Below are 134,139 nucleotides of genomic sequence, written 5' to 3' on the forward strand. Positions count from 1 at the left end.
AAGAGAAACGACGAGAAAAGAGAAAATAGAAAAGAGAAAACAAGAGAAAACAAGCGAAAAGAGAAAAGAGAAGACTTAGAAAAGAATAGAAAAGAGTAAAGAGAACAGAAGAGAAAAACAGAGAGATGAGAAAAGAGAAAAGAAGAGAAAAGATGAAATTAGAAAAGCGTAAAGAGGAGAAAAGAGAAAAGAAGAGAAAAGAAAAGAAGAGAAAAAAGAAAGGGTTAAAGAATGGAAAACAACAGAAAAGAGAAAAGAGAAAAGAAGAGAAAAGAAGAGAAAAGAAAAAAGAAGAGAGAAGGAGAAAAATGAAGAGAAAAGAGAAAAGAAGAGAAAACAAGAGAAAAGAAAAGAGAATAGAAGAGAACAGAAGAAAAAGAGAAAAGTAGTGAAAAGAGAAAAGAGAGAAAAGAAGCTAAAAGAGAAAAAAAAGCTAAAAGAGAAAAGAGAAAAAAGTGAAAAGAAGAGAAAAGAGAAAAGAGAAAGGGTTAAAGAAGAGAAAACAAGAGAAAAGAGAAAAGAGAAAAGAAGAGAAAGGAAGAGAAAAGAAGAGAAAGAGAAAGGAGAGAAAAGAAAAGAAGAGTAAAGAGAAAAGAGAAAAGAAAGGAAGAGAAATGACGAGAAAAGAGAAAATAGAAAAGAGAAAACAAGAGAATAGAGAAAAGAAGAGGAATGTAGAGAAAGAAGAGAAAAGAGAAAAGAAGAGAAAACAAGAGAAAAGAGAAAAAAGAAAGGGCCAAAGAAGAGAAAAGAAGTGAAAAGAGAAAAGAAGAGAAAAGAAGAGAAAAGTAGAGAAAAGAGAAAAGAGAAAGGGTTAAAGAAGAGAAAAGAAGTGAAAAGAGAAAAGAGAAAAGAAGAGAAAACAAGAGAAAAGAGAAAAAAGAAAGGGCCAAAGAAGAGAAAAGAAGTGAAAAGAGAAAAGAAGAGAAAAGTAGAGAAAAGAGAAAAGAGAAAGGGTTAAAGAAGAGAAAAGAAGTGAAAAGAAGAGAAAAGAGGAAAGAAGAGAAAGGAAGCAAAAAGAATTAAAAGAGAAAAGAGAAAAGAAAAGAAGAGAAAGGAGTAAAGAGAAAAGAAGAGAACAGAAGAGAAAAGAAGAAAAAGGAGAAAAGAGTAAAGAAGAGAACAGAAGACAAAAGAAGAGAAAAGAGAAAATCAGAGAAAACGGAAAAGAGAAAAGACGAGAACAGAAGAGAAAAGAAAAGAGTATAGAAGAGAAAAGAGAAAAGAGAAAAGAAGAGAAAAGAAGAGACAAGAGAAAAGAAGAGAACCGAAGAGAAAAGAAGAGAAAAGAGAAAAGAAGAGAACAGAAGAGAAAAGAAGAGAAAAGAAGAGAAAAGTGAAAAGAAGAGAAAAGACAAGAAGAGTAAAGAGAAAAGAGAAAAGAAGAGAAAAGAAGAGAAATGAAGAGAAAAGAGAGAATAGAAAAGAGAAAAGAAGAGAAAAGAGGAAAATATAAAAGCGAAAAGGAGAGTGCAGAAGATAAAAGAGAAAATAAGAGAAAAGTAAAGAAGAGAAAAGGGAAAAGAGAAATGAGAATATAGAAAACAAGAGTAAACAAACCAAAAGATAAAAGAAAAAAGGAGAAAAGTAGAGAAAAGAAGAGAAAAGAGAAAAGAGAAAAGAAGAGAAAAGAGAAAAGAGAAATGAGAAAAGAAGAGAATTAGAAAAGGAAAGAAGAGAAATGAAGAGAAAAGAGAAAAGAAGAGAAAACAAGAGCAAAGAGAAAAGAGAAAAGAAGAGAAAAGAAGAGAAAAGAGAAAAGAAGAGGAATGAAGAGAAAGAAGAGAAAAGAGAAAAGAAGACAAAAGAAGAGAAAAAGAAAAGAGAAATGAGAAAAGAAGAGAATTAGAAAAGGAAAGAAGAGAAAAGAAGAGAAAAGAGAAAAGAAAAGAAGACGAAAGAGAAAAGAGAAAAGAAGAGAAAGGAAGAGAAAAGAAGAGAAAGAGAAAGGAGAGAAAAGAAAAGAAGAGTTTAGAGAAAAGAGAAAAGAAGAGACAGGAAGGGAAATGACGAGAAAAGAGAAAATAGAAAAGAGAAAACAAGCGAAAAGAGAAAAGAGAAGACATAGAAAAGAAGAGAAAAGAGAAAAGAGAACAAAAGAGAAAAGCAGAGAGATGAAAAAAGAGAAAAGAAGAGAAAAGATGAAATTAGAAAAGCGAAAAGAGGAGAAAAGAGAAAAGAAGAGAAAAGAAAAGAAGAGAAAAGAGAAAAGAGAAAGGGTTAAAGAAGGGAAAACAACATAAAAGAGAAAAGAAGAGAAAAGAGAAAGGGGTAAAGAAGAGAAAAGAAGAGAAAAGAGAAAAGAAGAGGGAAGGAGAAAAATGAAGAGAAAAGAGAAAAGAAGAGAAAACAAGAGAAAAGAGAAAAGAAGAGAAAAGAGAAAAGAGAAAGGGGTAAAGCAGAGAAAACAAGAGAAAAGAGAAAAGAGAAATGAAGAGAAAAGAAGAGAAGAGAAAGGAGAAAAGAAGAGAAAACAAGAGAAAAGAGAAAAGAAGAGAAAAGACAAGAAGAGTAAAGAGAAAAGAGAAAAGAAGAGAAAAGAAGAGAAATGAAGAGAAAAGAGAGAAGAGAAAAGAGAAAAGAAGAGAAAAGAGGAAAATATAAAAGCGAAAAGGAGAGTACAGAAGATAAAAGAGAAAATAAGAGAAAAGTAAAGAAGAGAAAAGTGAAAAGAGAAATGAGAATATAGAAAACAAGAGAAAACAAACGAAAACATAAAAGAAAAAAAGAGAAAAGTAGAGAAAAGAAGAGAAAAGATGAAAGAAGAGAAAAGAGAAAAGAAGAGAAAAGAGAAAAGAGAAATGAGAAAAGAAGAGAATTAGAAAAGGAAAGAAGAGAAATGAAGAGAAAAGAGAAAAGAAGAGAAAACAAGAGCAAAGAGAAAAGAGAAAAGAAGAGAAAAGAAGAGAAAAGAGAAAAGAAGAGGAATGAAGAGAAAGAAGAGAAAAGAGAAAAGAAGACAAAAGAAGAGAAAAAGAAAAGAGAAATGAGAAAAGAAGAGAATTAGAAAAGGAAAGAAGAGAAAAGAAGAGAAAAGAGAAAAGAAGAGAAAAGAAGAGAAATGAAGAGAAAAGAGAAAAGAGAAAAGAAGAGAAAACAAGAGCAAAGAGAAAAGAGAAAAGAAGAGAAAACAAGAGAATAGAGAAAAGAAGAGGAATGTAGAGAAAGAAGAGAAAAGAGAAAAGAAGAGAAAACAAGAGAAAAGAGAAAAAAGAAAGGGCCAAAGAAGAGAAAAGAAGTGAAAATAGAAAAGAAGAGAAAAGACAAGAAGAGTAAAGAGAAAAGAGACAAGAAGAGAAATGAAGAGGAAAGAGAGAATAGAAAAGAGAAAAGAAGAGAAAAGAGGAAAATATAAAAGCGAAAAGGAGAGTGCAGAAGATAAAAGAGAAAATAAGAGAAAAGTAAAGAAGAGAAAAGTGAAAAGAGAAATGAGAATATAGAAAACAAGAGAAAACAAACGAAAACATAAAAGAAAAAAAGAGAAAAGTAGAGAAAAGAAGAGAAAAGATGAAAGAAGAGAAAAGAGAAAAGAAGAGAAAAGAGAAAAGAGAAATGAGAAAAGAAGAGAATTGGAAAAGGAAAGAAGAGAAATGAAGAGAAAAGAGAAAAGAAGAGAAAACAAGAGCAAAGAGAAAAGAGAAAAGAAGAGAAAAGAAGAGAAAAGAGAAAAGAAGAGGAATGAAGAGAAAGAAGAGAAAAGAGAAAAGAAGACAAAAGAAGAGAAAAAGAAAAGAGAAATGAGAAAAGAAGAGAATTAGAAAAGGAAAGAAGAGAAAAGAAGAGAAAAGAGAAAAGAAGAGAAAAGACAAGAAGAGTAAAGAGAAAAGAGAAATGAAGAGGAAAGAGAGAATAGAAAAGAGAAAAGAAGAGAAAAGAGGAAAATATAAAAGCGAAAAGGAGAGTACAGAAGATAAAAGAGAAAATAAGAGAAAAGTAAAGAAGAGAAAAGTGAAAAGAGAAATGAGAATATAGAAAACAAGAGAAAACAAACGAAAACATAAAAGAAAAAAAGAGAAAAGTAGAGAAAAGAAGAGAAAAGATGAAAGAAGAGAAAAGAGAAAAGAAGAGAAAAGAGAAAAGAGAAATGAGAAAAGAAGAGAATTAGAAAAGGAAAGAAGAGAAATGAAGAGAAAAGAGAAAAGAAGAGAAAACAAGAGCAAAGAGAAAAGAGAAAAGAAGAGAAAAGAAGAGAAAAGAGAAAAGAAGAGGAATGAAGAGAAAGAAGAGAAAAGAGAAAAGAAGAGAAAAGAATAGAAAAGAGAAAAGAGAAATGAGAAAAGAAGAGAATTAGAAAAGGAAAGAAGAGAAATGAAGAGAAAAGAGATAAGAAGAGAAAAGAAGAGCAAACAAGAGAAATGAGAACAGAAGAGCAAAGAAGAGAAAAGAAGAGAAATGAAGAGAAAAGAAGAGAAAGAGAAAGGAGAGAAAAGAAAAGAAGAGTAAAGAGAAAAGAGAAAAGAAGAGAAAGGAAGAGAAAAGAAGAGAAAGAGAAAGGAGAGAAAAGAAAAGAAGAGTAAAGAGAAAAGAGAAAAGAAAAGAAAGGAAGAGAAACGACGAGAAAAGAGAAAATAGAAAAGAGAAAACAAGAGAAAACAAGCGAAAAGAGAAAAGAGAAGACTTAGAAAAGAATAGAAAAGAGTAAAGAGAACAGAAGAGAAAAACAGAGAGATGAGAAAAGAGAAAAGAAGAGAAAAGATGAAATTAGAAAAGCGTAAAGAGGAGAAAAGAGAAAAGAAGAGAAAAGAAAAGAAGAGAAAAAAGAAAGGGTTAAAGAATGGAAAACAACAGAAAAGAGAAAAGAGAAAAGAAGAGAAAAGAAGAGAAAAGAAAAAAGAAGAGAGAAGGAGAAAAATGAAGAGAAAAGAGAAAAGAAGAGAAAACAAGAGAAAAGAAAAGAGAATAGAAGAGAACAGAAGAAAAAGAGAAAAGTAGTGAAAAGAGAAAAGAGAGAAAAGAAGCTAAAAGAGAAAAAAAAGCTAAAAGAGAAAAGAGAAAAAAGTGAAAAGAGAAAAGAGAAAAGAGAAAGGGTTAAAGAAGAGAAAACAAGAGAAAAGAGAAAAGAGAAAAGAAGAGAAAGGAAGAGAAAAGAAGAGAAAGAGAAAGGAGAGAAAAGAAAAGAAGAGTAAAGAGAAAAGAGAAAAGAAAGGAAGAGAAATGACGAGAAAAGAGAAAATAGAAAAGAGAAAACAAGAGAATAGAGAAAAGAAGAGGAATGTAGAGAAAGAAGAGAAAAGAGAAAAGAAGAGAAAACAAGAGAAAAGAGAAAAAAGAAAGGGCCAAAGAAGAGAAAAGAAGTGAAAAGAGAAAAGAAGAGAAAAGAAGAGAAAAGTAGAGAAAAGAGAAAAGAGAAAGGGTTAAAGAAGAGAAAAGAAGTGAAAAGAGAAAAGAGAAAAGAAGAGAAAACAAGAGAAAAGAGAAAAAAGAAAGGGCCAAAGAAGAGAAAAGAAGTGAAAAGAGAAAAGAAGAGAAAAGTAGAGAAAAGAGAAAAGAGAAAGGGTTAAAGAAGAGAAAAGAAGTGAAAAGAAGAGAAAAGAGGAAAGAAGAGAAAGGAAGCAAAAAGAATTAAAAGAGAAAAGAGAAAAGAAAAGAAGAGAAAGGAGTAAAGAGAAAAGAAGAGAACAGAAGAGAAAAGAAGAAAAAGGAGAAAAGAGTAAAGAAGAGAACAGAAGACAAAAGAAGAGAAAAGAGAAAATCAGAGAAAAAGGAAAAGAGAAAAGACGAGAACAGAAGAGAAAAGAAAAGAGTATAGAAGAGAAAAGAGAAAAGAGAAAAGAAGAGAAAAGAAGAGACAAGAGAAAAGAAGAGAACCGAAGAGAAAAGAAGAGAAAAGAGAAAAGAAGAGAACAGAAGAGAAAAGAAGAGAAAAGAAGAGAAAAGTGAAAAGAAGAGAAAAGACAAGAAGAGTAAAGAGAAAAGAGAAAAGAAGAGAAAAGAAGAGAAATGAAGAGAAAAGAGAGAATAGAAAAGAGAAAAGAAGAGAAAAGAGGAAAATATAAAAGCGAAAAGGAGAGTGCAGAAGATAAAAGAGAAAATAAGAGAAAAGTAAAGAAGAGAAAAGGGAAAAGAGAAATGAGAATATAGAAAACAAGAGTAAACAAACCAAAAGATAAAAGAAAAAAGGAGAAAAGTAGAGAAAAGAAGAGAAAAGAGAAAAGAGAAAAGAAGAGAAAAGAGAAAAGAGAAATGAGAAAAGAAGAGAATTAGAAAAGGAAAGAAGAGAAATGAAGAGAAAAGAGAAAAGAAGAGAAAACAAGAGCAAAGAGAAAAGAGAAAAGAAGAGAAAAGAAGAGAAAAGAGAAAAGAAGAGGAATGAAGAGAAAGAAGAGAAAAGAGAAAAGAAGACAAAAGAAGAGAAAAAGAAAAGAGAAATGAGAAAAGAAGAGAATTAGAAAAGGAAAGAAGAGAAAAGAAGAGAAAAGAGAAAAGAAAAGAAGACGAAAGAGAAAAGAGAAAAGAAGAGAAAGGAAGAGAAAAGAAGAGAAAGAGAAAGGAGAGAAAAGAAAAGAAGAGTTTAGAGAAAAGAGAAAAGAAGAGACAGGAAGGGAAATGACGAGAAAAGAGAAAATAGAAAAGAGAAAACAAGCGAAAAGAGAAAAGAGAAGACATAGAAAAGAAGAGAAAAGAGAAAAGAGAACAAAAGAGAAAAGCAGAGAGATGAAAAAAGAGAAAAGAAGAGAAAAGATGAAATTAGAAAAGCGAAAAGAGGAGAAAAGAGAAAAGAAGAGAAAAGAAAAGAAGAGAAAAGAGAAAAGAGAAAGGGTTAAAGAAGGGAAAACAACATAAAAGAGAAAAGAAGAGAAAAGAGAAAGGGGTAAAGAAGAGAAAAGAAGAGAAAAGAGAAAAGAAGAGGGAAGGAGAAAAATGAAGAGAAAAGAGAAAAGAAGAGAAAACAAGAGAAAAGAGAAAAGAAGAGAAAAGAGAAAAGAGAAAGGGGTAAAGCAGAGAAAACAAGAGAAAAGAGAAAAGAGAAATGAAGAGAAAAGAAGAGAAGAGAAAGGAGAAAAGAAGAGAAAACAAGAGAAAAGAGAAAAGAAGAGAAAAGACAAGAAGAGTAAAGAGAAAAGAGAAAAGAAGAGAAAAGAAGAGAAATGAAGAGAAAAGAGAGAATAGAAAAGAGAAAAGAAGAGAAAAGAGGAAAATATAAAAGCGAAAAGGAGAGTACAGAAGATAAAAGAGAAAATAAGAGAAAAGTAAAGAAGAGAAAAGTGAAAAGAGAAATGAGAATATAGAAAACAAGAGAAAACAAACGAAAACATAAAAGAAAAAAGAGAAAAGTAGAGAAAAGAAGAGAAAAGATGAAAGAAGAGAAAAGAGAAAAGAAGAGAAAAGAGAAAAGAGAAATGAGAAAAGAAGAGAATTAGAAAAGGAAAGAAGAGAAATGAAGAGAAAAGAGAAAAGAAGAGAAAACAAGAGCAAAGAGAAAAGAGAAAAGAAGAGAAAAGAAGAGAAAAGAGAAAAGAAGAGGAATGAAGAGAAAGAAGAGAAAAGAGAAAAGAAGACAAAAGAAGAGAAAAAGAAAAGAGAAATGAGAAAAGAAGAGAATTAGAAAAGGAAAGAAGAGAAAAGAAGAGAAAAGAGAAAAGAAGAGAAAAGACAAGAAGAGTAAAGAGAAAAGAGAAATGAAGAGGAAAGAGAGAATAGAAAAGAGAAAAGAAGAGAAAAGAGGAAAATATAAAAGCGAAAAGGAGAGTACAGAAGATAAAAGAGAAAATAAGAGAAAAGTAAAGAAGAGAAAAGTGAAAAGAGAAATGAGAATATAGAAAACAAGAGAAAACAAACGAAAACATAAAAGAAAAAAAGAGAAAAGTAGAGAAAAGAAGAGAAAAGAGAAAAGAGAAATGAGAAAAGAAGAGAATTAGAAAAGGAAAGAAGAGAAATGAAGAGAAAAGAGAAAAGAAGAGAAAAGAAGAGAAAACAAGAGCAAAGAGAAAAGAGAAAAGAAGAGAAAAGAAGAGAAAAGAGAAAAGAAGAGGAATGAAGAGAAAGAAGAGAAAAGAGAAAAGAAGAGAAAAGAATAGAAAAGAGAAAAGAGAAATGAGAAAAGAAGAGAATTAGAAAAGGAAAGAAGAGAAATGAAGAGAAAAGAGATAAGAAGAGAAAAGAAGAGCAAACAAGAGAAATGAGAACAGAAGAGCAAAGAAGAGAAAAGAAGAGAAATGAAGAGAAAAGAAGAGAAAGAGAAAGGAGAGAAAAGAAAAGAAGAGTAAAGAGAAAAGAGAAAAGAAGAGAAAGGAAGAGAAAAGAAGAGAAAGAGAAAGGAGAGAAAAGAAAAGAAGAGTAAAGAGAAAAGAGAAAAGAAAAGAAAGGAAGAGAAACGACGAGAAAAGAGAAAATAGAAAAGAGAAAACAAGAGAAAACAAGCGAAAAGAGAAAAGAGAAGACTTAGAAAAGAATAGAAAAGAGTAAAGAGAACAGAAGAGAAAAACAGAGAGATGAGAAAAGAGAAAAGAAGAGAAAAGATGAAATTAGAAAAGCGTAAAGAGGAGAAAAGAGAAAAGAAGAGAAAAGAAAAGAAGAGAAAAAAGAAAGGGTTAAAGAATGGAAAACAACAGAAAAGAGAAAAGAGAAAAGAAGAGAAAAGAAGAGAAAAGAAAAAAGAAGAGAGAAGGAGAAAAATGAAGAGAAAAGAGAAAAGAAGAGAAAACAAGAGAAAAGAAAAGAGAATAGAAGAGAACAGAAGAAAAAGAGAAAAGTAGTGAAAAGAGAAAAGAGAGAAAAGAAGCTAAAAGAGAAAAAAAAGCTAAAAGAGAAAAGAGAAAAAAGTGAAAAGAAGAGAAAAGAGAAAAGAGAAAGGGTTAAAGAAGAGAAAACAAGAGAAAAGAGAAAAGAGAAAAGAAGAGAAAGGAAGAGAAAAGAAGAGAAAGAGAAAGGAGAGAAAAGAAAAGAAGAGTAAAGAGAAAAGAGAAAAGAAAGGAAGAGAAATGACGATAAAAGAGAAAATAGAAAAGAGAAAACAAGAGAATAGAGAAAAGAAGAGGAATGTAGAGAAAGAAGAGAAAAGAGAAAAGAAGAGAAAACAAGAGAAAAGAGAAAAAAGAAAGGGCCAAAGAAGAGAAAAGAAGTGAAAAGAGAAAAGAAGAGGAAAGAAGAGAAAAGTAGAGAAAAGAGAAAAGAGAAAGGGTTAAAGAAGAGAAAAGAAGTGAAAAGAGAAAAGAGAAAAGAAGAGAAAACAAGAGAAAAGAGAAAAAAGAAAGGGCCAAAGAAGAGAAAAGAAGTGAAAAGAGAAAAGAAGAGAAAAGTAGAGAAAAGAGAAAAGAGAAAGGGTTAAAGAAGAGAAAAGAAGTGAAAAGAAGAGAAAAGAGGAAAGAAGAGAAAGGAAGCAAAAAGAATTAAAAGAGAAAAGAGAAAAGAAAAGAAGAGAAAGGAGTAAAGAGAAAAGAAGAGAACAGAAGAGAAAAGAAGAAAAAGGAGAAAAGAGTAAAGAAGAGAACAGAAGACAAAAGAAGAGAAAAGAGAAAATCAGAGAAAAAGGAAAAGAGAAAAGACGAGAACAGAAGAGAAAAGAAAAGAGTATAGAAGAGAAAAGAGAAAAGAGAAAAGAAGAGAAAAGAAGAGACTAGAGAAAAGAAGAGAACCGAAGAGAAAAGAAGAGAAAAGAGAAAAGAAGAGAACAGAAGAGAAAAGAAGAGAAAAGAAGAGAAAAGTGAAAAGAAGAGAAAAGACAAGAAGAGTAAAGAGAAAAGAGAAAAGAAGAGAAAAGAAGAGAAATGAAGAGAAAAGAGAGAATAGAAAAGAGAAAAGAAGAGAAAAGAGGAAAATATAAAAGCGAAAAGGAGAGTGCAGAAGATAAAAGAGAAAATAAGAGAAAAGTAAAGAAGAGAAAAGGGAAAAGAGAAATGAGAATATAGAAAACAAGAGTAAACAAACCAAAAGATAAAAGAAAAAAGGAGAAAAGTAGAGAAAAGAAGAGAAAAGAGAAAAGAGAAAAGAAGAGAAAAGAGAAAAGAGAAATGAGAAAAGAAGAGAATTAGAAAAGGAAAGAAGAGAAATGAAGAGAAAAGAGAAAAGAAGAGAAAACAAGAGCAAAGAGAAAAGAGAAAAGAAGAGAAAAGAAGAGAAAAGAGAAAAGAAGAGGAATGAAGAGAAAGAAGAGAAAAGAGAAAAGAAGACAAAAGAAGAGAAAAAGAAAAGAGAAATGAGAAAAGAAGAGAATTAGAAAAGGAAAGAAGAGAAAAGAAGAGAAAAGAGAAAAGAAAAGAAGACGAAAGAGAAAAGAGAAAAGAAGAGAAAGGAAGAGAAAAGAAGAGAAAGAGAAAGGAGAGAAAAGAAAAGAAGAGTTTAGAGAAAAGAGAAAAGAAGAGACAGGAAGGGAAATGACGAGAAAAGAGAAAATAGAAAAGAGAAAACAAGCGAAAAGAGAAAAGAGAAGACATAGAAAAGAAGAGAAAAGAGAAAAGAGAACAAAAGAGAAAAGCAGAGAGATGAAAAAAGAGAAAAGAAGAGAAAAGATGAAATTAGAAAAGCGAAAAGAGGAGAAAAGAGAAAAGAAGAGAAAAGAAAAGAAGAGAAAAGAGAAAAGAGAAAGGGTTAAAGAAGGGAAAACAACATAAAAGAGAAAAGAAGAGAAAAGAGAAAGGGGTAAAGAAGAGAAAAGAAGAGAAAAGAGAAAAGAAGAGGGAAGGAGAAAAATGAAGAGAAAAGAGAAAAGAAGAGAAAACAAGAGAAAAGAGAAAAGAAGAGAAAAGAGAAAAGAGAAAGGGGTAAAGCAGAGAAAACAAGAGAAAAGAGAAAAGAGAAATGAAGAGAAAAGAAGAGAAGAGAAAGGAGAAAAGAAGAGAAAACAAGAGAAAAGAGAAAAGAAGAGAAAAGACAAGAAGAGTAAAGAGAAAAGAGAAAAGAAGAGAAAAGAAGAGAAATGAAGAGAAAAGAGAGAATAGAAAAGAGAAAAGAAGAGAAAAGAGGAAAATATAAAAGCGAAAAGGAGAGTACAGAAGATAAAAGAGAAAATAAGAGAAAAGTAAAGAAGAGAAAAGTGAAAAGAGAAATGAGAATATAGAAAACAAGAGAAAACAAACGAAAACATAAAAGAAAAAAAGAGAAAAGTAGAGAAAAGAAGAGAAAAGATGAAAGAAGAGAAAAGAGAAAAGAAGAGAAAAGAGAAAAGAGAAATGAGAAAAGAAGAGAATTAGAAAAGGAAAGAAGAGAAATGAAGAGAAAAGAGAAAAGAAGAGAAAACAAGAGCAAAGAGAAAAGAGAAAAGAAGAGAAAAGAAGAGAAAAGAGAAAAGAAGAGGAATGAAGAGAAAGAAGAGAAAAGAGAAAAGAAGACAAAAGAAGAGAAAAAGAAAAGAGAAATGAGAAAAGAAGAGAATTAGAAAAGGAAAGAAGAGAAAAGAAGAGAAAAGAGAAAAGAAGAGAAAAGACAAGAAGAGTAAAGAGAAAAGAGAAATGAAGAGGAAAGAGAGAATAGAAAAGAGAAAAGAAGAGAAAAGAGGAAAATATAAAAGCGAAAAGGAGAGTACAGAAGATAAAAGAGAAAATAAGAGAAAAGTAAAGAAGAGAAAAGTGAAAAGAGAAATGAGAATATAGAAAACAAGAGAAAACAAACGAAAACATAAAAGAAAAAAAGAGAAAAGTAGAGAAAAGAAGAGAAAAGAGAAAAGAGAAATGAGAAAAGAAGAGAATTAGAAAAGGAAAGAAGAGAAATGAAGAGAAAAGAGAAAAGAAGAGAAAAGAAGAGAAAACAAGAGCAAAGAGAAAAGAGAAAAGAAGAGAAAAGAAGAGAAAAGAGAAAAGAAGAGGAATGAAGAGAAAGAAGAGAAAAGAGAAAAGAAGAGAAAAGAATAGAAAAGAGAAAAGAGAAATGAGAAAAGAAGAGAATTAGAAAAGGAAAGAAGAGAAATGAAGAGAAAAGAGATAAGAAGAGAAAAGAAGAGCAAACAAGAGAAATGAGAACAGAAGAGCAAATAAGAGAAAAGAAGAGAAATGAAGAGAAAAGAAGAGAAAGAGAAAGGAGAGAAAAGAAAAGAAGAGTACAGAGAAAAGAGAAAAGAAGAGAAAGGAAGAGAAAAGAAGAGAAAGAGAAAGGAGAGAAAAGAAAAGAAGAGTAAAGAGAAAAGAGAAAAGAAAAGAAAGGAAGAGAAACGACGAGAAAAGAGAAAATAGAAAAGAGAAAACAAGAGAAAACAAGCGAAAAGAGAAAAGAGAAGACTTAGAAAAGAATAGAAAAGAGTAAAGAGAACAGAAGAGAAAAACAGAGAGATGAGAAAAGAGAAAAGAAGAGAAAAGATGAAATTAGAAAAGCGTAAAGAGGAGAAAAGAGAAAAGAAGAGAAAAGAAAAGAAGAGAAAAAAGAAAGGGTTAAAGAATGGAAAACAACAGAAAAGAGAAAAGAGAAAAGAAGAGAAAAGAAGAGAAAAGAAAAAAGAAGAGAGAAGGAGAAAAATGAAGAGAAAAGAGAAAAGAAGAGAAAACAAGAGAAAAGAAAAGAGAATAGAAGAGAACAGAAGAAAAAGAGAAAAGTAGTGAAAAGAGAAAAGAGAGAAAAGAAGCTAAAAGAGAAAAAAAAGCTAAAAGAGAAAAGAGAAAAAAGTGAAAAGAAGAGAAAAGAGAAAAGAGAAAGGGTTAAAGAAGAGAAAACAAGAGAAAAGAGAAAAGAGAAAAGAAGAGAAAGGAAGAGAAAAGAAGAGAAAGAGAAAGGAGAGAAAAGAAAAGAAGAGTAAAGAGAAAAGAGAAAAGAAAGGAAGAGAAATGACGAGAAAAGAGAAAATAGAAAAGAGAAAACAAGAGAAAAGAAAAGAGAATAGAAGAGAACAGAAGAAAAAGAGAAAAGTAGTGAAAAGAGAAAAGAGAGAAAAGAAGCTAAAAGAGAAAAAAAAGCTAAAAGAGAAAAGAGAAAAAAGTGAAAAGAAGAGAAAAGAGAAAAGAGAAAGGGTTAAAGAAGAGAAAACAAGAGAAAAGAGAAAAGAGAAAAGAAGAGAAAGGAAGAGAAAAGAAGAGAAAGAGAAAGGAGAGAAAAGAAAAGAAGAGTAAAGAGAAAAGAGAAAAGAAAGGAAGAGAAATGACGAGAAAAGAGAAAATAGAAAAGAGAAAACAAGAGAATAGAGAAAAGAAGAGGAATGTAGAGAAAGAAGAGAAAAGAGAAAAGAAGAGAAAACAAGAGAAAAGAGAAAAAAGAAAGGGCCAAAGAAGAGAAAAGAAGTGAAAAGAGAAAAGAAGAGGAAAGAAGAGAAAAGTAGAGAAAAGAGAAAAGAGAAAGGGTTAAAGAAGAGAAAAGAAGTGAAAAGAGAAAAGAGAAAAGAAGAGAAAACAAGAGAAAAGAGAAAAAAGAAAGGGCCAAAGAAGAGAAAAGAAGTGAAAAGAGAAAAGAAGAGAAAAGTAGAGAAACGAGAAAAGAGAAAGGGTTAAAGAAGAGAAAAGAAGTGAAAAGAAGAGAAAAGAGGAAAGAAGAGAAAGGAAGCAAAAAGAATTAAAAGAGAAAAGAGAAAAGAAAAGAAGAGAAAGGAGTAAAGAGAAAAGAAGAGAACAGAAGAGAAAAGAAGAAAAAGGAGAAAAGAGTAAAGAAGAGAACAGAAGACAAAAGAAGAGAAAAGAGAAAATCAGAGAAAAAGGAAAAGAGAAAAGACGAGAACAGAAGAGAAAAGAAAAGAGTATAGAAGAGAAAAGAGAAAAGAGAAAAGAAGAGAAAAGAAGAGACAAGAGAAAAGAAGAGAACCGAAGAGAAAAGAAGTGAAAAGAGAAAAGAAGAGAACAGAAGAGAAAAGAAGAGAAAAGAAGAGAAAAGTGAAAAGAAGAGAAAAGACAAGAAGAGTAAAGAGAAAAGAGAAAAGAAGAGAAAAGAAGAGAAATGAAGAGAAAAGAGAGAATAGAAAAGAGAAAAGAAGAGAAAAGAGGAAAATATAAAAGCGAAAAGGAGAGTGCAGAAGATAAAAGAGAAAATAAGAGAAAAGTAAAGAAGAGAAAAGGGAAAAGAGAAATGAGAATATAGAAAACAAGAGTAAACAAACCAAAAGATAAAAGAAAAAAGGAGAAAAGTAGAGAAAAGAAGAGAAAAGAGAAAAGAAGAGAAAAGAGAAAAGAGAAATGAGAAAAGAAGAGAATTAGAAAAGGAAAGAAGAGAAATGAAGAGAAAAGAGAAAAGAAGAGAAAACAAGAGCAAAGAGAAAAGAGAAAAGAAGAGAAAAGAAGAGAAAAGAGAAAAGAAGAGGAATGAAGAGAAAGAAGAGAAAAGAGAAAAGAAGACAAAAGAAGAGAAAAAGAAAAGAGAAATGAGAAAAGAAGAGAATTAGAAAAGGAAAGAAGAGAAAAGAAGAGAAAAGAGAAAAGAAAAGAAGACGAAAGAGAAAAGAGAAAAGAAGAGAAAGGAAGAGAAAAGAAGAGAAAGAGAAAGGAGAGAAAAGAAAAGAAGAGTTTAGAGAAAAGAGAAAAGAAGAGACAGGAAGGGAAATGACGAGAAAAGAGAAAATAGAAAAGAGAAAACAAGCGAAAAGAGAAAAGAGAAGACATAGAAAAGAAGAGAAAAGAGAAAAGAGAACAAAAGAGAAAAGCAGAGAGATGAAAAAAGAGAAAAGAAGAGAAAAGATGAAATTAGAAAAGCGAAAAGAGGAGAAAAGAGAAAAGAAGAGAAAAGAAAAGAAGAGAAAAGAGAAAAGAGAAAGGGTTAAAGAAGGGAAAACAACATAAAAGAGAAAAGAAGAGAAAAGAGAAAGGGGTAAAGAAGAGAAAAGAAGAGAAAAGAGAAAAGAAGAGGGAAGGAGAAAAATGAAGAGAAAAGAGAAAAGAAGAGAAAACAAGAGAAAAGAGAAAAGAAGAGAAAAGAGAAAAGAGAAAGGGGTAAAGCAGAGAAAACAAGAGAAAAGAGAAAAGAGAAATGAAGAGAAAAGAAGAGAAGAGAAAGGAGAAAAGAAGAGAAAACAAGAGAAAAGAGAAAAGAAGAGAAAAGACAAGAAGAGTAAAGAGAAAAGAGAAAAGAAGAGAAAAGAAGAGAAATGAAGAGAAAAGAGAGAATAGAAAAGAGAAAAGAAGAGAAAAGAGGAAAATATAAAAGCGAAAAGGAGAGTACAGAAGATAAAAGAGAAAATAAGAGAAAAGTAAAGAAGAGAAAAGTGAAAAGAGAAATGAGAATATAGAAAACAAGAGAAAACAAACGAAAACATAAAAGAAAAAAAGAGAAAAGTAGAGAAAAGAAGAGAAAAGATGAAAGAAGAGAAAAGAGAAAAGAAGAGAAAAGAGAAAAGAGAAATGAGAAAAGAAGAGAATTAGAAAAGGAAAGAAGAGAAATGAAGAGAAAAGAGAAAAGAAGAGAAAACAAGAGCAAAGAGAAAAGAGAAAAGAAGAGAAAAGAAGAGAAAAGAGAAAAGAAGAGGAATGAAGAGAAAGAAGAGAAAAGAGAAAAGAAGACAAAAGAAGAGAAAAAGAAAAGAGAAATGAGAAAAGAAGAGAATTAGAAAAGGAAAGAAGAGAAAAGAAGAGAAAAGAGAAAAGAAGAGAAAAGACAAGAAGAGTAAAGAGAAAAGAGAAATGAAGAGGAAAGAGAGAATAGAAAAGAGAAAAGAAGAGAAAAGAGGAAAATATAAAAGCGAAAAGGAGAGTACAGAAGATAAAAGAGAAAATAAGAGAAAAGTAAAGAAGAGAAAAGTGAAAAGAGAAATGAGAATATAGAAAACAAGAGAAAACAAACGAAAACATAAAAGAAAAAAAGAGAAAAGTAGAGAAAAGAAGAGAAAAGAGAAAAGAGAAATGAGAAAAGAAGAGAATTAGAAAAGGAAAGAAGAGAAATGAAGAGAAAAGAGAAAAGAAGAGAAAAGAAGAGAAAACAAGAGCAAAGAGAAAAGAGAAAAGAAGAGAAAAGAAGAGAAAAGAGAAAAGAAGAGGAATGAAGAGAAAGAAGAGAAAAGAGAAAAGAAGAGAAAAGAATAGAAAAGAGAAAAGAGAAATGAGAAAAGAAGAGAATTAGAAAAGGAAAGAAGAGAAATGAAGAGAAAAGAGATAAGAAGAGAAAAGAAGAGCAAACAAGAGAAATGAGAACAGAAGAGCAAATAAGAGAAAAGAAGAGAAATGAAGAGAAAAGAAGAGAAAGAGAAAGGAGAGAAAAGAAAAGAAGAGTAAAGAGAAAAGAGAAAAGAAGAGAAAGGAAGAGAAAAGAAGAGAAAGAGAAAGGAGAGAAAAGAAAAGAAGAGTAAAGAGAAAAGAGAAAAGAAAAGAAAGGAAGAGAAACGACGAGAAAAGAGAAAATAGAAAAGAGAAAACAAGAGAAAACAAGCGAAAAGAGAAAAGAGAAGACTTAGAAAAGAATAGAAAAGAGTAAAGAGAACAGAAGAGAAAAACAGAGAGATGAGAAAAGAGAAAAGAAGTGAAAAGATGAAATTAGAAAAGCGTAAAGAGGAGAAAAGAGAAAAGAAGAGAAAAGAAAAGAAGAGAAAAAAGAAAGGGTTAAAGAATGGAAAACAACAGAAAAGAGAAAAGAGAAAAGAAGAGAAAAGAAGAGAAAAGAAAAAAGAGAAATGAGAAAAGAAGAGAATTAGAAAAGGAAAGAAGAGAAATGAAGAGAAAAGAGAAAAGAAGAGAAAACAAGAGCAAAGAGAAAAGAGAAAAGAAGAGAAAAGAAGAGAAAAGAGAAAAGAAGAGGAATGAAGAGAAAGAAGAGAAAAGAGAAAAGAAGACAAAAGAAGAGAAAAAGAAAAGAGAAATGAGAAAAGAAGAGAATTAGAAAAGGAAAGAAGAGAAAAGAAGAGAAAAGAGAAAAGAAGAGAAAAGAAGAGAAATGAAGAGAAAAGAGAAAAGAGAAAAGAAGAGAAAACAAGAGCAAAGAGAAAAGAGAAAAGAAGAGAAAACAAGAGAATAGAGAAAAGAAGAGGAATGTAGAGAAAGAAGAGAAAAGAGAAAAGAAGAGAAAACAAGAGAAAAGAGAAAAAAGAAAGGGCCAAAGAAGAGAAAAGAAGTGAAAAGAGAAAAGAAGAGAAAAGACAAGAAGAGTAAAGAGAAAAGAGAAAAGAAGAGAAATGAAGAGGAAAGAGAGAATAGAAAAGAGAAAAGAAGAGAAAAGAGGAAAATATAAAAGCGAAAAGGAGAGTGCAGAAGATAAAAGAGAAAATAAGAGAAAAGTAAAGAAGAGAAAAGTGAAAAGAGAAATGAGAATATAGAAAACAAGAGAAAACAAACGAAAACATAAAAGAAAAAAAGAGAAAAGTAGAGAAAAGAAGAGAAAAGATGAAAGAAGAGAAAAGAGAAAAGAAGAGAAAAGAGAAAAGAGAAATGAGAAAAGAAGAGAATTAGAAAAGGAAAGAAGAGAAATGAAGAGAAAAGAGAAAAGAAGAGAAAACAAGAGCAAAGAGAAAAGAGAAAAGAAGAGAAAAGAAGAGAAAAGAGAAAAGAAGAGGAATGAAGAGAAAGAAGAGAAAAGAGAAAAGAAGACAAAAGAAGAGAAAAAGAAAAGAGAAATGAGAAAAGAAGAGAATTAGAAAAGGAAAGAAGAGAAAAGAAGAGAAAAGAGAAAAGAAGAGAAAAGACAAGAAGAGTAAAGAGAAAAGAGAAATGAAGAGGAAAGAGAGAATAGAAAAGAGAAAAGAAGAGAAAAGAGGAAAATATAAAAGCGAAAAGGAGAGTACAGAAGATAAAAGAGAAAATAAGAGAAAAGTAAAGAAGAGAAAAGTGAAAAGAGAAATGAGAATATAGAAAACAAGAGAAAACAAACGAAAACATAAAAGAAAAAAAGAGAAAAGTAGAGAAAAGAAGAGAAAAGATGAAAGAAGAGAAAAGAGAAAAGAAGAGAAAAGAGAAAAGAGAAATGAGAAAAGAAGAGAATTAGAAAAGGAAAGAAGAGAAATGAAGAGAAAAGAGAAAAGAAGAGAAAACAAGAGCAAAGAGAAAAGAGAAAAGAAGAGAAAAGAAGAGAAAAGAGAAAAGAAGAGGAATGAAGAGAAAGAAGAGAAAAGAGAAAAGAAGACAAAAGAATAGAAAAGAGAAAAGAGAAATGAGAAAAGAAGAGAATTAGAAAAGGAAAGAAGAGAAATGAAGAGAAAAGAGATAAGAAGAGAAAAGAAGAGCAAACAAGAGAAATGAGAACAGAAGAGCAAATAAGAGAAAAGAAGAGAAATGAAGAGAAAAGAAGAGAAAGAGAAAGGAGAGAAAAGAAAAGAAGAGTAAAGAGAAAAGAGAAAAGAAGAGAAAGGAAGAGAAAAGAAGAGAAAGAGAAAGGAGAGAAAAGAAAAGAAGAGTAAAGAGAAAAGAGAAAAGAAAAGAAAGGAAGAGAAACGACGAGAAAAGAGAAAATAGAAAAGAGAAAACAAGAGAAAACAAGCGAAAAGAGAAAAGAGAAGACTTAGAAAAGAATAGAAAAGAGTAAAGAGAACAGAAGAGAAAAACAGAGAGATGAGAAAAGAGAAAAGAAGTGAAAAGATGAAATTAGAAAAGCGTAAAGAGGAGAAAAGAGAAAAGAAGAGAAAAGAAAAGAAGAGAAAAAAGAAAGGGTTAAAGAATGGAAAACAACAGAAAAGAGAAAAGAGAAAAGAAGAGAAAAGAAGAGAAAAGAAAAAAGAGAAATGAGAAAAGAAGAGAATTAGAAAAGGAAAGAAGAGAAATGAAGAGAAAAGAGAAAAGAAGAGAAAACAAGAGCAAAGAGAAAAGAGAAAAGAAGAGAAAAGAAGAGAAAAGAGAAAAGAAGAGGAATGAAGAGAAAGAAGAGAAAAGAGAAAAGAAGACAAAAGAAGAGAAAAAGAAAAGAGAAATGAGAAAAGAAGAGAATTAGAAAAGGAAAGAAGAGAAAAGAAGAGAAAAGAGAAAAGAAGAGAAAAGAAGAGAAATGAAGAGAAAAGAGAAAAGAGAAAAGAAGAGAAAACAAGAGCAAAGAGAAAAGAGAAAAGAAGAGAAAACAAGAGAATAGAGAAAAGAAGAGGAATGTAGAGAAAGAAGAGAAAAGAGAAAAGAAGAGAAAACAAGAGAAAAGAGAAAAAAGAAAGGGCCAAAGAAGAGAAAAGAAGTGAAAAGAGAAAAGAAGAGAAAAGACAAGAAGAGTAAAGAGAAAAGAGAAAAGAAGAGAAATGAAGAGGAAAGAGAGAATAGAAAAGAGAAAAGAAGAGAAAAGAGGAAAATATAAAAGCGAAAAGGAGAGTGCAGAAGATAAAAGAGAAAATAAGAGAAAAGTAAAGAAGAGAAAAGTGAAAAGAGAAATGAGAATATAGAAAACAAGAGAAAACAAACGAAAACATAAAAGAAAAAAAGAGAAAAGTAGAGAAAAGAAGAGAAAAGATGAAAGAAGAGAAAAGAGAAAAGAAGAGAAAAGAGAAAAGAGAAATGAGAAAAGAAGAGAATTAGAAAAGGAAAGAAGAGAAATGAAGAGAAAAGAGAAAAGAAGAGAAAACAAGAGCAAAGAGAAAAGAGAAAAGAAGAGAAAAGAAGAGAAAAGAGAAAAGAAGAGGAATGAAGAGAAAGAAGAGAAAAGAGAAAAGAAGACAAAAGAAGAGAAAAAGAAAAGAGAAATGAGAAAAGAAGAGAATTAGAAAAGGAAAGAAGAGAAAAGAAGAGAAAAGAGAAAAGAAGAGAAAAGACAAGAAGAGTAAAGAGAAAAGAGAAATGAAGAGGAAAGAGAGAATAGAAAAGAGAAAAGAAGAGAAAAGAGGAAAATATAAAAGCGAAAAGGAGAGTACAGAAGATAAAAGAGAAAATAAGAGAAAAGTAAAGAAGAGAAAAGTGAAAAGAGAAATGAGAATATAGAAAACAAGAGAAAACAAACGAAAACATAAAAGAAAAAAAGAGAAAAGTAGAGAAAAGAAGAGAAAAGAGAAAAGAGAAATGAGAAAAGAAGAGAATTAGAAAAGGAAAGAAGAGAAATGAAGAGAAAAGAGAAAAGAAGAGAAAAGAAGAGAAAACAAGAGCAAAGAGAAAAGAGAAAAGAAGAGAAAAGAAGAGAAAAGAGAAAAGAAGAGGAATGAAGAGAAAGAAGAGAAAAGAGAAAAGAAGAGAAAAGAATAGAAAAGAGAAAAGAGAAATGAGAAAAGAAGAGAATTAGAAAAGGAAAGAAGAGAAATGAAGAGAAAAGAGATAAGAAGAGAAAAGAAGAGCAAACAAGAGAAATGAGAACAGAAGAGCAAATAAGAGAAAAGAAGAGAAATGAAGAGAAAAGAAGAGAAAGAGAAAGGAGAGAAAAGAAAAGAAGAGTAAAGAGAAAAGAGAAAAGAAGAGAAAGGAAGAGAAAAGAAGAGAAAGAGAAAGGAGAGAAAAGAAAAGAAGAGTAAAGAGAAAAGAGAAAAGAAAAGAAAGGAAGAGAAACGACGAGAAAAGAGAAAATAGAAAAGAGAAAACAAGAGAAAACAAGCGAAAAGAGAAAAGAGAAGACTTAGAAAAGAATAGAAAAGAGTAAAGAGAACAGAAGAGAAAAACAGAGAGATGAGAAAAGAGAAAAGAAGTGAAAAGATGAAATTAGAAAAGCGTAAAGAGGAGAAAAGAGAAAAGAAGAGAAAAGAAAAGAAGAGAAAAAAGAAAGGGTTAAAGAATGGAAAACAACAGAAAAGAGAAAAGAGAAAAGAAGAGAAAAGAAGAGAAAAGAGAAAAGAGAAATGAGAAAAGAAGAGAATTAGAAAAGGAAAGAAGAGAAATGAAGAGAAAAGAGAAAAGAAGAGAAAACAAGAGCAAAGAGAAAAGAGAAAAGAAGAGAAAAGAAGAGAAAAGAGAAAAGAAGAGGAATGAAGAGAAAGAAGAGAAAAGAGAAAAGAAGACAAAAGAAGAGAAAAAGAAAAGAGAAATGAGAAAAGAAGAGAATTAGAAAAGGAAAGAAGAGAAAAGAAGAGAAAAGAGAAAAGAAGAGAAAAGAAGAGAAATGAAGAGAAAAGAGAAAAGAGAAAAGAAGAGAAAACAAGAGCAAAGAGAAAAGAGAAAAGAAGAGAAAACAAGAGAATAGAGAAAAGAAGAGGAATGTAGAGAAAGAAGAGAAAAGAGAAAAGAAGAGAAAACAAGAGAAAAGAGAAAAAAGAAAGGGCCAAAGAAGAGAAAAGAAGTGAAAAGAGAAAAGAAGAGAAAAGACAAGAAGAGTAAAGAGAAAAGAGAAAAGAAGAGAAATGAAGAGGAAAGAGAGAATAGAAAAGAGAAAAGAAGAGAAAAGAGGAAAATATAAAAGCGAAAAGGAGAGTGCAGAAGATAAAAGAGAAAATAAGAGAAAAGTAAAGAAGAGAAAAGTGAAAAGAGAAATGAGAATATAGAAAACAAGAGAAAACAAACGAAAACATAAAAGAAAAAAAGAGAAAAGTAGAGAAAAGAAGAGAAAAGATGAAAGAAGAGAAAAGAGAAAAGAAGAGAAAAGAGAAAAGAGAAATGAGAAAAGAAGAGAATTAGAAAAGGAAAGAAGAGAAATGAAGAGAAAAGAGAAAAGAAGAGAAAACAAGAGCAAAGAGAAAAGAGAAAAGAAGAGAAAAGAAGAGAAAAGAGAAAAGAAGAGGAATGAAGAGAAAGAAGAGAAAAGAGAAAAGAAGACAAAAGAAGAGAAAAAGAAAAGAGAAATGAGAAAAGAAGAGAATTAGAAAAGGAAAGAAGAGAAAAGAAGAGAAAAGAGAAAAGAAGAGAAAAGACAAGAAGAGTAAAGAGAAAAGAGAAATGAAGAGGAAAGAGAGAATAGAAAAGAGAAAAGAAGAGAAAAGAGGAAAATATAAAAGCGAAAAGGAGAGTACAGAAGATAAAAGAGAAAATAAGAGAAAAGTAAAGAAGAGAAAAGTGAAAAGAGAAATGAGAATATAGAAAACAAGAGAAAACAAACGAAAACATAAAAGAAAAAAAGAGAAAAGTAGAGAAAAGAAGAGAAAAGATGAAAGAAGAGAAAAGAGAAAAGAAGAGAAAAGAGAAAAGAGAAATGAGAAAAGAAGAGAATTAGAAAAGGAAAGAAGAGAAATGAAGAGAAAAGAGAAAAGAAGAGAAAAGAAGAGAAAACAAGAGCAAAGAGAAAAGAGAAAAGAAGAGAAAAGAAGAGAAAAGAGAAAAGAAGAGGAATGAAGAGAAAGAAGAGAAAAGAGAAAAGAAGAGAAAAGAATAGAAAAGAGAAAAGAGAAATGAGAAAAGAAGAGAATTAGAAAAGGAAAGAAGAGAAATGAAGAGAAAAGAGATAAGAAGAGAAAAGAAGAGCAAACAAGAGAAATGAGAACAGAAGAGCAAATAAGAGAAAAGAAGAGAAATGAAGAGAAAAGAAGAGAAAGAGAAAGGAGAGAAAAGAAAAGAAGAGTAAAGAGAAAAGAGAAAAGAAGAGAAAGGAAGAGAAAAGAAGAGAAAGAGAAAGGAGAGAAAAGAAAAGAAGAGTAAAGAGAAAAGAGAAAAGAAAAGAAAGGAAGAGAAACGACGAGAAAAGAGAAAATAGAAAAGAGAAAACAAGAGAAAACAAGCGAAAAGAGAAAAGAGAAGACTTAGAAAAGAATAGAAAAGAGTAAAGAGAACAGAAGAGAAAAACAGAGAGATGAGAAAAGAGAAAAGAAGTGAAAAGATGAAATTAGAAAAGCGTAAAGAGGAGAAAAGAGAAAAGAAGAGAAAAGAAAAGAAGAGAAAAAAGAAAGGGTTAAAGAATGGAAAACAACAGAAAAGAGAAAAGAGAAAAGAAGAGAAAAGAAGAGAAAAGAAAAAAGAGAAATGAGAAAAGAAGAGAATTAGAAAAGGAAAGAAGAGAAATGAAGAGAAAAGAGAAAAGAAGAGAAAACAAGAGCAAAGAGAAAAGAGAAAAGAAGAGAAAAGAAGAGAAAAGAGAAAAGAAGAGGAATGAAGAGAAAGAAGAGAAAAGAGAAAAGAAGAGAAAAGAATAGAAAAGAGAAAAGAGAAATGAGAAAAGAAGAGAATTAGAAAAGGAAAGAAGAGAAATGAAGAGAAAAGAGATAAGAAGAGAAAAGAAGAGTAAAGAGAAAAGAGAAAAGAAAAGAAAGGAAGAGAAACGACGAGAAAAGAGAAAATAGAAAAGAGAAAACAAGAGAAAACAAGCGAAAAGAGAAAAGAGAAGACTTAGAAAAGAATAGAAAAGAGTAAAGAGAACAGAAGAGAAAAACAGAGAGATGAGAAAAGAGAAAAGAAGTGAAAAGATGAAATTAGAAAAGCGTAAAGAGGAGAAAAGAGAAAAGAAGAGAAAAGAAAAGAAGAGAAAAAAGAAAGGGTTAAAGAATGGAAAACAACAGAAAAGAGAAAAGAGAAAAGAAGAGAAAAGAAGAGAAAAGAGAAAAGAGAAATGAGAAAAGAAGAGAATTAGAAAAGGAAAGAAGAGAAATGAAGAGAAAAGAGAAAAGAAGAGAAAACAAGAGCAAAGAGAAAAGAGAAAAGAAGAGAAAAGAAGAGAAAAGAGAAAAGAAGAGGAATGAAGAGAAAGAAGAGAAAAGAGAAAAGAAGAGAAAAGAATAGAAAAGAGAAAAGAGAAATGAGAAAAGAAGAGAATTAGAAAAGGAAAGAAGAGAAATGAAGAGAAAAGAGATAAGAAGAGAAAAGAAGAGCAAACAAGAGAAATGAGAACAGAAGAGCAAAGAAGAGAAAAGAAGAGAAATGAAGAGAAAAGAAGAGAAAGAGAAAGGAGAGAAAAGAAAAGAAGAGTAAAGAGAAAAGAGAAAAGAAGAGAAAGAGAAAGGAGAGAAAAGAAAAGAAGAGTAAAGAGAAAAGAGAAAAGAAAAGAAAGGAAGAGAAACGACGAGAAAAGAGAAAATAGAAAAGAGAAAACAAGAGAAAACAAGCGAAAAGAGAAAAGAGAAGACTTAGAAAAGAATAGAAAAGAGTAAAGAGAACAGAAGAGAAAAACAGAGAGATGAGAAAAGAGAAAAGAAGTGAAAAGATGAAATTAGAAAAGCGTAAAGAGGAGAAAAGAGAAAAGAAGAGAAAAGAAAAGAAGAGAAAAAAGAAAGGGTTAAAGAATGGAAAACAACAGAAAAGAGAAAAGAGAAAAGAAGAGAAAAGAAGAGAAAAGAAAAAAGAGAAATGAGAAAAGAAGAGAATTAGAAAAGGAAAGAAGAGAAATGAAGAGAAAAGAGAAAAGAAGAGAAAACAAGAGCAAAGAGAAAAGAGAAAAGAAGAGAAAAGAAGAGAAAAGAGAAAAGAAGAGGAATGAAGAGAAAGAAGAGAAAAGAGAAAAGAAGACAAAAGAAGAGAAAAAGAAAAGAGAAATGAGAAAAGAAGAGAATTAGAAAAGGAAAGAAGAGAAAAGAAGAGAAAAGAGAAAAGAAGAGAAAAGAAGAGAAATGAAGAGAAAAGAGAAAAGAGAAAAGAAGAGAAAACAAGAGCAAAGAGAAAAGAGAAAAGAAGAGAAAACAAGAGAATAGAGAAAAGAAGAGGAATGTAGAGAAAGAAGAGAAAAGAGAAAAGAAGAGAAAACAAGAGAAAAGAGAAAAAAGAAAGGGCCAAAGAAGAGAAAAGAAGTGAAAAGAGAAAAGAAGAGAAAAGACAAGAAGAGTAAAGAGAAAAGAGAAAAGAAGAGAAATGAAGAGGAAAGAGAGAATAGAAAAGAGAAAAGAAGAGAAAAGAGGAAAATATAAAAGCGAAAAGGAGAGTGCAGAAGATAAAAGAGAAAATAAGAGAAAAGTAAAGAAGAGAAAAGTGAAAAGAGAAATGAGAATATAGAAAACAAGAGAAAACAAACGAAAACATAAAAGAAAAAAAGAGAAAAGTAGAGAAAAGAAGAGAAAAGATGAAAGAAGAGAAAAGAGAAAAGAAGAGAAAAGAGAAAAGAGAAATGAGAAAAGAAGAGAATTAGAAAAGGAAAGAAGAGAAATGAAGAGAAAAGAGAAAAGAAGAGAAAACAAGAGCAAAGAGAAAAGAGAAAAGAAGAGAAAAGAAGAGAAAAGAGAAAAGAAGAGGAATGAAGAGAAAGAAGAGAAAAGAGAAAAGAAGACAAAAGAAGAGAAAAAGAAAAGAGAAATGAGAAAAGAAGAGAATTAGAAAAGGAAAGAAGAGAAAAGAAGAGAAAAGAGAAAAGAAGAGAAAAGACAAGAAGAGTAAAGAGAAAAGAGAAATGAAGAGGAAAGAGAGAATAGAAAAGAGAAAAGAAGAGAAAAGAGGAAAATATAAAAGCGAAAAGGAGAGTACAGAAGATAAAAGAGAAAATAAGAGAAAAGTAAAGAAGAGAAAAGTGAAAAGAGAAATGAGAATATAGAAAACAAGAGAAAACAAACGAAAACATAAAAGAAAAAAAGAGAAAAGTAGAGAAAAGAAGAGAAAAGATGAAAGAAGAGAAAAGAGAAAAGAAGAGAAAAGAGAAAAGAGAAATGAGAAAAGAAGAGAATTAGAAAAGGAAAGAAGAGAAATGAAGAGAAAAGAGAAAAGAAGAGAAAACAAGAGCAAAGAGAAAAGAGAAAAGAAGAGAAAAGAAGAGAAAAGAGAAAAGAAGAGGAATGAAGAGAAAGAAGAGAAAAGAGAAAAGAAGAGAAAAGAATAGAAAAGAGAAAAGAGAAATGAGAAAAGAAGAGAATTAGAAAAGGAAAGAAGAGAAATGAAGAGAAAAGAGATAAGAAGAGAAAAGAAGAGCAAACAAGAGAAATGAGAACAGAAGAGCAAAGAAGAGAAAAGAAGAGAAATGAAGAGAAAAGAAGAGAAAGAGAAAGGAGAGAAAAGAAAAGAAGAGTAAAGAGAAAAGAGAAAAGAAGAGAAAGGAAGAGAAAAGAAGAGAAAGAGAAAGGAGAGAAAAGAAAAGAAGAGTAAAGAGAAAAGAGAAAAGAAAAGAAAGGAAGAGAAACGACGAGAAAAGAGAAAATAGAAAAGAGAAAACAAGAGAAAACAAGCGAAAAGAGAAAAGAGAAGACTTAGAAAAGAATAGAAAAGAGTAAAGAGAACAGAAGAGAAAAACAGAGAGATGAGAAAAGAGAAAAGAAGAGAAAAGATGAAATTAGAAAAGCGTAAAGAGGAGAAAAGAGAAAAGAAGAGAAAAGAAAAGAAGAGAAAAAAGAAAGGGTTAAAGAATGGAAAACAACAGAAAAGAGAAAAGAGAAAAGAAGAGAAAAGAAGAGAAAAGAAAAAAGAAGAGAGAAGGAGAAAAATGAAGAGAAAAGAGAAAAGAAGAGAAAACAAGAGAAAAGAAAAGAGAATAGAAGAGAACAGAAGAAAAAGAGAAAAGTAGTGAAAAGAGAAAAGAGAGAAAAGAAGCTAAAAGAGAAAAAAAAGCTAAAAGAGAAAAGAGAAAAAAGTGAAAAGAAGAGAAAAGAGAAAAGAGAAAGGGTTAAAGAAGAGAAAACAAGAGAAAAGAGAAAAGAGAAAAGAAGAGAAAGGAAGAGAAAAGAAGAGAAAGAGAAAGGAGAGAAAAGAAAAGAAGAGTAAAGAGAAAAGAGAAAAGAAAGGAAGAGAAATGACGAGAAAAGAGAAAATAGAAAAGAGAAAACAAGAGAATAGAGAAAAGAAGAGGAATGTAGAGAAAGAAGAGAAAAGAGAAAAGAAGAGAAAACAAGAGAAAAGAGAAAAAAGAAAGGGCCAAAGAAGAGAAAAGAAGTGAAAAGAGAAAAGAAGAGAAAAGAAGAGAAAAGTAGAGAAAAGAGAAAAGAGAAAGGGTTAAAGAAGAGAAAAGAAGTGAAAAGAGAAAAGAGAAAAGAAGAGAAAACAAGAGAAAAGAGAAAAAAGAAAGGGCCAAAGAAGAGAAAAGAAGTGAAAAGAGAAAAGAAGAGAAAAGTAGAGAAAAGAGAAAAGAGAAAGGGTTAAAGAAGAGAAAAGAAGTGAAAAGAAGAGAAAAGAGGAAAGAAGAGAAAGGAAGCAAAAAGAATTAAAAGAGAAAAGAGAAAAGAAAAGAAGAGAAAGGAGTAAAGAGAAAAGAAGAGAACAGAAGAGAAAAGAAGAAAAAGGAGAAAAGAGTAAAGAAGAGAACAGAAGACAAAAGAAGAGAAAAGAGAAAATCAGAGAAAAAGGAAAAGAGAAAAGACGAGAACAGAAGAGAAAAGAAAAGAGTATAGACGAGAAAAGAGAAAAGAGAAAAGAAGAGAAAAGAAGAGACAAGAGAAAAGAAGAGAACCGAAGAGAAAAGAAGAGAAAAGAGAAAAGAAGAGAACAGAAGAGAAAAGAAGAGAAAAGAAGAGAACAGTGAAAAGAAGAGAAAAGACAAGAAGAGTAAAGAGAAAAGAGAAAAGAAGAGAAAAGAAGAGAAATGAAGAGAAAAGAGAGAATAGAAAAGAGAAAAGAAGAGAAAAGAGGAAAATATAAAAGCGAAAAGGAGAGTGCAGAAGATAAAAGAGAAAATAAGAGAAAAGTAAAGAAGAGAAAAGGGAAAAGAGAAATGAGAATATAGAAAACAAGAGTAAACAAACCAAAAGATAAAAGAAAAAAGGAGAAAAGTAGAGAAAAGAAGAGAAAAGAGAAAAGAGAAAAGAAGAGAAAAGAGAAAAGAGAAATGAGAAAAGAAGAGAATTAGAAAAGGAAAGAAGAGAAATGAAGAGAAAAGAGAAAAGAAGAGAAAACAAGAGCAAAGAGAAAAGAGAAAAGAAGAGAAAAGAAGAGAAAAGAGAAAAGAAGAGGAATGAAGAGAAAGAAGAGAAAAGAGAAAAGAAGACAAAAGAAGAGAAAAAGAAAAGAGAAATGAGAAAAGAAGAGAATTAGAAAAGGAAAGAAGAGAAAAGAAGAGAAAAGAGAAAAGAAAAGAAGACGAAAGAGAAAAGAGAAAAGAAGAGAAAGGAAGAGAAAAGAAGAGAAAGAGAAAGGAGAGAAAAGAAAAGAAGAGTTTAGAGAAAAGAGAAAAGAAGAGACAGGAAGGGAAATGACGAGAAAAGAGAAAATAGAAAAGAGAAAACAAGCGAAAAGAGAAAAGAGAAGACATAGAAAAGAAGAGAAAAGAGAAAAGAGAACAAAAGAGAAAAGCAGAGAGATGAAAAAAGAGAAAAGAAGAGAAAAGATGAAATTAGAAAAGCGAAAAGAGGAGAAAAGAGAAAAGAAGAGAAAAGAAAAGAAGAGAAAAGAGAAAAGAGAAAGGGTTAAAGAAGGGAAAACAACATAAAAGAGAAAAGAAGAGAAAAGAGAAAGGGGTAAAGAAGAGAAAAGAAGAGAAAAGAGAAAAGAAGAGGGAAGGAGAAAAATGAAGAGAAAAGAGAAAAGAAGAGAAAACAAGAGAAAAGAGAAAAGAAGAGAAAAGAGAAAAGAGAAAGGGGTAAAGCAGAGAAAACAAGAGAAAAGAGAAAAGAGAAATGAAGAGAAAAGAAGAGAAGAGAAAGGAGAAAAGAAGAGAAAACAAGAGAAAAGAGAAAAGAAGAGAAAAGACAAGAAGAGTAAAGAGAAAAGAGAAAAGAAGAGAAAAGAAGAGAAATGAAGAGAAAAGAGAGAATAGAAAAGAGAAAAGAAGAGAAAAGAGGAAAATATAAAAGCGAAAAGGAGAGTACAGAAGATAAAAGAGAAAATAAGAGAAAAGTAAAGAAGAGAAAAGTGAAAAGAGAAATGAGAATATAGAAAACAAGAGAAAACAAACGAAAACATAAAAGAAAAAAAGAGAAAAGTAGAGAAAAGAAGAGAAAAGATGAAAGAAGAGAAAAGAGAAAAGAAGAGAAAAGAGAAAAGAGAAATGAGAAAAGAAGAGAATTAGAAAAGGAAAGAAGAGAAATGAAGAGAAAAGAGAAAAGAAGAGAAAACAAGAGCAAAGAGAAAAGAGAAAAGAAGAGAAAAGAAGAGAAAAGAGAAAAGAAGAGGAATGAAGAGAAAGAAGAGAAAAGAGAAAAGAAGACAAAAGAAGAGAAAAAGAAAAGAGAAATGAGAAAAGAAGAGAATTAGAAAAGGAAAGAAGAGAAAAGAAGAGAAAAGAGAAAAGAAGAGAAAAGACAAGAAGAGTAAAGAGAAAAGAGAAATGAAGAGGAAAGAGAGAATAGAAAAGAGAAAAGAAGAGAAAAGAGGAAAATATAAAAGCGAAAAGGAGAGTACAGAAGATAAAAGAGAAAATAAGAGAAAAGTAAAGAAGAGAAAAGTGAAAAGAGAAATGAGAATATAGAAAACAAGAGAAAACAAACGAAAACATAAAAGAAAAAAAGAGAAAAGTAGAGAAAAGAAGAGAAAAGAGAAAAGAGAAATGAGAAAAGAAGAGAATTAGAAAAGGAAAGAAGAGAAATGAAGAGAAAAGAGAAAAGAAGAGAAAAGAAGAGAAAACAAGAGCAAAGAGAAAAGAGAAAAGAAGAGAAAAGAAGAGAAAAGAGAAAAGAAGAGGAATGAAGAGAAAGAAGAGAAAAGAGAAAAGAAGAGAAAAGAATAGAAAAGAGAAAAGAGAAATGAGAAAAGAAGAGAATTAGAAAAGGAAAGAAGAGAAATGAAGAGAAAAGAGATAAGAAGAGAAAAGAAGAGCAAACAAGAGAAATGAGAACAGAAGAGCAAATAAGAGAAAAGAAGAGAAATGAAGATAAAAGAAGAGAAAGAGAAAGGAGAGAAAAGAAAAGAAGAGTAAAGAGAAAAGAGAAAAGAAGAGAAAGGAAGAGAAAAGAAGAGAAAGAGAAAGGAGAGAAAAGAAAAGAAGAGTAAAGAGAAAAGAGAAAAGAAAAGAAAGGAAGAGAAACGACGAGAAAAGAGAAAATAGAAAAGAGAAAACAAGAGAAAACAAGCGAAAAGAGAAAAGAGAAGACTTAGAAAAGAATAGAAAAGAGTAAAGAGAACAGAAGAGAAAAACAGAGAGATGAGAAAAGAGAAAAGAAGTGAAAAGATGAAATTAGAAAAGCGTAAAGAGGAGAAAAGAGAAAAGAAGAGAAAAGAAAAGAAGAGAAAAAAGAAAGGGTTAAAGAATGGAAAACAACAGAAAAGAGAAAAGAGAAAAGAAGAGAAAAGAAGAGAAAAGAAAAAAGAAGAGAGAAGGAGAAAAATGAAGAGAAAAGAGAAAAGAAGAGAAAACAAGAGAAAAGAAAAGAGAATAGAAGAGAACAGAAGAAAAAAGAGAAAAGTAGTGAAAAGAGAAAAGAGAGAAAAGAAGCTAAAAGAGAAAAAAAAAGCTAAAAGAGAAAAGAGAAAAAAGTGAAAAGAAGAGAAAAGAGAAAAGAGAAAGGGTTAAAGAAGAGAAAACAAGAGAAAAGAGAAAAGAGAAAAGAAGAGAAAGGAAGAGAAAAGAAGAGAAAGAGAAAGGAGAGAAAAGAAAAGAAGAGTAAAGAGAAAAGAGAAAAGAAAGGAAGAGAAATGACGAGAAAAGAGAAAATAGAAAAGAGAAAACAAGAGAATAGAGAAAAGAAGAGGAATGTAGAGAAAGAAGAGAAAAGAGAAAAGAAGAGAAAACAAGAGAAAAGAGAAAAAAGAAAGGGCCAAAGAAGAGAAAAGAAGTGAAAAGAGAAAAGAAGAGAAAAGAAGAGAAAAGTAGAGAAAAGAGAAAAGAGAAAGGGTTAAAGAAGAGAAAAGAAGTGAAAAGAGAAAAGAGAAAAGAAGAGAAAACAAGAGAAAAGAGAAAAAAGAAAGGGCCAAAGAAGAGAAAAGAAGTGAAAAGAGAAAATAAGAGAAAAGTAGAGAAAAGAGAAAAGAGAAAGGGTTAAAGAAGAGAAAAGAAGTGAAAAGAAGAGAAAAGAGGAAAGAAGAGAAAGGAAGCAAAAAGAATTAAAAGAGAAAAGAGAAAAGAAAAGAAGAGAAAGGAGTAAAGAGAAAAGAAGAGAACAGAAGAGAAAAGAAGAAAAAGGAGAAAAGAGTAAAGAAGAGAACAGAAGACAAAAGAAGAGAAAAGAGAAAATCAGAGAAAAAGGAAAAGAGAAAAGACGAGAACAGAAGAGAAAAGAAAAGAGTATAGAAGAGAAAAGAGAAAAGAGAAAAGAAGAGAAAAGAAGAGACAAGAGAAAAGAAGAGAACCGAAGAGAAAAGAAGAGAAAAGAGAAAAGAAGTGAACAGAAGAGAAAAGAAGAAAAAAGAAGAGAAAAGTGAAAAGAAGAGAAAAGACAAGAAGAGTAAAGAGAAAAGAGAAAAGAAGAGAAAAGAAGAGAAATGAAGAGAAAAGAGAGAATAGAAAAGAGAAAAGAAGAGAAAAGAGGAAAATATAAAAGCGAAAAGGAGAGTGCAGACGATAAAAGAGAAAATAAGAGAAAAGTAAAGAAGAGAAAAGGGAAAAGAGAAATGAGAATATAGAAAACAAGAGTAAACAAACGAAAAGATAAAAGAAAAAAGGAGAAAAGTAGAGAAAAGAAGAGAAAAGAGAAAAGAGAAATGAGAAAAGAAGAGAATTAGAAAAGGAAAGAAGAGAAATGAAGAGAAAAGAGAAAAGAAGAGAAAACAAGAGCAAAGAGAAAAGAGAAAAGAAGAGAAAAGAAGAGAAAAGAGAAAAGAAGAGGAATGAAGAGAAAGAAGAGAAAAGAGAAAAGAAGACAAAAGAAGAGAAAAAGAAAAGAGAAATGAGAAAAGAAGAGAATTAGAAAAGGAAAGAAGAGAAAAGAAGAGAAAAGAGAAAAGAAGAGAAAGAGAAAGGAGAGAAAAGAAAAGAAGACTAAAGAGAAAAGAGAAAAGAAGAGAAAGGAAGAGAAAAGAAGAGAAAGAGAAAGGAGAGAAAAGAAAAGAAGAGTAAAGAGAAAAGAGAAAAGAAAGGAAGAGAAATGACGAGAAAAGAGAAAATAGAAAAGAGAAAACAAGAGAATAGAGGAAAGAAGAGGAATGTAGAGAAAGAAGAGAAAAGAGAAAAGAAGAGAAAACAAGAGAAAAGTGAAAAAAGAAAGGGCCAAAGAAGAGAAAAGAAGTGAAAAGAGAAAAGAAGAGAAAAGAAGAGAAAAGTAGAGAAAAGAGAAAAGAGAAAGGGTTAAAGAAGAGAAAAGAAGTGAAAAGAAGAGAAAAGAGAAAAGAAGAGAAAGGAAGCAAAAAGAATTAAAAGAGAAAAGAGAAAAGAAAAGAAGAGAAAGGAGTAAAGAGAAAAGAAGAGAACAGAAGAGAAAAGAAGAAAAAGGAGAAAAGAGTAAAGAAGAGAACAGAAGACAAAAGAAGAGAAAAGAGAAAATCAGAGAAAAAGGAAAAGAGAAAAGACGAGAACAGAAGAGAAAAGAAAAGAGTATAGAAGAGAAAAGAGAAAAGAGAAAAGAAGAGAAAAGAAGAGACAAGAGAAAAGAAGAGAACCGAAGAGAAAAGAAGAGAAAAGAGAAAAGAAGAGAACAGAAGAGAAAAGAAGAGAAAAGAAGAGAAAAGTGAAAAGAAGAGAAAAGACAAGAAGAGTAAAGAGAAAAGAGAAAAGAAGAGAAAAGAAGAGAAATGAAGAGAAAAGAGAGAATAGAAAAGAGAAAAGAAGAGAAAAGAGGAAAATATAAAAGCGAAAAGGAGAGTGCAGAAGATAAAAGAGAAAATAAGAGAAAAGTAAAGAAGAGAAAAGGGAAAAGAGAAATGAGAATATAGAAAACAAGAGTAAACAAACCAAAAGATAAAAGAAAAAAGGAGAAAAGTAGAGAAAAGAAGAGAAAAGAGAAAAGAGAAAAGAAGAGAAAAGAGAAAAGAGAAATGAGAAAAGAAGAGAATTAGAAAAGGAAAGAAGAGAAATGAAGAGAAAAGAGAAAAGAAGAGAAAACAAGAGCAAAGAGAAAAGAGAAAAGAAGAGAAAAGAAGAGAAAAGAGAAAAGAAGAGGAATGAAGGGAAAGAAGAGAAAAGAGAAAAGAAGACAAATGAAGAGAAAAAGAAAAGAGAAATGAGAAAAGAAGAGAATTAGAAAAGGAAAGAAGAGAAAAGAAGAGAAAAGAGAAAAGAAGAGAAAGAGAAAGGAGAGAAAAGAAAAGAAGACTAAAGAGAAAAGAGAAAAGAAGAGAAAGGAAGAGAAAAGAAGAGAAAGAGAAAGGAGAGAAAAGAAAAGAAGAGTTTAGAGAAAAGAGAAAAGAAGAGACAGGAAGGGAAATGACGAGAAAAGAGAAAATAGAAAAGAGAAAACAAGCGAAAAGAGAAAAGAGAAGACATAGAAAAGAAGAGAAAAGAGAAAAGAGAACAGAAGAGAAAAGCAGAGAGATGAAAAAATGAGAAAAGAAGAGAAAAGATGAAATTAGAAAAGCGAAAAGAGGAGAAAAGAGAAAAGAAGAGAAAAGAAAAGAAGAGAAAAGAGAAAAGAGAAAGGGTTAAAGAAGGGAAAACAACATAAAAGAGAAAAGAAGAGAAAAGAGAAAGGGGTAAAGAAGAGAAAAGAAGAGAAAAGAGAAAAGAAGAGGGAAGGAGAAAAATGAAGAGAAAAGAGAAAAGAAGAGAAAACAAGAGAAAAGAGAAAAGAAGAGAAAAGAGAAAAGAGAAAGGGGTAAAGCAGAGAAAACAAGAGAAAAGAGAAAAGAGAAATGAAGAGAAAAGAAGAGAAGAGAAAGGAGAAAAGAAGAGAAAACAAGAGAAAAGAGAAAAGAAGAGAAAAGACAAGAAGAGTAAAGAGAAAAGAGAAAAGAAGAGAAAAGAAGAGAAATGAAGAGAAAAGAGAGAATAGAAAAGAGAAAAGAAGAGAAAAGAGGAAAATATAAAAGCGAAAAGGAGAGTACAGAAGATAAAAGAGAAAATAAGAGAAAACTAAAGAAGAGAAAAGTGAAAAGAGAAATGAGAATATAGAAAACAAGAGAAAACAAAAGAAAACATAAAAGAAAAACAGAGAAAAGTAGAGAAAAGAAGAGAAAAGATGAAAGAAGAGAAAAGAGAAAAGAAGAGAAAAGAGAAAAGAGAAATGAGAAAAGAAGAGAATTAGAAAAGGAAAGAAGAGAAATGAAGAGAAAAGAGAAAAGAAGAGAAAACAAGAGCAAAGAGAAAAGAGAAAAGAAGAGAAAAGAGAAAAGAAGAGGAATGAAGAGAAAGAAGAGAAAAGAGAAAAGAAGACAAAAGAAGAGAAAAAGAAAAGAGAAATGAGAAAAGAAGAGAATTAGAAAAGGAAAGAAGAGAAAAGAAGAGAAAAGAGAAAAGAAGAGAAAAGAAGAGAAATGAAGAGAAAAGAGAAAAGAGAAAAGAAGAGAAAACAAGAGCAAAGAGAAAAGAGAAAAGAAGAGAAAACAAGAGAATAGAGAAAAGAAGAGGAATGTAGAGAAAGAAGAGAAAAGAGAAAAGAAGAGAAAACAAGAGAAAAGAGAAAAAAGAAAGGGCCAAAGAAGAGAAAAGAAGTGAAAAGAGAAAAGAAGAGAAAAGACAAGAAGAGTAAAGAGAAAAGAGAAAAGAAGAGAAATGAAGAGGAAAGAGAGAATAGAAAAGAGAAAAGAAGAGAAAAGAGGAAAATATAAAAGCGAAAAGGAGAGTACAGAAGATAAAAGAGAAAATAAGAGAAAAGTAAAGAAGAGAAAAGTGAAAAGAGAAATGAGAATATAGAAAACAAGAGAAAACAAACGAAAACATAAAAGAAAAAAAGAGAAAAGTAGAGAAAAGAAGAGAAAAGATGAAAGAAGAGAAAAGAGAAAAGAAGAGAAAAGAGAAAAGAGAAATGAGAATAGAAGAGAATTAGAAAAGGAAAGAAGAGAAATGAAGAGAAAAGAGAAAAGAAGAGAAAAGAAGAGAAAACAAGAGCAAAGAGAAAAGAGAAAAGAAGAGAAAAGAAGAGAAAAGAGAAAAGAAGAGGAATGAAGAGAAAGAAGAGAAAAGAGAAAAGAAGAGAAAAGAATAGAAAAGAGAAAAGAGAAATGAGAAAAGAAGAGAATTAGAAAAGGAAAGAAGAGAAATGAAGAGAAAAGAGATAAGAAGAGAAAAGAAGAGCAAACAAGAGAAATGAGAACAGAAGAGCAAATAAGAGAAAAGAAGAGAAATGAAGAGAAAAGAAGAGAAAGAGAAAGGAGAGAAAAGAAAAGAAGAGTAAAGAGAAAAGAGAAAAGAAGAGAAAGGAAGAGAAAAGAAGAGAAAGAGAAAGGAGAGAAAAGAAAAGAAGAGTAAAGAGAAAAGAGAAAAGAAAAGAAAGGAAGAGAAACGACGAGAAAAGAGAAAATAGAAAAGAGAAAACAAGAGAAAACAAGCGAAAAGAGAAAAGAGAAGACTTAGAAAAGAATAGAAAAGAGTAAAGAGAACAGAAGAGAAAAACAGAGAGATGAGAAAAGAGAAAAGAAGTGAAAAGATGAAATTAGAAAAGCGTAAAGAGGAGAAAAGAGAAAAGAAGAGAAAAGAAAAGAAGAGAAAAAAGAAAGGGTTAAAGAATGGAAAACAACAGAAAAGAGAAAAGAGAAAAGAAGAGAAAAGAAGAGAAAAGAAAAAAGAAGGCAGGAAAGAAATGGTCGTGTGAGGGAGCCTTGGTTGACGAGGGAGGTTGAATGTCTAGTAAAGAGGAAGAAGGAGGCTTACATAAGGTTGAGGAAACAAGGTTCAGACAGAGCAGTGGAGGGATACAGGATAGCCAGAAGGGACCTGAAGAAAGGGATTAGGAGAGCTAAGAGAGGGCATGAAAAATCCCTGGCGGATAGGATCAAGGATAACCCCAAGGCATTCTATGCGTATGTGAGAAACCTGAGAATGACGAGAACGAGGGTAGGTCCGATCAAGGACAGTGGTGGGAGACTGTGTATTGAGTCGGAAGAGATAGGAGAGGTCTTGAACAAGTACTTCTCTTCAGTATTTACGAACGAGAGGGACTGTATTGTTGAAGAGGAGAGTGTGAAACGGACTGATAAGCTAGAAGAGATATCTGTTAGGAAGGAAGATGTGTTGGACATTTTGAACAACTTGAGGATAGACAAGTCCCCCGGGCCTGACGGGATATATCCTAGGATTATGTGGGAAGCAAGAGAGGAAATTGCAGTACCGTTGGCAATGATCTTCTCGTCTTCACTGGCAACGGGGGTGGTACCAGGGGACTGGAGAGTAGCGAATGTTGTGCCCCTGTTCAAAAAAGGGAATAGGGATAACCCCGGGAATTACAGGCCAGTTAGTCTTACTTCTGTGGTAGGCAAAGTAATGGAAAGGGTACTGAGGGATAGGATTTACGAGTATCTGGAACGGCACTGCTTGATTAGGGACAGCCAGCACGGATTTGTGAAGGGTAGGTCTTGCCTTACAAGTCTTATTGAATTCTTCGAGGAGGTGACCAAGCATGTGGATGAGGGTAGAGCAGTGGATGTAGTGTACATGGATTTTAGTAAGGCATTTGATAAGGTTCCCCATGGTAGGCTTATGCGGAAAGTCAGGAGGCATGGGATAGAGGGAAATTTGGCCAATTGGATAGAAAACTGGCTAACCGGTCGAAGTCAGAGAGTGGTGGTAGATGGTAAATATTCAGCATGGAGTCCAGTTACAAGTGGAGTTCCGCAGGGATCAGTTCTGGGTCCTCTGCTGTTTGTAATTTTTATTAATGACTTAGATGAGGGAGTCGAAGGGTGGGTCAGTAAATTTGCAGATGATACAAAGATAGGTGGAGTTGTGGACAGTGAGGAGGGCTGTTGTCGGCTGCAGAGGGACTTAGATATGATGCAGAGCTGGGCTGAGGAGTGGCAGATGGAGTTCAACCCTGCCAAGTGTGAAGTTGTCCATTTTGGAAGAACAAATAAGAATGCGGAATACAGGGTTAATGGTAGGGTTCTTGGTCAGGTGGAGGAACAGAGGGATCTTGGGGTCTATGTACATAGATCTTTGAAGGTTGCCACTCAGGTGGATAGAGTTTGTAAGAAGGCCTATGGAGTATTATCGTTCATTAGCAGAGGGATTGAATTCAAGAGTCGTGAGGTGATGTTGCAGCTGTACAGGACTTTGGTTAGGCCACATTTGGAGTACTGTGTGCAGTTCTGGTCGCCTCACTTTAGGAAAGATGTGGAAGCTTTGGAGAGGGTGCAGAGAAGATTTACCAGGATGTTGCCTGGAATGGAGAGTAGGTCATACGAGGATAGGTTGAGAGTTCTCGGCCTTTTCTCGTTGGAACGGCGAAGGATGAGGGGTGACTTGATAGAGGTTTATAAGATGATCAGAGGAATAGATAGAGTAGACAGTCAGAAACTTTTTCCCCGGGTACAACAGAGTGTTACAAGGGGACATAAATTTAAGGTGAAGGGTGGAAGGTATAGGGGAGATGTCAGGGGTGGGTTCTTCACCCAGAGAGTGGTGGGGGCATGGAATGCGCTGCCCGTGGGAGTGGTAGAGTCAGATTCATTGGCGACCTTTAAGCGGCATTTGGATAGGTACATGGATGGGTGCTTAATCTAGGATAGAAGTTCGGCACAACATCGTGGGCCGAAGGGCCTGTTCTGTGCTGTATTGTTCTATGTTCTATGTTCTATGTTCTAAGAGAGAAGGAGAAAAATGAAGAGAAAAGAGAAAAGAAGAGAAAACAAGAGAAAAGAAAAGAGAATAGAAGAGAACAGAAGAAAAAAGAGAAAAGTAGTGAAAAGAGAAAAGAGAGAAAAGAAGCTAAAAGAGAAAAAAAAAGCTAAAAGAGAAAAGAGAAAAAAGTGAAAAGAAGAGAAAAGAGAAAAGAGAAAGGGTTAAAGAAGAGAAAACAAGAGAAAAGAGAAAAGAGAAAAGAAGAGAAAGGAAGAGAAAAGAAGAGAAAGAGAAAGGAGAGAAAAGAAAAGAAGAGTAAAGAGAAAAGAGAAAAGAAAGGAAGAGAAATGACGAGAAAAGAGAAAATAGAAAAGAGAAAACAAGAGAATAGAGAAAAGAAGAGGAATGTAGAGAAAGAAGAGAAAAGAGAAAAGAAGAGAAAACAAGAGAAAAGAGAAAAAAGAAAGGGCCAAAGAAGAGAAAAGAAGTGAAAAGAGAAAAGAAGAGAAAAGAAGAGAAAAGTAGAGAAAAGAGAAAAGAGAAAGGGTTAAAGAAGAGAAAAGAAGTGAAAAGAGAAAAGAGAAAAGAAGAGAAAACAAGAGAAAAGAGAAAAAAGAAAGGGCCAAAGAAGAGAAAAGAAGTGAAAAGAGAAAATAAGAGAAAAGTAGAGAAAAGAGAAAAGAGAAAGGGTTAAAGAAGAGAAAAGAAGTGAAAAGAAGAGAAAAGAGAAAAGAAGAGAAAGGAAGCAAAAAGAATTAAAAGAGAAAAGAGAAAAGAAAAGAAGAGAAAGGAGTAAAGAGAAAAGAAGAGAACAGAAGAGAAAAGAAGAAAAAGGAGAAAAGAGTAAAGAAGAGAACAGAAGACAAAAGAAGAGAAAAGAGAAAATCAGAGAAAAAGGAAAAGAGAAAAGACGAGAACAGAAGAGAAAAGAAAAGAGTATAGAAGAGAAAAGAGAAAAGAGAGAAGAAGAGAAAAGAAGAGACAAGAGAAAAGAAGAGAACAGAAGAGAAAAGAAGAGAAAAGAAGAGAAAAGTGAAAAGAAGAGAAAAGACAAGAAGAGTAAAGAGAAAAGAGAAAAGAAGAGAAAAGAAGAGAAATGAAGAGAAAAGAGAGAATAGAAAAGAGAAAAGAAGAGAAAAGAGGAAAATATAAAAGCGAAAAGGAGAGTGCAGAAGATAAAAGAGAAAATAAGAGAAAAGTAAAGAAGAGAAAAGGGAAAAGAGAAATGAGAATATAGAAAACAAGAGTAAACAAACGAAAAGATAAAAGAAAAAAGGAGAAAAGTAGAGAAAAGAAGAGAAAAGAGAAAAGAGAAATGAGAAAAGAAGAGAATTAGAAAAGGAAAGAAGAGAAATGAAGTGAAAAGAGAAAAGAAGAGAAAACAAGAGCAAAGAGAAAAGAGAAAAGAAGAGAAAAGAAGAGAAAAGAGAAAAGAAGAGGAATGAAGAGAAAGAAGAGAAAAGAGAAAAGAAGACAAAAGAAGAGAAAAAGAAAAGAGAAATGAGAAAAGAAGAGAATTAGAAAAGTAAAGAAGAGAAAAGGGAAAAGAGAAATGAGAATATAGAAAACAAGAGTAAACAAACGAAAAGATAAAAGAAAAAAGGAGAAAAGTAGAGAAAAGAAGAGAAAAGAGAAAAGAGAAATGAGAAAAGAAGAGAATTAGAAAAGGAAAGAAGAGAAATGAAGTGAAAAGAGAAAAGAAGAGAAAACAAGAGCAAAGAGAAAAGAGAAAAGAAGAGAAAAGAAGAGAAAAGAGAAAAGAAGAGGAATGAAGAGAAAGAAGAGAAAAGAGAAAAGAAGACAAAAGAAGAGAAAAAGAAAAGAGAAATGAGAAAAGAAGAGAATTAGAAAAGGAAAGAAGAGAAAAGAAGAGAAAAGAGAAAAGAAGAGAAAGAGAAAGGAGAGAAAAGAAAAGAAGACTAAAGAGAAAAGAGAAAAGAAGAGAAAGGAAGAGAAAAGAAGAGAAAGAGAAAGGAGAGAAAAGAAAAGAAGAGTAAAGAGAAAAGAGAAAAGAAAGGAAGAGAAATGACGAGAAAAGAGAAAATAGAAAAGAGAAAACAAGAGAATAGAGAAAAGAAGAGGAATGTAGAGAAAGAAGAGAAAAGAGAAAAGAAGAGAAAACAAGAGAAAAGAGAAAAAAGAAAGGGCCAAAGAAGAGAAAAGAAGTGAAAAGAGAAAAGAAGAGAAAAGAAGAGAAAAGTAGAGAAAAGAGAAAAGAGAAAGGGTTAAAGAAGAGAAAAGAAGTGAAAAGAAGAGAAAAGAGAAAAGAAGAGAAAGGAAGCAAAAAGAATTAAAAGAGAAAAGAGAAAAGAAAAGAAGAGAAAGGAGTAAAGAGAAAAGAAGAGAACAGAAGAGAAAAGAAGAAAAAGGAGAAAAGAGTAAAGAAGAGAACAGAAGACAAAAGAAGAGAAAAGAGAAAATCAGAGAAAAAGGAAAAGAGAAAAGACGAGAACAGAAGAGAAAAGAAAAGAGTATAGAAGAGAAAAGAGAAAAGAGAAAAGAAGAGAAAAGAAGAGACAAGAGAAAAGAAGAGAACCGAAGAGAAAAGAAGAGAAAAGAGAAAAGAAGAGAACAGAAGAGAAAAGAAGAGAAAAGAAGAGAAAAGTGAAAAGAAGAGAAAAGACAAGAAGAGTAAAGAGAAAAGAGAAAAGAAGAGAAATGAAGAGAAATGAAGAGAAAAGAGAGAATAGAAAAGAGAAAAGAAGAGAAAAGAGGAAAATATAAAAGCGAAAAGGAGAGTGCAGAAGATAAAAGAGAAAATAAGAGAAAAGTAAAGAAGAGAAAAGGGAAAAGAGAAATGAGAATATAGAAAACAAGAGTAAACAAACCAAAAGATAAAAGAAAAAAGGAGAAAAGTAGAGAAAAGAAGAGAAAAGAGAAAAGAAGAGGAATGAAGGGAAAGAAGAGAAAAGAGAAAAGAAGACAAATGAAGAGAAAAAGAAAAGAGAAATGAGAAAAGAAGAGAATTAGAAAAGGAAAGAAGAGAAAAGAAGAGAAAAGAGAAAAGAAGAGAAAGAGAAAGGAGAGAAAAGAAAAGAAGACTAAAGAGAAAAGAGAAAAGAAGAGAAAGGAAGAGAAAAGAAGAGAAAGAGAAAGGAGAGAAAAGAAAAGAAGAGTTTAGAGAAAAGAGAAAAGAAGAGACAGGAAGGGAAATGACGAGAAAAGAGAAAATAGAAAAGAGAAAACAAGCGAAAAGAGAAAAGAGAAGACATAGAAAAGAAGAGAAAAGAGAAAAGAGAACAGAAGAGAAAAGCAGAGAGATGAAAAAATGAGAAAAGAAGAGAAAAGATGAAATTAGAAAAGCGAAAAGAGGAGAAAAGAGAAAAGAAGAGAAAAGAAAAGAAGAGAAAAGAGAAAAGAGAAAGGGTTAAAGAAGGGAAAACAACATAAAAGAGAAAAGAAGAGAAAAGAGAAAGGGGTAAAGAAGAGAAAAGAAGAGAAAAGAGAAAAGAAGAGGGAAGGAGAAAAATGAAGAGAAAAGAGAAAAGAAGAGAAAACAAGAGAAAAGAGAAAAGAAGAGAAAAGAGAAAAGAGAAAGGGGTAAAGCAGAGAAAACAAGAGAAAAGAGAAAAGAGAAATGAAGAGAAAAGAAGAGAAGAGAAAGGAGAAAAGAAGAGAAAACAAGAGAAAAGAGAAAAGAAGAGAAAAGACAAGAAGAGTAAAGAGAAAAGAGAAAAGAAGAGAAAAGAAGAGAAATGAAGAGAAAAGAGAGAATAGAAAAGAGAAAAGAAGAGAAAAGAGGAAAATATAAAAGCGAAAAGGAGAGTACAGAAGATAAAAGAGAAAATAAGAGAAAACTAAAGAAGAGAAAAGTGAAAAGAGAAATGAGAATATAGAAAACAAGAGAAAACAAAAGAAAACATAAAAGAAAAACAGAGAAAAGTAGAGAAAAGAAGAGAAAAGATGAAAGAAGAGAAAAGAGAAAAGAAGAGAAAAGAGAAAAGAGAAATGAGAAAAGAAGAGAATTAGAAAAGGAAAGAAGAGAAATGAAGAGAAAAGAGAAAAGAAGAGAAAACAAGAGCAAAGAGAAAAGAGAAAAGAAGAGAAAAGAAGAGAAAAGAGAAAAGAAGAGGAATGAAGAGAAAGAAGAGAAAAGAGAAAAGAAGACAAAAGAAGAGAAAAAGAAAAGAGAAATGAGAAAAGAAGAGAATTAGAAAAGGAAAGAAGAGAAAAGAAGAGAAAAGAGAAAAGAAGAGAAAAGAAGAGAAATGAAGAGAAAAGAGAAAAGAGAAAAGAAGAGAAAACAAGAGCAAAGAGAAAAGAGAAAAGAAGAGAAAACAAGAGAATAGAGAAAAGAAGAGGAATGTAGAGAAAGAAGAGAAAAGAGAAAAGAAGAGAAAACAAGAGAAAAGAGAAAAAAGAAAGGGCCAAAGAAGAGAAAAGAAGTGAAAAGAGAAAAGAAGAGAAAAGACAAGAAGAGTAAAGAGAAAAGAGAAAAGAAGAGAAATGAAGAGGAAAGAGAGAATAGAAAAGAGAAAAGAAGAGAAAAGAGGAAAATATAAAAGCGAAAAGGAGAGTACAGAAGATAAAAGAGAAAATAAGAGAAAAGTAAAGAAGAGAAAAGTGAAAAGAGAAATGAGAATATAGAAAACAAGAGAAAACAAACGAAAACATAAAAGAAAAAAAGAGAAAAGTAGAGAAAAGAAGAGAAAAGATGAAAGAAGAGAAAAGAGAAAAGAAGAGAAAAGAGAAAAGAGAAATGAGAATAGAAGAGAATTAGAAAAGGAAAGAAGAGAAATGAAGAGAAAAGAGAAAAGAAGAGAAAAGAAGAGAAAACAAGAGCAAAGAGAAAAGAGAAAAGAAGAGAAAAGAAGAGAAAAGAGAAAAGAAGAGGAATGAAGAGAAAGAAGAGAAAAGAGAAAAGAAGAGAAAAGAATAGAAAAGAGAAAAGAGAAATGAGAAAAGAAGAGAATTAGAAAAGGAAAGAAGAGAAATGAAGAGAAAAGAGATAAGAAGAGAAAAGAAGAGCAAACAAGAGAAATGAGAACAGAAGAGCAAATAAGAGAAAAGAAGAGAAATGAAGAGAAAAGAAGAGAAAGAGAAAGGAGAGAAAAGAAAAGAAGAGTAAAGAGAAAAGAGAAAAGAAGAGAAAGGAAGAGAAAAGAAGAGAAAGAGAAAGGAGAGAAAAGAAAAGAAGAGTAAAGAGAAAAGAGAAAAGAAAAGAAAGGAAGAGAAACGACGAGAAAAGAGAAAATAGAAAAGAGAAAACAAGAGAAAACAAGCGAAAAGAGAAAAGAGAAGACTTAGAAAAGAATAGAAAAGAGTAAAGAGAACAGAAGAGAAAAACAGAGAGATGAGAAAAGAGAAAAGAAGTGAAAAGATGAAATTAGAAAAGCGTAAAGAGGAGAAAAGAGAAAAGAAGAGAAAAGAAAAGAAGAGAAAAAAGAAAGGGTTAAAGAATGGAAAACAACAGAAAAGAGAAAAGAGAAAAGAAGAGAAAAGAAGAGAAAAGAAAAAAGAAGGCAGGAAAGAAATGGTCGTGTGAGGGAGCCTTGGTTGACGAGGGAGGTTGAATGTCTAGTAAAGAGGAAGAAGGAGGCTTACATAAGGTTGAGGAAACAAGGTTCAGACAGAGCAGTGGAGGGATACAGGATAGCCAGAAGGGACCTGAAGAAAGGGATTAGGAGAGCTAAGAGAGGGCATGAAAAATCCCTGGCGGATAGGATCAAGGATAACCCCAAGGCATTCTATGCGTATGTGAGAAACCTGAGAATGACGAGAACGAGGGTAGGTCCGATCAAGGACAGTGGTGGGAGACTGTGTATTGAGTCGGAAGAGATAGGAGAGGTCTTGAACAAGTACTTCTCTTCAGTATTTACGAACGAGAGGGACTGTATTGTTGAAGAGGAGAGTGTGAAACGGACTGATAAGCTAGAAGAGATATCTGTTAGGAAGGAAGATGTGTTGGACATTTTGAACAACTTGAGGATAGACAAGTCCCCCGGGCCTGACGGGATATATCCTAGGATTATGTGGGAAGCAAGAGAGGAAATTGCAGTACCGTTGGCAATGATCTTCTCGTCTTCACTGGCAACGGGGGTGGTACCAGGGGACTGGAGAGTAGCGAATGTTGTGCCCCTGTTCAAAAAAGGGAATAGGGATAACCCCGGGAATTACAGGCCAGTTAGTCTTACTTCTGTGGTAGGCAAAGTAATGGAAAGGGTACTGAGGGATAGGATTTACGAGTATCTGGAACGGCACTGCTTGATTAGGGACAGCCAGCACGGATTTGTGAAGGGTAGGTCTTGCCTTACAAGTCTTATTGAATTCTTCGAGGAGGTGACCAAGCATGTGGATGAGGGTAGAGCAGTGGATGTAGTGTACATGGATTTTAGTAAGGCATTTGATAAGGTTCCCCATGGTAGGCTTATGCGGAAAGTCAGGAGGCATGGGATAGAGGGAAATTTGGCCAATTGGATAGAAAACTGGCTAACCGGTCGAAGTCAGAGAGTGGTGGTAGATGGTAAATATTCAGCATGGAGTCCAGTTACAAGTGGAGTTCCGCAGGGATCAGTTCTGGGTCCTCTGCTGTTTGTAATTTTTATTAATGACTTAGATGAGGGAGTCGAAGGGTGGGTCAGTAAATTTGCAGATGATACAAAGATAGGTGGAGTTGTGGACAGTGAGGAGGGCTGTTGTCGGCTGCAGAGGGACTTAGATATGATGCAGAGCTGGGCTGAGGAGTGGCAGATGGAGTTCAACCCTGCCAAGTGTGAAGTTGTCCATTTTGGAAGAACAAATAAGAATGCGGAATACAGGGTTAATGGTAGGGTTCTTGGTCAGGTGGAGGAACAGAGGGATCTTGGGGTCTATGTACATAGATCTTTGAAGGTTGCCACTCAGGTGGATAGAGTTTGTAAGAAGGCCTATGGAGTATTATCGTTCATTAGCAGAGGGATTGAATTCAAGAGTCGTGAGGTGATGTTGCAGCTGTACAGGACTTTGGTTAGGCCACATTTGGAGTACTGTGTGCAGTTCTGGTCGCCTCACTTTAGGAAAGATGTGGAAGCTTTGGAGAGGGTGCAGAGAAGATTTACCAGGATGTTGCCTGGAATGGAGAGTAGGTCATACGAGGATAGGTTGAGAGTTCTCGGCCTTTTCTCGTTGGAACGGCGAAGGATGAGGGGTGACTTGATAGAGGTTTATAAGATGATCAGAGGAATAGATAGAGTAGACAGTCAGAAACTTTTTCCCCGGGTACAACAGAGTGTTACAAGGGGACATAAATTTAAGGTGAAGGGTGGAAGGTATAGGGGAGATGTCAGGGGTGGGTTCTTCACCCAGAGAGTGGTGGGGGCATGGAATGCGCTGCCCGTGGGAGTGGTAGAGTCAGATTCATTGGCGACCTTTAAGCGGCATTTGGATAGGTACATGGATGGGTGCTTAATCTAGGATAGAAGTTCGGCACAACATCGTGGGCCGAAGGGCCTGTTCTGTGCTGTATTGTTCTATGTTCTATGTTCTATGTTCTAAGAGAGAAGGAGAAAAATGAAGAGAAAAGAGAAAAGAAGAGAAAACAAGAGAAAAGAAAAGAGAATAGAAGAGAACAGAAGAAAAAAGAGAAAAGTAGTGAAAAGAGAAAAGAGAGAAAAGAAGCTAAAAGAGAAAAAAAAAGCTAAAAGAGAAAAGAGAAAAAAGTGAAAAGAAGAGAAAAGAGAAAAGAGAAAGGGTTAAAGAAGAGAAAACAAGAGAAAAGAGAAAAGAGAAAAGAAGAGAAAGGAAGAGAAAAGAAGAGAAAGAGAAAGGAGAGAAAAGAAAAGAAGAGTAAAGAGAAAAGAGAAAAGAAAGGAAGAGAAATGACGAGAAAAGAGAAAATAGAAAAGAGAAAACAAGAGAATAGAGAAAAGAAGAGGAATGTAGAGAAAGAAGAGAAAAGAGAAAAGAAGAGAAAACAAGAGAAAAGAGAAAAAAGAAAGGGCCAAAGAAGAGAAAAGAAGTGAAAAGAGAAAAGAAGAGAAAAGAAGAGAAAAGTAGAGAAAAGAGAAAAGAGAAAGGGTTAAAGAAGAGAAAAGAAGTGAAAAGAGAAAAGAGAAAAGAAGAGAAAACAAGAGAAAAGAGAAAAAAGAAAGGGCCAAAGAAGAGAAAAGAAGTGAAAAGAGAAAATAAGAGAAAAGTAGAGAAAAGAGAAAAGAGAAAGGGTTAAAGAAGAGAAAAGAAGTGAAAAGAAGAGAAAAGAGAAAAGAAGAGAAAGGAAGCAAAAAGAATTAAAAGAGAAAAGAGAAAAGAAAAGAAGAGAAAGGAGTAAAGAGAAAAGAAGAGAACAGAAGAGAAAAGAAGAAAAAGGAGAAAAGAGTAAAGAAGAGAACAGAAGACAAAAGAAGAGAAAAGAGAAAATCAGAGAAAAAGGAAAAGAGAAAAGACGAGAACAGAAGAGAAAAGAAAAGAGTATAGAAGAGAAAAGAGAAAAGAGAGAAGAAGAGAAAAGAAGAGACAAGAGAAAAGAAGAGAACAGAAGAGAAAAGAAGAGAAAAGAAGAGAAAAGTGAAAAGAAGAGAAAAGACAAGAAGAGTAAAGAGAAAAGAGAAAAGAAGAGAAAAGAAGAGAAATGAAGAGAAAAGAGAGAATAGAAAAGAGAAAAGAAGAGAAAAGAGGAAAATATAAAAGCGAAAAGGAGAGTGCAGAAGATAAAAGAGAAAATAAGAGAAAAGTAAAGAAGAGAAAAGGGAAAAGAGAAATGAGAATATAGAAAACAAGAGTAAACAAACGAAAAGATAAAAGAAAAAAGGAGAAAAGTAGAGAAAAGAAGAGAAAAGAGAAAAGAGAAATGAGAAAAGAAGAGAATTAGAAAAGGAAAGAAGAGAAATGAAGTGAAAAGAGAAAAGAAGAGAAAACAAGAGCAAAGAGAAAAGAGAAAAGAAGAGAAAAGAAGAGAAAAGAGAAAAGAAGAGGAATGAAGAGAAAGAAGAGAAAAGAGAAAAGAAGACAAAAGAAGAGAAAAAGAAAAGAGAAATGAGAAAAGAAGAGAATTAGAAAAGTAAAGAAGAGAAAAGGGAAAAGAGAAATGAGAATATAGAAAACAAGAGTAAACAAACGAAAAGATAAAAGAAAAAAGGAGAAAAGTAGAGAAAAGAAGAGAAAAGAGAAAAGAGAAATGAGAAAAGAAGAGAATTAGAAAAGGAAAGAAGAGAAATGAAGTGAAAAGAGAAAAGAAGAGAAAACAAGAGCAAAGAGAAAAGAGAAAAGAAGAGAAAAGAAGAGAAAAGAGAAAAGAAGAGGAATGAAGAGAAAGAAGAGAAAAGAGAAAAGAAGACAAAAGAAGAGAAAAAGAAAAGAGAAATGAGAAAAGAAGAGAATTAGAAAAGGAAAGAAGAGAAAAGAAGAGAAAAGAGAAAAGAAGAGAAAGAGAAAGGAGAGAAAAGAAAAGAAGACTAAAGAGAAAAGAGAAAAGAAGAGAAAGGAAGAGAAAAGAAGAGAAAGAGAAAGGAGAGAAAAGAAAAGAAGAGTAAAGAGAAAAGAGAAAAGAAAGGAAGAGAAATGACGAGAAAAGAGAAAATAGAAAAGAGAAAACAAGAGAATAGAGAAAAGAAGAGGAATGTAGAGAAAGAAGAGAAAAGAGAAAAGAAGAGAAAACAAGAGAAAAGAGAAAAAAGAAAGGGCCAAAGAAGAGAAAAGAAGTGAAAAGAGAAAAGAAGAGAAAAGAAGAGAAAAGTAGAGAAAAGAGAAAAGAGAAAGGGTTAAAGAAGAGAAAAGAAGTGAAAAGAAGAGAAAAGAGAAAAGAAGAGAAAGGAAGCAAAAAGAATTAAAAGAGAAAAGAGAAAAGAAAAGAAGAGAAAGGAGTAAAGAGAAAAGAAGAGAACAGAAGAGAAAAGAAGAAAAAGGAGAAAAGAGTAAAGAAGAGAACAGAAGACAAAAGAAGAGAAAAGAGAAAATCAGAGAAAAAGGAAAAGAGAAAAGACGAGAACAGAAGAGAAAAGAAAAGAGTATAGAAGAGAAAAGAGAAAAGAGAAAAGAAGAGAAAAGAAGAGACAAGAGAAAAGAAGAGAACCGAAGAGAAAAGAAGAGAAAAGAGAAAAGAAGAGAACAGAAGAGAAAAGAAGAGAAAAGAAGAGAAAAGTGAAAAGAAGAGAAAAGACAAGAAGAGTAAAGAGAAAAGAGAAAAGAAGAGAAAAGAAGAGAAATGAAGAGAAAAGAGAGAATAGAAAAGAGAAAAGAAGAGAAAAGAGGAAAATATAAAAGCGAAAAGGAGAGTGCAGAAGATAAAAGAGAAAATAAGAGAAAAGTAAAGAAGAGAAAAGGGAAAAGAGAAATGAGAATATAGAAAACAAGAGTAAACAAACGAAAAGATAAAAGAAAAAAGGAGAAAAGTAGAGAAAAGAAGAGAAAAGAGAAAAGAGAAAAGAAGAGAAAAGAGAAAAGAGAAATGAGAAAAGAAGAGAATTAGAAAAGGAAAGAAGAGAAATGAAGAGAAAAGAGAAAAGAAGAGAAAACAAGAGCAAAGAGAAAAGAGAAAAGAAGAGAAAAGAAGAGAAAAGAGAAAAGAAGAGGAATGAAGAGAAAGAAGAGAAAAGAGAAAAGAAGACAAAAGAAGAGAAAAAGAAAAGAGAAATGAGAAAAGAAGAGAATTAGAAAAGGAAAGAAGAGAAAAGAAGAGAAAAGAGAAAAGAAGAGAAAAGACAAGAAGAGTAAAGAGAAAAGAGAAATGAAGAGGAAAGAGAGAATAGAAAAGAGAAAAGAAGAGAAAAGAGGAAAATATAAAAGCGAAAACGAGAGTACAGAATTTAAAAGAGAAAATAAGAGAAAAGTAAAGAAGAGAAAAGTGAAAAGAGAAATGAGAATATAGAAAACAAGAGAAAACAAACGAAAACATAAAAGAAAAAAAGAGAAAAGTAGAGAAAAGAAGAGAAAAGATGAAAGAAGAGAAAAGAGAAAAGAAGAGAAAAGAGAAAAGAGAAATGAGAAAAGAAGAGAATTAGAAAAGGAAAGAAGAGAAATGAAGAGAAAAGAGAAAAGAAGAGAAAAGAAGAGAAAACAAGAGCAAAGAGAAAAGAGAAAAGAAGAGAAAAGAAGAGAAAAGAGAAAAGAAGAGGAATGAAGAGAAAGAAGAGAAAAGAGAAAAGAAGAGAAAAGAATAGAAAAGAGAAAAGAGAAATGAGAAAAGAAGAGAATTAGAAAAGGAAAGAAGAGAAATGAAGAGAAAAGAGATAAGAAGAGAAAAGAAGAGCAAACAAGAGAAATGAGAACAGAAGAGCAAATAAGAGAAAAGAAGAGAAATGAAGAGAAAAGAAGAGAAAGAGAAAGGAGAGAAAAGAAAAGAAGAGTAAAGAGAAAAGAGAAAAGAAGAGAAAGGAAGAGAAAAGAAGAGAAAGAGAAAGGAGAGAAAAGAAAAGAAGAGTAAAGAGAAAAGAGAAAAGAAAAGAAAGGAAGAGAAACGACGAGAAAAGAGAAAATAGAAAAGAGAAAACAAGAGAAAACAAGCGAAAAGAGAAAAGAGAAGACTTAGAAAAGAATAGAAAAGAGTAAAGAGAACAGAAGAGAAAAACAGAGAGATGAGAAAAGAGAAAAGAAATAGAAAAGATGAAATTAGAAAAGCGTAAAGAGGAGAAAAGAGAAAAGAAGCGAAAAGAAAAGAAGAGAAAAAAGAAAGGGTTAAAGAATGGAAAACAACAGAAAAGAGAAAAGAGAAAAGAAGAGAAAAGAAGAGAAAAGAAAAAAGAAGAGAGAAGGAGAAAAATGAAGAGAAAAGAGAAAAGAAGAGAAAACAAGAGAAAAGAAAAGAGAATAGAAGAGAACAGAAGAAAAAAGAGAAAAGTAGTGAAAAGAGAAAAGAGAGAAAAGAAGCTAAAAGAGAAAAAAAAAGCTAAAAGAGAAAAGAGAAAAAAGTGAAAAGAAGAGAAAAGAGAAAAGAGAAAGGGTTAAAGAAGAGAAAACAAGAGAAAAGAGAAAAGAGAAAAGAAGAGAAAGGAGAAAGGGGTAAAGAAGAGAAAAGAAGAGAAAAGAGAAAAGAAGAGAAAAGAAGAGAAATGAAGAGAAAAGAGAAAAGAAGAGAAAAGAAGAGAAATGAAGAGAAAAGAGAAAAGAGAAAAGAAGAGAAAAGTAGAGAAAAGAGAAAAGAGAAAAGAAGAGAAAACAAGAGAAAAGAGAAAAAAGAAAGGGCCAAAGAAGAGAAAAGAAGTGAAAAGAGAAAAGAAGAGAAAAGTAGAGAAAAGAGAAAAGAGAAAGGGTTAAAGAAGAGAAAAGAAGTGAAAAAGAAAAGAATAGAAAAGAAGAGAAAAGTATAGAAAAGAGAAAGGGTTAAAGAAGAGAAAAGAAGTGAAAAGAGAAAAGAAGAGAAATGAAGAGAAAAGAGAAATGAGAAAAGAAGAGAAAAGAGAGAAGAGAAAGGGGTAAAGCAGAGAAAACAAGAGAAAAGAGAAAAGAGAAATGAAGAGAAAAGAAGAGAGAAGAGAAAGGAGAAAAGAAGAGAAAACAAGAGAAAAGAGAAAAGAAGAGAAAAGACAAGAAGAGTAAAGAGAAAAGAGAAAAGAAGAGAAAAGAAGAGAAATGAAGAGAAAAGAGAGAAGAGAAAAGAGAAAAGAAGAGAAAAGATGAAATTAGAAAAGCGTAAAGAGGAGAAAAGAGAAAAGAAGAGAAAAGAAAAGAAGAGAAAAAAGAAAGGGTTAAAGAATGGAAAACAACAGAAAAGAGAAAAGAGAAAAGAAGGGAAAAGAAGAGAAAAGAGAAAAGAAGAGAGAAGGAGAAAAATGAAGAGAAAAGAGAAAAGAAGAGAAAACAAGAGAAAAGAAAAGAGAATAGAAGAGAACAGAAGAAAAAAGAGAAAAGTAGTGAAAAGAGAAAAGAGAGAAAAGAAGCTAAAAGAGAAAAAAAAAGCTAAAAGAGAAAAGAGAAAAAAGTGAAAAGAAGAGAAAAGAGAAAAGAGAAAGGGTTAAAGAAGAGAAAACAAGAGAAAAGAGAAAAGAGAAAAGAAGAGAAAGGAGAAAGGGGTAAAGAAGAGAAAAGAAGAGAAAAGAGAAAAGAAGAGAAAAGAAGAGAAATGAAGAGAAAAGAGAAAAGAGAAAAGAAGAGAAAAGAAAAGAAGAGAAAAGAGAAAAGAGAAAGGGTTAAAGAAGGGAAAACAACATAAAAGAGAAAAGAAGAGAAAAGAGAAAGGGGTAAAGAAGAGAAAAGAAGAGAAAAGAGAAAAGAAGAGGGAAGGAGAAAAATGAAGAGAAAAGAGAAAAGAAGAGAAAACAAGAGAAAAGAGAAAAGAAGAGAAAAGAGAAAAGAGAAAGGGGTAAAGCAGAGAAAACAAGAGAAAAGAGAAAAGAGAAATGAAGAGAAAAGAAGAGAAGAGAAAGGAGAAAAGAAGAGAAAACAAGAGAAAAGAGAAAAGAAGAGAAAAGACAAGAAGAGTAAAGAGAAAAGAGAAAAGAAGAGAAAAGAAGAGAAATGAAGAGAAAAGAGAGAATAGAAAAGAGAAAAGAAGAGAAAAGAGGAAAATATAAAAGCGAAAAGGAGAGTACAGAAGATAAAAGAGAAAATAAGAGAAAAGTAAAGAAGAGAAAAGTGAAAAGAGAAATGAGAATATAGAAAACAAGAGAAAACAAACGAAAACATAAAAGAAAAAAAGAGAAAAGTAGAGAAAAGAAGAGAAAAGATGAAAGAAGAGAAAAGAGAAAAGAAGAGAAAAGAGAAAAGAGAAATGAGAAAAGAAGAGAATTAGAAAAGGAAAGAAGAGAAATGAAGAGAAAAGAGAAAAGAAGAGAAAACAAGAGCAAAGAGAAAAGAGAAAAGAAGAGAAAAGAAGAGAAAAGAGAAAAGAAGAGGAATGAAGAGAAAGAAGAGAAAAGAGAAAAGAAGAGAAAACAAGAGAAAAGAGAAAAGAAGAGAAAAGAAGAGAAAAGAGAAAAGAAGAGGAATGAAGAGAAAGAAGAGAAAAGAGAAAAGAAGACAAAAGAAGAGAAAAAGAAAAGAGAAATGAGAAAAGAAGAGAATTAGAAAAGGAAAGAAGAGAAAAGAAGAGAAAAGAGAAAAGAAGAGAAAAGAAGAGAAATGAAGAGAAAAGAGAAAAGAGAAAAGAAGAGAAAACAAGAGCAAAGAGAAAAGAGAAAAGAAGAGATAACAAGAGAATAGAGAAAAGAAGAGGAATGTAGAGAAAGAAGAGAAAAGAGAAAAGAAGAGAAAACAAGAGCAAAGAGAAAAAAGAAAGGGCCAAAGAAGAGAAAAGAAGTGAAAAGAGAAAAGAAGAGAAAAGACAAAAAGAGTAAAGAGAAAAGAGAAAAGAAGGGAAATGAAGAGGAAAGAGAGAATAGAAAAGAGAAAAGAAGAGAAAAGAGGAAAATATAAAAGCGAAAAGGAGAGTACAGAAGATAAAAGAGAAAATAAGAGAAAAGTAAAGAAGAGAAAAGTGAAAAGAGAAATGAGAATATAGAAAACAAGAGAAAACAAACGAAAACATAAAAGAAAAAAAGAGAAAAGTAGAGAAAAGAAGAGAAAAGATGAAAGAAGAGAAAAGAGAAAAGAAGAGAAAAGAGAAATGAGAAAAGAAGAGAATTAGAAAAGGAAAGAAGAGAAATGAAGAGAAAAGAGAAAAGAAGAGAAAACAAGAGCAAAGACAAAAGAGAAAAGAAGAGAAAAGAAGAGAAAAGAGAAAAGAAGAGGAATGAAGAGAAAGAAGAGAAAAGAGAAAAGAAGAGAAAAGAATAGAAAAGAGAAAAGAGAAATGAGAAAAGAAGAGAATTAGAAAAGGAAAGAAGAGAAATGAAGAGAAAAGAGATAAGAAGAGAAAAGAAGAGCAAACAAGAGAAATGAGAAAAGAAGAGCAAAGAAGAGAAAAGAAGAGAAATGAAGAGAAAAGAGAAAAGAGAAAAGAAGAGAAAAGAAAAGAAGAGAAAAGAGAAAAGAGAAAGGGTTAAAGAAGGGAAAACAACATAAAAGAGAAAAGAAGAGAAAAGAGAAAGGGGTAAAGAAGAGAAAAGAAGAGAAAAGAGAAAAGAAGAGGGAAGGAGAAAAATGAAGAGAAAAGAGAAAAGAAGAGAAAACAAGAGAAAAGAGAAAAGAAGAGAAAAGAGAAAAGAGAAAGGGGTAAAGCAGAGAAAACAAGAGAAAAGAGAAAAGAGAAATGAAGAGAAAAGAAGAGAAGAGAAAGGAGAAAAGAAGAGAAAACAAGAGAAAAGAGAAAAGAAGAGAAAAGACAAGAAGAGTAAAGAGAAAAGAGAAAAGAAGAGAAAAGAAGAGAAATGAAGAGAAAAGAGAGAATAGAAAAGAGAAAAGAAGAGAAAAGAGGAAAATATAAAAGCGAAAAGGAGAGTACAGAAGATAAAAGAGAAAATAAGAGAAAAGTAAAGAAGAGAAAAGTGAAAAGAGAAATGAGAATATAGAAAACAAGAGAAAACAAACGAAAACATAAAAGAAAAAAAGAGAAAAGTAGAGAAAAGAAGAGAAAAGATGAAAGAAGAGAAAAGAGAAAAGAAGAGAAAAGAGAAAAGAGAAATGAGAAAAGAAGAGAATTAGAAAAGGAAAGAAGAGAAATGAAGAGAAAAGAGAAAAGAAGAGAAAACAAGAGCAAAGAGAAAAGAGAAAAGAAGAGAAAAGAAGAGAAAAGAGAAAAGAAGAGGAATGAAGAGAAAGAAGAGAAAAGAGAAAAGAAGACAAAAGAAGAGAAAAAGAAAAGAGAAATGAGAAAAGAAGAGAATTAGAAAAGGAAAGAAGAGAAAAGAAGAGAAAAGAGAAAAGAAGAGAAAAGAAGAGAAATGAAGAGAAAAGAGAAAAGAGAAAAGAAGAGAAAACAAGAGCAAAGAGAAAAGAGAAAAGAAGAGAAAACAAGAGAATAGAGAAAAGAAGAGAAATGTAGAGAAAGAAGAGAAAAGAGAAAAGAAGAGAAAACAAGAGAAAAGAGAAAAAAGAAAGGCCCAAAGAAGAGAAAAGAAGTGAAAAGAGAAAAGAAGAGAAAAGACAAGAAGAGTAAAGAGAAAAGAGAAAAGAAGAGAAATGAAGAGGAAAGAGAGAATAGAAAAGAGAAAAGAAGAGAAAAGAGGAAAATATAAAAGCGAAAAGGAGAGTACAGAAGATAAAAGAGAAAATAAGAGAAAAGTAAAGAAGAGAAAAGTGAAAAGAGAAATGAGAATATAGAAAACAAGAGAAAACAAACGAAAACATAAAAGAAAAAAAGAGAAAAGTAGAGAAAAGAAGAGAAAAGATGAAAGAAGAGAAAAGAGAAAAGAAGAGAAAAGAGAAAAGAGAAATGAGAAAAGAAGAGAATTAGAAAAGGAAAGAAGAGAAATGAAGAGAAAAGAGAAAAGAAGAGAAAAGAAGAGAAAACAAGAGCAAAGAGAAAAGAGAAAAGAAGAGAAAAGAGAAAAGAAGAGGAATGAAGAGAAAGAAGAGAAAAGAGAAAAGAAGAGAAAAGAAGAGAAAAGAGAAAAGAGAAATGAGAAAAGAAGAGAATTAGAAAAGGAAAGAAGAGAAATGAAGAGAAAAGAGATAAGAAGAGAAAAGAAGAGCAAACAAGAGAAATGAGAACAGAAGAGCAAAGAAGAGAAAAGAAGAGAAATGAAGAGAAAAGAAGAGAAAGAGAAAGGAGAGAAAAGAAAAGAAGAGTAAAGAGAAAAGAGAAAAGAAGAGAAAGAAGAGAAAAGAAGAGAAAGAGAAAGGAGAGAAAAGAAAAGAAGAGTAAAGAGAAAAGAGAAAAGAAAAGAAAGGAAGAGAAACGACGAGAAAAGAGAAAATAGAAAAGAGAAAACAAGAGAAAACAAGCGAAAAGAGAAAAGAGAAGACTTAGAAAAGAATAGAAAAGAGTAAAGAGAACAGAAGAGAAAAACAGAGAGATGAGAAAAGAGAAAAGAAGAGAAAAGATGAAATTAGAATAGCGTAAAGAAGAGAAAAGAAGAGAAAAGAAAAGAAGAGAAAAAAGAAAGGGTTAAAGAATGGAAAACAACAGAAAAGAGAAAAGAGAAAAGAAGAGAAAAGAAGAGAAAAGAAAAAAGAAGAGAGAAGGAGAAAAATGAAGAGAAAAGAGAAAAGAAGAGAAAACAAGAGAAAAGAAAAGAGAATAGAAGAGAACAGAAGAAAAAAGAGAAAAGTACTGAAAAGAGAAAAGAGAGAAAAGAAGCTAAAAGAGAAAAAAAAAGCTAAAAGAGAAAAGAGAAAAAAGTGAAAAGAAGAGAAAAGAGAAAAGAGAAAGGGTTAAAGAAGAGAAAACAAGAGAAAAGAGAAAAGAGAAAAGAAGAGAAAGGAGAAAGGGGTAAAGAAGAGAAAAGAAGAGAAAAGAGAAAAGAAGAGAAAAGAAGAGAAATGAAGAGAAAAGAGAAAAGAAGAGAAAAGTAGAGAAAAGAGAAAAGAGAAAAGAAGAGAAAACAAGAGAAAAGAGAAAAAAGAAAGGGCCAAAGAAGAGAAAAGAAGTGAAAAGAGAAAAGAAGAGAAAAGAAGAGAAAAGTAGAGAAAAGAGAAAAGAGAAAGGGTTAAAGAAGAGAAAAGAAGTGAAAAAGAAAAGAATAGAAATGAAGAGAAAAGTATAGAAAAGAGAAAGGGTTAAAGAAGAGAAAAGAAGTGAAAAGAGAAAAGAAGAGAAATGAAGAGAAAAGAGCAATGAGAAAAGAAGAGAAAAGAGAGAAGAGAAAGGGGTAAAGCAGAGAAAACAAGAGAAAAGAGAAAAGAGAAATGAAGAGAAAAGAAGAGAGAAGAGAAAGGAGAAAAGAAGAGAAAACAAGAGAAAAGAGAAAAGAAGAGAAAAGACAAGAAGAGTAAAGAGAAAAGAGAAAAGAAGAGAAAAGAAGAGAAATGAAGAGAAAAGAGAGAAGAGAAAAGAGAAAAGAAGAGAAAAGATGAAATTAGAAAAGCGTAAAGAGGAGAAAAGAGAAAAGAAGAGAAAAGAAAAGAAGAGAAAAAAGAAAGGGTTAAAGAATGGAAAACAACAGAAAAGAGAAAAGAGAAAAGAAGGGAAAAGAAGAGAAAAGAGAAAAGAAGAGAGAAGGAGAAAAATGAAGAGAAAAGAGAAAAGAAGAGAAAACAAGAGAAAAGAAAAGAGAATAGAAGAGAACAGAAGAAAAAAGAGAAAAGTAGTGAAAAGAGAAAAGAGAGAAAAGAAGCTAAAAGAGAAAAAAAAAGCTAAAAGAGAAAAGAGAAAAAAGTGAAAAGAAGAGAAAAGAGAAAAGAGAAAGGGTTAAAGAAGAGAAAACAAGAGAAAAGAGAAAAGAGAAAAGAAGAGAAAGGAGAAAGGGGTAAAGAAGAGAAAAGAAGAGAAAAGAGAAAAGAAGAGAAAAGAAGAGAAATGAAGAGAAAAGAGAAAAGAGAAAAGAAGAGAAAAGAAAAGAAGAGAAAAGAGAAAAGAGAAAGGGTTAAAGAAGGGAAAACAACATAAAAGAGAAAAGAAGAGAAAAGAGAAAGGGGTAAAGAAGAGAAAAGAAGAGAAAAGAGAAAAGAAGAGGGAAGGAGAAAAATGAAGAGAAAAGAGAAAAGAAGAGAAAACAAGAGAAAAGAGAAAAGAAGAGAAAAGAGAAAAGAGAAAGGGGTAAAGCAGAGAAAACAAGAGAAAAGAGAAAAGAGAAATGAAGAGAAAAGAAGAGAAGAGAAAGGAGAAAAGAAGAGAAAACAAGAGAAAAGAGAAAAGAAGAGAAAAGACAAGAAGAGTAAAGAGAAAAGAGAAAAGAAGAGAAAAGAAGAGAAATGAAGAGAAAAGAGAGAATAGAAAAGAGAAAAGAAGAGAAAAGAGGAAAATATAAAAGCGAAAAGGAGAGTACAGAAGATAAAAGAGAAAATAAGAGAAAAGTAAAGAAGAGAAAAGTGAAAAGAGAAATGAGAATATAGAAAACAAGAGAAAACAAACGAAAACATAAAAGAAAAAAAGAGAAAAGTAGAGAAAAGAAGAGAAAAGATGAAAGAAGAGAAAAGAGAAAAGAAGAGAAAAGAGAAAAGAGAAATGAGAAAAGAAGAGAATTAGAAAAGGAAAGAAGAGAAATGAAGAGAAAAGAGAAAAGAAGAGAAAACAAGAGCAAAGAGAAAAGAGAAAAGAAGAGAAAAGAAGAGAAAAGAGAAAAGAAGAGGAATGAAGAGAAAGAAGAGAAAAGAGAAAAGAAGAGAAAACAAGAGAAAAGAGAAAAGAAGAGAAAAGAAGAGAAAAGAGAAAAGAAGAGGAATGAAGAGAAAGAAGAGAAAAGAGAAAAGAAGACAAAAGAAGAGAAAAAGAAAAGAGAAATGAGAAAAGAAGAGAATTAGAAAAGGAAAGAAGAGAAAAGAAGAGAAAAGAGAAAAGAAGAGAAAAGAAGAGAAATGAAGAGAAAAGAGAAAAGAGAAAAGAAGAGAAAACAAGAGCAAAGAGAAAAGAGAAAAGAAGAGATAACAAGAGAATAGAGAAAAGAAGAGGAATGTAGAGAAAGAAGAGAAAAGAGAAAAGAAGAGAAAACAAGAGAAAAGAGAAAAAAGAAAGGGCCAAAGAAGAGAAAAGAAGTGAAAAGAGAAAAGAAGAGAAAAGACAAAAAGAGTAAAGAGAAAAGAGAAAAGAAGGGAAATGAAGAGGAAAGAGAGAATAGAAAAGAGAAAAGAAGAGAAAAGAGGAAAATATAAAAGCGAAAAGGAGAGTACAGAAGATAAAAGAGAAAATAAGAGAAAAGTAAAGAAGAGAAAAGTGAAAAGAGAAATGAGAATATAGAAAACAAGAGAAAACAAACGAAAACATAAAAGAAAAAAAGAGAAAAGTAGAGAAAAGAAGAGAAAAGATGAAAGAAGAGAAAAGAGAAAAGAAGAGAAAAGAGAAATGAGAAAAGAAGAGAATTAGAAAAGGAAAGAAGAGAAATGAAGAGAAAAGAGAAAAGAAGAGAAAACAAGAGCAAAGACAAAAGAGAAAAGAAGAGAAAAGAAGAGAAAAGAGAAAAGAAGAGGAATGAAGAGAAAGAAGAGAAAAGAGAAAAGAAGAGAAAAGAATAGAAAAGAGAAAAGAGAAATGAGAAAAGAAGAGAATTAGAAAAGGAAAGAAGAGAAATGAAGAGAAAAGAGATAAGAAGAGAAAAGAAGAGCAAACAAGAGAAATGAGAACAGAAGAGCAAAGAAGAGAAAAGAAGAGAAATGAAGAGAAAAGAAGAGAAAGAGAAAGGAGAGAAAAGAAAAGAAGAGTAAAGAGAAAAGAGAAAAGAAAAGAAAGGAAGAGAAACGACGAGAAAAGAGAAAATAGAAAAGAGAAAACAAGAGAAAACAAGCGAAAAGAGAAAAGAGAAGACTTAGAAAAGAATAGAAAAGAGTAAAGAGAACAGAAGAGAAAAACAGAGAGATGAGAAAAGAGAAAAGAAGTGAAAAGATGAAATTAGAAAAGCGTAAAGAGGAGAAAAGAGAAAAGAAGAGAAAAGAAAAGAAGAGAAAAAAGAAAGGGTTAAAGAATGGAAAAGAACAGAAAAGAGAAAAGAGAAAAGAAGAGAAAAGAAGAGAAAAGAAAAAAGAAGAGAGAAGGAGAAAAATGAAGAGAAAAGAGAAAAGAAGAGAAAACAAGAGAAAAGAGAAAAGGGAAAAAACGAAAAAAGAGAAAAGAAAAGAGAAAAGAAGAGAAAAGAAGAATAAATGCAAAAGAAGAGAAAAGAAGAGAAAAGAGAAAAGAGATAAGAAGGGAAAAGAAGAGAAAAGAGGAAAGAGAAAAGAAGTGTAAAGAAGAGAAAAGAGAAAAGAAGAGAAAAGACAAAAGAGAAATGAAGGGAAAAGAGATATGAGAAAAGAAGAGAAAAGAAGAGAAAAGGGAAAAGAAGACAAAACAAGAGAAAAGAGAAAAGAAGAGAAAACAAGAGAAAAGACAAAAGAAGAGAAATGAAGAGAAAAGAAGAGAAAAGAGAAATGAGAAAAGAAGAGAAAACAAGAGAAAAGAGAAAAGAATAGAAAAGAGAAAAGAGAAAGGGGTAAAGCAGAGAAAACAAGAGAAAAGAGAAAAGAGAAATGAAGAGAAAAGAAGAGAGAAGAGAAAGGAGAAAAGAAGAGAAAACAAGAGAAAAGAGAAAAGAAGAGAAAAGACAAGAAGAGTAAAGAGAAAAGAGAAAAGAAGAGAAAAGAAGAGAAATGAAGAGGAAAGAGAGAATAGAAAAGAGAAAAGAAGAGAAAAGAGGAAAATATAAAAGCGAAAAGGAGAGTACAGAAGATAAAAGAGAAAATAAGCGAAAAGTAAAGAAGAGAAAAGTGAAAAGAGAAATGAGAATATAGAAAACAAGAGTAAACAAACGAAAAGATAAAAGAAAAAAAGAGAAAAGTAGAGAAAAGAAGAGAAAAGAGAAAAGAGAAAAGAAGAGAAAAGAGAAAAGAGAAATGAGAAAAGAAGAGAATTAGAAAAGGAAAGAAGAGAAATGAAGAGAAAAGAGATAAGAAGAGAAAAGAAGAGCAAACAAGAGAAATGAGAAAAGAAGAGCAAAGAAGAGAAAAGAAGAGAAATGAAGAGAAAAGAAGAGAAAGAGAAAGGAGAGAAAAGAAAAGAAGACTAAAGAAAAAAGAGAAAAGAATAGAAAGGAAGAGAAAAGAAGAGAAAGAGAAAGGAGAGAAAAGAAAAGAAGAGTTTAGAGAAAAGAGAAAAGTAGAGACAGGAAGAGAAATGACGAGAAAAGAGAAAATAGAAAAGAGAAAACAAGCGAAAAGAGAAAAGAGAAGACATAGAAAAGAATAGAAAAGAGAAAAGAGAACAGAAGAGAAAAGCAGAGAGATGAAAAAAGAGTATAAAGAAGAGAAAAGATGAAATTAGAAAAGCGAAAAGAGGAGAAAAGAGAAAAGAAGAGAAAAGAAACGAAGAGAAAAGAGAAAAGAGAAAGGGTTAAAGAAGGGAAAACAACAGAAAAGAGAAAAGAAGAGAAAAGAGAAAGGGGTAAAGAAGAGAAAAGAAGAGAAAAGAGAAAAGAAGAGAGAAGGAGAAAAATGAAGAGAAAAGAGAAAAGAAGAGAAAACAAGAGAAAAGAGAAAAGAAGAGAAAAGAGAAAAGAGAAAGGGGTAAAGCAGAGAAAACAAGAGAAAAGAGAAAAGAGAAATGAAGAGAAAAGAAGAGAAGAGAAAGGAGAAAAGAAGAGAAAACAAGAGAAAAGAGAAAAGAAGAGAAAAGACAAGAAGAGTAAAGAGAAAAGAGAAAAGAAGAGAAATGAAGAGGAAAGAGAGAATAGAAAAGAGAAAAGAAGAGAAAAGAGGAAAATATAAAAGCGAAAAGGAGAGTACAGAAGATAAAAGAGAAAATAAGAGAAAAGTAAAGAAGAGAAAAGTGAAAAGAGAAATGAGAATATAGAAAACAAGAGAAAACAAACGAAAACATAAAAGAAAAAAAGAGAAAAGTAGAGAAAAGAAGAGAAAAGATGAAAGAAGAGAAAAGAGAAAAGAAGAGAAAAGAGAAAAGAGAAATGAGAAAAGAAGAGAATTAGAAAAGGAAAGAAGAGAAATGAAGAGAAAAGAGAAAAGAAGAGAAAAGAAGAGAAAACAAGAGCAAAGAGAAAAGAGAAAAGAAGAGAAAAGAAGAGAAAAGAGAAAAGAAGAGGAATGAAGAGAAAGAAGAGAAAAGAGAAAAGAAGAGAAAAGAAGAGAAAAGAGAAAAGAGAAATGAGAAAAGAAGAGAATTAGAAAAGGAAAGAAGAGAAATGAAGAGAAAAGAGATAAGAAGAGAAAAGAAGAGCAAACAAGAGAAATGAGAACAGAAGAGCAAAGAAGAGAAAAGAAGAGAAATGAAGAGAAAAGAAGAGAAAGAGAAAGGAGAGAAAAGAAAAGAAGAGTAAAGAGAAAAGAGAAAAGAAGAGAAAGGAAGAGAAAAGAAGAGAAAGAGAAAGGAGAGAAAAGAAAAGAAGAGTAAAGAGAAAAGAGAAAAGAAAAGAAAGGAAGAGAAATGACGAGAAAAGAGAAAATAGAAAAGAGAAAACAAGAGAAAACAAGCGAAAAGAGAAAAGAGAAGACTTAGAAAAGAATAGAAAAGAGTAAAGAGAAAAGAAGAGAAAAGCAGAGAGATGAGAAAAGAGAAAAGAAGAGAAAAGATGAAATTAGAAAAGCGTAAAGAGGAGAAAAGAGAAAAGAAGAGAAAAGAAAAGAAGAGAAAAAAGAAAGGGTTAAAGAATGGAAAACAACAGAAAAGAGAAAAGAGAAAAGAAGAGAAAAGAAGAGAAAAGAGAAAAGAAGAGAGAAGGAGAAAAATGAAGAGAAAAGAGAAAAGAAGCGAATTAGAAAAGGAAAGAAGAGAAATGAAGAGAAAAGAGATAAGAAGAGAAAAGAAGAGCAAACAAGAGAAATGAGAAAAGAAGAGCAAAGAAGAGAAAAGAAGAGAAATGAAGAGAAAAGAAGAGAAAGAGAAAGGAGAAAAAAGAAAAGAAGACTAAAGAGAAAAGAGAAAAGAAGAGAAAGGAAGAGAAAAGAAGAGAAAGAGAAAGGAGAGAAAAGAAAAGAAGAGTTTAGAGAAAAGAGAAAAGAAGAGACAGGAAGAGAAATGACGAGAAAAGAGAAAATAGAAAAGAGAAAACAAGCGAAAAGAGAAAAGAGAAGACATAGAAAAGAATAGAAAAGAGAAAAGAGAACAGAAGAGAAAAGCAGAGAGATGAAAAAAAGAAAAGAAGAGAATAGATGAAATTAGAAAAGCGAAAAGAGGAGAAAAGAGAAAACAAGAGAAAAGAGAAAAGAAGAGAAAAGAGAAAAGAGAAAGGGTTAAAGAAGGGAAAACAACAGAAAAGACAAAAGTGGAGAAAAGAGAAAGGGGTACAGAAGAGAAAAGAAGAGAAAAGAGAAAAGAAGAGAGAAGGAGAAAAATGAAGAGAAAAGAGAAAAGAAGAGAAAACAAGAGAAAAGAGAAAAGAAGAGAAAAGAGAAAAGAGAAAGGGGGTAAAGCAGAGAAAACAAGAGAAAGGAGAAAAGAGAAATGAAGAGGAAAGAAGAGAAGAGAAAGGAGAAAAGAAGAGAAAACAAGAGAAAAGAGAAAAGAAGAGAAAAGACAAGAAGAGTAAAGAGAAAAGAGAAAAGAAGAGAAGAGAAGAGAAATGAAGAGAAAAGAGAGAATAGAAAAGAGAAAAGAAGAGAAAAGACAAGAAGAGTAAAGAGAAAAGAGAAAAGAAGAGAAAAGAAGAGAAATGAAGAGAAAAGAGAGAATAGAAAAGAGAAAAGAAGAGAAAAGAGGAAAATATGAAAGCGAAAAGGAGAGTACAGAAGATAAAAGAGAAAATAAGAGAAAACTAAAGAAGAGAAAAGTGAAAAGAGAAATGAGAATATAGAAAACAAGAGTAAACAAACGAAAAGATAAAAGAAAAAAAGAGTAAAGTAGAGAAAAAAAGAGAAAAGAGAAAAGAGAAAAGAAGAGAAAAGAAGAGAAAAGAGAAAAGAGAAATGAGAAAAGAAGAGAATTAGAAAAGGAAAGAAGAGAAATGAAGAGAAAAGAGATAAGAAGAGAAAAGAAGAGCAAACAAGAGAAATGAGAAAAGAAGAGCAAAGAAGAGAAAAGAAGAGAAATGAAGAGAAAAGAAGAGAAAGAGAAAGGAGAGAAAAGAAAAGAAGACTAAAGAAAAAAGAGAAAAGAATAGAAAGGAAGAGAAAAGTAGAGAAAGAGAAAGGAGAGAAAAGAAAAGAAGAGTTTAGAGAAAAGAGAAAAGTAGAGACAGGAAGAGAAATGACGAGAAAAGAGAAAATAGAAAAGAGAAAACAAGCGAAAAGAGAAAAGAGAAGACATAGAAAAGAATAGAAAAGAGAAAAGAGAACAGAAGAGAAAAGCAGAGAGATGAAAAAAGAGTATAAAGAAGAGAAAAGATGAAATTAGAAAAGCGAAAAGAGGAGAAAAGAGAAAAGAAGAGAAAAGAAACGAAGAGAAAAGAGAAAAGAGAAAGGGTTAAAGAAGGGAAAACAACAGAAAAGAGAAAAGAAGAGAAAAGAGAAAGGGGTAAAGAAGAGAAAAGAAGAGAAAAGAGAAAAGAAGAGAGAAGGAGAAAAATGAAGAGAAAAGAGAAAAGAAGAGAAAACAAGAGAAAAGAGAAAAGAAGAGAAAAGAGAAAAGAGAAAGGGGTAAAGCAGAGAAAACAAGAGAAAAGAGAAAAGAGAAATGAAGAGAAAAGAAGAGAAGAGAAAGGAGAAAAGAAGAGAAAACAAGAGAAAAGAGAAAAGAAGAGAAAAGACAAGAAGAGTAAAGAGAAAAGAGAAAAGAAGAGAAATGAAGAGGAAAGAGAGAATAGAAAAGAGAAAAGAAGAGAAAAGAGGAAAATATAAAAGCGAAAAGGAGAGTACAGAAGATAAAAGAGAAAATAAGAGAAAAGTAAAGAAGAGAAAAGTGAAAAGAGAAATGAGAATATAGAAAACAAGAGAAAACAAACGAAAACATAAAAGAAAAAAAGAGAAAAGTAGAGAAAAGAAGAGAAAAGATGAAAGAAGAGAAAAGAGAAAAGAAGAGAAAAGAGAAAAGAGAAATGAGAAAAGAAGAGAATTAGAAAAGGAAAGAAGAGAAATGAAGAGAAAAGAGAAAAGAAGAGAAAAGAAGAGAAAACAAGAGCAAAGAGAAAAGAGAAAAGAAGAGAAAAGAAGAGAAAGAAGAGAAAAGAGAAAAGAAGAGAAAAGAAGAGAAAAGAGAAAAGAGAAATGAGAAAAGAAGAGAATTAGAAAAGGAAAGAAGAGAAATGAAGAGAAAAGAGATAAGAAGAGAAAAGAAGAGCAAACAAGAGAAATGAGAACAGAAGAGCAAAGAAGAGAAAAGAAGAGAAATGAAGAGAAAAGAAGAGAAAGAGAAAGGAGAGAAAAGAAAAGAAGAGTAAAGAGAAAAGAGAAAAGAAGAGAAAGGAAGAGAAAAGAAGAGAAAGAGAAAGGAGAGAAAAGAAAAGAAGAGTAAAGAGAAAAGAGAAAAGAAAAGAAAGGAAGAGAAATGACGAGAAAAGAGAAAATAGAAAAGAGAAAACAAGAGAAAACAAGCGAAAAGAGAAAAGAGAAGACTTAGAAAAGAATAGAAAAGAGTAAAGAGAAAAGAAGAGAAAAGCAGAGAGATGAGAAAAGAGAAAAGAAGAGAAAAGATGAAATTAGAAAAGCGTAAAGAGGAGAAAAGAGAAAAGAAGAGAAAAGAAAAGAAGAGAAAAAAGAAAGGGTTAAAGAATGGAAAACAACAGAAAAGAGAAAAGAGAAAAGAAGAGAAAAGAAGAGAAAAGAGAAAAGAAGAGAGAAGGAGAAAAATGAAGAGAAAAGAGAAAAGAAGGGAATTAGAAAAGGAAAGAAGAGAAATGAAGAGAAAAGAGATAAGAAGAGAAAAGAAGAGCAAACAAGAGAAATGAGAAAAGAAGAGCAAAGAAGAGAAAAGAAGAGAAATGAAGAGAAAAGAAGAGAAAGAGAAAGGAGAGAAAAGAAAAGAAGACTAAAGAAAAAAGAGAAAAGAATAGAAAGGAAGAGAAAAGTAGAGAAAGAGAAAGGAGAGAAAAGAAAAGAAGAGTTTAGAGAAAAGAGAAAAGTAGAGACAGGAAGAGAAATGACGAGAAAAGAGAAAATAGAAAAGAGAAAACAAGCGAAAAGAGAAAAGAGAAGACATAGAAAAGAATAGAAAAGAGAAAAGAGAACAGAAGAGAAAAGCAGAGAGATGAAAAAAGAGTATAAAGAAGAGAAAAGATGAAATTAGAAAAGCGAAAAGAGGAGAAAAGAGAAAAGAAGAGAAAAGAAACGAAGAGAAAAGAGAAAAGAGAAAGGGTTAAAGAAGGGAAAACAACAGAAAAGAGAAAAGAAGAGAAAAGAGAAAGGGGTAAAGAAGAGAAAAGAAGAGAAAAGAGAAAAGAAGAGAGAAGGAGAAAAATGAAGAGAAAAGAGAAAAGAAGAGAAAACAAGAGAAAAGAGAAAAGAAGAGAAAAGAGAAAAGAGAAAGGGGTAAAGCAGAGAAAACAAGAGAAAAGAGAAAAGAGAAATGAAGAGAAAAGAAGAGAAGAGAAAGGAGAAAAGAAGAGAAAACAAGAGAAAAGAGAAAAGAAGAGAAAAGACAAGAAGAGTAAAGAGAAAAGAGAAAAGAAGAGAAATGAAGAGGAAAGAGAGAATAGAAAAGAGAAAAGAAGAGAAAAGAGGAAAATATAAAAGCGAAAAGGAGAGTACAGAAGATAAAAGAGAAAATAAGAGAAAAGTAAAGAAGAGAAAAGTGAAAAGAGAAATGAGAATATAGAAAACAAGAGAAAACAAACGAAAACATAAAAGAAAAAAAGAGAAAAGTAGAGAAAAGAAGAGAAAAGATGAAAGAAGAGAAAAGAGAAAAGAAGAGAAAAGAGAAAAGAGAAATGAGAAAAGAAGAGAATTAGAAAAGGAAAGAAGAGAAATGAAGAGAAAAGAGAAAAGAAGAGAAAAGAAGAGAAAACAAGAGCAAAGAGAAAAGAGAAAAGAAGACAAAAGAAGAGAAAGAAGAGAAAAGAGAAAAGAAGAGAAAAGAAGAGAAAAGAGAAAAGAGAAATGAGAAAAGAAGAGAATTAGAAAAGGAAAGAAGAGAAATGAAGAGAAAAGAGATAAGAAGAGAAAAGAAGAGCAAACAAGAGAAATGAGAACAGAAGAGCAAAGAAGAGAAAAGAAGAGAAATGAAGAGAAAAGAAGAGAAAGAGAAAGGAGAGAAAAGAAAAGAAGAGTAACGAGAAAAGAGAAAAGAAGAGAAAGGAAGAGAAAAGAAGAGAAAGAGAAAGGAGAGAAAAGAAAAGAAGAGTAAAGAGAAAAGAGAAAAGAAAAGAAAGGAAGAGAAATGACGAGAAAAGAGAAAATAGAAAAGAGAAAACAAGAGAAAACAAGCGAAAAGAGAAAAGAGAAGACTTAGAAAAGAATAGAAAAGAGTAAAGAGAAAAGAAGAGAAAAGCAGAGAGATGAGAAAAGAGAAAAGAAGAGAAAAGATGAAATTAGAAAAGCGTAAAGAGGAGAAAAGAGAAAAGAAGAGAAAAGAAAAGAAGAGAAAAAAGAAAGGGTTAAAGAATGGAAAACAACAGAAAAGAGAAAAGAGAAAAGAAGAGAAAAGAAGAGAAAAGAGAAAAGAAGAGAGAAGGAGAAAAATGAAGAGAAAAGAGAAAAGAAGAGAAAACAAGAGAAAAGAAAAGAGAATAGAAGAGAACAGAAGAAAAAAGAGAAAAGTAGTGAAAAGAGAAAAGAGAGAAATAAGCTAAAAGAGAAAAAAAAGCTAAAAGAGAAAAGAGAAAAAAGTGAAAAGAAGAGAAAAGAGAAAAGAGAAAGGGTTAAAGAAGAGAAAACAAGAGAAAAGAGAAAAGAGAAAAGAAGAGAAAGGAGAAAGGGGTAAAGAAGAGAAAAGAAGAGAAAAGAGAAAAGAAGAGAAAAGAAGAGAAATGAAGAGAAAAGAGAAAAGAGAAAAGAAGAGAAAAGTAGAGTAAAGAGAAAAGAGAAAAGAAGAGAAAACAAGAGAAAAGAGAAAAAAGAAAGGGCCAAAGAAGAGAAAAGAAGTGAAAAGAGAAAATAAGAGAAAAGAAGAGAAAAGTAGAGAAAAGAGAAAAGAGAAAGGGTTAAAGAAGAGAAAAGAAGTGAAAAGAGAAAAGAAGAGTAATGAAGAGAAAAGAAGAGAAAAGAGAAATGAGAAAAGAAGAGAAAAGAAGAGAAAAGAGAAAAGAAGAGAAAAGAAGAGAAAAGAGAAAAGTAGAGAAAAGAAGAGAAAAGAGAAAAGAAGAGAAAAGAGAAAAGAAGAGAAAGGAAGAGAAAAGAGAAAAGAGAAATGAGAAAAGAAGAGATTAGAAAAGGAAAGAAGAGAAATGAAGAGAAAAGAGAAAAGAAGAGCAAACAAGAGAAATGAGAAAAGAAGAGAATTAGAAAAGGAAAGAAGAGAAAAAGAAAAGAAGAGAAAAGAAGAGCAAACAAGAGAAATGAGAAAAGAGGAGAAGAGAAGAGAAATGAAGAGAAAAGAAGAGAAAAGAGAAATGAGAAAAGAAGAGAATTAGAAAAGGAAAGAAGAGAAATGAAGAGAAAAGAGAAAAGAAGAGAAAAGAAGAGAAAACAAGAGCAAAGAGAAAAGAGAAAAGAAGAGAAAAGAAGAGAAAAGAGAAAAGAAGAGGAATGAAGAGAAAGAAGAGAAAAGAGAAAAGAAGAGAAAAGAAGAGAAAAGAGAAAAGAAGAGGAATGAAGAGAAAGAAGAGAAAAGAGAAAAGAAGAGAAATGAAGAGAAAAGAGATAAGAAGAGAAAAGAAGAGCAAACAAGAGAAATGAGATCAGAAGGACAAAGAAGAGAAAAGAAGAGAAATGAAGAGAAAGGAAGAGAAAGAGAAAGGAGAGAAAAGAAAAGAAGAGTAAAGAGAAAAGAGAAAAGAAGAGAAAGAGAAAGGAGAGAAAAGAAAAGAAGAGTAAAGAGAAAAGAAAAAAGAAAAGAAAGGAAGAGAAATGACGAGAAAAGAGAAAATAGAAAAGAGAAAACAAGAGAAAACAAGCGAAAAGAGAAAAGAGGAGACTTAGAAAAGAATAGAAAAGAGTAAAGAGAACAGAAGAGAAAAGCAGAGAGATGAGAAAAGAGAAAAGAAGAGAAAAGATGAAATTAGAAAAGCGAAAAGAGGAGAAAAGAGAAAAGAAGAGAAAAGAAAAGAAGAGAAAAAAGAACGGGTTAAAGAATGGAAAACAACAGAAAAGAGAAAAGAGAAAAGAGAAAAGAAAAGAAAAGAAGAGAAAAGAGAAAGGGATAAAGAAGAGAATAGAAGAGAAAAGAGAAAAGAAGAGAGAAGGAGAAAAATGAAGAGAACAGAGAAAAGAAGACAAAACAAGAGAAAAGAAAAGAGAATAGAAGAGAACAGAAGAAAAAAGAGAAAAGTAGTGAAAAGAGAAAAGAGAGAAAAGAAGCTAAAAGAGATAAAAAAAGCTAAAAGAGAAAAGAGAAAAAAGTGAAAAGAAGAGAAAAGAGAAAAGAGAAAGGGTTAAAGAAGAGAAAACAAGAGAAAAGAGAAAAGAAGAGAAAAGAAGAGAAATGAAGAGAAAAGAGAAAAGAGAAAAGAAGAGAAAACAAGAGCAAAGAGAAAAGAGAAAAGAAGAGAAAACAAGAGAATAGAGAAAAGAAGAGGAATGTAGAGAAAGAAGAGAAAAGAGAAAAGAAGAGAAAACAAGAGAAAAGAGAAAAAAGAAAGGGCCAAAGAAGAGAAAAGAAGTGAAAAGAGAAAAGAAGAGAAAAGAAGAGAAAAGTCGAGAAAAGAGAAAAGAGAAAGGGTTAAAGAAGAGAAAAGAAGTGAAAAGAGAAAAGAAGAGTAATGAAGAGAAAAGAAGAGAAAAGAGAAATGAGAAAAGAAGAGAAAAGAGAAAAGAAGAGAAAAGAAGAGAAAAGAGAAAAGAGAAAGGGGTAAAGCAGAGAAAACAAGAGAAAAGAGAAAAGAGAAATGAAGAGAAAAGAAGAGAGAAGAGAAAGGAGAAAAGAAGAGAAAACATGAGAAAAGAGAAAAGAAGAGAAAAGACAAGAAGAGTAAAGAGAAAAGATAAAATAAGAGAAAAGAAGAGAAATGAAGAGAAAAGAGAGAAGAGAAAAGAGAAAAGAAGAGAAAAGAGGAAAATATAAAAGCGAAAAGGAGAGTACAGACGATAAAAGAGAAAATAAGAGAAAAGTAAAGAAGAGAAAAGTGAAAAGAGAAATGAGAATATAGAAAACAAGAGAAAACAAACGAAAAGATAAAAGAAAAAAAGAGAAAAGTAGAGAAAAGAAGAGAAAAGAGAAAAGAAGAGAAAAGAGAAAAGAAGAGAAAAGAAGAGAAAAGAGAATAGAGAAATGAGAAAAGAAGAGAATTCGAAAAGGAAAGAAGAGAAATGAAGAGAAAAGAGAAAAGAAGAGCAAACAAGAGAAATGAGAAAAGAAGAGAATTAGAAAAGGAAAGAAGAGAAATGAAGAGAAAAGAGAAAAGAAGAGAAAAGAAGAGCAAACAAGAGAAATGAGAAAAGAAGAGAAATGAAGAGAAAAGAAGAGAAAAGAGAAAAGAAGTGAAAAGAAGAGAAAAGAGAAAAGAAGAGAAAGGAGAAAGGTGTAAAGAAGAGAAAAGAAGAGAAAAGAGAAAAGAAGAGAAAATAGAAAAGAGAAAAGAAGAGAAAACAAGAGCAAAGAGAAAAGAGAAAAGAAGAGAAAACAAGAGAATAGAGAAAAGAAGAGGAATGCAGAGAAAGAAGAGAAAAGAGAAAAGAAGAGAAAACAAGAGAAAAGAGAAAAAAGAAAGGGCCAAAGAAGAGAAAAGAAGTGAAAAGAGAAAAGAAGAGAAAAGAAGAGAAAAGTCGAGAAAAGAGAAAAGAGAAAGGGTTAAAGAAGAGAAAAGAAGTGAAAAGAGAAAAGAAGAGTAATGAAGAGAAAAGAAGAGAAAAGAGAAATGAGAAAAGAAGAGAAAAGAGAAAAGAAGAGAAAAGAAGAGAAAAGAGAAAAGAGAAAGGGGTAAAGCAGAGAAAACAAGAGAAAAGAGAAAAGAGAAATGAAGAGAAAAGAAGAGAGAAGAGAAAGGAGAAAAGAAGAGAAAACATGAGAAAAGAGAAAAGAAGAGAAAAGACAAGAAGAGTAAAGAGAAAAGATAAAATAAGAGAAAAGAAGAGAAATGAAGAGAAAAGAGAGAAGAGAAAAGAGAAAAGAAGAGAAAAGAGGAAAATATAAAAGCGAAAAGGAGAGTACAGACGATAAAAGAGAAAATAAGAGAAAAGTAAAGAAGAGAAAAGTGAAAAGAGAAATGAGAATATAGAAAACAAGAGAAAACAAACGAAAAGATAAAAGAAAAAAAGAGAAAAGTAGAGAAAAGAAGAGAAAAGAGAAAAGAAGAGAAAAGAGAAAAGAAGAGAAAAGAAGAGAAAAGAGAAAAGAGAAATGAGAAAAGAAGAGAATTCGAAAAGGAAAGAAGAGAAATGAAGAGAAAAGAGAAAAGAAGAGCAAACAAGAGAAATGAGAAAAGAAGAGAATTAGAAAAGGAAAGAAGAGAAATGAAGAGAAAAGAGAAAAGAAGAGAAAAGAAGAGCAAACAAGAGAAATGAGAAAAGAAGAGAAATGAAGAGAAAAGAAGAGAAAAGAGAAAAGAAGTGAAAAGAAGAGAAAAGAGAAAAGAAGAGAAAGGAGAAAGGTGTAAAGAAGAGAAAAGAAGAGAAAAGAGAAAAGAAGAGAAAATAGAAAAGAGAAAAGAAGAGAAAACAAGAGCAAAGAGAAAAGAGAAAAGAAGAGAAAACAAGAGAATAGAGAAAAGAAGAGGAATGCAGAGAAAGAAGAGAAAAGAGAAAAGAAGAGAAAACAAGAGAAAAGAGAAAAAAGAAAGGGCCAAAGAAGAGAAAAGAAGTGAAAAGAGAAAAGAAGAGAAAAGAAGAGAAAAGTAGAGAAAAGAGAAAAGAGAAAGGGTTAAAGAAGAGAAAAGAAGTGAAAAGAGAAAAGAAGAGTAATGAAGAGAAAAGAAGAGAAAAGAGAAATGAGAAAAGAAGAGAAAAGAAGAGAAAAGAGAAAAGAAGAGAAAAGAAGAGAAAAGAGAAAAGAGAAAGGGGTAAAGCAGAGAAAACAAGAGAAAAGAGAAAAGAGAAATGAAGAGAAAAGAAGAGAGAAGAGAAAGGAGAAAAGAAGAGAAAACAAGAGAAAAGAGAAAAGAAGTTGAAAGACAAGAAGAGTAAAGAGAAAAGATAAAAGAAGAGAAAAGAAGAGAAATGAAGAGAAAAGAGAGAAGAGAAAAGAGAAAAGAAGAGAAAAGAGGAAAATATAAAAGCGAAAAGGAGAGTACAGAAGATAAAAGAGAAAATAAGAGAAAAGTAAAGAAGAGAAAAGTGAAAAGAGAAATGAGAATCTAGAAAACAAGAGAAAACAAACGAAAATATAAAAGAAAAAAAGAGAAAAGTAGAGAAAAGAAGAGAAAAGAGAAAAGAGAAATGAGAAAAGAAGAGAATTAGAAAAGGAAAGAAGAGAAATGAAGAGAAAAGAGAAAAGAAGAGCAAACAAGAGAAATGAGAAAAGAAGAGAATTAGAAAAGGAAAGAAGAGAAATGAAGAGAAAAGAGAAAAGAAGAGAAAAGAAGAGGAAACAAGGGAAATGAGAAAAGAAGAGAAAAGAAGAGAAATGAAGAGAAAAGAAGAGAAAAGAAGAGAAAAGAGAAAAGAAGAGAAAGGAAGCAAAAAGAATTAAAAGAGAAAAGAGAAAAGAAAAGAAGAGAAAGGAGTAAAGAGAAAAGAAGAGAACAGAAGAGAAAAGAAGAAAAAGGAGAAAAGAGTAAAGAAGAGAACAGAAGACAAAAGAAGAGAAAAGAGAAAATCAGAGAAAAAGGAAAAGAGAAAAGACGAGAACAGAAGAGAAAAGAAAAGAGTATAGAAGAGAAAAGAGAAAAGAGAAAAGAAGAGAAAAGAAGAGACAAGAGAAAAGGAGAGAACAGAAGAGAAAAGAAGAGAAAAGTGAAAAGAAGAGAACAGAAGAGAAAGGCGATAAGAGAACACAGAAAAGAAGAGAAAAGAAAAGAAAACAGGAGAACAGTGAAAAGAAGAGAAAAGGAGCGAACAGAGAGTAAAGACAAAAGAGAAATGCAGTGAAATGAAGAGAAAAGAGATAATAGCAAAGACAAAAGAAGAGAATAGAAGAAAAAAGAGAAAAGAGAAAAGAAGCGAAAAGAGAAAAGAGAAAAGTAGAGAAAAGAAGAGAATAGAGACACAAGAAAGGGGACAAGAAGAGAAAAGAGGAAAGAGATAAGAAGAGAAAAGATGAGAAAAGAAAAAAGAGAAAAGAAGTAAAAAGAGAAAAGATAAAAGAGGGGAAAAGACGGCAAAAGAAGAGAAAAGAGGAAAGAAGAGAAAAGAGAAAAGAAGAGAAAAGACAAAAGAGAAATGAAGAGAAAAGAGATAAGAGAAAAGAAGAGAAAAGAAGAATAAATGCAAAAGAAGAGAAAAGAGAAAAGAGATAAGAAGGGAAAAGAAGAGAAAAGAGAAAAGAGAAAAGTGAAAAGAGAAAAGAGAAAAGAGGAGAAAAGAAGTGTAAAGAAGAGATAAGAGAAAAGAAGAGAAAAGACAAAAGATAAATGAAGAGAAAAGAGATAAGAGAAAAGAAGAGAAAAGAAGAATAAATGCAAAAGAAGAGGACAGAGAAAAGAAGAGAAAAGAGAAAAGAAGAGAAAAGAGAAAAGAGACAAGTGAAAAGAGAAAAGAGAAAAGAGGAGAAAAGAAGTGTAAAGAAGAGATAAGAGAAAAGAAGAGAAAAGAGGAAAATATAAAAGCGAAAAGGAGAGTACAGAAGGTAAAAGAGAAAATAAGAGAAAAGTAAAGAAGAGAAAAGTGAAAAGAGAAATGAGAATATAGAAAACAAGAGAAAACAAACGGAAACATAAAAGAAAAAAAGAGAAAAGTAGAGAAAAGAATAGAAAAGATGAAAGAAGAGAAAACAGAAAAGAAGAGAAAAGAAGAGAAAAGAGAAAAGAGAAATGAGAAAAGAAGAGAATTAGAAAAGGAAAGAAGAGAAATGAAGAGAAAAGAGAAAAGGAGAGAAAACAAGAGCAAAGAGAAAAGAGAAAAGAAGAGAAAAGAGAAAAGAAGAGGGAATGAAGAGAAAGAAGAGAAAAGAGAAAAGAAGAGAAAAGAGAAAAGAGAAATGAGAAAAGAAGAGAATTAGAAAAGGAAAGAAGAGAAATGAAGAGAAAAGAGATAAGAAGAGAAAAGAAGAGCAAACAAGAGAAATGAGAACAGAAGGACAAAGAAGAGAAATGAAGAGAAAAGAAGAGAAAGAGAAAGGAGAGAAAAGAAAAGAAGAGTAAAGAGAAAAGAGAAAAGAAGAGAAAGGAAGAGAAAAGAAGAGAAAGAGAAAGGAGAGAAAAGAAAAGAAGAGTAAAGATTAAAGAGAAAAGACAAGAAAGGAAGAGAAATGACGAGCAAAGAGAAAATAGAAAAGAGAAAACAAGAGAAAACAAGCGAAAAGAGAAAAGAGAAGACTTAGAAAAGAATAGAAAAGAGTAAAGAGAACAGAAGAGAAAAGCAGAGAGATGAGAAAAGAGAAAAGAAGAGAAAAGATGAAATTAGAAAAGCGAAAAGAGGAGAAAAGAGAATAGAAGAGAAAAGAAAAGAAGAGAAAAAAGAAAGGGTTAAAGAATGGAAAACAACAGAAAAGAGAAAAGAGAAAAGAAGAGAAAAGAAGAGAAAAGAGAAAGGGGTAAAGAAGAGAAAAGAAGAGAAAAGAGAAAAGAAGAGAGAAGGAGAAAAATGAAGAGAAAAGAGAAAAGAAGAGAAAACAAGAGAAAAGAAAAGAGAATAGAAGAGAACAGAAGAAAAAAGAGAAAAGTAGTGAAAAGAGAAAAGAGAGAAAAGAAGCTAAAAGAGAAAAAAAAAGCTAAAAGAGAAAAGAGAAAAAAGTGAAAAGAAGAGAAAAGAGAAAAGAGAAAGGGTTAAAGAAGAGAAAACAAGAGAAAAGAGAAAAGAGAAAAGAAGAGAAAGGAGAAAGGGGTAAAGAAGAGAAAAGAAGAGAAAAGAGAAAAGAGAAAAGAAGAGAAAACAAGAGCAAAGAGAAAAGAGAAAAGAAGAGAAAACAAGAGAATAGAGAAAAGAAGAGGAATGTAGAGAAAGAAGAGAAAAGAGAAAAGAAGAGAAAACAAGAGAAAAGAGAAAAAAGAAAGGGCCAAAGAAGAGAAAAGAAGTGAAAAGAGAAAAGAAGAGAAAAGAAGAGAAAAGTAGAGAAAAGAGAAAAGAGAAAGGGTTAAAGAAGAGAAAAGAAGTGAAAAGAGAAAAGAAGAGTAATGAAGAGCAAAGAAGAGAAAAGAGAAATGAGAAAAGAAGAGAAAAGAAGAGAAAAGAGAAAAGAAGAGAAAAGAAGAGAAAAGAGATAAGAGGAAGGGGTAAAGCAGAGAAAACAAGAGAAAAGAGAAAAGAGAAATGAAGAGAAAAGAAGAGAGAAGAGAAATGAGAAAAGAAGAGAAAACAAGAGAAAAGAGAAAAGAAGAGAAAAGACAAGAAGAGTAAAGAGAAAAGAGAAAAGAAGAGAAAAGAAGAGAAATGAAGAGAAAAGAGAGAATAGAAAAGAGAAAAGAAGAGAAAAGAGGTAAATATAAAAGCGAAAAGGAGAGTACAGAAGATAAAAGAGAAAATAAGAGAAAAGTAAAGAAGAGAAAAGTGAAAAGAGAAATGAGAATATAGAAAACAAGAGTAAACAAACGAAAAGATAAAAGAAAAAAAGAGAAAAGTAGAGAAAAGAAGAGAAAAGAAGAGAAAAGAGAAAAGAGAAATGAGAAAAGAAGAGAATTAGAAAAGGAAAGAAGAGAAATGAAGAGAAAAGAGATAAGAAGAGAAAAGAAGAGCAAACAAGAAAAATGAGAACAGAAGAGCAAAGAAGAGAAAAGAAGAGAAATGAAGAGAAAAGAAGATAAAGAGAAAGGAGAGAAAAGAAAAGAAGACTAAAGAGAAAAGAGAAAAGAAGAGAAAGGAAGAGAAAAGAAGAGAAAGAGAAAGGAGAGAAAAGAAAAGAAGAGTTTAGAGAAAAGAGAAAAGAAGAGACAGGAGGAGAAATGACGAGAAAAGAGAAAATAGAAAAGAGAAAAAAAGCGAAAAGAGAAAAGAGAAGACATAGAAAAGAATAGAAAAGAGAAAAGAGAACAGAAGAGAAAAGCAGAGAGATGAAAAAAGAGTATAAAGAAGAGAAAAGATGAAATTAGAAAAGCGAAAAGAGGAGAAAAGAGAAAAGAAGAGAAAAGAAAAGAAGAGAAAAGAGAAAAGAGAAAGGGTTAAAGTAGGGAAAACAACAGAAAAGAGAAAAGAAGAGAAAAGAGAAAGGGGTAAAGAAGAGAAAAGAAGAGAAAAGAGAAAAGAAGAGAGAAGGAGAAAAATGAAGAGAAAAGAGAAAAGAAGAGAAAACAAGAGAAAAGAGAAAAGAAGAGAAAAGAGAAAAGAGAAAGGGGTAAAGCAGAGAAAACAAGAGAAAAGAGAAACGAGAAATGAAGAGAAAAGAAGAGAAGAGAAAGGAGAAAAGAAGAGAAAACAAGAGAAAAGAGAAAAGAAGAGAAAAGACAAGAAGAGTAAAGAGTAAAGAGAAAAGAAGAGAAAAGAAGAGAAATGAAGAGAAAAGAGAGAATGGAAAAGAGAAAAGAAGAGAAAAGAGGAAAATATAAAAGCGAAAAGGAGAGTACAGAAGATAAAAGAGAAAATAAGAGAAAAGTAAAGAAGAGAAAAGTGAAAAGAGAAATGAGAATATAGAAAACAAGAGAAAACAAACGGAATCATAAATGAAAAAAAAAGAAAAGTAGAGAAAAGAAGAGAAAAGATGAAAGAAGAGAAAAGAGAAAAGAAGAGAAAAGAAGAGAAAAGAGAAAAGAGAAATGAGAAAAGAAGAGAATTAGAAAAGGAAAGAAGAGAAATGAAGAGAAAACAAGAGAAAAGAGAAAAAAGAAAGGGCCAAAGAGGAGTAAAGAAGTGAAAAGAGAAAAGAAGAGAAAAGAAGAGAAAAGTAGAGAAAAGAGAAAAGAGAAAGGAGAAAAGAGAAATGAAGAGAAAAGAAGAGAGAAGAGAAAGGAGAAAAGAAGAGAAAACAAGAGAAAAGAGAAAAGAAGTGAAAAGACAAGAAGATTAAAGAGAAAATATAAAAGAAGAGAAAAGAAGAGAAATGAAGAGAAAAGAGAGAAGAGAAAAGAGAAAAGAAGAGAAAAGAGGAAAATATAAAAGCGAAAAGGAGAGTACAGAAGATAAAAGAGAAAATAAGAGAAAACAAAAGAAGAGAAAAGTGAAAAGAGAAATGAGACTATAGAAAACAAGAGAAAACTAACGAAAAGATAAAAGAAAAAAAGAGAAAAGTAGAGAAAAGAAGAGAAAAGAGAAAAGAAGAGAAAAGAGAAAAGAAGAGAAAAGAAGAGAAAAGAGAAAAGAGAAATGAGAAAAGAAGAGAATTAGAAAAGGAAAGAAGAGAAATGAAGAGAAAAGAGAAAAGAAGAGAAAACAAGAGCAAAGAGAAAAGAGAAAAGAAGAGAAAAGAGAAAAGAAGAGGAATGAAGAGAAAGAAGAGAAAAGAGAAAAGAAGAGAAAAGAGAAAAGAGAAATGAGAAAAGAAGAGAATTAGAAAAGGAAAGAAGAGAAATGAAGAGAAAAGAGATCAGAAGAGAAAAGAAGAGAAAACAAGAGCAAAGAGAAAACAGAAAAGAAGAGAAAAGAAGAGAAAAGAGAAAAGAGAAATGAGAAAAGAAGAGAATTAGAAAAGGAAAGAAGAGAAATGAAGAGAAAAGAGAAAAGGAGAGAAAACAAGAGCAAAGAGAAAAGAGAAAAGAAGAGAAAAGAGAAAAGAAGAGGGAATGAAGAGAAAGAAGAGAAAAGAGAAAAGTAGAGAAAAGAGAAAAGAGAAATGAGAAAAGAAGAGAATTAGAAAAGGAAAGAAGAGAAATGAAGAGAAAAGAGATAAGAAGAGAAAAGAAGAGCAAACAAGAGAAATGAGAACAGAAGGACAAAGAAGAGAAATGAAGAGAAAAGAAGAGAAAGAGAAAGGAGAGAAAAGAAAAGAAGAGTAAAGAGAAAAGAGAAAAGAAGAGAAAGGAAGAGAATAGAAGAGAAAGAGAAAGGAGAGAAAAGAAAAGAAGAGTAAAGATTAAAGAGAAAAGACAAGAAAGGAAGAGAAATGACGAGCAAAGAGGAAATAGAAAAGAGAAAACAAGAGAAAACAAGCGAAAAGAGAAAAGAGAAGACTTAGAAAAGAATAGAAAAGAGTAAAGAGAACAGAAGAGAAAAGCAGAGAGATCCGAAAAGAGAAAAGAAGAGAAAAGATGAAATTAGAAAAGCGAAAAGAGGAGAAAAGAGAAAAGAAGAGAAAAGAAAAGAAGAGAAAAAAGAAAGGGTTAAAGAATGGAAAACAACAGAAAAGAGAAAAGAGAAAAGAAGAGAAAAGAAGAGAAAAGAGAAAGGGGTAAAGAAGAGAAAAGAAGAGAAAAGTGAAAAGAGAAATGAGAATATAGAAAACAAGAGTAAACAAACGAAAAGATAAAAGAAAAAAAGAGAAAAGTAGAGAAAAGAAGAGAAAAGAAGAGAAAAGAGAAAAGAGAAATGAGAAAAGAAGAGAATTAGAAAAGGAAAGAAGAGAAATGAAGAGAAAAGAGATAAGAAGAGAAAAGAAGAGCAAACAAGAAAAATGAGAACAGAAGAGCAAAGAAGAGAAAAGAAGAGAAATGAAGAGAAAAGAAGATAAAGAGAAAGGAGAGAAAAGAAAAGAAGACTAAAGAGAAAAGAGAAAAGAAGAGAAAGGAAGAGAAAAGAAGAGAAAGAGAAAGGAGAGAAAAGAAAAGAAGAGTTTAGAGAAAAGAGAAAAGAAGAGACAGGAAGAGAAATGACGAGAAAAGAGAAAATAGAAAAGAGAAAAAAAGCGAAAAGAGAAAAGAGAAGACATAGAAAAGAATAGAAAAGAGAAAAGAGAACAGAAGAGAAAAGCAGAGAGATGAAAAAAGAGAACAAAAGAGAAAAGATGAAATTAGAAAAGCGAAAAGAGGAGAAAAGAGAAAAGAAGAGAAAAGAAAAGAAGAGAAAAGAGAAAAGAGAAATGGTTAAAGTAGGGAAAACAACAGAAAAGAGAAAAGAAGAGAAAAGAGAAAGGGGTAAAGAAGAGAAAAGAAGAGAAAAGAGAAAAGAAGAGAGAAGGAGAAAAATGAAGAGAAAAGAGAAAAGAAGAGAAAACAAGAGAAAAGAGAAAAGAAGAGAAAAGAGAAAAGAGAAAGGGGTAAAGCAGAGAAAACAAGAGAAAAGAGAAACGAGAAATGAAGAGAAAAGAAGAGAAGAGAAAGGAGAAAAGAAGAGAAAACAAGAGAAAAGAGAAAAGAAGAGAAAAGACAAGAAGAGTAAAGAGTAAAGAGAAAAGAAGAGAAAAGAAGAGAAATGAAGAGAAAAGAGAGAATGGAAAAGAGAAAAGAAGAGAAAAGAGGAAAATATAAAAGCGAAAAGGAGAGTACAGAAGATAAAAGAGAAAATAAGAGAAAAGTAAAGAAGAGAAAAGTGAAAAGAGAAATGAGAATATAGAAAACAAGAGAAAACAAACGGAAACATAAATGAAAAAAAAAGAAAAGTAGAGAAAAGAAGAGAAAAGATGAAAGAAGAGAAAAGAGAAAAGAAGAGAAAAGAAGAGAAAAGAGAAAAGAGAAATGAGAAAAGAAGTGAATTAGAAAAGGAAAGAAGAGAAATGAAGAGAAAAGAGAAAAGAAGAGAAAACAAGAGCAAAGAGAAAAGAGAAAAGAAGAGAAAAGAGAAAAGAAGAGGAATGAAGAGAAAGAAGAGAAAAGAGAAAAGAAGAGAAAAGAGAAAAGAGAAATGAGAAAAGAAGAGAAAAGTAGAGAAAAGAGAAAAGAGAAAGGGTTAAAGAAGAGAAAAGAAGTGAAAAGAGAAAAGAAGAGTAATGAAGAGAAAAGAAGAGAAAAGAGAAATGAGAAAAGAAGAGAAAAGAAGAGAAAAGAGAAAAGAAGAGAAAAGAAGAGAAAAGAGAAAAGAAAAAGGGGTAAAGCAGAGAAAACAAGAGAAAAGAGAAAAGAAGTTGAAAGACAAGAAGAGTAAAGAGAAAAGATAAAAGAAGAGAATAGAAGAGAAATGAAGAGAAAAGAGAGAAGAGAAAAGAGAAAAGAAGAGAAAAGAGGTAAATATAAAAGCGAAAAGGCGAGTACAGAAGATAAAAGAGAAAATAAGAGAAAAGTAAAGAAGAGAAAAGTGAAAAGAGAAATGAGAATATAGAAAACAAGAGAAAACAAACGGAAACATAAATGAAAAAAAAAAGAAAAGTAGAGAAAAGAAGAGAAAAGATGAAAGAAGAGAAAAGAGAAAAGAAGAGAAAAGAAGAGAAAAGAGAAAAGAGAAATGAGAAAAGAAGAGAATTAGAAAAGGAAAGAAGAGAAATGAAGAGAAAAGAGAAAAGAAGAGAAAACAAGAGCAAAGAGAAAAGAGAAAAGAAGAGAAAAGAGAAAAGAAGAGGAATGAAGAGAAAGAAGAGAAAAGAGAAAAGAAGAGAAAAGAGAAAAGAGAAATGAGAAAAGAAGAGAATTAGAAAAGGAAAGAAGAGAAATGAAGAGAAAAGAGCTAAGAAGAGAAAAGAAGAGCAAACAAGAGAAATGAGAACAGAAGAGCAAAGAAGAGAAAAGAAGAGAAATGAAGAGAAAAGAAGAGAGAGAGAAAGGAGAGAAAAGAAAAGAAGAGTAAAGAGAAAAGAGAAAAGAAGAGAAAGGAAGAGAAAAGAAGAGAAAGAGAAAGGAGAGAAAAGAAAAGAAGAGTAAAGAGAAAAGAGAAAAGACAAGAAAGGAAGAGAAATGACGAGCAAAGAGAAAATAGAAAAGAGAAAACAAGAGAAAACAAGCGAAAAGAGAAAAGAGAAGACTTAGAAAAGAATAGAAAAGAGTAAAGAGAACAGAAGAGAAAAGCAGAGAGATGAGGAAAGAGAAAAGAAGAGAAAAGATGAAATTAGAAAAGCGAAAACAGGAGAAAAGAGAAAAGAAGAGAAAAGAAAAGAAGAGAAAAAAGAAAGGGTTAAAGAATGGAAAACAACAGAAAAGATAAAAGAGAAAAGAAGAGAAAAGAGAAAGGGGTAAAGAAGAGAAAAGAAGAGAAAAGAGAAAAGAAGAGAGAAGGAGAAAAATGAAGAGAAAAGAGAAAAGAAGAGAAAACAAGAGAAAAGAAAAGAGAATAGAAGAGAACAGAAGAAAAAAGAGAAAAGTAGTGAAAAGAGAAAAGAGAGAAAAGAAACTAAAAGAGAAAAAAAAAGCTAAAAGAGAAAAGAGAAAAAAGTGAAAAGAAGAGAAAAGAGAAAAGAGAAAGGGTTAAAGAAGAGAAAACAAGAGAAAAGAGAAAAGAGAAAAGAAGAGAAAGGAGAAAGGGGTAAAGAAGAGAAAAGAAGAGAAAAGAGAAAAGAGAAAAGGAGAGAAAACAAGAGCAAAGAGAAAAGAGAAAAGAAGAGAAAACAAGAGAAAAGAGAAAAAAGAAAGGGCCAAAGAAGAGAAAAGAAGTGAAAAGAGAAAAGAAGAGAAAAGAAGAGAAAAGTAGAGAAAAGAGAAAAGAGAAAGGGTTAAAGAAGAGAAAAGAAGTGAAAAGAGAAAAGAAGAGTAATGAAGAGAAAAGAAGAGAAAAGAGAAATGAGAAAAGAAGAGAAAAGAGAAAAGAAGAGAAAAGAAGAGAAAAGAGAAAAGAGAAAGGGGTAAAGCAGAGAAAACAAGAGAAAAGAGAAAAGAAGTTGAAAGACAAGAAGAGTAAAGAGAAAAGATAAAAGAAGAGAATAGAAGAGAAATGAAGAGAAAAGAGAGAAGAGAAAAGAGAAAAGAAGAGAAAAGAGGAAAATATAAAAGCGAAAAGGAGAGTACAGAAGATAAAAGAGAAAATAAGAGAAAAGTAAAGAAGAGAAAAGTGAAAAGAAGAGAAAACAAGAGAAAAGAGAAAAGAAGAGAAAAGAGAAAAGAGAAAGGGGTAAAGCAGAGAAAACAAGAGAAAAGAGAAAAGAGAAATGAAGAGAAAAGAAGAGAAGAGAAAGGAGAAAAGAAGAGAAAACAAGAGAAAAGAGAAAAGAAGAGAAAAGACAAGAAGAGTAAAGAGTAAAGAGAAAAGAAGAGAAAAGAAGAGAAATGAAGAGAAAAGAGAGAATGGAAAAGAGAAAAGAAGAGAAAAGAGGAAAATATAAAAGCGAAAAGGAGAGTACAGAAGATAAAAGAGAAAATAAGAGAAAAGTAAAGAAGAGAAAAGTGAAAAGAGAAATGAGAATATAGAAAACAAGAGAAAACAAACGGAAACATAAATGAAAAAAAAAGAAAAGTAGAGAAAAGAAGAGAAAAGATGAAAGAAGAGAAAAGAGAAAAGAAGAGAAAAGAAGAGAAAAGAGAAAAGAGAAATGAGAAAAGAAGAGAATTAGAAAAGGAAAGAAGAGAAATGAAGAGAAAAGAGAAAAGAAGAGAAAACAAGAGCAAAGAGAAAAGAGAAAAGAAGAGAAAAGAGAAAAGAAGAGGAATGAAGAGAAAGAAGAGAAAAGAGAAAAGAAGAGAAAAGAGAAAAGAGAAATGAGAAAAGAAGAGAATTAGAAAAGGAAAGAAGAGAAATGAAGAGAAAAGAGCTAAAAAGAGAAAAGAAGAGCAAACAAGAGAAATGAGAACAGAAGAGCAAAGAAGAGAAAAGAAGAGAAATGAAGAGAAAAGAAGAGAAAGAGAAAGGAGAGAAAAGAAAAGAAGAGGAAAGAGAAAAGAGAAAAGAAGAGAAAGGAAGAGAAAAGAAGAGAAAGAGAAAGGAGAGAAAAGAAAAGAAGAGTAAAGAGAAAAGAGAAAAGACAAGAAAGGAAGAGAAATGACGAGCAAAGAGAAAATAGAAAAGAGAAAACAAGAGAAAACAAGCGAAAAGAGAAAAGAGAAGACTTAGAAAAGAATAGAAAAGAGTAAAGAGAACAGAAGAGAAAAGCAGAGAGATGAGGAAAGAGAAAAGAAGAGAAAAGATGAAATTAGAAAAGCGAAAAGAGGAGAAAAGAGAAAAGAAGAGAAAAGAAAAGAAGAGAAAAAAGAAAGGGTTAAAGAATGGAAAACAACAGAAAAGATAAAAGAGAAAAGAAGAGAAAAGTAAAGAAGAGAAAAGTGAAAAGAGAAATGAGAATATAGAAAACAAGAGTAAACAAACGAAAAGATAAAAGAAAAAAAGAGAAAAGTAGAGAAAAGAAGAGAAAAGAGAAAAGAAGAGAAAAGAGAAATGAGAAAAGAAGAGAATTAGAAAAGGAAAGAAGAGAAATGAAGAGAAAAGAGATAAGAAGAGAAAAGAAGAGCAAACAAGAAAAATGAGAACAGAAGAGCAAAGAAGAGAAAAGAAGAGAAATGAAGAGAAAAGAAGATAAAGAGAAAGGAGAGAAAAGAAAAGAAGACTAAAGAGAAAAGAGAAAAGAAGAGAAAGGAAGAGAAAAGAAGAGAAAGAGAAAGGAGAGAAAAGAAAAGAAGAGTTTAGAGAAAAGAGAAAAGAAGAGACAGGAAGAGAAATGACGAGAAAAGAGAAAATAGAAAAGAGAAAAAAAGCGAAAAGAGAAAAGAGAAGACATAGAAAAGAATAGAAAAGAGAAAAGAGAACAGAAGAGAAAAGCAGAGAGATGAAAAAAGAGAAAAGAAGATAAAAGATGAAATTAGAAAAGCGAAAAGAGGAGAAAAGAGAAAAGAAGAGAAAAGAAAAGAAGAGAAAAGAGAAAAGAGAAAGGGTTAAAGAAGGGAAAACAACAGAAAAGAGAAAAGAAGAGAAAAGAGAAAGGGGTAAAGAAGAGAAAAGAAGAGAAAAGAGAAAAGAAGAGAGAAGGAGAAAAATGAAGAGAAAAGAGAAAAGAAGAGAAAACAAGAGAAAAGAGAAAAGAAGAGAAAAGGGAAAAGAGAAAGGGGTAAAGCAGAGAAAACAAGAGAAAAGAGAAAAGAGAAATGAAGAGAAAAGAAGAGAAGAGAAAGGAGAAAAGAAGAGAAAACAAGAGAAAAGAGAAAAGAAGAGAAAAGACAAGAAGAGTAAAGAGTAAAGGGAAAAGAAGAGAAAAGAAGAGAAATGAAGAGAAAAGAGAGAATGGAAAAGAGAAAAGAAGAGAAAAGAGGAAAATATAAAAGCGAAAAGGAGAGTACAGAAGATAAAAGAGAAAATAAGAGAAAAGTAAAGAAGAGAAAAGTGAAAAGAGAAATGAGAATATAGAAAACAAGAGAAAACAAACGGAAACATAAATGAAAAAAAAAGAAAAGTAGAGAAAAGAAGAGAAAAGATGAAAGAAGAGAAAAGAGAAAAGAAGAGAAAAGAAGAGAAAAGAGAAAAGAGAAATGAGAAAAGAAGAGAATTAGAAAAGGAAAGAAGAGAAATGAAGAGAAAAGAGCTAAGAAGAGAAAAGAAGAGCAAACAAGAGAAATGAGAACAGAAGAGCAAAGAAGAGAAAAGAAGAGAAATGAAGAGAAAAGAAGAGAAAGAGAAAGGAGAGAAAAGAAAAGAAGAGGAAAGAGAAAAGAGAAAAGAAGAGAAAGGAAGAGAAAAGAAGAGAAAGAGAAAGGAGAGAAAAGAAAAGAAGAGTAAAGAGAAAAGAGAAAAGAAAAGAAAGGAAGAGAAATGACGAGAAAAGAGAAAATAGAAAAGAGAAAACAAGAGAAAACAAGCGAAAAGAGAAAAGAGAAGACTTAGAAAAGAATAGAAAAGAGTAAAGAGAACAGAAGAGAAAAGCAGAGAGATGAGGAAAGAGAAAAGAAGAGAAAAGATGAAATTAGAAAAGCGAAAAGAGGAGAAAAGAGAAAAGAAGAGAAAAGAGGAAAATATAAAAGCGAAAAGGAGAGTACAGAAGATAAAAGAGAAAATAAGAGAAAAGTAAAGAAGAGAAAAGTGAAAAGAAGAGAAAACAAGAGAAAAGAGAAAAGAAGAGAAAAGAGAAAAGAGAAAGGGGTAAAGCAGAGAAAACAAGAGAAAAGAGAAAAGAGAAATGAAGAGAAAAGAAGAGAAGAGAAAGGAGAAAAGAAGAGAAAACAAGAGAAAAGAGAAAAGAAGAGAAAAGACAAGAAGAGTAAAGAGTAAAGAGAAAAGAAGAGAAAAGAAGAGAAATGAAGAGAAAAGAGAGAATGGAAAAGAGAAAAGAAGAGAAAAGAGGAAAATATAAAAGCGAAAAGGAGAGTACAGAAGATAAAAGAGAAAATAAGAGAAAAGTAAAGAAGAGAAAAGTGAAAAGAGAAATCAGAATATAGAAAACAAGAGAAAACAAACGGAAACATAAATGAAAAAAAAAGAAAAGTAGAGAAAAGAAGAGAAAAGATGAAAGAAGAGAAAAGAGAAAAGAAGAGAAAAGAAGAGAAAAGAGAAAAGAGAAATGAGAAAAGAAGAGAATTAGAAAAGGAAAGAAGAGAAATGAAGAGAAAAGAGAAAAGAAGAGAAAACAAGAGCAAAGAGAAAAGAGAAAAGAAGAGAAAAGAGAAAAGAAGAGGAATGAAGAGAAAGAAGAGAAAAGAGAAAAGAAGAGAAAAGAGAAAAGAGAAATGAGAAAAGAAGAGAATTAGAAAAGGAAAGAAGAGAAATGAAGAGAAAAGAGCTAAAAAGAGAAAAGAAGAGCAAACAAGAGAAATGAGAACAGAAGAGCAAAGAAGAGAAAAGAAGAGAAATGAAGAGAAAAGAAGAGAAAGAGAAAGGAGAGAAAAGAAAAGAAGAGGAAAGAGAAAAGAGAAAAGAAGAGAAAGGAAGAGAAAAGAAGAGAAAGAGAAAGGAGAGAAAAGAAAAGAAGAGTAAAGAGAAAAGAGAAAAGACAAGAAAGGAAGAGAAATGACGAGCAAAGAGAAAATAGAAAAGAGAAAACAAGAGAAAACAAGCGAAAAGAGAAAAGAGAAGACTTAGAAAAGAATAGAAAAGAGTAAAGAGAACAGAAGAGAAAAGCAGAGAGATGAGGAAAGAGAAAAGAAGAGAAAAGATGAAATTAGAAAAGCGAAAAGAGGAGAAAAGAGAAAAGAAGAGAAAAGAAAAGAAGAGAAAAAAGAAAGGGTTAAAGAATGGAAAACAACAGAAAAGATAAAAGAGAAAAGAAGAGAAAAGTAAAGAAGAGAAAAGTGAAAAGAGAAATGAGAATATAGAAAACAAGAGTAAACAAACGAAAAGATAAAAGAAAAAAAGAGAAAAGTAGAGAAAAGAAGAGAAAAGAGAAAAGAAGAGAAAAGAGAAATGAGAAAAGAAGAGAATTAGAAAAGGAAAGAAGAGAAATGAAGAGAAAAGAGATAAGAAGAGAAAAGAAGAGCAAACAAGAAAAATGAGAACAGAAGAGCAAAGAAGAGAAAAGAAGAGAAATGAAGAGAAAAGAAGATAAAGAGAAAGGAGAGAAAAGAAAAGAAGACTAAAGAGAAAAGAGAAAAGAAGAGAAAGGAAGAGAAAAGAAGAGAAAGAGAAAGGAGAGAAAAGAAAAGAAGAGTTTAGAGAAAAGAGAAAAGAAGAGACAGGAAGAGAAATGACGAGAAAAGAGAAAATAGAAAAGAGAAAAAAAGCGAAAAGAGAAAAGAGAAGACATAGAAAAGAATAGAAAAGAGAAAAGAGAACAGAAGAGAAAAGCAGAGAGATGAAAAAAGAGAAAAGAAGATAAAAGATGAAATTAGAAAAGCGAAAAGAGGAGAAAAGAGAAAAGAAGAGAAAAGAAAAGAAGAGAAAAGAGAAAAGAGAAAGGGTTAAAGAAGGGAAAACAACAGAAAAGAGAAAAGAAGAGAAAAGAGAAAGGGGTAAAGAAGAGAAAAGAAGAGAAAAGAGAAAAGAAGAGAGAAGGAGAAAAATGAAGAGAAAAGAGAAAAGAAGAGAAAACAAGAGAAAAGAGAAAAGAAGAGAAAAGGGAAAAGAGAAAGGGGTAAAGCAGAGAAAACAAGAGAAAAGAGAAAAGAGAAATGAAGAGAAAAGAAGAGAAGAGAAAGGAGAAAAGAAGAGAAAACAAGAGAAAAGAGAAAAGAAGAGAAAAGACAAGAAGAGTAAAGAGTAAAGAGAAAAGAAGAGAAAAGAAGAGAAATGAAGAGAAAAGAGAGAATGGAAAAGAGAAAAGAAGAGAAAAGAGGAAAATATAAAAGCGAAAAGGAGAGTACAGAAGATAAAAGAGAAAATAAGAGAAAAGTAAAGAAGAGAAAAGTGAAAAGAGAAATGAGAATATAGAAAACAAGAGAAAACAAACGGAAACATAAATGAAAAAAAAAGAAAAGTAGAGAAAAGAAGAGAAAAGATGAAAGAAGAGAAAAGAGAAAAGAAGAGAAAAGAAGAGAAAAGAGAAAAGAGAAATGAGAAAAGAAGAGAATTAGAAAAGGAAAGAAGAGAAATGAAGAGAAAAGAGCTAAGAAGAGAAAAGAAGAGCAAACAAGAGAAATGAGAACAGAAGAGCAAAGAAGAGAAAAGAAGAGAAATGAAGAGAAAAGAAGAGAAAGAGAAAGGAGAGAAAAGAAAAGAAGAGGAAAGAGAAAAGAGAAAAGAAGAGAAAGGAAGAGAAAAGAAGAGAAAGAGAAAGGAGAGAAAAGAAAAGAAGAGTAAAGAGAAAAGAGAAAAGAAAAGAAAGGAAGAGAAATGACGAGAAAAGAGAAAATAGAAAAGAGAAAACAAGAGAAAACAAGCGAAAAGAGAAAAGAGAAGACTTAGAAAAGAATAGAAAAGAGTAAAGAGAACAGAAGAGAAAAGCAGAGAGATGAGGAAAGAGAAAAGAAGAGAAAAGATGAAATTAGAAAAGCGAAAAGAGGAGAAAAGAGAAAAGAAGAGAAAAGAAAAGAAGAGAAAAAAGAAAGGGTTAAAGAATGGAAAACAACAGAAAAGAGAAAAGAGAAAAGAAGAGAAAAGAGAAAGGGGTAAAGAAGAGAAAAGAAGAGAAAAGAGAAAAGAAGAGAGAAGGAGAAAAATGAAGAGAAAAGAGAAAAGAAGAGAAAACAAGAGAAAAGAAAAGAGAATAGAAGAGAACAGAAGAAAAAAGAGAAAAGTAGTGAAAAGAGAAAAGAGAGAAAAGAAGCTAAAAGAGAAAAAAAAAGCTAAAAGAGAAAAGAGAAAAAAGTGAAAAGAAGAGAAAAGAGAAAAGAGAAAGGGTTAAAGAAGAGAAAACAAGAGAAAAGAGAAAAGAGAAAAGAAGAGAAAGGAGAAAGGGGTAAAGAAGAGAAAAGAAGAGAAAAGAGAAAAGAAGAGAAAAGAGAGAAGAGAAAAGAAGAGAAAACAAGAGCAAAGAGAAAAGAGAAAAGAAGAGAAAACAAGAGAATAGAGAAAAGAAGAGGAATGTAGAGAAAGAAGAGAAAAGAGAAAAGAAGAGAAAACAAGAGAAAAGAGAAAAAAGAAAGGGCCAAAGAAGAGAAAAGAAGTGAAAAGAGAAAAGAAGAGAAAAGAAGAGAAAAGTAGAGAAAAGAGAAAAGAGAAAGGGTTAAAGAAGAGAAAAGAAGTGAAAAGAGAAAAGAAGAGTAATGAAGAGAAAAGAAGAGAAAAGAGAAATGAGAAAAGAAGAGAAAAGAAGAGAAAAGAGAAAAGAAGAGAAAAGAAGAGAAAAGAGAAAAGAGAAAGGGGTAAAGCAGAGAAAACAAGAGAAAACAGAAAAGAAGTTGAAAGACAAGAAGAGTAAAGAGAAAAGATAAAAGAAGAGAAAAGAAGAGAAATGAAGAGAAAAGAGAGAAGAGAAAAGAGAAAAGAAGAGAAAAGAGGAAAATATAAAAGCGAAAAGGAGAGTACAGAAGATAAAAGAGAAAATAAGAGAAAAGTAAAGAAGAGAAAAGTGAAAAGAGAAATGAGAATATAGAAAACAAGAGAAAACAAACGAAAATATAAAAGAAAAAAAGAGAAAAGTAGAGAAAAGAAGAGAAAAGAGAAAAGAGAAATGAGAAAAGAAGAGAATTAGAAAAGGAAAGAAGAGAAATGAAGAGAAAAGAGAAAAGAAGAGCAAACAAGAGAAATGAGAAAAGAAGAGAAAAGAAGAGTAATGAAGAGAAAAGAAGAGAAAAGAGAAATGAGAAAAGAAGAGAAAAGAAGAGAAAAGAGAAAAGAAGAGAAAAGAGAAAAGAGAAAGGGGTAAAGCAGAGAAAACAAGAGAAAAGAGAAAAGAGAAATGAAGAGAAAAGAAGAGAAGAGAACGGAGAAAAGAACAGAAAACAAGAGAAAAGAGAAAGAAGAGAAAAGACAAGAAGAGTAAAGAGTAAAGAGAAAAGAAGAGAAAAGAAGAGAAATGAAGAGAAAAGAGAGAATGGAAAAGAGAAAAGAAGAGAAAAGAGGAAAATATAAAAGCGAAAAGGAGAGTACAGAAGATAAAAGAGAAAATAAGAGAAAAGTAAAGAAGAGAAAAGTGAAAAGAGAAATGAGAATATAGAAAACAAGAGAAAACAAACGGAAACATAAATGAAAAAAAAAGAAAAGTAGAGAAAAGAAGAGAAAAGATGAAAGAAGAGAAAAGAGAAAAGAAGAGAAAAGAAGAGAAAAGAGAAAAGAGAAATGTGAAAAGAAGAGAATTAGAAAAGGAAAGAAGAGAAATGAAGAGAAAAGAGAAAAGAAGAGAAAACAAGAGCAAAGAGAAAAGAGAAAAGAAGAGAAAAGAGAAAAGAAGAGGAATGAAGAGAAAGAAGAGAAAAGAGAAAAGAAGAGAAAAGAGAAAAGAGAAATGAGAAAAGAAGAGAATTAGAAAAGGAAAGAAGAGAAATGAAGAGAAAAGAGCTAAGAAGAGAAAAGAAGAGCAAACAAGAGAAATGAGAACAGAAGAGCAAAGAAGAGAAAAGAAGAGAAATGAAGAGAAAAGAAGAGAAAGAGAAAGGAGAGAAAAGAAAAGAAGAGTAAAGAGAAAAGAGAAAAGAAGAGAAAAGAAGAGAAAAGAAGGGAAAAGAGAAAAGAAGAGAAAAGAGAAAAGAGAAAGGGGTAAAGCAGAGAAAACAAGAGAAAAGAGAAAAGAAGTTGAAAGACAAGAAGAGTAAAGAGTAAAGAGAAAAGAAGAGAAAAGAAGAGAAATGAAGAGAAAAGAGAGAATGGAAAAGAGAAAAGAAGAGAAAAGAGGAAAATATAAAAGCGAAAAGGAGAGTACAGAAGATAAAAGAGAAAATAAGAGAAAAGTAAAGAAGAGAAAAGTGAAAAGAGAAATGAGAATATAGAAAACAAGAGAAAACAAACGGAAACATAAATGAAAAAAAAGAAAAGTAGAGAAAAGAAGAGAAAAGATGAAAGAAGAGAAAAGAGAAAAGAAGAGAAAAGAGAAAAGAGAAAAGAGAAATGAGAAAAGAAGAGAATTAGAAAAGGAAAGAAGAGAAATGAAGAGAAAAGAGAAAAGAAGAGAAAACAAGAGCAAAGAGAAAAGAGAAAAGAAGAGAAAAGAGAAAAGAAGAGGAATGAAGAGAAAGAAGAGAAAAGAGAAAAGAAGAGAAAAGAGAAAAGAGAAATGAGAAAAGAAGAGAATTAGAAAAGGAAAGAAGAGAAATGAAGAGAAAAGAGCTAAGAAGAGAAAAGAAGAGCAAACAAGAGAAATGAGAACAGAAGAGCAAAGAAGAGAAAAGAAGAGAAATGAAGAGAAAAGAAGAGAAAGAGAAAGGAGAGAAAAGAAAAGAAGAGTAAAGAGAAAAGAGAAAAGAAGAGAAAGGAAGAGAAAAGAAGGGAAAAGAGAAAAGAAGAGAAAAGAGAAAAGAGAAAGGGGTAAAGCAGAGAAAACAAGAGAAAAGAGAAAAGAAGTTGAAAGACAAGAAGAGTAAAGAGTAAAGAGAAAAGAAGAGAAAAGAAGAGAAATGAAGAGAAAAGAGAGAATGGAAAAGAGAAAAGAAGAGAAAAGAGGAAAATATAAAAGCGAAAAGGAGAGTACAGAAGATAAAAGAGAAAATAAGAGAAAAGTAAAGAAGAGAAAAGTGAAAAGAGAAATGAGAATATAGAAAACAAGAGAAAACAAACGGAAACATAAATGAAAAAAAAAGAACAGTAGAGAAAAGAAGAGAAAAGATGAAAGAAGAGAAAAGAGAAAAGAAGAGAAAAGAAGAGAAAAGAGAAAAGAGAAATGAGAAAAGAAGAGAATTAGAAAAGGAAAGAAGAGAAATGAAGAGAAAAGAGAAAAGAAGAGAAAACAAGAGCAAAGAGAAAAGAGAAAAGAAGAGAAAAGAGAAAAGAAGAGGAATGAAGAGAAAGAAGAGAAAAGAGAAAAGAAGAGAAAAGAGAAAAGAGAAATGAGAAAAGAAGAGAATTAGGAAAGGAAAGAAGAGAAATGAAGAGAAAAGAGCTAAGAAGAGAAAAGAAGAGCAAACAAGAGAAATGAGAACAGAAGAGCAAAGAAGAGAAAAGAAGAGAAATGAAGAGAAAAGAAGAGAAAGGAAGAGAAAAGAAGGGAAAAGAGAAAAGAAGAGAAAAGAGAAAAGAGAAAGGGGTAAAGCAGAGAAAACAAGAGAAAAGAGAAAAGAAGTTGAAAGACAAGAAGAGTAAAGAGTAAAGAGAAAAGAAGAGAAAAGAAGAGAAATGAAGAGAAAAGAGAGAAGAGAAAAGAGAAAAGAAGAGAAAAGAGGAAAATATAAAAGCGAAAAGGAGAGTACAGAAGATAAAAGAGAAAATAAGAGAAAAGTAAAGAAGAGAAAAGTGAAAAGAGAAATGAGAATATAGAAAACAAGAGAAAACAAACGGAAACATAAATGAAAAAAAAAGAAAAGTAGAGAAAAGAAGAGAAAAGATGAAAGAAGAGAAAAGAGAAAAGAAGAGAAAAGAAGAGAAAAGAGAAAAGAGAAATGAGAAAAGAAGAGAATTAGAAAAGGAAAGAAGAGAAATGAAGAGAAAAGAGAAAAGAAGAGAAAACAAGAGCAAAGAGAAAAGAGAAAAGAAGAGAAAAGAGAAAAGAAGAGGAATGAAGAGAAAGAAGAGAAAAGAGAAAAGAAGAGAAAAGAGAAAAGAGAAATGAGAAAAGAAGAGAATTAGAAAAGGAAAGAAGAGAAATGAAGAGAAAAGAGCTAAGAAGAGAAAAGAAGAGCAAACAAGAGAAATGAGAACAGAAGAGCAAAGAAGAGAAAAGAAGAGAAATGAAGAGAAAAGAAGAGAAAGAGAAAGGAGAGAAAAGAAAAGAAGAGTAAAGAGAAAAGAGAAAAGAAGAGAAAGGAAGAGAAAAGAAGAGAAAGAGAAAGGAGAGAAAAGAGAGAAGAGAAAGGAGAAAAGAAGAGAAAACAAGAGAAAAGAGAAAAGAAGAGAAAAGACAAGAAGAGTAAAGAGTAAAGAGAAAAGAAGAGAAAAGAAGAGAAATGAAGAGAAAAGAGAGAATGGAAAAGAGAAAAGAAGAGAAAAGAGGAAAATATAAAAGCGAAAAGGAGAGTACAGAAGATAAAAGAGAAAATAAGAGAAAAGTAAAGAAGAGAAAAGTGAAAAGAGAAATGAGAATATAGAAAACAAGAGAAAACAAACGGAAACATAAATGAAAAAAAAGAAAAGTAGAGAAAAGAAGAGAAAAGATGAAAGAAGAGAAAAGAGAAAAGAAGAGAAAAGAAGAGAAAAGAGAAAAGAGAAATGAGAAAAGAAGAGAATTAGAAAAGGAAAGAAGAGAAATGAAGAGAAAAGAGAAAAGAAGAGAAAACAAGAGCAAAGAGAAAAGAGAAAAGAAGAGAAAAGAGAAAAGAAGAGGAATGAAGAGAAAGAAGAGAAAAGAGAAAAGAAGAGAAAAGAGAAAAGAGAAATGAGAAAAGAAGAGAATTAGAAAAGGAAAGAAGAGAAATGAAGAGAAAAGAGCTAAGAAGAGAAAAGAAGAGCAAACAAGAGAAATGAGAACAGAAGAGCAAAGAAGAGAAAAGAAGAGAAATGAAGAGAAAAGAAGAGAAAGAGAAAGGAGAGAAAAGAAAAGAAGAGGAAAGAGAAAAGAGAAAAGAAGAGAAAGGAAGAGAAAAGAAGAGAAAAGAGAAAAGAAGAGAAAAGAGAAAAGAGAAAGGGGTAAAGCAGAGAAAACAAGAGAAAAGAGAAAAGAAGTTGAAAGACAAGAAGAGTAAAGAGAAAAGATAAAAGAAGAGAAAAGAAGAGAAATGAAGAGAAAAGAGAGAAGAGAAAAGAGAAAAGAAGAGAAAAGAGGAAAATATAAAAGCGAAAAGGAGAGTACAGAAGATAAAAGAGAAAATAAGAGAAAAGTAAAGAAGAGAATAGTGAAAAGAGAAATGAGAATATAGAAAACAAGAGAAAACAAACGGAAACATAAATGAAAAAAAAAGAAAAGTAGAGAAAAGAAGAGAAAAGATGAAAGAAGAGAAAAGAGAAAAGAAGAGAAAAGAAGAGAAAAGAGAAAAGAGAAATGAGAAAAGAAGAGAATTAGAAAAGGAAAGAAGAGTAATGAAGAGAAAAGAGAAAAGAAGAGAAAACAAGAGCAAAGAGAAAAGAGAAAAGAAGAGAAAAGAGAAAAGAAGAGGAATGAAGAGAAAGAAGAGAAAAGAGAAAAGAAGAGAAAAGAGAAAAGAGAAATGAGAAAAGAAGAGAATTAGAAAAGGAAAGAAGAGAAATGAAGAGAAAAGAGCTAAGAAGAGAAAAGAAGAGCAAACAAGAGAAATGAGAACAGAAGAGCAAAGAAGAGAAAAGAAGAGAAATGAAGAGAAAAGAAGAGAAAGAGAAAGGAGAGAAAAGAAAAGAAGAGTAAAGAGAAAAGAGAAAAGAAGAGAAAGGAAGAGAAAAGAAGAGAAAGAGAAAGGAGAGAAAAGAAAAGAAGAGTAAAGAGAAAAGAGAAAAGACAAGAAAGGAAGAGAAATGACGAGCAAAGAGAAAATAGAAAAGAGAAAACAAGAGAAAACAAGCGAAAAGAGAAAAGAGAAGACTTAGAAAAGAATAGAAAAGAGTAAAGAGAACAGAAGAGAAAAGCAGAGAGATGAGAAAAGAGAAAAGAAGAGAAAAGATGAAATTAGAAAAGCGAAAAGAGGAGAAAAGAGAAAAGAAGAGAAAAGAAAAGAAGAGAAAAAAGAAAGGGTTAAAGAATGGAAAACAACAGAAAAGATAAAAGAGAAAAGAAGAGAAAAGAGAAAGGGGTAAAGAAGAGAAAAGAAGAGAAAAGAGAAAAGAAGAGAGAAGGAGAAAAATGAAGAGAAAAGAGAAAAGAAGAGAAAACAAGAGAAAAGAAAAGAGAATAGAAGAGAACAGAAGAAAAAAGAGAAAAGTAGTGAAAAGAGAAAAGAGAGAAAAGAAGCTAAAAGAGAAAGAAAAAGCTAAAAGAGAAAAGAGAAAAAAGTGAAAAGAAGCGAAAAGAGAAAAGAGAAAGGGTTAAAGAAGAGAAAACAAGAGAAAAGAGAAAAGAGAAAAGAAGAGAAAGGAGAAAGGGGTAAAGAAGAGAAAAGAAGAGAAAAGAGAAAAGAAGAGAAAAGAGAAAAGAGAAAAGAAGAGAAAACAAGAGCAAAGAGAAAAGAGAAAAGAAGAGAAAACAAGAGAATAGAGAAAAGAAGAGGAATGTAGAGAAAGAAGAGAAAAGAGAAAAGAAGAGAAAACAAGAGAAAAGAGAAAAAAGAAAGGGCCAAAGAAGAGAAAAGAAGTGAAAAGAGAAAAGAAGAGAAAAGTAGAGAAAAGAGAAAAGAGAAAGGGTTAAAGAAGAGAAAAGAAGTGAAAAGAGAAAAGAAGAGTAATGAAGTGAAAAGAAGAGAAAAGAGAAATGAGAAAAGAAGAGAAAAGAAGAGAAAAGAGAAAAGAAGAGAAAAGAAGAGAAAAGAGAAAAGAGAAAGGGGTAAAGCAGAGAAAACAAGAGAAAAGAGAAAAGAAGTTGAAAGACAAGAAGAGTAAAGAGAAAAGATAAAAGAAGAGAAAAGAAGAGAAATGAAGAGAAAAGAGAGAAGAGAAAAGAGAAAAGAAGAGAAAAGAGGAAAATATAAAAGCGAAAAGGAGAGTACAGAAGATAAAAGAGAAAATAAGAGAAAAGTAAAGAAGAGAAAAGTGAAAAGAGAAATGAGAATATAGAAAACAATAGAAAACAAACGAAAATATAAAAGAAAAAAAGAGAAAAGTAGAGAAAAGAAGAGAAAAGAGAAAAGAGAAATGAGAAAAGAAGAGAATTAGAAAAGGAAAGAAGAGAAATGAAGAGAAAAGAGAAAAGAAGAGCAAACAAGAGAAATGAGAAAAGAAGAGAATTAGAAAAGGAAAGAAGAGAAATGAAGAGAAAAGAGAAAAGAAGAGAAAACAAGAGAAATGAGAAAAGTAGAGAAAAGAAGAGTAATGAAGAGAAAAGAAGAGAAAAGAGAAAAGAGAAAAGAAGAGAAAAGAGAAAAGAGAAAGGGGTAAAGCAGAGAAAACAAGAGAAAAGAGAAAAGAGAAATGAAGAGAAAAGAAGAGAAGAGAAAGGAGAAAAGAACAGAAAACAAGAGAAAAGAGAAAAGAAGAGAAAAGACAAGAAGAGTAAAGAGTAAAGAGAAAAGAAGAGAAAAGAAGAGACATGAAGAGAAAAGAGAGAATGGAAAAGAGAAAAGAAGAGAAAAGAGGAAAATATAAAAGCGAAAAGGAGAGTACAGAAGATAAAAGAGAAAATAAGAGAAAAGTAAAGAAGAGAAAAGTGAAAAGAGAAATGAGAATATAGAAAACAAGAGAAAACAAACGGGAACATAAAAGAAAAAAGAGAAAAGTAGAGAAAAGAAGAGAAAAGATGAAAGAAGAGAAAAGAGAAAAGAAGAGAAAAGAAGAGAAAAGAGAAAAGAGAAATGAGAAAAGAAGAGAATTAGAAAAGGAAAGAAGAGAAATGAAGAGAAAAGAGAAAAGAAGAGAAAACAAGAGCAAAGAGAAAAGAGAAAAGAAGAGAAAAGAAGAGAAAATAGAAAAGAAGAGGAATGAAGAGAAAGAAGAGAAAAGAGAAAAGAAGAGAAAAGAGAAAAGAGAAATGAGAAAAGAAGAGAAAAGTAGAGAAAAGAGAAAAGAGAAAGGGTTAAAGAAGAGAAAATAAGTGAAAAGAGAAAAGAAGAGTAATGAAGAGAAAAGAAGAGAAAAGAGAAATGAGAAAAGAAGAGAAAAGAAGAGAAAAGAGAAAAGAAGAGAAAAGAAGAGAAAAGAGAAAAGAGAAAGGGGTAAAGCAGAGAAAACAAGAGAAAAGAGAAAAGAAGTTGAAAGACAAGAAGAGTAAAGAGAAAAGATAAAAGAAGAGAATAGAAGAGAAATGAAGAGAAAAGAGAGAAGAGAAAAGAGAAAAGAAGAGAAAAGAGGAAAATATAAAAGCGAAAAGGAGAGTACAGAAGATAAAAGAGAAAATAAGAGAAAAGTAAAGAAGAGAAAAGTGAAAAGAGAAATGAGAATATAGAAAACAAGAGAAAACAAACGGAAACATAAAAGAAAAAAAAAGAAAAGTAGAGAAAAGAAGAGAAAAGATGAAAGAAGAGAAAAGAGAAAAGAAGAGAAAAGAAGAGAAAAGAGAAAAGAGAAATGAGAAAAGAAGAGAATTAGAAAAGGAAAGAAGAGAAATGAAGAGAAAAGAGAAAAGAAGAGAAAACAAGAGCAAAGAGAAAAGAGAAAAGAAGAGAAAAGAGAAAAGAAGAGGAATGAAGAGAAAGAAGAGAAAAGAGAAAAGAAGAGAAAAGAGAAAAGAGAAATGAGAAAAGAAGAGAATTAGAAAAGGAAAGAAGAGAAATGAAGAGAAAAGAGCTAAGAAGAGAAAAGAAGAGCAAACAAGAGAAATGAGAACAGAAGAGCAAAGAAGAGAAAAGAAGAGAAATGAAGAGAAAAGAAGAGAAAGAGAAAGGAGAGAAAAGAAAAGAAGAGTAAAGAGAAAAGAGAAAAGAAGAGAAAGGAAGAGAAAAGAAGAGAAAGAGAAAGGAGAGAAAAGAAAAGAAGAGTAAAGAGAAAAGAGAAAAGACAAGAAAGGAAGAGAAATGACGAGCAAAGAGAAAATAGAAAAGAGAAAACAAGAGAAAACAAGCGAAAAGAGAAAAGAGAAGACTTAGAAAAGAATAGAAAAGAGTAAAGAGAACAGAAGAGAAAAGCAGAGAGATGAGAAAAGAGAAAAGAAGAGAAAAGATGAAATTAGAAAAGCGAAAAGAGGAGAAAAGAGAAAAGAAGAGAAAAGAAAAGAAGAGAAAAAAGAAAGGGTTAAAGAATGGAAAACAACAGAAAAGAGAAAAGAAGAGAAAAGTAAAGAAGAGAAAAGTGAAAAGAGAAATGAGAATATAGAAAACAAGAGTAAACAAACGAAAAGATAAAAGAAAAAAGAGAAAAGTAGAGAAAAGAAGAGAAAAGAGAAAAGAAGAGAAAAGAGAAAAGAGAAATGAGAAAAGAAGAGAATTAGAAAAGGAAAGAAGAGAAATGAAGAGCAAAGAGATAAGAAGAGAAAAGAAGAGCAAACAAGAAAAATGAGAACAGAAGAGCAAAGAAGAGAAAAGAAGAGAAATGAAGAGAAAAGAAGATAAAGAGAAAGGAGAGAAAAGAAAAGAAGACTAAAGAGAAAAGAGTAAAGAAGAGAAAGGAAGAGAAAAGAAGAGAAAGAGAAAGGAGAGAAAAGAAAAGAAGAGTTTATAGAAAAGAGAAAAGAAGAGACAGGAAGAGAAATGACGAGAAAAGAGAAAATAGAAAAGAGAAAAAAAGAGAAAAGAGAAAAGAGAAGACATAGAAAAGAATAGAAAAGAGAAAAGAGAACAGAAGAGAAAAGCAGAGAGATGAAAAAAGAGAAAAGAAGAGAATAGATGAAATTAGAAAAGCGAAAAGAGGAGAAAAGAGAAAAGAAGAGAAAAGAAAAGAAGAGAAAAGAGAAAAGAGAAAGGGTTAAAGAAGGGAAAACAACTGAAAAGAGAAAAGAAGAGAAAAGAGAAAGGAGTAAAGAAGAGAAAAGAAGAGAAAAGAGAAAAGACGAGAGAAGGAGAAAAATGAAGAGAAAAGAGAAAAGAAGAGAAAACAAGAGAAAAGAGAAAAGAAGAGAAAAGAGAAAAGAGAAAGGGGTAAAGCAGAGAAAACAAGAGAAAAGAGAAAAGAGAAATGAAGAGAAAAGAAGAGAAGAGAAAGGAGAAAAGAAGAGAAAACAAGAGAAAAGAGAAAAGAAGAGAAAAGACAAGAAGAGTAAAGAGTAAAGAGAAAAGAAGAGAAAAGAAGAGAAATGAAGAGAAAAGAGAGAATGGAAAAGAGAAAAGAAGAGAAAAGAGGAAAATATAAAAGCGAAAAGGAGAGTACAGAAGATAAAAGAGAAAATAAGAGAAAAGTAAAGAAGAGAAAAGTGAAAAGAGAAATGAGAATATAGAAAACAAGAGAAAACAAACGGAAACATAAATGAAAAAAAAGAAAAGTAGAGAAAAGAAGAGAAAAGATGAAAGAAGAGAAAAGAGAAAAGAAGAGAAAAGAAGAGAAAAGAGAAAAGAGAAATGAGAAAAGAAGAGAATTAGAAAAGGAAAGAAGAGAAATGAAGAGAAAAGAGAAAAGAAGAGAAAACAAGAGCAAAGAGAAAAGAGAAAAGAAGAGAAAAGAAGAGAAAATAGAAAAGAAGAGGAATGAAGAGAAAGAAGAGAAAAGAGAAAAGAAGAGAAAAGAGAAAAGAGAAATGAGAAAAGAAGAGAAAAGTAGAGAAAAGAGAAAAGAGAAAGGGTTAAAGAAGAGAAAATAAGTGAAAAGAGAAAAGAAGAGTAATGAAGAGAAAAGAAGAGAAAAGAGAAATGAGAAAAGAAGAGAAAAGAAGAGAAAAGAGAAAAGAAGAGAAAAGAAGAGAAAAGAGAAAAGAGAAAGGGGTAAAGCAGAGAAAACAAGAGAAAAGAGAAAAGAAGTTGAAAGACAAGAAGAGTAAAGAGAAAAGATAAAAGAAGAGAATAGAAGAGAAATGAAGAGAAAAGAGAGAAGAGAAAAGAGAAAAGAAGAGAAAAGAGGAAAATATAAAAGCGAAAAGGAGAGTACAGAAGATAAAAGAGAAAATAAGAGAAAAGTAAAGAAGAGAAAAGTGAAAAGAGAAATGAGAATATAGAAAACAAGAGAAAACAAACGGAAACATAAATGAAAAAAAAAGAAAAGTAGAGAAAAGAAGAGAAAAGATGAAAGAAGAGAAAAGAGAAAAGAAGAGAAAAGAAGAGAAAAGAGAAAAGAGAAATGAGAAAAGAAGTGAATTAGAAAAGGAAAGAAGAGAAATGAAGAGAAAAGAGAAAAGAAGAGAAAACAAGAGCAAAGAGAAAAGAGAAAAGAAGAGAAAAGAGAAAAGAAGAGGAATGAAGAGAAAGAAGAGAAAAGAGAAAAGAAGAGAAAAGAGAAAAGAGAAATGAGAAAAGAAGAGAATTAGAAAAGGAAAGAAGAGAAATGAAGAGAAAAGAGCTAAGAAGAGAAAAGAAGAGCAAACAAGAGAAATGAGAACAGAAGAGCAAAGAAGAGAAAAGAAGAGAAATGAAGAGAAAAGAAGAGAAAGAGAAAGGAGAGAAAAGAAAAGAAGAGTAAAGAGAAAAGAGAAAAGAAGAGAAAGGAAGAGAAAAGAAGAGAAAAGAGAAAAGAAGAGAAAAGAGAAAGGGGTAAAGCAGAGAATACAAGAGAAAAGAGAAAAGAAGTTGAAAGACAAGAAGAGTAAAGAGTAAAGAGAAAAGAAGAGAAAAGAAGAGAAATGAAGAGAAAAGAGAGAATGGAAAAGAGAAAAGAAGAGAAAAGAGGAAAATATAAAAGCGAAAAGGAGAGTACAGAAGATAAAAGAGAAAATAAGAGAAAAGTAAAGAAGAGAAAAGTGAAAAGAGAAATGAGAATATAGAAAACAAGAGAAAACAAACGGAAACATAAATGAAAAAAAAAGAAAAGTAGAGAAAAGAAGAGAAAAGATGAAAGAAGAGAAAAGAGAAAAGAAGAGAAAAGAAGAGAAAAGAGAAAAGAGAAATGAGAAAAGAAGAGAATTAGAAAAGGAAAGAAGAGAAATGAAGAGAAAAGACAAAAGAAGAGAAAACAAGAGCAAAGAGAAAAGAGAAAAGAAGAGAAAAGAGAAACGAAGAGGAATGAAGAGAAAGAAGAGAAAAGAGAAAAGAAGAGAAAAGAGAAAAGAGAAATGAGAAAAGAAGAGAATTAGAAAAGGAAAGAAGAGAAATGAAGAGAAAAGAGCTAAGAAGAGAAAAGAAGAGCAAACAAGAGAAATGAGAACAGAAGAGCAAAGAAGAGAAAAGAAGAGAAATGAAGAGAAAAGAAGAGAAAGAGAAAGGAGAGAAAAGAAAAGAAGAGTAAAGAGAAAAGAGAAAAGAAGAGAAAGGAAGAGAAAAGAAGAGAAAGAGAAAGGAGAGAAAAGAAAAGAAGAGTAAAGAGAAAAGAGAAAAGACAAGAAAGGAAGAGAAATGACGAGCAAAGAGAAAAGATAAAAGAGAAAACAAGAGAAAACAAGCGAAAAGAGAAAAGAGAAGACTTAGAAAAGAATAGAAAAGAGTAAAGAGAACAGAAGAGAAAAGCAGAGAGATGAGGAAAGAGAAAAGAAGAGAAAAGATGAAATTAGAAAAGCGAAAAGAGGAGAAAAGAGAAAAGAAGAGAAAAGAAAAGAAGAGAAAAAAGAAAGGGTTAAAGAATGGAAAACAACAGAAAAGATAAAAGAGAAAAGAAGAGAAAAGAGAAAGGGGTAAAGAAGAGAAAAGAAGAGAAAAGAGAAAAGAAGAGAGAAGGAGAAAAATGAAGAGAAAAGAGAAAAGAAGAGAAAACAAGAGAAAAGAAAAGAGAATAGAAGAGAACAGAAGAAAAAAGAGAAAAGTAGTGAAAAGAGAAAAGAGAGAAAAGAAGCTAAAAGAGAAAAAAAAGCTAAAAGAGAAAAGAGAAAAAAGTGAAAAGAAGCGAAAAGAGAAAAGAGAAAGGGTTAAAGAAGAGAAAACAAGAGAAAAGAGAGAAGAGAAAAGAAGAGAAAGGAGAAAGGGGTAAAGAAGAGAAAAGAAGAGAAAAGAGAAAAGAAGAGAAAAGAGAAAAGAGAAAAGAAGAGAAAACAAGAGCAAAGAGAAAAGAGAAAAGAAGAGAAAACAAGAGAAAAGAGAAAAAAGAAAGGGCCAAAGAAGAGAAAAGAAGTGAAAAGAGAAAAGAGAAAAGAAGAGAAAGGAGAAAGGGGTAAAGAAGAGAAAAGAAGAGAAAAGAGAAAAGAAGAGAGAAGGAGAAAAATGAAGAGAAAAGAGAAAAGAAGAGAAAACAAGAGAAAAGAAAAGAGAATAGAAGAGAACAGAAGAAAAAAGAGAAAAGTAGTGAAAAGAGATAAGAGAGAAAAGAAGCTAAAAGAGAAAAAAAAAGCTAAAAGAGAAAAGAGAAAAAAGTGGAAAGAAGCGAAAAGAGAAAAGAGAAAGGGTTAAAGAAGAGAAAACAAGAGAAAAGAGAAAAGAGAAAAGAAGAGAAAGGAGAAAGGGGTAAAGAAGAGAAAAGAAGAGAAAAGAGAAAAGAAGAGAAAAGAGAAAAGAGAAAAGAAGAGAAAACAAGAGCAAAGAGAAAAGAGAAAAGAAGAGAAAACAAGAGAATAGAGAAAAGAAGAGGAATGTAGAGAAAGAAGAGAAAAGAGAAAAGAAGAGAAAACAAGAGAAAAGAGAAAAAAGAAAGGGCCAAAGAAGAGAAAAGAAGTGAAAAGAGAAAAGAAGAGAAAAGAAGAGAAAAGTAGAGAAAAGAGAAAAGAGAAAGGGTTAAAGAAGAGAAAAGAAGTGAAAAGAGAAAAGAAGAGTAATGAAGAGAAAAGAAGAGAAAAGAGAAATGAGAAAAGAAGAGAAAAGAAGAGAAAAGAGAAAAGAAGAGAAAAGAAGAGAAAAGAGAAAAGAGAAAGGGGTAAAGCAGAGAAAACAAGAGAAAAGAGAAAAGAAGTTGAAAGACAAGAAGAGTAAAGAGAAAAGATAAAAGAAGAGAAAAGAAGAGAAATGAAGAGAAAAGAGAGAAGAGAAAAGAGAAAAGAAGAGAAAAGAGGAAAATATAAAAGCGAAAAGGAGAGTACAGAAGATAGAAGAGAAAATAAGAGAAAAGTAAAGAAGAGAAAAGTGAAAAGAGAAATGAGAATATAGAAAACAAGAGAAAACAAACGAAAATATAAAAGAAAAAAAGAGAAAAGTAGAGAAAAGAAGAGAAAAGAGAAAAGAGAAATGAGAAGAGAAGAGAATTAGAAAAGGAAAGAAGAGAAATGAAGAGAAAAGAGAAAAGAAGAGCAAACAAGAGAAATGAGAAAAGAAGAGAATTAGAAAAGGAAAGAAGAGAAATGAAGAGAAAAGAGAAAAGAAGAGCAAACAAGAGAAATGAGAAAAGAAGAGAAAAGAAGAGTAATGAAGAGAAAAGAAGAGAAAAGAGAAATGAGAAAAGAAGAGAAAAGAAGAGAAAAGAGAAAAGAAGAGAAAAGAGAAAAGAGAAAGGGGTAAAGCAGAGAAAACAAGAGAAAAGAGAAAAGAGAAATGAAGAGAAAAGAAGAGAAGAGAACGGAGAAAAGAACAGAAAACAAGAGAAAAGAGAAAAGAAGAGAAAAGACAAGAAGAGTAAAGAGTAAAGAGAAAAGAAGAGAAAAGAAGAGAAATGAAGAGAAAAGAGAGAATGGAAAAGAGAAAAGAAGAGAAAAGAGGAAAATATAAAAGCGAAAAGGAGAGTACAGAAGATAAAAGAGAAAATAAGAGAAAAGTAAAGAAGAGAAAAGTGAAAAGAGAAATGAGAATATAGAAAACAAGAGAATACAAACGGAAACATAAAAGAAAAAAAGAGAAAAGTAGAGAAAAGAAGAGAAAAGATGAAAGAAGAGAAAAGAGAAAAGAAGAGAAAAGAAGAGAAAAGAGAAAAGAGAAATGAGAAAAGAAGAGAATTAGAAAAGGAAAGAAGAGAAATGAAGAGAAAAGAGAAAAGAAGAGAAAACAAGAGCAAAGAGAAAAGAGAAAAGAAGAGAAAAGAAGAGAAAAGAGAAAAGAAGAGGAATGAAGAGAAAGAAGAGAAAAGAGAAAAGAAGAGAAAAGAGAAAATAGAAATGAGAAAAGAAGAGAAAAGTAGAGAAAAGAGAAAAGAGAAAGGGTTAAAGAAGAGAAAAGAAGTGAAAACAGAAAAGAAGAGTAATGAAGAGAAAAGAAGAGAAAAGAGAAATGAGAAAAGAAGAGAAAAGAAGAGAAAAGAGAAAAGAGAAAGGGGTAAAGCAGAGAAAACAAGAGAAAAGAGAAAAGAAGTTGAAAGACAAGAAGAGTAAAGAGAAAAGATAAAAGAAGAGAAAAGAAGGGAAATGAAGAGAAAAGAGAGAAGAGAAAAGAGAAAAGAAGAGAAAAGAGGAAAATATAAAAGCGAAAAGGAGAGTACAGAAGATAAAAGAGAAAATAAGAGAAAAGTAAAGAAGAGAAAAGTGAAAAGAGAAATGAGAATATAGAAAACAAGAGAAAACAAACGGAAACATAAATGAAAAAAAAAGAAAAGTAGAGAAAAGAAGAGAAAAGATGAAAGAAGAGAAAAGAGAAAAGAAGAGAAAAGAAGAGAAACGAGAAAAGAGAAATGAGAAAAGAAGAGAATTAGAAAAGGAAAGAAGAGAAATGAAGAGAAAAGAGAAAAGAAGAGAAAACAAGAGCAAAGAGAAAAGAGAAAAGAAGAGAAAAGAGAAAAGAAGAGGAATGAAGAGAAAGAAGAGAAAAGAGAAAAGAAGAGAAAAGAGAAAAGAGAAATGAGAAAAGAAGAGAATTAGAAAAGGAAAGAAGAGAAATGAAGAGAAAAGAGCTAAGAAGAGAAAAGAAGAGCAAACAAGAGAAATGAGAACAGAAGAGCAAAGAAGAGAAAAGAAGAGAAATGAAGAGAAAAGAAGAGAAAGAGAAAGGAGAGAAAAGAAAAGAAGAGTAAAGAGAAAAGAGAAAAGAAGAGAAAGGAAGAGAAAAGAAGAGAAAGAGAAAGGAGAGAAAAGAAAAGAAGAGTAAAGAGAAAAGAGAAAAGACAAGAAAGGAAGAGAAATGACGAGCAAAGAGAAAATAGAAAAGAGAAAACAAGAGAAAACAAGCGAAAAGAGAAAAGAGAAGACTTAGAAAAGAATAGAAAAGAGTAAAGAGAACAGAAGAGAAAAGCAGAGAGATGAGGAAAGAGAAAAGAAGAGAAAAGATGAAATTAGAAAAGCGAAAAGAGGAGAAAAGAGAAAAGAAGAGAAAAGAAAAGAAGAGAAAAAAGAAAGGGTTAAAGAATGGAAAACAACAGAAAAGATAAAAGAGAAAAGAAGAGAAAAGAGAAAGGGGTAAAGAAGAGAAAAGAAGAGAAAAGAGAAAAGAAGAGAGAAGGAGAAAAATGAAGAGAAAAGAGAAAAGAAGAGAAAACAAGAGAAAAGAAAAGAGAATAGAAGAGAACAGAAGAAAAAAGAGAAAAGTAGTGAAAAGAGAAAAGAGAGAAAAGAAGCTAAAAGAGAAAAAAAAAGCTAAAAGAGAAAAGAGAAAAAAGTGAAAAGAAGAGAAAAGAGAAAAGAGAAAGGGTTAAAGAAGAGAAAACAAGAGAAAAGAGAAAAGAGAAAAGAAGAGAAAGGAGAAAGGGGTAAAGAAGAGAAAAGAAGAGAAAAGAGAAAAGAAGAGAAAAGAGAGAAGAGAAAAGAAGAGAAAACAAGAGCAAAGAGAAAAGAGAAAAGAAGAGAAAACAAGAGAATAGAGAAAAGAAGAGGAATGTAGAGAAAGAAGAGAAAAGAGAAAAGAAGAGAAAACAAGAGAAAAGAGAAAAAAGAAAGGGCCAAAGAAGAGAAAAGAAGTGAAACGCGAAAAGAAGAGAAAAGAAGAGAAAAGTAGAGAAAAGAGAAAAGAGAAAGGGTTAAAGAAGAGAAAAGAAGTGAAAAGAGAAAAGAAGAGTAATGAAGAGAAAAGAAGAGAAAAGAGAAATGAGAAAAGAAGAGAAAAGAAGAGAAAAGAGAAAAGAAGAGAAAAGAAGAGAAAAGAGAAAAGAGAAAGGGGTAAAGCAGAGAAAACAAGAGAAAAGAGAAAAGAAGTTGAAAGACAAGAAGAGTAAAGAGAAAAGATAAAAGAAGAGAAAAGAAGAGAAATGAAGAGAAAAGAGAGAAGAGAAAAGAGAAAAGAAGAGAAAAGAGGAAAATATAAAAGCGAAAAGGAGAGTACAGAAGATAAAAGAGAAAATAAGAGAAAAGTAAAGAAGAGAAAAGTGAAAAGAGAAATGAGAATATAGAAAACAAGAGAAAACAAACGAAAATATAAAAGAAAAAAAGAGAAAAGTAGAGAAAAGAAGAGAAAAGAGAAAAGAGAAATGAGAAAAGAAGAGAATTAGAAAAGGAAAGAAGAGAAATGAAGAGAAAAGAGAAAAGAAGAGCAAACAAGAGAAATGAGAAAAGAAGAGAATTAGAAAAGGAAAGAAGAGAAATGAAGAGAAAAGAGAAAAGAAGAGAAAACAAGAGAAATGAGAAAAGTAGAGAAAAGAAGAGTAATGAAGAGAAAAGAAGAGAAAAGAGAAAAGAGAAAAGAAGAGAAAAGAGAAAAGAGAAAGGGGTAAAGCAGAGAAAAGAAGAGAAAAGAGAAAAGAGAAATGAAGAGAAAAGAAGAGAAGAGAAAGGAGAAAAGAACAGAAAACAAGAGAAAAGAGAAAAGAAGAGAAAAGACAAGAAGAGTAAAGAGTAAAGAGAAAAGAAGAGAAAAGAAGAGAAATGAAGAGAAAAGAGAGAATGGAAAAGAGAAAAGAAGAGAAAAGAGGAAAATATAAAAGCGAAAAGGAGAGTACAGAAGATAAAAGAGAAAATAAGAGAAAAGTAAAGAAGAGAAAAGTGAAAAGAGAAATGAGAATATAGAAAACAAGAGAAAACAAACGGAAACATAAATGAAAAAAAAAGAAAAGTAGAGAAAAGAAGAGAAAAGATGAAAGAAGAGAAAAGAGAAAAGAAGAGAAAAGAAGAGAAACGAGAAAAGAGAAATGAGAAAAGAAGAGAATTAGAAAAGGAAAGAAGAGAAATGAAGAGAAAAGAGAAAAGAAGAGAAAACAAGAGCAAAGAGAAAAGAGAAAAGAAGAGAAAAGAGAAAAGAAGAGGAATGAAGAGAAAGAAGAGAAAAGAGAAAAGAAGAGAAAAGAGAAAAGAGAAATGAGAAAAGAAGAGAATTAGAAAAGGAAAGAAGAGAAATGAAGAGAAAAGAGCTAAGAAGAGAAAAGAAGAGCAAACAAGAGAAATGAGAACAGAAGAGCAAAGAAGAGAAAAGAAGAGAAATGAAGAGAAAAGAAGAGAAAGAGAAAGGAGAGAAAAGAAAAGAAGAGTAAAGAGAAAAGAGAAAAGACAAGAAAGGAAGAGAAATGACGAGCAAAGAGAAAATAGAAAAGAGAAAACAAGAGAAAACAAGCGAAAAGAGAAAAGAGAAGACTTAGAAAAGAATAGAAAAGAGTAAAGAGAACAGAAGAGAAAAGCAGAGAGATGAGAAAAGAGAAAAGAAGAGAAAAGATGAAATTAGAAAAGCGAAAAGAGGAGAAAAGAGAAAAGAAGAGAAAAGAAAAGAAGAGAAAAAAGAAAGGGTTAAAGAATGGAAAACAACAGAAAAGATAAAAGAGAAAAGAAGAGAAAAGAGAAAGGGGTAAAGAAGAGAAAAGAAGAGAAAAGAGAAAAGAAGAGAGAAGGAGAAAAATGAAGAGAAAAGAGAAAAGAAGAGAAAACAAGAGAAAAGAAAAGAGAATAGAAGAGAACAGAAGAAAAAAGAGAAAAGTAGTGAAAAGAGAAAAGAGAGAAAAGAAGCTAAAAGAGAAAAAAAAGCTAAAAGAGAAAAGAGAAAAAAGTGAAAAGAAGCGAAAAGAGAAAAGAGAAAGGGTTAAAGAAGAGAAAACAAGAGAAAAGAGAAAAGAGAAAAGAAGAGAAAGGAGAAAGGGGTAAAGAAGAGAAAAGAAGAGAAAAGAGAAAAGAAGAGAAAAGAGAAAAGAGAAAAGAAGAGAAAACAAGAGCAAAGAGAAAAGAGAAAAGAAGAGAAAACAAGAGAAAAGAGAAAAAAGAAAGGGCCAAAGAAGAGAAAAGAAGTGAAAAGAGAAAAGAGAAAAGAAGAGAAAGGAGAAAGGGGTAAAGAAGAGAAAAGAAGAGAAAAGAGAAAAGAAGAGAGAAGGAGAAAAATGAAGAGAAAAGAGAAAAGAAGAGAAAACAAGAGAAAAGAAAAGAGAATAGAAGAGAACAGAAGAAAAAAGAGAAAAGTAGTGAAAAGAGAAAAGAGAGAAAAGAAGCTAAAAGAGAAAAAAAAAACTAAAAGAGAAAAGAGAAAAAAGTGAAAGGAAGCGAAAAGAGAAAAGAGAAAGGGTTAAAGAAGAGAAAACAAGAGAAAAGAGAAAAGAGAAAAGAAGAGAAAACAAGAGAATAGAGAAAAGAAGAGGAATGTAGAGAAAGAAGAGAAAAGAGAAAAGAAGAGAAAACAAGAGAAAAGAGAAAAAAGAAAGGGCCAAAGAAGAGAAAAGAAGTGAAAAGAGAAAAGAAGAGAAAAGAAGAGAAAAGTAGAGAAAAGAGAAAAGAGAAAGGGTTAAAGAAGAGAAAAGAAGTGAAAAGAGAAAAGAAGAGTAATGAAGAGAAAAGAAGAGAAAAGAGAAATGAGAAAAGAAGAGAAAAGAAGAGAAAAGAGAAAAGAAGAGAAAAGAAGAGAAAAGAGAAAAGAGAAAGGGGTAAAGCAGAGAAAACAAGAGAAAAGAGAAAAGAAGTTGAAAGACAAGAAGAGTAAAGAGAAAAGATAAAAGAAGAGAAAAGAAGAGAAATGAAGAGAAAAGAGAGAAGAGAAAAGAGAAAAGAAGAGAAAAGAGGAAAATATAAAAGCGAAAAGGAGAGTACAGAAGATAAAAGAGAAAATAAGAGAAAAGTAAAGAAGAGAAAAGTGAAAAGAGAAATGAGAATATAGAAAACAAGAGAAAACAAACGAAAATATAAAAGAAAAAAAGAGAAAAGTAGAGAAAAGAAGAGAAAAGAGAAAAGTGAAATGAGAAGAGAAGAGAATTAGAAAAGGAAAGAAGAGAAATGTAGAGAAAAGAGAAAAGAAGAGCAAACAAGAGAAATGAGAAAAGAAGAGAATTAGAAAAGGAAAGAAGAGAAATGAAGAGAAAAGAGAAAAGAAGAGCAAACAAGAGAAATGAGAAAAGAAGAGAAAAGAAGAGTAATGAAGAGAAAAGAAGAGAAAAGAGAAATGAGAAAAGAAGAGAAAAGAAGAGAAAAGAGAAAAGAAGAGAAAAGAGAAAAGAGAAAGGGGTAAAGCAGAGAAAACAAGAGAAAAGAGAAAAGAGAAATGAAGAGAAAAGAAGAGAAGAGAACGGAGAAAAGAACAGAAAACAAGAGAAAAGAGAAAAGAAGAGAAAAGACAAGAAGAGTAAAGAGTAAAGAGAAAAGAAGAGAAAAGAAGAGAAATGAAGAGAAAAGAGAGAATGGAAAAGAGAAAAGAAGAGAAAAGAGGAAAATATAAAAGCGAAAAGGAGAGTACAGAAGATAAAAGAGAAAATAAGAGAAAAGTAAAGAAGAGAAAAGTGAAAAGAGAAATGAGAATATAGAAAACAAGAGAATACAAACGGAAACAAAAGAAAAAAAGAGAAAAGTAGAGAAAAGAAGAGAAAAGATGAAAGAAGAGAAAAGAGAAAAGAAGAGAAAAGAAGAGAAAAGAGAAAAGAGAAATGAGAAAAGAAGAGAATTAGAAAAGGAAAGAAGAGAAATGAAGAGAAAAGAGAAAAGAAGAGAAAACAAGAGCAAAGAGAAAAGAGAAAAGAAGAGAAAAGAAGAGAAAAGAGAAAAGAAGAGGAATGAAGAGAAAGAAGAGAAAAGAGAAAAGAAGAGAAAAGAGAAAATAGAAATGAGAAAAGAAGAGAAAAGTAGAGAAAAGAGAAAAGAGAAAGGGTTAAAGAAGAGAAAAGAAGTGAAAAGAGAAAAGAAGAGTAATGAAGAGAAAAGAAGAGAAAAGAGAAATGAGAAAAGAAGAGAAAAGAAGAGAAAAGAGAAAAGAGAAAGGGGTAAAGCAGAGAAAACAAGAGAAAAGAGAAAAGAAGTTGAAAGACAAGAAGAGTAAAGAGAAAAGATAAAAGAAGAGAAAAGAAGGGAAATGAAGAGAAAAGAGAGAAGAGAAAAGAGAAAAGAAGAGAAAAGAGGAAAATATAAAAGCGAAAAGGAGAGTACAGAAGATAAAAGAGAAAATAAGAGAAAAGTAAAGAAGAGAAAAGTGAAAAGAGAAATGAGAATATAGAAAACAAGAGAAAACAAACGGAAACATAAATGAAAAAAAAAGAAAAGTAGAGAAAAGAAGAGAAAAGATGAAAGAAGAGAAAAGAGAAAAGAAGAGAAAAGAAGAGAAACGAGAAAAGAGAAATGAGAAAAGAAGAGAATTAGAAAAGGAAAGAAGAGAAATGAAGAGAAAAGAGAAAAGAAGAGAAAACAAGAGCAAAGAGAAAAGAGAAAAGAAGAGAAAAGAGAAAAGAAGAGGAATGAAGAGAAAGAAGAGAAAAGAGAAAAGAAGAGAAAAGAGAAAAGAGAAATGAGAAAAGAAGAGAATTAGAAAAGGAAAGAAGAGAAATGAAGAGAAAAGAGCTAAGAAGAGAAAAGAAGAGCAAACAAGAGAAATGAGAACAGAAGAGCAAAGAAGAGAAAAGAAGAGAAATGAAGAGAAAAGAAGAGAAAGAGAAAGGAGAGAAAAGAAAAGAAGAGTAAAGAGAAAAGAGAAAAGAAGAGAAAGGAAGAGAAAAGAAGAGAAAGAGAAAGGAGAGAAAAGAAAAGAAGAGTAAAGAGAAAAGAGAAAAGACAAGAAAGGAAGAGAAATGACGAGCAAAGAGAAAATAGAAAAGAGAAAACAAGAGAAAACAAGCGAAAAGAGAAAAGAGAAGACTTAGAAAAGAATAGAAAAGAGTAAAGAGAACAGAAGAGAAAAGCAGAGAGATGAGAAAAGAGAAAAGAAGAGAAAAGATGAAATTAGAAAAGCGAAAAGAGGAGAAAAGAGAAAAGAAGAGAAAAGAAAAGAAGAGAAAAAAGAAAGGGTTAAAGAATGGAAAACAACAGAAAAGAGAAAAGAGAAAAGAAGAGAAAAGAGAAAGGGGTAAAGAAGAGAAAAGAAGAGAAAAGAGAAAAGAAGAGAGAAGGAGAAAAATGAAGAGAAAAGAGAAAAGAAGAGAAAACAAGAGAAAAGAAAAGAGAATAGAAGAGAACAGAAGAAAAAAGAGAAAAGTAGTGAAAAGAGAAAAGAGAGAAAAGAAGCTAAAAGAGAAAAAAAAAGCTAAAAGAGAAAAGAGAAAAAAGTGGAAAGAAGCGAAAAGAGAAAAGAGAAAGGGTTAAAGAAGAGAAAACAAGAGAAAAGAGAAAAGAGAAAAGAAGAGAAAGGAGAAAGGGGTAAAGAAGAGAAAAGAAGAGAAAAGAGAAAAGAAGAGAAAAGAGAAAAGAGAAAAGAAGAGAAAACAAGAGCAAAGAGAAAAGAGAAAAGAAGAGAAAACAAGAGAATAGAGAAAAGAAGAGGAATGTAGAGAAAGAAGAGAAAAGAGAAAAGAAGAGAAAACAAGAGAAAAGAGAAAAAAGAAAGGGCCAAAGAAGAGAAAAGAAGTGAAAAGAGAAAAGAAGAGAAAAGTAGAGAAAAGAGAAAAGAGAAAGGGTTAAAGAAGAGAAAAGAAGTGAAAAGAGAAAAGAAGAGTAATGAAGAGAAAAGAAGAGAAAAGAGAAATGAGAAAAGAAGAGAAAAGAAGAGAAAAGAGAAAAGAGAAAGGGGTAAAGCAGAGAAAACAAGAGAAAAGAGAAAAGAAGTTGAAAGACAAGAAGAGTAAAGAGAAAAGATAAAAGAAGAGAAAAGAAGAGAAATGAAGAGAAAAGAGAGAAGAGAAAAGAGAAAAGAAGAGAAAAGAGGAAAATATAAAAGCGAAAAGGAGAGTACAGAAGATAAAAGAGAAAATAAGAGAAAAGTAAAGAAGAGAAAAGTGAAAAGAGAAATGAGAATATAGAAAACAAGAGAAAACAAACGAAAATATAAAAGAAAAAAAGAGAAAAGTAGAGAAAAGAGAAAAGAAGAGGAATGTAGAGAAAGAAGAGAAAAGAGAAAAGAAGAGAAAACAAGAGAAAAGAGAAAAAAGAAAGGGCCAAAGAGGAGTAAAGAAGTGAAAAGAGAAAAGAAGAGAAAAGAAGAGAAAAGTAGAGAAAAGAGAAAAGAGAAAGGAGAAAAGAGAAATGAAGAGAAAAGAAGAGAGAAGAGAAAGGAGAAAAGAAGAGAAAACAAGAGAAAAGAGAAAAGAAGTGAAAAGACAAGAAGATTAAAGAGAAAATATAAAAGAAGAGAAAAGAAGAGAAATGAAGAGAAAAGAGAGAAGAGAAAAGAGAAAAGAAGAGAAAAGAGGAAAATATAAAAGCGAAAAGGAGAGTACAGAAGATAAAAGAGAAAATAAGAGAAAACTAAAGAAGAGAAAAGTGAAAAGAGAAATGAGACTATAGAAAACAAGAGAAAACTAACGAAAAGATAAAAGAAAAAAAGAGAAAAGTAGAGAAAAGAAGAGAAAAGAGAAAAGAAGAGAAAAGAGAAAAGAAGAGAAAAGAAGAGAAAAGAGAAAAGAGAAATGAGAAAAGAAGAGCATTAGAAAAGGAAAGAAGAGAAATGAAGAGAAAAGAGCTAAGAAGAGAAAAGAAGAGCAAACAAGAGAAATGAGAACAGAAGAGCAAAGAAGAGAAATGAAGAGAAAAGAAGAGAAAGAGAAAGGAGAGAAAAGAAAAGAAGAGTAAAGAGAAAAGAGAAAGGAAGAGAAAGGAAGAGAAAAGAAGAGAAAGAGAAAGGAGAGAAAAGAAAAGAAGAGTAAAGAGAAAAGAGAAAAGAAAAGAAAGGAAGAGAAATGACGAGAAAAGAGAAAATAGAAAAGAGAAAACAAGAGAAAACAAGCGAAAAGAGAAAAGAGAAGACTTAGAAAAGAATAGAAAAGAGTAAAGAGAACAGAAGAGAAAAGCAGAGAGATGAGAAAAGAGAAATGAAGAGAAAAGATGAAATTAGAAAAGCGTAAAGAGGAGAAAAGAGAAAAGAAGAGAAAAGAAAAGGAAAGAAGAGAAATGAAGAGAAAAGAGAAAAGAAGAGAAAAGAAGAGCAAACAAGAGAAATAAGAAAAAAAGAGAAAAGAAGAGAAATGAAGAGAAAAGAAGAGAAAAGAGAAAAGAAGTGAAAAGAAGAGAAAAGAGAAAAGAAGAGAAAGGAAGCAAAAAGAATTAAAAGAGAAAAGAGAAAAGAAAAGAATAGATAGGAGTAAAGAGAAAAGAAGAGAACAGAAGAGAAAAGAAGAAAAAGGAGAAAAGAGTAAAGAAGAGAACAGAAGACAAAAGAAGAGAAAAGAGAAAATCAGAGAAAAAGGAAAAGAGAAAAGACGAGAACAGAGGAGAAAAGAAAAGAGTATAGAAGAGAAAAGAGAAAAGAGAAAAGAAGAGAAAAGAAGAGACAAGAGAAAAGAAGAGAACCGAAGAGAAAAGAAGAGAAAAGAGAAAAGAAGAGAACAGAAGAGAAAAGAAGAGAAAAGAAGAGAAAAGTCAAAAGAAGAGAACAGAAGAGAAAGGAGATAAGCGAACACAGAAAAGAAGAGAAAAGAAAAGAAAACAGGAGAACAGTGAAAAGAAGAGAAAAGGTGCGAACAGAGAGTAAAGACAAAAGAGAAATGCAGTGAAATGAAGAGAAAAGAGATAATAGCAAAGACAAAAGAAGAGAATAGAAGAAAAAAGAGAAAAGAGAAAAGAAGCGAAAAGAGAAAAGAGAAAAGTAGAGAAAAGAAGAGAATAGAGATACGAGAAAAGGGAAAAGAAGAGAAAAGAGGAAAGAGATAAGAAGAGAAAAGATGAGAAAAGAAAAAAGAGAAAAGAAGTAAAAAGAGAAAAGATAAAAGAGGGGAAAAGACGGCAAAAGAAGAGAAAAGAGGAAAGAAGAGAAAAGAGAAAAGAAGAGAAAAGACAAAAGAGAAATGAAGAGAAAAGAGAGAAGAGAAAAGAAGAGAAAAGAAGAATAAATGCAAAAGAAGAGAAAAGAGAAAAGAGATAAGAAGGGAAAAGAAGAGAAAAGAGAAAAGTGAAAAGAGAAAAGAGAAAAGAGGAGAAAAGAAGTGTAAAGAAGAGAAAAGAGAAAAGAAGAGAAAAGACAAAAGAGAAATGAAGAGAAAAGAGATAAGAGAAAAGAAGAGAAAAGAAGAATAAATGCAAAAGAAGAGAAAAGAGAAAAGAGATAAGAAGGGAAAACAAGAGAAAAGAGAAAAGTGAAAAGAGAAAAGAGAAAAGAGGAGAAAAGAAGTGTAAAGAAGAGAAAAGAGAAAAGAAGAGAAAAGACAAAAGAGAAATGAAGAGAAAAGAGATAAGAGAAAAGATGAGAAAAGAAGAATAAATGCAAAAGAAGAGAAAAGAGAAAAGAGAAAAGTGAAAAGAGAAACGAGAAAAGAGGAGAAAAGAAGTGTAAAGAAGAGATAAGAGAAAAGAAGAGAAAAGACAAAAGATAAATGAAGAGAAAAGCGATCAGAGAAAAGAAGAGAAAAGAAGAATAAATGCAAAAGAAGAGAACAGAGAAAAGAAGAGAAAAGAGAAAAGAAGAGAAAAGAGAAAAGAGACAAGTGAAAAGAGAAAAGAGAAAAGAGGAGAAAAGAAGTGTAAAGAAGAGATAAGAGAAAAGAAGAAAAAAGAAGAATAAATACAAAAGCTGGGAAAAGAAGAGAAAAAGGAAAAGAAGAGAAAAAAGAGAAAAGAGAAAAGGGAAAAAACGAAAAAAGAGAAAAGAAAAGAGAAAAGAAGAGAAAAGAAGAATAAATGCAAAAGAAGAGAAAAGAAGAGAAAAGAGAAAAGAGATAAGAAGGGAAAAGAAGAGAAAAGACAAAAGAGAAATGAAGGGAAAAGAGATATGAGAAAAGAAGAGAAAAGAAGAGAAAAGTGAAAAGAAGACAAAACAAGAGAAAAGAGAATAGAAGAGAAAACAAGAGAAAAGACAAAAGAAGAGAAATGAAGAGAAAAGAAGAGAAAAGAGAAATGAGAAAAGAAGAGAAAACAAGAGAAAAGAGAAAAGAAGAGAAAAGAGAAAAGAGAAAGGGTAAAGCAGAGAAAACAAGAGAAAAGAGAAAAGAGAAATGAAGAGAAAAGAAGAGAGAAGAGAAAGGAGAAAAAAGAGAAAACAAGAGAAAAGAGAAAAGAAGAGAAAAGACAAGAAGAGTAAAGAGAAAAGAGAAAAGAAGAGAAAAGAAGAGAAATGAAGAGAAAAGAGAGAATAGAAAAGAGAAAAGAGAAAAGAGGAAAATATAAAAGCGAAAAGGAGAGTACAGAAGATAAAAGAGAAAATAAGAGAAAAGTAAAGAAGAGAAAAGTGAAAAGAGAAATGAGAATATAGTAAACAAGAGTAAACAAACGAAAAGATAAAAGAAATAAAGAGAAAAGTAGAGAAAAAAAGAGAAAAGAGAAAAGAGAAATGAGAAAAGAAGAGAATTAGAAAAGGAAAGAAGAGAAATGAAGAGAAAAGAGATAAGAAGAGAAAAGAAGAGCAAACAAGAGAAATGAGAAAAGAAGAGCAAAGAAGAGAAAAGAAGAGAAATGAAGAGAAAAGAAGAGCTAACAAGAGAAATGAGAAAAGAAGAGAATTAGAAAAGGAAAGAAGAGAAATGAAGAGAAAAGAGAAAAGAAGAGAAAAGAAGAGCAAACAAGAGAAATGAGAAAAGAAGAGAAAAGAAGAGAAATGAAGAGAAAAGAAGAGAAAAGAGAAAAGAGAAATGAGAAAAGAAGAGAATTAGAAAAGGAAAGAAGAGAAATGAAGAGAAAAGAGAAAAGAAGAGAAAAGAAGAGAAAACAAGAGCAAAGAGAAAAGAGAAAAGAAGAGAAAAGAAGAGAAAAGAGAAAAGAAGAGGAATGAAGAGAAAGAAGAGAAAAGAGAAAAGAAGACAAAAGAAGAGAAAAGAGAAAAGAAGAGGAATGAAGAGAAAGAAGAGAAAAGAGAAAAGAAGAGAAATGAAGAGAAAAGAGATAAGATGAGAAAAGAAGAGCAAACAAGAGAAATGAGAACAGAAGGACAAAGAAGAGAAAAGAAGAGAAATGAAGAGAAAAGAAGAGAAAGAGAAAGGAGAGAAAAGAAAAGAAGAGTAAAGAGAAAAGAGAAAAGAAGAGAAAGGAAGAGAAAAGAAGAGAAAGAGAAAGGAGAGAAAAGAACAGAAGAGTAAAGAGAAAAGAGAAAAGAAAAGAAAGGAAGAGAAATGACGAGAAAAGAGAAAATAGAAAAGAGAAAACAAGAGAAAACAAGCGAAAAGAGAAAAGAGAAGACTTAGAAAAGAATAGAAAAGAGTAAAGAGAACAGAAGAGAAAAGCAGAGAGATGAGAAAAGAGAAAAGAAGAGAAAAGATGAAATTAGAAAAGCGAAAAGAGGAGAAAAGAGAAAAGAAGAGAAAAGAAAAGAAGAGAAAAAAGAACGGGTTAAAGAATGGAAAACAACAGAAAAGAGAAAAGAGAAAAGAGAAAAGAAGAGAAAAGAAGAGAAAAGAGAAAGGGATAAAGAAGAGAATAGAAGAGAAAAGAGAAAAGAAGAGAGAAGGAGAAAAATGAAGAGAAAAGAGAAAAGAAGAGAAAACAAGAGAAAAGAAAAGAGAATAGAAGAGAACAGAAGAAAAAAGAGAAAAGTAGTGAAAAGAGAAAAGAGAGAATAGAAGCTAAAAGAGATAAAAAAAAGCTAAAAGAGAAAAGAGAAAAAAGTGAAAAGAAGAGAAAAGAGAAAAGAGAAAGGGTTAAAGAAGAGAAAACAAGAGAAAAGAGAAGAGAAGAGAAAAGAAGAGAAATGAAGAGAAAAGAGAAAAGAGAAAAGAAGAGAAAACAAGAGCAAAGAGAAAAGAGAAAAGAAGAGAAAACAAGAGAATAGAGAAAAGAAGAGGAATGTAGAGAAAGAAGAGAAAAGAGAAAAGAAGAGAAAACAAGAGAAAAGAGAAAAAAGAAAGGGCCAAAGAAGAGAAAAGAAGTGAAAAGAGAAAAGAAGAGAAAAGAAGAGAAAAGTAGAGAAAAGAGAAAAGAGAAAGGGTTAAAGAAGAGAAAAGAAGTGAAAAGAGAAAAGAAGAGTAATGAAGAGAAAAGAAGAGAAAAGAGAAATGAGAAAAGAAGAGAAAAGAGAAAAGAAGAGAAAAGAAGAGAAAAGAGAAAAGAGAAAGGGGTAAAGCAGAGAAAACAAGAGAAAAGAGAAAAGAGAAATGAAGAGAAAAGAAGAGAGAAGAGAAAGGAGAAAAGAAGAGAAAACAAGAGAAAAGAGAAAAGAAGAGAAAAGACAAGAAGAGTAAAGAGAAAAGATAAAATAAGAGAAAAGAAGAGAAATGAAGAGAAAAGAGAAAAGAAGAGAAAACTAAAGAAGAGAAAAGTGAAAAGTGAAATGAGAATATAGAAAACAAGAGAAAACAAACGAAAAGATAAAAGAAAAAAGAGAAAAGTAGAGAAAAGAAGAGAAAAGAGAAAAGAAGAGAAAAGAGAAAAGAAGAGAAAAGAGAAAAGAGAAATGAGAAAAGAAGAGAATTAGAAAAGGAAAGAAGAGAAATGAAGAGAAAAGAGAAAAGAAGAGCAAACAAGAGAAATGAGAAAAGAAGAGAATTAGAAAAGGAAAGAAGAGAAATGAAGAGAAAAGAGAAAAGAAGAGAAAAGAAGAGCAAACAAGAGAAATGAGAAAAGAAGAGAAAAGAAGAGAAATGAAGAGAAAAGAAGAGAAAAGAGAAAAGAAGTGAAAAGAAGAGAAAAGAGAAAAGAAGAGAAAGGAAGCAAAAAGAATTAAAAGAGAAAAGAGAAAAGAAAAGAAGAGAAAGGAGTAAAGAGAAAAGAAGAGAACAGAAGAGAAAAGAAGAAAAAGGAGAAAAGAGTAAAGAAGAGAACAGAAGACAAAAGAAGAGAAAAGAGCAAATCAGAGAAAAAGGAAAAGAGAAAAGACGAGAACAGAAGAGAAAAGAAAAGAGTATAGAAGAGAAAAGAGAAAAGAGAAAAGAAGAGAAAAGAAGAGACAAGAGAAAAGAAGAGAACAGAAGAGAACAGAAGAGAAAAGAAGAGAAAAGTGAAAAGAAGAGAACAGAAGAGAAAGGAGATAAGAGAACACAGAAAAGAAGAGAAAAGAAAAGAAAACAGGAGAACAGTGAAAAGAAGAGAAAAGGAGCGAACAGAGAGTAAAGACAAAAGAGAAATGCAGTGAAATGAAGAGAAAAGAGATAATAGCAAAGACAAAAGAAGAGAATAGAAGAAAAAAGAGAAAAGAGAAAAGAAGCGAAAATAGAAAAGAGAAAAGTAGAGAAAACAAGAGAATAGAGACACGAGAAAAGGGAAAAGAAGAGAAAAGAGGAAAGAGATAAGAAGAGAAAAGATGAGAAAAGAAAAAATAGAAAAGAAGTAAAAAGAGAAAAGATAAAAGAGGGGAAAAGACGGCAAAAGAAGAGAAAAGAGGAAAGAAGAGAAAAGAGAAAAGAAGAGAAAAGACAAAAGAGAAATGAAGAGAAAAGAGATAAGAGAAAAGAAGAGAAAAGAAGAATAAATGCAAAAGAAGAGAAAAGAGAAAAGAGATAAGAAGGGAAAAGAAGAGAAAAGAGAAAAGAGAAAAGTGAAAAGAGAAAAGAGAAAAGAGGAGAAAAGAAGTGTAAAGAAGAGAAAAGAGAAAAGAAGAGAAAAGACAAAAGAGAAATGAAGAGAAAAGAGATAAGAGAAAAGAAGAGAAAAGAAGAATAAATGCAAAAGAAGAGAAAAGAGAAAAGAGATAAGAAGGGAAAAGAAGAGAAAAGAGAAAGAGAAAAGTGAAAAGCGAAAAGAGGAGAAAAGAAGTGTAAAGAAGAGAAAAGAAGAGAAAAGAGAAATGAGAAAAGAAGAGGAATGTAGAGAAAGAAGAGAAAAGAGAAAAGAAGAGAAAACAAGAGAAAAGAGAAAAAAGAAAGGGCCAAAGAAGAGAAAAGAAGTGAAAAGAGAAAAGAAGAGAAAAGTAGAGAAAAGAGAAAAGAGAAAGGGTTAAAGAAGAGAAAAGAAGTGAAAAGAGAAAAGAAGAGTAATGAAGAGAAAAGAAGAGAAAAGAGAAATGAGAAAAGAAGAGAAAAGAAGAGAAAAGAGAAAAGAGAAAGGGGTAAAGCAGAGAAAACAAGAGAAAAGAGAAAAGAAGTTGAAAGACAGGAAGAGTAAAGAGAAAAGATAAAAGAAGAGAAAAGAAGAGAAATGAAGAGAAAAGAGAGAAGAGAAAAGAGAAAAGAAGAGAAAAGAGGAAAATATAAAAGCGAAAAGGAGAGTACAGAAGATAAAAGAGAAAATAAGAGAAAAGTAAAGAAGAGAAAAGTGAAAAGAGAAATGAGAATATAGAAAACAAGAGAAAACAAACGAAAATATAAAAGAAAAAAAGAGAAAAGTAGAGAAAAGAGAAAAGAAGAGGAATGTAGAGAAAGAAGAGAAAAGAGAAAAGAAGAGAAAACAAGAGAAAAGAGAAAAAAGAAAGGGCCAAAGAGGAGTAAAGAAGTGAAAAGAGAAAAGAAGAGAAAAGAAGAGAAAAGTAGAGAAAAGAGAAAAGAGAAAGGAGAAAAGAGAAATGAAGAGAAAAGAAGAGAGAAGAGAAAGGAGAAAAGAAGAGAAAACAAGAGAAAAGAGAAAAGAAGTGAAAAGACAAGAAGATTAAAGAGAAAATATAAAAGAAGAGAAAAGAAGAGAAATGAAGAGAAAAGAGAGAAGAGAAAAGAGAAAAGAAGAGAAAAGAGGAAAATATAAAAGCGAAAAGGAGAGTACAGAAGATAAAAGAGAAAATAAGAGAAAACTAAAGAAGAGAAAAGTGAAAAGAGAAATGAGACTATAGAAAACAAGAGAAAACTAACGAAAAGATAAAAGAAAAAAAGAGAAAAGTAGAGAAAAGAAGAGAAAAGAGAAAAGAAGAGAAAAGAGAAAAGAAGAGAAAAGAAGAGAAAAGAGAAAAGAGAAATGAGAAAAGAAGAGCATTAGAAAAGGAAAGAAGAGAAATGAAGAGAAAAGAGCTAAGAAGAGAAAAGAAGAGCAAACAAGAGAAATGAGAACAGAAGAGCAAAGAAGAGAAATGAAGAGAAAAGAAGAGAAAGAGAAAGGAGAGAAAAGAAAAGAAGAGTAAAGAGAAAAGAGAAAGGAAGAGAAAGGAAGAGAAAAGAAGAGAAAGAGAAAGGAGAGAAAAGAAAAGAAGAGTAAAGAGAAAAGAGAAAAGAAAAGAAAGGAAGAGAAATGACGAGAAAAGAGAAAATAGAAAAGAGAAAACAAGAGAAAACAAGCGAAAAGAGAAAAGAGAAGACTTAGAAAAGAATAGAAAAGAGTAAAGAGAACAGAAGAGAAAAGCAGAGAGATGAGAAAAGAGAAATGAAGAGAAAAGATGAAATTAGAAAAGCGTAAAGAGGAGAAAAGAGAAAAGAAGAGAAAAGAAAAGGAAAGAAGAGAAATGAAGAGAAAAGAGAAAAGAAGAGAAAAGAAGAGCAAACAAGAGAAATAAGAAAAAAAGAGAAAAGAAGAGAAATGAAGAGAAAAGAAGAGAAAAGAGAAAAGAAGTGAAAAGAAGAGAAAAGAGAAAAGAAGAGAAAGGAAGCAAAAAGAATTAAAAGAGAAAAGAGAAAAGAAAAGAAGAGATAGGAGTAAAGAGAAAAGAAGAGAACAGAAGAGAAAAGAAGAAAAAGGAGAAAAGAGTAAAGAAGAGAACAGAAGACAAAAGAAGAGAAAAGAGAAAATCAGAGAAAAAGGAAAAGAGAAAAGACGAGAACAGAGGAGAAAAGAAAAGAGTATAGAAGAGAAAAGAGAAAAGAGAAAAGAAGAGAAAAGAAGAGACAAGAGAAAAGAAGAGAACCGAAGAGAAAAGAAGAGAAAAGAGAAAAGAAGAGAACAGAAGAGAAAAGAAGAGAAAAGAAGAGAAAAGTCAAAAGAAGAGAACAGAAGAGAAAGGAGATAAGCGAACACAGAAAAGAAGAGAAAAGAAAAGAAAACAGGAGAACAGTGAAAAGAAGAGAAAAGGTGCGAACAGAGAGTAAAGACAAAAGAGAAATGCAGTGAAATGAAGAGAAAAGAGATAATAGCAAAGACAAAAGAAGAGAATAGAAGAAAAAAGAGAAAAGAGAAAAGAAGCGAAAAGAGAAAAGAGAAAAGTAGAGAAAAGAAGAGAATAGAGATACGAGAAAAGGGAAAAGAAGAGAAAAGAGGAAAGAGATAAGAAGAGAAAAGATGAGAAAAGAAAAAAGAGAAAAGAAGTAAAAAGAGAAAAGATAAAAGAGGGGAAAAGACGGCAAAAGAAGAGAAAAGAGGAAAGAAGAGAAAAGAGAAAAGAAGAGAAAAGACAAAAGAGAAATGAAGAGAAAAGAGAGAAGAGAAAAGAAGAGAAAAGAAGAATAAATGCAAAAGAAGAGAAAAGAGAAAAGAGATAAGAAGGGAAAAGAAGAGAAAAGAGAAAAGTGAAAAGAGAAAAGAGAAAAGAGGAGAAAAGAAGTGTAAAGAAGAGAAAAGAGAAAAGAAGAGAAAAGACAAAAGAGAAATGAAGAGAAAAGAGATAAGAGAAAAGAAGAGAAAAGAAGAATAAATGCAAAAGAAGAGAAAAGAGAAAAGAGATAAGAAGGGAAAAGAAGAGAAAAGAGAAAAGTGAAAAGAGAAAAGAGAAAAGAGGAGAAAAGAAGTGTAAAGAAGAGAAAAGAGAAAAGAAGAGAAAAGACAAAAGAGAAATGAAGAGAAAAGAGATAAGAGAAAAGATGAGAAAAGAAGAATAAATGCAAAAGAAGAGAAAAGAGAAAAGAGAAAAGTGAAAAGAGAAACGAGAAAAGAGGAGAAAAGAAGTGTAAAGAAGAGATAAGAGAAAAGAAGAGAAAAGACAAAAGATAAATGAAGAGAAAAGCGATCAGAGAAAAGAAGAGAAAAGAAGAATAAATGCAAAAGAAGAGAACAGAGAAAAGAAGAGAAAAGAGAAAAGAAGAGAAAAGAGAAAAGAGACAAGTGAAAAGAGAAAAGAGAAAAGAGGAGAAAAGAAGTGTAAAGAAGAGATAAGAGAAAAGAAGAAAAAAGAAGAATAAATACAAAAGCTGGGAAAAGAAGAGAAAAAGGAAAAGAAGAGAAAAAAGAGAAAAGAGAAAAGGGAAAAAACGAAAAAAGAGAAAAGAAAAGAGAAAAGAAGAGAAAAGAAGAATAAATGCAAAAGAAGAGAAAAGAAGAGAAAAGAGAAAAGAGATAAGAAGGGAAAAGAAGAGAAAAGACAAAAGAGAAATGAAGGGAAAAGAGATATGAGAAAAGAAGAGAAAAGAAGAGAAAAGTGAAAAGAAGACAAAACAAGAGAAAAGAGAATAGAAGAGAAAACAAGAGAAAAGACAAAAGAAGAGAAATGAAGAGAAAAGAAGAGAAAAGAGAAATGAGAAAAGAAGAGAAAACAAGAGAAAAGAGAAAAGAAGAGAAAAGAGAAAAGAGAAAGGGTAAAGCAGAGAAAACAAGAGAAAAGAGAAAAGAGAAATGAAGAGAAAAGAAGAGAGAAGAGAAAGGAGAAAAAAGAGAAAACAAGAGAAAAGAGAAAAGAAGAGAAAAGACAAGAAGAGTAAAGAGAAAAGAGAAAAGAAGAGAAAAGAAGAGAAATGAAGAGAAAAGAGAGAATAGAAAAGAGAAAAGAGAAAAGAGGAAAATATAAAAGCGAAAAGGAGAGTACAGAAGATAAAAGAGAAAATAAGAGAAAAGTAAAGAAGAGAAAAGTGAAAAGAGAAATGAGAATATAGTAAACAAGAGTAAACAAACGAAAAGATAAAAGAAATAAAGAGAAAAGTAGAGAAAAAAAGAGAAAAGAGAAAAGAGAAATGAGAAAAGAAGAGAATTAGAAAAGGAAAGAAGAGAAATGAAGAGAAAAGAGATAAGAAGAGAAAAGAAGAGCAAACAAGAGAAATGAGAAAAGAAGAGCAAAGAAGAGAAAAGAAGAGAAATGAAGAGAAAAGAAGAGCTAACAAGAGAAATGAGAAAAGAAGAGAATTAGAAAAGGAAAGAAGAGAAATGAAGAGAAAAGAGAAAAGAAGAGAAAAGAAGAGCAAACAAGAGAAATGAGAAAAGAAGAGAAAAGAAGAGAAATGAAGAGAAAAGAAGAGAAAAGAGAAAAGAGAAATGAGAAAAGAAGAGAATTAGAAAAGGAAAGAAGAGAAATGAAGAGAAAAGAGAAAAGAAGAGAAAAGAAGAGAAAACAAGAGCAAAGAGAAAAGAGAAAAGAAGAGAAAAGAAGAGAAAAGAGAAAAGAAGAGGAATGAAGAGAAAGAAGAGAAAAGAGAAAAGAAGACAAAAGAAGAGAAAAGAGAAAAGAAGAGGAATGAAGAGAAAGAAGAGAAAAGAGAAAAGAAGAGAAATGAAGAGAAAAGAGATAAGATGAGAAAAGAAGAGCAAACAAGAGAAATGAGAACAGAAGGACAAAGAAGAGAAAAGAAGAGAAATGAAGAGAAAAGAAGAGAAAGAGAAAGGAGAGAAAAGAAAAGAAGAGTAAAGAGAAAAGAGAAAAGAAGAGAAAGGAAGAGAAAAGAAGAGAAAGAGAAAGGAGAGAAAAGAACAGAAGAGTAAAGAGAAAAGAGAAAAGAAAAGAAAGGAAGAGAAATGACGAGAAAAGAGAAAATAGAAAAGAGAAAACAAGAGAAAACAAGCGAAAAGAGAAAAGAGAAGACTTAGAAAAGAATAGAAAAGAGTAAAGAGAACAGAAGAGAAAAGCAGAGAGATGAGAAAAGAGAAAAGAAGAGAAAAGATGAAATTAGAAAAGCGAAAAGAGGAGAAAAGAGAAAAGAAGAGAAAAGAAAAGAAGAGAAAAAAGAACGGGTTAAAGAATGGAAAACAACAGAAAAGAGAAAAGAGAAAAGAGAAAAGAAGAGAAAAGAAGAGAAAAGAGAAAGGGATAAAGAAGAGAATAGAAGAGAAAAGAGAAAAGAAGAGAGAAGGAGAAAAATGAAGAGAAAAGAGAAAAGAAGAGAAAACAAGAGAAAAGAAAAGAGAATAGAAGAGAACAGAAGAAAAAAGAGAAAAGTAGTGAAAAGAGAAAAGAGAGAATAGAAGCTAAAAGAGATAAAAAAAAGCTAAAAGAGAAAAGAGAAAAAAGTGAAAAGAAGAGAAAAGAGAAAAGAGAAAGGGTTAAAGAAGAGAAAACAAGAGAAAAGAGAAGAGAAGAGAAAAGAAGAGAAATGAAGAGAAAAGAGAAAAGAGAAAAGAAGAGAAAACAAGAGCAAAGAGAAAAGAGAAAAGAAGAGAAAACAAGAGAATAGAGAAAAGAAGAGGAATGTAGAGAAAGAAGAGAAAAGAGAAAAGAAGAGAAAACAAGAGAAAAGAGAAAAAAGAAAGGGCCAAAGAAGAGAAAAGAAGTGAAAAGAGAAAAGAAGAGAAAAGAAGAGAAAAGTAGAGAAAAGAGAAAAGAGAAAGGGTTAAAGAAGAGAAAAGAAGTGAAAAGAGAAAAGAAGAGTAATGAAGAGAAAAGAAGAGAAAAGAGAAATGAGAAAAGAAGAGAAAAGAGAAAAGAAGAGAAAAGAAGAGAAAAGAGAAAAGAGAAAGGGGTAAAGCAGAGAAAACAAGAGAAAAGAGAAAAGAGAAATGAAGAGAAAAGAAGAGAGAAGAGAAAGGAGAAAAGAAGAGAAAACAAGAGAAAAGAGAAAAGAAGAGAAAAGACAAGAAGAGTAAAGAGAAAAGATAAAATAAGAGAAAAGAAGAGAAATGAAGAGAAAAGAGAAAAGAAGAGAAAACTAAAGAAGAGAAAAGTGAAAAGTGAAATGAGAATATAGAAAACAAGAGAAAACAAACGAAAAGATAAAAGAAAAAAGAGAAAAGTAGAGAAAAGAAGAGAAAAGAGAAAAGAAGAGAAAAGAGAAAAGAAGAGAAAAGAGAAAAGAGAAATGAGAAAAGAAGAGAATTAGAAAAGGAAAGAAGAGAAATGAAGAGAAAAGAGAAAAGAAGAGCAAACAAGAGAAATGAGAAAAGAAGAGAATTAGAAAAGGAAAGAAGAGAAATGAAGAGAAAAGAGAAAAGAAGAGAAAAGAAGAGCAAACAAGAGAAATGAGAAAAGAAGAGAAAAGAAGAGAAATGAAGAGAAAAGAAGAGAAAAGAGAAAAGAAGTGAAAAGAAGAGAAAAGAGAAAAGAAGAGAAAGGAAGCAAAAAGAATTAAAAGAGAAAAGAGAAAAGAAAAGAAGAGAAAGGAGTAAAGAGAAAAGAAGAGAACAGAAGAGAAAAGAAGAAAAAGGAGAAAAGAGTAAAGAAGAGAACAGAAGACAAAAGAAGAGAAAAGAGCAAATCAGAGAAAAAGGAAAAGAGAAAAGACGAGAACAGAAGAGAAAAGAAAAGAGTATAGAAGAGAAAAGAGAAAAGAGAAAAGAAGAGAAAAGAAGAGACAAGAGAAAAGAAGAGAACAGAAGAGAACAGAAGAGAAAAGAAGAGAAAAGTGAAAAGAAGAGAACAGAAGAGAAAGGAGATAAGAGAACACAGAAAAGAAGAGAAAAGAAAAGAAAACAGGAGAACAGTGAAAAGAAGAGAAAAGGAGCGAACAGAGAGTAAAGACAAAAGAGAAATGCAGTGAAATGAAGAGAAAAGAGATAATAGCAAAGACAAAAGAAGAGAATAGAAGAAAAAAGAGAAAAGAGAAAAGAAGCGAAAATAGAAAAGAGAAAAGTAGAGAAAACAAGAGAATAGAGACACGAGAAAAGGGAAAAGAAGAGAAAAGAGGAAAGAGATAAGAAGAGAAAAGATGAGAAAAGAAAAAATAGAAAAGAAGTAAAAAGAGAAAAGATAAAAGAGGGGAAAAGACGGCAAAAGAAGAGAAAAGAGGAAAGAAGAGAAAAGAGAAAAGAAGAGAAAAGACAAAAGAGAAATGAAGAGAAAAGAGATAAGAGAAAAGAAGAGAAAAGAAGAATAAATGCAAAAGAAGAGAAAAGAGAAAAGAGATAAGAAGGGAAAAGAAGAGAAAAGAGAAAAGAGAAAAGTGAAAAGAGAAAAGAGAAAAGAGGAGAAAAGAAGTGTAAAGAAGAGAAAAGAGAAAAGAAGAGAAAAGACAAAAGAGAAATGAAGAGAAAAGAGATAAGAGAAAAGAAGAGAAAAGAAGAATAAATGCAAAAGAAGAGAAAAGAGAAAAGAGATAAGAAGGGAAAAGAAGAGAAAAGAGAAAGAGAAAAGTGAAAAGCGAAAAGAGGAGAAAAGAAGTGTAAAGAAGAGATAAGAGAAAAGAAGAGAAAAGACAAAAGATAAATGAAGAGAAAAGAGATAAGAGAAAAGAAGAGAAAAGAAGAATAAATGCAAAAGAAGAGAACAGAGAAAAGAAGAGAAAAGAAGAGAAAAGAGAAAATAGACAAGTGAAAAGAGAAAAGAGAAAAGAGGAGATAAGAAGTGTAAAGAAGAGATAAGAGAAAATAAGAAAAAAGAAGAATAAATACAAAAGCTGGGAAAAGAAGAGAAAAAGGAAAAGAAGAGAAAAAAGAGAAAAGAGAAAAGGGAAAAAACGAAAAAAGAGAAAAGAAAAGAGAAAAGAAGAGAAAAGAAGAATAAATGCAAAAGAAGAGAAAAGAAGAGAAAAGAGAAAAGAGATAAGAAGGGAAAAGAAGAGAAAAGAGGAAAGAGAAAAGAAGTGTAAAGAAGAGAAAAGAGAAAAGAAGAGAAAAGACAAAAGAGAAATGAAGGGAAAAGAGATATGAGAAAAGAAGAGAAAAGAAGAGAAAAGGGAAAAGAAGACAAAACAAGAGAAAAGAGAAAAGAAGAGAAAACAAGAGAAAAGACAAAAGAAGAGAAATGAAGAGAAAAGAAGAGAAAAGAGAAATGAGAAAAGAAGAGAAAACAAGAGAAAAGAGAAAAGAATAGAAAAGAGAAAAGAGAAAGGGGTAAAGCAGAGAAAACAAGAGAAAAGAGAAAAGAGAAATGAAGAGAAAAGAAGAGAGAAGAGAAAGGAGAAAAGAAGAGAAAACAAGAGAAAAGAGAAAAGAAGAGAAAAGACAAGAAGAGTAAAGAGAAAAGAGAAAAGAAGAGAAAAGAAGAGAAATGAAGAGGAAAGAGAGAATAGAAAAGAGAAAAGAAGAGAAAAGAGGAAAATATAAAAGCGAAAAGGAGAGTACAGAAGATAAAAGAGAAAATAAGAGAAAAGTAAAGAAGAGAAAAGTGAAAAGAGAAATGAGAATATAGAAAACAAGAGTAAACAAACGAAAAGATAAAAGAAAAAAAGAGAAAAGTAGAGAAAAGAAGAGAAAAGAGAAAAAAGAAAGGGCCAAAGAAGAGAAAAGAAGTGAAAAGAGAAAAGAAGAGAAAAGAAGAGAAAAGGAGAGAAAAGAGAAAAGAGAAAGGGTCAAAGAAGAGAAAAGAAGTGAAAAGAGAAAAGAAGAGTAATGAAGAGAAAAGAAGAGAAAAGAGAAAAGAGAAAGGGGTAAAGCAGAGAAAACAAGAGAAAAGAGAAAAGAGAAATGAAGAGAAAAGAAGAGAGAAGAGAAAGGAGAAAAGAAGAGAAAACAAGAGAAAAGAGAAAAGAAGTTGAAAGACAAGAAGAGTAAAGAGAAAAGATAAAAGAAGAGAAAAGAAGAGAAATGAAGAGAAAAGAGAGAAGAGAAAAGAGAAAAGAAGAGAAAAGAGGAAAATATAAAAGCGAAAAGGAGAGTACAGAAGATAAAAGAGAAAATAAGAGAAAAGTAAAGAAGAGAAAAGTGAAAAGAGAAATGAGAATCTAGAAAACAAGAGAAAACAAACGAAAATATAAAAGAAAAAAAGAGAAAAGAAGAGAAAAGTGAAAAGAGAAATGAGAAAAGAAGAGAATTAGAAAAGGAAAGAAGAGAAATGAAGAGAAAAGAGAAAAGAAGAGCAAACAAGAGAAATGAGAAAAGAAGAGAATTAGAAAAGGAAAGAAGAGAAATGAAGAGAAAAGAGAAAAGAAGAGAAAAGAAGAGGAAACAAGGGAAATGAGAAAAGAAGAGAAAAGAAGAGAAATGAAGAGAAAAGAAGAGAAAAGAGAAAAGAAGTGAAATGAAGAGAAAAGAGAAAAGAAGAGAAAGGAAGCAAAAAGAATTAAAAGAGAAAAGAGAAAAGAAAAGAAGAGAAAGGAGTAAAGAGAAAAGAAGAGAACAGAAGAGAAAAGAAGAAAAAGGAGAAAAGAGTAAAGAAGAGAACAGAAGACAAAAGAAGAGAAAAGAGAAAATCAGAGAAAAAGGAAAAGAGAAAAGACGAGAACAGAAGAGAAAAGAAAAGAGTATAGAAGAGAAAAGAGAAAAGAGAAAAGAAGAGAAAAGAAGAGACAAGAGAAAAGAAGAGAACAGAAGAGAAAAGAAGAGAAAAGAAGAGAAAAGTGAAAAGAAGAGAACAGAAGAGAAAGGAGATAAGAGAACACAGAAAAGAAGAGAAAAGAAAAGAAAACAGGAGAACAGTGAAAAGAAGAGAAAAGGAGCGAACAGAGAGTAAAGACAAAAGAGAAATGCAGTGAAATGAAGAGAAAAGAGATAATAGCAAAGACAAAAGAAGAGAATAGAAGAAAAAAGAGAAAAGAGAAAAGAAGCGAAAAGAGAAAAGAGAAAAGTAGAGAAAAGAAGAGAAAAGAGAAAAGAGAAAAGAAGAGAAAAGAGAAAAGAGAAATGAGAAAAGAAGAGAATTAGAAAAGGAAAGAAGAGAAATGAAGAGAAAAGAGATAAGAAGAGAAAAGAAGAGCAAACAAGAGAAATGAGAACAGAAGAGCAAAGAAGAGAAAAGAAGAGAAATGAAGAGAAAAGAAGAGAAAGAGAAAGGAGAGAAAAGAAAAGAAGACTAAAGAGAAAAGAGAAAAGAAGAGAAAGGAAGAGAAAAGAAGAGAAAGAGAAAGGAGAGAAAAGAAAAGAAGAGTTTAGAGAAAAGAGAAAAGAAGAGACAGGAAGAGAAATGACGAGAAAAGAGAAAATAGAAAAGAGAAAACAAGCGAAAAGAGAAAAGAGAAGACATAGAAAAGAATAGAAAAGAGAAAAGAGAACAGAAGAGAAAAGCAGAGAGATGAAAAAAGAGAAAAGAAGAGAAAAGATGAAATTAGAAAAGCGAAAAGAGGAGAAAAGAGAAAAGAAGAGAAAAGAAAAGAAGAGAAAAGAGAAAAGAGAAAGGGTTAAAGAAGGGAAAACAACAGAAAGAGAAAAGAAGAGAAAAGAGAAAGGGGTAAAGAAGAGAAAAGAAGAGAAAAGAGAAAAGAAGAGAGACGGAGAAAAATGAAGAGAAAAGAGAAAAGAAGAGAAAACAAGAGAAAAGAGAAAAGAAGAGAAAAGAGAAAAGAGAAAGGGGTAAAGCAGAGAAAACAAGAGAAAAGAGAAAAGAGAAATGAAGAGAAAAGAAGAGAAGAGAAAGGAGAAAAGAACAGAAAACAAGAGAAAAGAGAAAAGAAGAGAAAAGACAAGAAGAGTAAAGAGTAAAGAGAAAAGAAGAGAAAAGAAGTGAAATGAAGAGAAAAGAGAGAATGGAAAAGAGAAAAGAAGAGAAAAGAGGAAAATATAAAAGCGAAAAGGAGAGTACAGAAGATAAAAGAGAAAATAAGAGAAAAGTAAAGAAGAGAAAAGTGAAAAGAGAAATGAGAATATAGAAAACAAGAGAAAACAAACGGAAACATAAAAGAAAAAAAGAGAAAAGTAGAGAAAAGAAGAGAAAAGATGAAAGAAGAGAAAAGAGAAAAGAAGAGAAAAGAAGAGAAAAGAGAAAAGAGAAATGAGAAAAGAAGAGAATTAGAAAAGGAAAGAAGAGAAATGAAGAGAAAAGAGAAAAGAAGAGAAAACAAGAGCAAAGAGAAAAGAGAAAAGAAGAGAAAAGAAGAGAAAAGAGAAAAGAAGAGGAATGAAGAGAAAGAAGAGAAAAGAGAAAAGAAGAGAAAAGAGAAAAGAGAAATGAGAAAAGAAGAGAATTAGAAAAGGAAAGAAGAGAAATGAAGAGAAAAGAGATAAGAAGAGAAAAGAAGAGCAAACAAGAGAAATGAGAACAGAAGAGCAAAGAAGAGAAAAGAAGAGAAATGAAGAGAAAAGAAGAGAAAGAGAAAGGAGAGAATAGAAAAGAAGAGTAAAGAGAAAAGAGAAAAGAAGAGAAAGGAAGAGAAAAGAAGAGAAAGAGAAAGGAGAGAAAAGAAAAGAAGAGTAAAGAGAAAAGAGAAAAGAAAAGAAAGGAAGAGAAACGACGAGAAAAGAGAAAATAGAAAAGAGAAAACAAGAGAAAACAAGCGAAAAGAGAAAAGAGAAGACTTAGAAAAGAATAGAAAAGAGTAAAGAGAACAGAAGAGAAAAGCAGAGAGATGAGAAAAGAGAAAAGATGAAATTAGAAAAGCGAAAAGAGGAGAAAAGAGAAAAGAAGAGAAAAGAAAAGAAGAGAAAAAAGAAAGGGTTAAAGAATGGAAAACAACAGAAAAGAGAAAAGAGAAAAGAAGAGAAAAGAGAAAGGGGTAAAGAAGAGAAAAGAAGAGAAAAGATGAAATTAGAAAAGCGTAAAGAGGAGAAAAGAGAAAAGAAGAGAAAAGAAAAGAAGAGAAAAAAGAAAGGGTTAAAGAATGGAAAACAACAGAAAAGAGAAAAGAGAAAAGAAGAGAAAAGAAGAGAAAAGAAAAAAGAAGAGAGAAGGAGAAAAATGAAGAGAAAAGAGAAAAGAAGAGAAAAGAAGAGAAAAGAGAAAAGAAGAGGAATGAAGAGAAAGAAGAGAAAAGAGAAAAGAAGAGAAAAGAGAAAAGAGAAATGAGAAAAGAAGAGAATTAGAAAAGGAAAGAAGAGAAATGAAGAGAAAAGAGATAAGAAGAGAAAAGAAGAGCAAACAAGAGAAATGAGAACAGAAGAGCAAAGAAGAGAAAAGAAGAGAAATGAAGAGAAAAGAAGAGAAAGAGAAAGGAGAGAAAAGAAAAGAAGAGTAAAGAGAAAAGAGAAAAGAAGAGAAAGGAAGAGAAAAGAAGAGAAAGAGAAAGGAGAGAAAAGAAAAGAAGAGTAAAGAGAAAAGAGAAAAGACAAGAAAGGAAGAGAAATGACGAGCAAAGAGAAAATAGAAAAGAGAAAACAAGAGAAAACAAGCGAAAAGAGAAAAGAGAAGACTTAGAAAAGAATAGAAAAGAGTAAAGAGAACAGAAGAGAAAAGCAGAGAGATGAGAAAAGAGAAAAGAAGAGAAAAGATGAAATTAGAAAAGCGAAAAGAGGAGAAAAGAGAAAAGAAGAGAAAAGAAAAGAAGAGAAAAAAGAAAGGGTTAAAGAATGGAAAACAACAGAAAAGAGAAAAGAGAAAAGAAGAGAAAAGAGAAAGGGGTAAAGAAGAGAAAAGAAGAGAAAAGAGAAAAGAAGAGAGAAGGAGAAAAATGAAGAGAAAAGTGAAAAGAAGAGAAAACAAGAGAAAAGAAAAGAGAATAGAAGAGAACAGAAGAAAAAAGAGAAAAGTAGTGAAAAGAGAAAAGAGAGAAAAGAAGCTAAAAGAGAAAAAAAAAGCTAAAAGAGAAAAGAGAAAAAAGTGAAAAGAAGAGAAATTAGAAAAGAGAAAGGGTTAAAGAAGAGAAAACAAGAGAAAAGAGAAAAGAGAAAAGAAGAGAAAGGAGAAAGGGGTAAAGAAGAGAAAAGAGAAAAGAAGAGAAAAGAGAAAAGAGAAAAGAAGAGAAAACAAGAGCAAAGAGAAAAGAGAAAAGAAGAGAAAACAAGAGAATAGAGAAATGAAGAGGAATGTAGAGAAAGAAGAGAAAAGAGAAAAGAAGAGAAAACAAGAGAAAAGAGAAAAAAGAAAGGGCCAAAGAAGAGAAAAGAAGAGAAAAGTAGAGAAAAGAGAAAAGAGAAAGGGTTAAAGAAGAGAAAAGAAGTGAAAAGAGAAAAGAAGAGTAATGAAGAGAAAAGAAGAGAAATGAGAAATGAGAAAAGAAGAGAAAAGAAGAGAAAAGAGAAAAGAAGAGAAAAGAAGAGAAAAGAGAAAAGAGAAAGGGGTAAAGCAGAGAAAACAAGAGAAAAGAGAAAAGAGAAATGAAGAGAAAAGAAGAGAGAAGAGAAAGGAGAAAAGAAGAGAAAACAAGAGAAAAGAGAAAATAAGTTGAAAGACAAGAAAAGTAAAGAGAAAAGATAAAAGAAGAGAAAAGAAGAGAAATGAAGAGAAAAGAGAGAAGAGAAAAGAGAAAAGAAGAGAAAAGAGGAAAATATAAAAGCGAAAAGGAGAGTACAGAAGATAAAAGAGAAAATAAGAGAAAAGTAAAGAAGAGAAAAGTGAAAAGAGAAATGAGAATATAGAAAACAAGAGAAAACAAACGAAAATATAAAAGAAAAAAAGAGAAAAGTAGAGAAAAGAAGAGAAAAGAGAAAAGAGAAATGAGAAAAGAAGAGAATTAGAAAAAGGAAAGAAGAGAAATGAAGAGAAAAGAGAAAAGAAGAGCAAACAAGAGAAATGAGAAAAGAAGAGAATTAGAAAAGGAAAGAAGAGAAATGAAGAGAAAAGAGAAAAGAAGAGAAAAGAAGAGCAAACAAGGGAAATGAGAAAAGAAGAGAAAAGAAGAGAAATGAAGAGAAAAGAAGTGAAAAGAAGAGAAAAGAGAAAAGAAGAGAAAGGAAGCAAAAAGAATTAAAAGAGAAAAGAGAAAAGAAAAGAAGAGAAAGGAGTAAAGAGAAAAGAAGAGAACAGAAGAGAAAAGAAGAAAATGGAGAAAAGAGTAAAGAAGAGAACAGAAGACAAAAGAAGAGAAAAGAGAAAATCAGAGAAAAAGGAAAAGAGAAAAGACGAGAACAGAAGAGAAAAGAAAAGAGTATAGAAGAGAAAAGAGAAAAGAGAAAAGAAGAGAAAAGAAGAGACAAGAGAAAAGAAGAGAACAGAAGAGAAAAGAAGAGAAAAGAAGAGAAAAGTGAAAAGAAGAGAACAGAAGAGAAAGGAGATAAGAGAACACAGAAAAGAAGAGAAAAGAAAAGAAAACAGGAGAACAGTGAAAAGAAGAGAAAAGGAGCGAACAGAGAGTAAAGACAAAAGAGAAATGCAGTGAAATGAAGAGAAAAGAGATAATAGCAAAGACAAAAGAAGAGAATAGAAGAAAAAAGAGAAAAGAGAAAAGAAGCGAAAAGAGAAAAGAGAAAAGTAGAGAAAAGAAGAGAAAAGAGAAAAGAGAAAAGAAGAGAAAAGAGGAAAGAGAAATGAGAAAAGAAGAGAATTAGAAAAGGAAAGAAGAGAAATGAAGAGAAAAGAAGAGAAAACAAGAGAAAAGAGAAATGAAGAGAAAAGAAGAGAGAAGAGAAATGAGAAAAGAAGAGAAAACAAGAGAAAAGAGAAAAGAAGAGAAAAGACAAGAAGAGTAAAGAGAAAAGAGAAAAGAAGAGAAGAGTTTAGAGAAAAGAGAAAAGAAGAGACAGGAAGAGAAATGACGAGAAAAGAGAAAATAGAAAAGAGGAAACAAGCGAAAAGAGAAAAGAGAAGACATAGAAAAGAATAGAAAAGAGAAAAGAGAACAGAAGAGAAAAGCAGAGAGATGAAAAAAGAGAAAAGAAGAGAAAAGATGAAATTAGAAAAGCGAAAAGAGGAGAAAAGAGAAAAGAAGAGAAAAGAAAAGAAGAGAAAAGAGAAAAGAGAAAGGGTTAAAGAAGGGAAAACAACAGAAAAGAGAAAAGAAGAGAAAAGAGAAAGGGGTAAAGAAGAGAAAAGAAGAGAAAAGAGAAAAGAAGAGAGAAGGAGAAAAATGAAGAGAAAAGAGAAAAGAAGAGAAAACAAGAGAAAAGAAAAGAGAAAAGAAGAGAATAGAAGAAAAAAGAGAAAAGTAGTGAAAAGAGATAAGAGAGAAAAGAAGCTAAAAGAGAAAAAAAAGCTAAAAGAGAAAAGAGAAAGAAAGAGAAAAGAAGAGAAAGGAGAAAGTGGTAAAGAAGAGAAAAGAAGAGAAAAGAGAAAAGAAGAGAAATGAAGAGAAAAGAGAAAAGAGAAAAGAAGAGAAAACAAGAGCAAAGAGAAAAGAGAAAAGAAGAGAAAACAAGAGAAAAGAGAAAAAAGAAAGGGCCAAAGAAGAGAAGAGAAAAAGAAAAGAATAGAAAAGAAGAGAAAAGTAGAGAAAAGAGAAAAGAAGAGAAATGAAGAGAAAAGAGAAAGGGGTAAAGCAGAGAAAACAAGAGAAAAGAGAAAAGAGAACTGAAGAGAAAAGAAGAGAGAAGGGAAAGGAGAAAAGAAGAGAAAAGACAAAAGAGAAATGAAGAGAAAAGAGATAAGAGAAAAGAAGAGAAAAGAAGAATAAATGCAAAAGAAGAGAAAAGTGAAAAGAGATAAGAAGGGAAAAGAAGAGAAAAGAGAAAAGAGAAAAGTGAAAAGAGAAAAGAGAAAAGAGGAGAAAAGAAGTGTAAAGAAGAGAAAAGAGCAAAGAAGAGAAAAAACAAAAGAGAAATGAAGAGAAAAGAGATAAGAGAAAAGAAGAGAAAAGAAGAATAAATGCAAAAGAAGAGAAAAGAGAAAAGAGATAAGAAGGGAAAAGAAGAGAAAAGAGAAAAGAGAAAAGTGAAAAGAGAAAAGAGAAAAGAGGAGAAAAGAAGTGTAAAGAAGAGATAAGAGAAAAGAAGAGAAAAGACAAAAGATAAATGAAGAGAAAAGAGATAAGAGAAAAGAAGAGAAAAGAAGAATAAATGCAAAAGAAGAGAAAAGAGAAAAGAAGAGAAAAGAAGAGAAAAGGGAAAAGAAGACAAAACAAGAGAAAAGAGAAAAGAAGAGAAAACAAGAGAAAAGACAAAAGAAGAGAAATGAAGAGAAAAGAAGAGAAAAGAGAAATGAGAAAAGAAGAGAAAACAAGAGAAAAGAGAAAAGAATAGAAAAGAGAAAAGAGAAAGGGGTAAAGCAGAGAAAACAAGAGAAAAGAGAAAAGAGAAATGAAGAGAAAAGAAGAGAGAAGAGAAAGGAGAAAAGAAGAGAAAACAAGAGAAAAGAGAAAAGAAGAGAAAAGACAAGAAGAGTAAAGAGAAAAGAGAAAAGAAGAGAAAAGAAGAGAAATGAAGAGGAAAGAGAGAATAGAAAAGAGAAAAGAAGAGAAAAGAGGAAAATATAAAAGCGAAAAGGAGAGTACAGAAGATAAAAGAGAAAATAAGAGAAAAGTAAAGAAGAGAAAAGTGAAAAGAGAAATGAGAATATAGAAAACAAGAGTAAACAAACGAAAAGATAAAAGAAAAAAAGAGAAAAGTAGAGAAAAGAAGAGAAAAGAGAAAAGAGAAAAGAAGAGAAAAGAGAAAAGAGAAATGAGAAAAGAAGAGAATTAGAAAAGGAAAGAAGAGAAATGAAGAGAAAAGAGATAAGAAGAGAAAAGAAGAGCAAACAAGAGAAAAGAGAAAAGAAGAGCAAAGAAGAGAAAAGAAGAGAAATGAAGAGAAAAGAAGAGAAAGAGAAAGGAGAGAAAAGAAAAGAAGACTAAAGAGAAAAGAGAAAAGAAGAGAAAGGAAGAGAAAAGAAGAGAAAGAGAAAGGAGAGAAAAGAAAAGAAGAGTTTAGAGAAAAGAGAAAAGAAGAGACAGGAAGAGAAATGACGAGAAAAGAGAAAATAGAAAAGAGAAAACAAGCGAAAAGAGAAAAGAGAAGACATAGAAAAGAATAGAAAAGAGAAAAGAGAACAGAAGAGAAAAGCAGAGAGATGAAAAAAGAGAAAAGAAGAGAATAGATGAAATTAGAAAAGCGAAAAGAGGAGAAAAGAGAAAACAAGAGAAAAGAGAAAAGAAGAGAAAAGAGAAAAGAGAAAGGGTTAAAGAAGGGAAAACAACAGAAAAGACAAAAGAGGAGAAAAGAGAAAGGGGTACAGAAGAGAAAAGAAGAGAAAAGAGAAAAGAAGAGAGAAGGAGAAAAATGAAGAGAAAAGAGAAAAGAAGAGAAAACAAGAGAAAAGAGAAAAGAAGAGAAAAGAGAAAAGAGAAAGGGGGTAAAGCAGAGAAAACAAGAGAAAGGAGAAAAGAGAAATGAAGAGGAAAGAAGAGAAGAGAAAGGAGAAAAGAAGAGAAAACAAGAGAAAAGAGAAAAGAAGAGAAAAGACAAGAAGAGTAAAGAGAAAAGAGAAAAGAAGAGAAAAGAAGAGAAATGAAGAGAAAGGAGAGAATAGAAAAGAGAAAAGAAGAGAAAAGAGGAAAATATAAAAGCGAAAAGGAGAGTACAGAAGATAAAAGGGAAAATAAGAGAAAACTAAAGAAGAGAAAAGTGAAAAGAGAAATGAGAATATAGAAAACAAGAGTAAACAAACGAATAGATAAAAGAAAAAAAGAGAAAAGTAGAGAAAAAAAGAGAAAAGAGAAAAGAGAAAAGAAGAGAAAAGAAGAGAAAAGAGAAAAGAGAAATGAGAAAAGAAGAGAATTAGAAAAGGAAAGAAGAGAAATGAAGAGAAAAGAGATAAGAAGAGAAAAGAAGAGCAAACAAGAGAAATGAGAACAGAAGAGCAAAGAAGAGAAAAGAAGAGAAATGAAGAGAAAAGAAGAGAAAGAGAAAGGAGAGAAAAGAAAAGAAGAGTAAAGAGAAAAGAGAAAAGAAGAGAAAGGAAGAGAAAAGAAGAGAAAGAGAAAGGAGAGAAAAGAAAAGAAGAGTTTAGAGAAAAGAGAAAAGTAGAGACAGGAAGAGAAATGACGAGAAAAGAGAAAATAGAAAAGAGAAAACAAGCGAAAAGAGAAAAGAGAAGACATAGAAAAGAATAGAAAAGAGAAAAGAGAACAGAAGAGAAAAGCAGAGAGATGAAAAAAGAGTATAAAGAAGAGAAAAGATGAAATTAGAAAAGCGAAAAGAGGAGAAAAGAGAAAAGAAGAGAAAAGAAACGAAGAGAAAAGAGAAAAGAGAAAGGGTTAAAGAAGGGAAAACAACAGAAAAGAGAAAAGAAGAGAAAAGAGAAAGGGGTAAAGAAGAGAAAAGAAGAGAAAAGAGAAAAGAAGAGAGAAGGAGAAAAATGAAGAGAAAAAAGAAAAGAAGAGAAAAGAAGAGAAAAGAGAAAAGAAGAGAAAAGAGAAAAGAGAAAGGGGTAAAGCAGAGAAAACAAGAGAAAAGAGAAAAGAGAAATGAAGAGAAAAGAAGAGAAGAGAAAGGAGAAAAGAAGAGAAAACAAGAGAAAAGAGAAAAGAAGAGAAAAGACAAGAAGATTAAAGAGAAAAGAGAAAAGAAGAGAAATGAAGAGGAAAGAGAGAATAGAAAAGAAGAGAAAAGAGGAAAATATAAAAGCGAAAAGGAGAGTACAGAAGATAAAAGAGAAAATAAGAGAAAAGTAAAGAAGAGAAAAGTGAAAAGAGAAATGAGAATATAGAAAACAAGAGAAAACAAACGAAAACATAAAAGAAAAAAAGAGAAAAGTAGAGAAAAGAAGAGAAAAGATGAAAGAAGAGAAAAGAGAAAAGAAGAGAAAAGAGAAAAGAGAAATGAGAAAAGAAGAGAATTAGAAAAGGAATGAAGAGAAATGAAGAGAAAAGAGAAAAGAAGAGAAAAGAAGAGAAAACAAGAGCAAAGAGAAAAGAGAAAAGAAGAGAAAAGAAGAGAAAAGAGAAAAGAAGAGGAATGAAGAGAAAGAAGAGAAAAGAGAAAAGAAGAGAAAAGAAGAGAAAAGAGAAAAGAGAAATGAGAAAAGAAGAGAATTAGAAAAGGAAAGAAGAGAAATGAAGAGAAAAGAGATAAGAAGAGAAAAGAAGAGCAAACAAGAGAAATGAGAACAGAAGAGCAAAGAAGAGAAAAGAAGAGAAATGAAGAGAAAAGAAGAGAAAGAGAAAGGAGAGAAAAGAAAAGAAGAGTAAAGAGAAAAGAGAAAAGAAGAGAAAGGAAGAGAAAAGAAGAGAAAGAGAAAGGAGAGAAAAGAAAAGAAGAGTAAAGAGAAAAGAGAAAAGAAAAGAAAGGAAGAGAAATGACGAGAAGAGAGAAAATAGAAAAGAGAAAACAAGAGAAAACAAGCGAAAAGAGAAAAGAGAAGACTTAGAAAAGAATAGAAAAGAGTAAAGAGAAAAGAAGAGAAAAGCAGAGAGATGAGAAAAGAGAAAAGAAGAGAAAAGATGAAATTAGAAAAGCGTAAAGAGGAGAAAAGAGAAAAGAAGAGAAAAGAAAAGAAGAGAAAAAAGAAAGGGTTAAAGAATGGAAAACAACAGAAAAGAGAAAAGAGAAAAGAAGAGAAAAGAAGAGAAAAGAGAAAAGAAGAGAGAAGGAGAAAAATGAAGAGAAAAGAGAAAAGAAGAGAAAACAAGAGAAAAGAAAAGAGAATAGAAGAGAACAGAAGAAAAAAGAGAAAAGTAGTGAAAAGAGAAAAGAGAGAAAAGAAGCTAAAAGAGAAAAAAAAGCTAAAAGAGAAAAGAGAAAAAAGTGAAAAGAAGAGAAAAGAGAAAAGAGAAAGGGTTAAAGAAGAGAAAACAAGAGAAAAGAGAAAAGAGAAAAGAAGAGAAAGGAGAAAGGGGTAAAGAAGAGAAAAGAAGAGAAAAGAGAAAAGAAGAGAAAAGAGGAGAAATGAAGAGAAAAGAGAAAAGAGAAAAGAAGAGAAAAGTAGAGTAAAGAGAAAAGAGAAAAGAAGAGAAAACAAGAGAAAAGAGAAAAAAGAAAGGGCCAAAGAAGAGAAAAGA

Source organism: Chiloscyllium punctatum, chromosome 39, assembly GCF_047496795.1.
Source record: "Chiloscyllium punctatum isolate Juve2018m chromosome 39, sChiPun1.3, whole genome shotgun sequence".
NCBI classification, from domain to species: Eukaryota; Metazoa; Chordata; class Chondrichthyes; order Orectolobiformes; family Hemiscylliidae; genus Chiloscyllium; species Chiloscyllium punctatum.